At 35.1% G+C, this 106,671-nt stretch overlaps 3 protein-coding genes across 7 annotated transcripts; 2 read left to right on the top strand and 1 right to left on the bottom strand.

The window, feature by feature from the left end:
• Positions 1–4,391: 4,391 nt before the first annotated feature.
• Positions 4,392–53,851, top strand: COX15_1 (Cytochrome c oxidase assembly protein cox15). Of its 3 annotated transcripts, XM_051211505.1 has the most exons (22): positions 4,392–9,954; positions 9,992–10,111; positions 10,147–10,342; positions 15,111–15,305; positions 17,353–17,434; positions 20,614–21,067; positions 26,431–26,669; positions 26,717–26,797; positions 26,848–26,928; positions 26,978–27,076; positions 27,134–27,248; positions 31,960–32,045; positions 35,182–35,256; positions 35,896–36,036; positions 39,232–39,338; positions 41,871–41,932; positions 44,415–44,486; positions 46,096–46,176; positions 47,461–47,554; positions 48,864–48,975; positions 50,609–50,983; positions 52,606–53,851. In XM_051211505.1, the coding sequence occupies exons 7-22, from the start codon at positions 26,604–26,606 to the stop codon at positions 52,864–52,866; spliced, it is 1,908 nt and encodes a 635-aa protein (XP_051071570.1). In that variant the 5' UTR covers positions 4,392–9,954; positions 9,992–10,111; positions 10,147–10,342; positions 15,111–15,305; positions 17,353–17,434; positions 20,614–21,067; positions 26,431–26,603; the 3' UTR covers positions 52,867–53,851. The 3 variants fall into 3 exon arrangements, with proteins under 3 accessions (XP_051071570.1, XP_051071572.1, XP_051071571.1); XM_051211506.1 differs by lacking the exons at positions 26,431–26,669; positions 26,717–26,797; positions 26,848–26,928; ... (11 more) ...; positions 50,609–50,983; positions 52,606–53,851 and having other exon boundaries at positions 4,392–4,769; positions 9,712–9,954; positions 9,992–10,342; positions 20,614–21,179; XM_051211507.1 differs by lacking the exons at positions 4,392–9,954; positions 9,992–10,111; positions 10,147–10,342; ... (16 more) ...; positions 50,609–50,983; positions 52,606–53,851 and adding an exon at positions 18,975–19,042 and having other exon boundaries at positions 20,614–21,179.
• Positions 53,852–54,115: 264 nt separating this feature from the next.
• On the bottom strand, positions 54,116–61,957 carry BRE4_2 (Zinc finger protein containing five transmembrane domains; the record flags this gene model as incomplete). 3 transcript variants are annotated; one of them, XM_035731408.2, is made up of 6 exons in its annotated part: positions 54,116–57,023; positions 57,938–58,039; positions 58,798–58,920; positions 59,685–59,872; positions 60,742–60,941; positions 61,662–61,917. In XM_035731408.2, the coding sequence occupies 6 exons, from the start codon at positions 61,915–61,917 to the stop codon at positions 56,762–56,764; spliced, it is 1,131 nt and encodes a 376-aa protein (XP_035587042.1). In that variant the 3' UTR covers positions 54,116–56,761. The 3 variants fall into 3 exon arrangements, with proteins under 3 accessions (XP_035587042.1, XP_051071568.1, XP_051071569.1); XM_051211503.1 differs by having other exon boundaries at positions 54,116–58,039; positions 60,742–61,621; positions 61,662–61,957; XM_051211504.1 differs by having other exon boundaries at positions 54,116–58,039; positions 61,662–61,957.
• A 22,524-nt stretch (positions 61,958–84,481) lies between these two features.
• Positions 84,482–106,438, top strand: MS3_00003653 (uncharacterized protein). The gene is made up of 3 exons (XM_051211502.1): positions 84,482–86,025; positions 97,064–97,513; positions 104,323–106,438. Exons 1-3 carry the CDS (start codon positions 85,310–85,312, stop codon positions 104,474–104,476), a joined length of 1,320 nt encoding a protein of 439 aa, XP_051071567.1. The 5' UTR covers positions 84,482–85,309; the 3' UTR covers positions 104,477–106,438.
• Positions 106,439–106,671: the final 233 nt, after the last annotated feature.

The following is a 106,671-nucleotide window of genomic DNA, read 5'->3' as shown; positions in this document are numbered from 1 at the left end:
TACATCAACTTCATCGATTATGAAAAGGCATTTGACAGTGTGGATAGGAGGACGTTATGGAAACTTCTTCGACACTACGGAGTTCCTGAGAAGATTGTCAATGTTATCCGGAACTCATACAACGGACTACAGTGCAAAGTAGTGCATGGAGGACAGCTGACAGATGCATTCCAAGTAAGGACCGGAGTCAGACAAGGCTGTTTACTCTCTCCCTTCCCCTTTCTTCTGGTGGTCGACTGGATTATGAAGACCTCAACATCTGAAGGAAAACACGGAATACAATGGACAGCTCAGAATCAATTAGACGATTTGGACTTCGCAGATGACCTAGCCCTCCTATCACGTACACACGAACAGATGCAGATGAAGACAGCCAGTGTAGCATCAGTCTCTGCATCAGTAGGCCTCTGCATACACAAAGGGAAAACTAAGGTCCTCAAATTCAAAACGGAGAACAGCAATCCAATCACACTTGATGGCGAAACTCTGGAAGATGTAGAGTCCTTCACATACCTGGGAAGCATCATCGATGAACAAGGAGGATCCGATGCAGACGTAAAGGCGAGGATCGGCAAAGCAAGGGCCGCATTCCTACAATTGAAGAACATATGGAACTCAAAACAACTTTCAACCAATATCAAAGTGATAATCTTCAATACGAACGTCAAGGCAGTTCTACTGTGCGGAGCTGAAACTTGGAGAACTACAACAACCACAATCAAGAAAGTACAAGTATTTATAAATAACTGTCTACGCAAGATACTCAACATCCATTGGCCGGATACCATCAGCAATAGCCTTCTGTGGGAGAGAACAAACCAACTTCCAGCTGAAGAAATTAGGAAAAGACGATGGAAATGGATAGGACATACATTACGCAAATCGTCAAACTGCATCATGAGGCAAGCCCTAACTTGGAATCCTGAAGGGAAGCGAAAAAGAGGAAGGCCAAAGAACACATTGCGTCGGATAATAGAAGCAGATATGAAAACGATGAATTACAACTGGACGGAGCTAGAAAGGATTGCCCAGGACAGGGTTGGATGGAGAATGCTGGTGAGCGGCCTATGCTCCTTCACGAGGAGTAACAGGCGTAAGTAAGTAAGTAAGTAAGTAAGTAAGTAAGTAAGCTGAGACTTGAATTTTCAGGTCCAGCGACTGGGCACAGAAAAGAGTCGTTTGGGTAACCGATGGGGACTTTTTGGTCACAGATCAAATAGCGGTGACCGTCTACCGCATCTGTGCTCAGACTAAAACCTGATTCTGGCTAGCACTAACAACCGGCACAGTCATCACTGATGTGCTAAATGGCCTCCTCGCTCTTCATCTCAGAGCTGGATTCAGATTTATCACATCGCGATCAGCTAACTCTGGCATGGTTGTGTACAAACCTTCCGCTCGTTATGGAGTACCTATCTGGACTGATCAGACCCACTCTTGTTTGCACTAACCTCACCTTACTTTTCAGTGGACAACAGATTCATCATCCTAAGCCGATCGATATCAGTAAATTGGTTGCAGCTTCTGTTGCAACTAAATATCAAACCGAGCTAGGTTCAAGGCTAGCCACCATCCCACCGAAAAGTATAGATCGGCATTGATTGCAATCGTATGACGCCATGAAAGTGGAGAGTTAGTCGTTTGCGGCTTTGCGAAATATCTCGGTTATAGGTACTGGGTTCCATCAGTTTGCTTACAATTCAGTGAAGCCTGTCGATCTACTCCGTACGACCGCGAGTTTGACTGCAAACGAAGACTGTCACGTAATGAAACTGAGCAAATCATGCTTAAGGATCGAGAAGCCTGATATTTGGAGCCGGCCAATGAGCTGGAAGCAGCAGCTGTGTCTGGTAACCGACGGAAGCTCTTCTAACCCATCTGAGTCACTGGTAGCAAAAAGTCTGATGTGAGTGAAACAATCTGTAAAGATTGATTCTTTTCTGGCCGAGGATATGTCGATATTTTCACCTTACGCCAAAGGTTAGAGCACTGTTATACTCACTACAGGAGAACAATTTTATTGTTTCCTCACGTTAGGGCCGCCTTCGACCCGTTGGACAGTACTGTTTTCTGAGATTCTCTATTGAAGAACAACGTGCCTGAAAAGAGTATTAACATCTTAAAAGCTCCATATACAAACACCTCAGACACAGTGAGGGCACACAACCATCTCTTTCCATTCAAGCATTGAAGTAAGGCAGAGTTACTCATCACAACACTCCTCTCCAACTTTGCCATCGATGATGTTCAGGAAACAGCTTTGATGGATCCAGGTAATTGTGTTGTGGATCTGTTGCCTTGAGAAAGACTTTTCGACCTTGAGTATGCAGATGATATTGTCTTACTATACAATAATACCCAAGCCATGCAGTCCGCACTTAATAAGTTGGTCATCAGTGTCCGTTGATACGGTATATGCTTTGCACCTTCCAAGTTCAAAGTACTTTTACGAGACTGATAAGACCCTGATCCTGCACCCACTTTGGGTAGTGAGCAGACAGTGGTCAAGAAGTTCATGTGTTTGAGTAGCTTCATGAGTGCTGATGTTAGTGTGAGTGATGAGATCAGTGCACGTATAGTGAAAGGTAGAGCAGCTTATGCCAATCTGGGCCATCTTTGGCGCTGCAAAAGGTCGGATCTACAACGTGTCGGTGAGAGCAGTTTTGCTCTATGCTTGTGAAACCTGGCCTCTCCGGGTTGAAAATGTTAGACGACTTCCTGTGTCCGATCATCGTTGTCTCCGAAGGAGTGCTGACGTCCAGTGGCAACACTGTGTTAGTAATGCAGAGGTTCAGCATCATGTGTTTGGATAGAATGACGATGATTCAGTAGATGTTACCATCTTTATACACCGACTTCAGTGTCTTGGACATGTTTTACGAATGTAGTCCCAGAGAAATTCACGTCGTGCATTATTTGCCGATGTTTGAACTGTTTGGTAAAAGCGGAGACGTGATCAGTGTATGATATGGTGTCGTGGTATGAAAGAAAGCAGTACAGCACTGGCTTCTATTGGTCCTTCATGATTCCCTGGTTGGGGTCCCAGAGATCGTGCAACACAATGGCTAGAGAAGTTGTCAGGCATGGCCAGTGGTGATGCTACCGTAAATATCTTCTACTTCATTCATAAAAGTGAACATAAACTCTTTGATCGAAATAATTCCCACAGTAGACTGTTGCTGATGGTATCCAACCAACGAACATTGAGTATCTTGCGTAGACAATTGTTCATAAATACTTGTACCTTTTTGATGATTGTTGTGGTAGTTCTCGAAGTTTCATCTCCGTACAGTAGAACTGTCTTGATGTTCGTATTGAAGATCTTATCTTTGATGTTGGATGACAGTTGTCTCGGGTTCCATGTTTTTCAACTGCAGAAATGTCACCCTTTGTCAATGCTTGCCTTCACATCTGCATCAGATGCTGCTTGTTAATCGATGGTGCTTCACAGATACATGAATGTTTCCACCTCTTCTAGAGTTTCTCTATCAAGTGTGGTTGGTTTGGTGTTCTCTGTGTTGTATTTGAGGAGTTTGCTTTTTCCCTTGTGTATGTTGAGGCCTACTGATGTAGAGACTTATGGTACACTGTGTTTCTTGACCTGCACTTAATAATGATAAGTTACTCTCAAATAACAGTCTGTTACATGAGGCATGCTAGCTTGATGGCGTATGTGGGCTAGAATAGCTGTGTCATCTGCAAAGACCAAATAGTTTAGTTACATCCAATCTGTACATTGTATTCCGTGATTCATCTCAGATATGGAGGTTAAAGATGCCACAAGTATTTAGGGTTTGACGACGCCTCATCCAGTAACGCGTTTTATAGTCGAAACGTGATAACTCAGTCAAATCAAAAGTTAGAAGCGAAGAGGTTCGAAGTTATATTTGATAGGCTATCGATATACCAAGAATTGATCAATCTAAGCTGACTAGCGGTGGTAGATGTGGAGCACGGCGTACCCACTCGTGATCTGGCGCTAATAATTGGTTGGGTGCCTTACGGTAGAAGTGTGTACGGTGAAACGAATAAGGTTAAGATCATTGTTGAAGACCTAAAGAACTATTAATTTTGGAGATTTAATCACCACTACAGAGATGTTACTTATGGCGGATATTTGACTGAATTCGGAATGTGGGGTCCAAGTAGCAAGTTCTTGTTTTAAATATGAAGCGAATGTTTTAGAATGGGTTTAAAGATGAGGAATTAATTTATTAAATGATCATTCTGGCCGGATTTATAAAGATAGGGATCTCTTTAAAATGTGGAAAATCCTGTAGTGCTAAGTTATCAGTGTAAAAAGTCGTTTGGTTCATGTTATTTGATCACGATGATACTGCCTCGTGCACATGTTAATGTGTGCCAATACCATAGTGCCAGTTTGACCTTCGCGATGACCTTCATGGCATGGTTTAGATTCGTCTTGTTGTCATGATTTACCTTTGCAAGCATTGAATATATTGTTGCCCTAAGACTTTTATACCCAGGAATATCTTTTTAAACAGACGCTCTAGTTGACTTAATTGAACACTGTCTGTACATGACTTTTTGAATGGGTAACTGAGAGCGCGCTGCTGGTATATTTGTGCAAAAACTAACAATCGTAAATCGTTATAGTGGGATTTTATTTGATACCGGAGTTTGCGTAGAAGTATTAGTTACTGGCCTATGCACATGTACCAAATATGGCTAACTCCCATATTAGTCATCGAATTCTTACAATTCAAATTGTAGGGATCCCTACGAGTTTCCCAAGCACAAAGCCTGAGGTAGTAAATTTTACTTTTGCGAAAATGTCTAAACGATTTTTTTGATTATATAAATGTCGCTTCTAGCTAAAACATAGGTCATGGCACAAACTTTAAAAAACGTGATCCCCATTCGTTCTGCCACCATACAATCATGTTTTAACACATACACTCATCAGGGTAGCGAGACTATAATTTATGGACGAACCGATCAGGTATAAGATGACAGGTCTCGGATTTCAGCGCGAAATTCACCCATCTATTTGGCTAAATAGAGTTTTGGCTTTATAGCTGATGTCAGTTCGTGATAAAAACCCTAAATGTAATTCCTAACTCTAACCATCAACTGTAAATCATAATTCTAATTCCTCACACTGGCTGATAACTCTCATTTGGCCCTAGTTATTAGGTGAAGACTCTCAAGGTCAGTTTAGCATCACTCAAAGGTCGCCCATAAATTATAGTCTCACTGTGAGTTTTATATGTAAATGTTAAAGTACACTTGCTTGTATAACAACATTATCTAGCTGAAGACTAGACATATTGAAATGTGTTCTCATATGGCCATTGCAAATTACTGATGCAACCATGCGTGACTTCAAAGTATCACTGTCATGCAACTAAGTAGTCAATCAGTCAGCTACAACGTAAAACCAGGCATATATATGCATCAGTTCAAGTTGATACAGGGAGAAAGAATTAGTTCGTATGAAGAAAGATATGAAGTAATCCTAACTTCACGGTTTAAGGGAAGACAAAGAGTGTATACACTTACTCCATTGTTACCGATTCTGAGCCATGTCTCACAGAATCTCCAATCGCTGATTACGATAGTCGCGTGGACCCAACCAAGTGGTTTGCATCTACCAACATGGCTCTGACCAGAAGTTAGTGACTTGAAGTATGGATGCCACATTTTGGTTTGGTGACCCCTGAATTTCTTCCATCCGTTCCCAGCACTAGCCAGCATTGCACGCCATGGTGATCGGTGGTTAGGCATGTGAAATACGTGGCCCAACCATCTCGGGTCATGAGGATTTACAATCATCAACTGATTTACCACCATTCCATAACACCCTGTGTCTAGCCGCACTATTACTTACCCGATGATCCCAGAAGATGCGAGCAATATTTCGAAAACATCTGTGGTCAAATACAAGTGATTAACGTGTAAAGTAAAACAGCGAGTTGCTACGCAGTAGACTCGTCCTTTTATTGATAGACGGATATCTCGCCTTCACCATAGGTGACATAAGTCGGCAAAAGCCAAACGAGCCCTTCGAATCCGTGCTGAGACTTCGTCAGACACCGACCCATTAGGGCTGATCAGAAACCAAGATAAGTGAAGTTGTCGACGCGTCCAACTACTTCACTCCCTATCCTTAAGTCAGGTGTTGACGCAGACCAGTCCTGAAGCAACAGCTTGCATTTAGAGGGGGAGAAGCACATCCCAAACACCCTGGCATTGTTACTCAGTACTACCAAAAGACTGCATTTTATCAGCGTCTTCACCAAACAGGACTATGTCATTTGCGTATTCTAGGTCGGTGAATAGTCATCCTGATAGGAAATCAATGCCCAAAAATTCAGTTGATGAGAGCGTTATTTCCATCAGTAGTTTTATGATGAAGTTAAACAAAAATGGAGAAAGTGGACAACCTAGGCCCAAACCACTTGAGGTTGCAAAAGTAGATGACAGTTCGCCATAAGCCCTGACTCGACTGGTAATGTCCGAATAAAGAGCCTTCACAAGGTTTATGTACTTCTGAAGTACACCCTTCAATGACAGGCACTGCCACAGAACCTCTCGGTCTTCAGAGTCAAGTCAACAAGGACCACCATTATCGGACACCGATAAGTATGCCTGCGTTCTAAAACCTGATGATTGGTGAATATGTGGTCGATACGGCCACGACCAGGTCTAAAGCGAGCCTGACTTTCTTATGTTTGCAGTTCACAAGTCTTTGTTGAGGCTAGTATTTTAGATGCTATGTTAGTCAAACTAATCCCTCTATGATTGTCACAGGATGATTTTGACCCCTTCCCTTATATTTCGACAATCATCGATTGCGACCAGTCAGATAAGATAACGTCCAACTCCTAGATTTTAGCTAAAATATTAGTCGACCTAATCGCTAAAACTAAATCACCATCTTTAAAGACATCTGAAGTCTCCATCTGGACCAGCTGTTCTTCCTCGTTTCAGATTAGCTATAGCTTTTTGAACTTTAATCCGAGTCGGGGACCTGTCTGAATGGTTGTTTGGAAATGGTAGGTAATTTCAGAGTACCTGAAGGCCGACTGAACTGCTTCTTAAAGTGTTCCGCCTGTCCTCCTACACGTCTGGGCTGTGAGTAGATAAGTGTCGTCTTTTTGCGAGATCGTCTCACTTACACTTGACTTCTTAATTCCAGTTTCTTTTATTAGTCTGAAAAGCTGTCTTGTGTTACCTACAGCTGCTGCCTTTTCTATCTCTTTCGTTGCCCACCACAGCTCGCGGTCGTTCCCTAGATATTTGGTTAACCTAGATCTGATTTGTTTTCGCCCTTCAGCGTGTTCGGAGCCTGATGGGACGAGTTTACGAAAGTCTCTCTATGCAATAGATGTAGCAGAAATCCACTGGTTGTTCGTGACCCTTTGGTTCAAATCACCAATAAATGTCGCTGCTGTTTCCACAGCTGTTTGTATGTCTTTCCAAGCAACATCTGGTTCAGCCTCATTTTCAGAACTATCTAGGTGTGACCTCAGTTGTTTCTGGAACCTACTTTTGGTTTTCTCATCACTCAATTCAATTCTAATGGGTCTTTTTAGTGTGGCTTTTCTGCGTCCAGTGAGGTGCAAGCAGATGCATGCCCGTATTAGAGCATGGTCGGAGTCCAATTAGGTATTCCAGAATGAGCGACAATCTTTTGTCGGGCCTCTCAAACGATGACTGATGGCAATATGATCTATTTGAGTCAATTGTTGGTTTGGTGCAAGAGGTCTCCAAGTTAGACGATGTCTCTCCTTATGCTTAAAATTAGTACTTGCTAAAACTAAACAATTGTCTGAACACATTCGCAGCTGACGGTCACCGTTATATGTTCGCTGAGCCAGAATACCAAAATACCCACTGAAATATCTATCTGTTGGGTTTAAACTACCTAGCTGGGCATTAAATTCACCTGCTACGAGCACTATGTTTGAGTGTTTAACTTTTTGAAGAAGTCCTGTAAAAGTCATCTTTCACTTCATCCAGGTTACAGTCAGTGGGAGCATAGGCAGAAGCGACGAAAAGGCAACGACGTGTGTCCATATCCTTCCGAGTTCTTACGGAGCCGTTTAACTGAACAGTACATAGATGACTGTTATTGGGGATCCACTCTATTGGTGCTTGTTCTGCCGTCGTACTTAGTGCTATGCGTACACCTGCCAGTCCACAAGAGCTAGCCATCGGGTCTCCATATACACGGCGGGTGTATCTCGTTTTGGCTAGATTTATTTATTTATTTGAACACATAAACATTGTTACAAGGGGACACCAAATACAATGCTCCACACAGTAATAATGAAGCCAGTAGCAGTTATCATTGGTTTGGAATCAGCGTTTTCTAATTTCCATAGGTGGATTCTCCATATCCATCAACCCGGTTAAGGTACCGGACATTCGCTTTTCCTCCTCCCAATTTCGTAAACAACACCCCTACTGCGAGAAGGCAGTGAGTAGGACTTCCTTATCAGTGGCTGTATACGCGTAGCCATGTTGAGAGCATTTCGAGAGGGTGAGCTAACTCTCTCCACCCTCGGTCGTGTCAGAGCGTTTGGGGGTTGAGCCAAGGAGGTCTGTTGGCCGATTTGACATAGAGTATGTACGTTGAAGGTTTGGAGCGAGTTTCCAGTAGACCTGGGACAGTACTTCTCGCACTATAATCGTTGGCCATGGTGACACTTGAAGAGGAAGTATAGAGTTGATAGTCTAGACAGGAGGAATAATAGGAATTGAAGAGGGAGATTGATTATAAATGCAGTGATCTTGAGTACTGTTGGAGGTATGTGAGGTGGTTATCACTTTCCCGTTGCCCACACCGTGGAAGGGTTCTTCTAAAGGTATCTGAAAAGGAAATTGGATTAGGATTGGTCTAAATGACTGAAGTGCCCAAGGGACAACTGCTTGAGGCCGGTCACACCCGCCCTTTTTGTGGGTAAATTTTGTGTCTGTTCCGTACTTGTTGAAACCTTACCGTCGGAGACAAATATCCGTGGCATATGGCGAGGTGTGCATTTTTAGGGTCGACATTTTCTAACCTCACCCTTCCTTTGCAGGAAGGCACCATCGCTGTTATGCTGGTTGTCTGAAGGAAACACCTTACTGTCACATTTCTGTAGTCAACAGTGCGACTTCACTTTTAGCCTTACCGTTCTTCAACCAATCTAATTGGCATGGTAGAACCTTGAGAAATGGTTGTTCTAGCCAGTATAGCCCGGTTGGTTAGTTGCGATAGGCAAGCCCGACCACCACGTCAATGTAGCAGCAACGGTCGGGACGTAATTGGGTAACCTCATGCGCAATGTTGACGTTAGACCTTCCAAGAGCATTGAGCATGTAAAATAGGTCAGCCGACAAGGTTTCGGACCTGCGGCCGTTTAGGTAATCAAACTATCCACCAGTGTATGTCGAACCACTTTTATTTTGAGATTCTTAGTATTGGTTCCGGAAGACTATGGATACCTCTTTGTTTCTACATGTTGAGTTTGAAAAAAACGGGTTTACCGAATATGTGACCTATCAGTTGGAACTAGCGTTTAATTCACTAGAGAACAACTCCACTTCTATCATTTACCTAATATTATGTATTCATGTTTCATTAATGATAGATGAATACCCCACACTTGGGTTCACATTTGCATTTCAAGTCGCTATTTAAATTCTGGCAAAATCGGACTTCGATAACCTCCAATCATATTTCATTTTGCAAAATTATAGATTACATTGTAAAAACTGGGGAATGGTTTTCGGCTCATGCTTAGGATCTGCGGCAGTAAGAACTCTTCGACCTGTTGGATTTCATGTGTATTTTCAAAGGTACCTGCTTGCCTCATCCAAATCAGCAGCAGTATCCGTCCCAGTCAGTCAGACAACAACTCAGGCCGCATCAGTTGTTGGTCGATGGCTCTTGGGTCTTTCTGGCATGACTTTTGGTGCTATTTTGCTTGGTGGAGTTACAAGGTACTTATTATTTCTATTCGTAAACTATTTACTTAAGATTGACCGAGTCTGGACTCTCAATGGTTGACTGGCATCCGTTTAAGGAGGTACCTCCTTTCAGTGAAGAACATTGGCGACTAGAATTCGAAAAATACAAGAAGTTTCCAGAACATGAACAGCAAGTTTAGATTTCTTTACCTACGTCCTGTTCAGTTATGTAAAGGAGCGTGGTGAAATGTCGATCACTCAATTCAAATTTATATGGTATATGGAATTTATTCACCGAATGTGGGGTCGGACGATCGGTGCTGCTTTTGTTTTTCCAGCAATCTATTTTTTCTATAGAGGTTATTTCTCTTCCGTCATGAAATCTCGTGTTTTTATTTATGGGGGACTAATTGGATTTCAGGTAGTAATTTACTTGTTACCTTGTTATTATATGATTTGGAAGATCTCTGAATTATGTTGTGCCCTACAAGCACGTACTCCTAGTTGGATTTTCATAGGTATGAAAGTCAATAAGTGTAAACCCAGTGTCTTTGGTTTGTATTGACTGCTCCCACCTATTAAGGAAATACATTTTCATATATCCCGTAGAGTATGGTTTAGTCTATCGTAAATAAAATTTAAAAACCGAATTTTTATTTTGAGTTGTTTGTAGCAACCTAACAATGTTATTTTTATCATTTTTACTATATGGGACATAGTTACCACGGAAAAAAGAATAGAATCTTCCTATTAGTTTTTAAATAACTTGTCTTTGCTGGACGTAATTACTTACTTACACCTGTTTCCCCTCATGGAGGAGCATAGGCCGCTGACCAGCATCCTCTAATCAACTCTGTCCTGGGCAATCCTTTCCAGTTGTTATTCATCCTATTCATGTCTGCTTCCAGTTCTCGGCGCGGTGTTCTTTGACCTTCCTCTTTTCCGTTTCCCTTCGGGATTCCAAGTTAGCGCTTGCCTAGTGATAGAGTTTAATGATTTCTTCAATTTGTGTCCTATCCAATCAGTCAGTTAGCACGTATATGCATCGGCCCAAGTTGCCATACCGCATTAGCACAGCAAGATGAACACCGCATTCATAGGAGTAGTTAATTCAATGGTGGTAATATATAAAAGAAAGATTGCATAGAAGGATATAGTACAGGAAGAAAGAATTAGTACGTAGAAAGAAAGATATGAAGCGACTTTAATCTCTTAGTTTACGGGAAAACAGAGACTGTATACACCTACGCCATTTTGATAGGTTCTGAGCCATGTCACCAAGAGTCTCCAACCATTGGTTACGATAGTCACGCGGACCCCGACCAAGTAGTCTGCATCTCCCAACATGGTTCACACCAGAGGTTAGTGACTTCAAGCACTGATGCCACGTTTTGGTTTGACCACCCCTAAATTTCTTCCAACCATCCCGAACACCGGAAGATGGCTGAAAGCTGGCTTCTTTCCCACAGTAGACTGTTGCTGATGGTATCCAACCAACGAACATTGAGTATCTTGCGTAGACAATTGTTCATAAATACTTGTACCTTTTTGATGATTGTTGTGGTAGTTCTCGAAGTTTCATCTCCGTACAGTAGAACTGTCTTGATGTTCGTATTGAAGATCTTATCTTTGATGTTGGATGACAGTTGTCTCGGGTTCCATGTTTTTCAACTGCAGAAATGTCACCCTTTGTCAATGCTTGCCTTCACATCTGCATCAGATGCTGCTTGTTAATCGATGGTGCTTCACAGATACATGAATGTTTCCACCTCTTCTAGAGTTTCTCTATCAAGTGTGGTTGGTTTGGTGTTCTCTGTGTAACGCGTTTTATAGTCGAAACGTGATAACTCAGTCAAATCAAAAGTTAGAAGCGAAGAGGTTCGAAGTTATATTTGATAGGCTATCGATATATCAAGAATTGATCAATCTAAGCTGACTAGCGGTGGTAGATGTGGAGCACGGCGTACCCACTCGTGATCTGGCGCTAATAATTGGTTGGGTGCCTTACGGTAGAAGTGTGTACGGTGAAACGAATAAGGTTAAGATCATTGTTGAAGACCTAAAGAACTATTAATTTTGGAGATTTAATCACCACTACAGAGATGTTACTTATGGCGGATATTTGACTGAATTCGGAATGTGGGGTCCAAGTAGCAAGTTCTTGTTTTAAATATGAAGCGAATGTTTTAGAATGGGTTTAAAGATGAGGAATTAATTTATTAAATGATCATTCTGGCCGGATTTATAAAGATAGGGATCTCTTTAAAATGTGGAAAATCCTGTAGTGCTAAGTTATCTTGTAGGGAGGCTGTATTGAACCTTTGTAATGATTTTCCATCAGTTGCCCAGCATTTCTTTGATTTCAGTTTCATCTTGGCCACAACCAGGTGATGATCTGAAGCTATGTGGGCTCCTCTTCTGGTTCTCACGTCTTCCACTGTCCCTCTAAATTCTTCATTGATACAAATGTGATCGACCTGGTTCTTTTGAGTGTGTTCCACTGAGACCCACGCAACTTCATGTAAGCGTTTATGTGGGAATATTGTGCAGCCTACAACCATTTAATTGATTACACATAGATTTGCAAATCTCTCGCCATTTTCTTTCCTTTTTCCTAGTCCGTGTCATCCCATGATATTTTCCTAACCGTTGCTGTCCATTCCGACTTTGGCGTTTATATCTCCCATCAGAATTGTCAAGTTCTTTTCCTGGACACTTCGCTATGATCGATTGCAGCTTCTCGTAGAACTGATCGTTATCGTCGTCATTGCTATTATTGATGGGTGCATAACATTGGATAGCATTCATTGTGATTCCCTCCTTCTTTGTTTTCAAGGATGCTTTGATGATTTTGGGTCCATGAGATTCCCATCCTATAAGTGCATTTCGTACTTCTTTGAACAGTATCAGAGCAACTCCTCTTCGTGACCGGAGTAGAGCAGCATCTCTCCCGTACCTAACTTGTTCTGTTCAGCTTGGGTCCAATAGGTTTCGCTGATTCCGAGTACTGCCAATTTGTATCTTCTCATTTCGTTGCTATTTGACTGGTCCTCCCGGTTTATCACACTGTCCGGACGTTCCATGTATCTATAAAAAATTGTTGCTCTGATTGTTCGAAGGGGCATCGGCTTCGTGACTTCCGAAGAAACTCGGCTGTCATCTCCAGGCGTCATAATTCCCCGGAATGAAGATCCTTCAACTCAGAGCACAGAGTTTAAATGGTTTATTCTCGTTAGTGTTTTTGTAGCAAGGTTGTTTTATACGGGATGGGGTCTCAAAGTCTAGGCTTATCTGTTTCCAAAAATGCTGGTTTCTTTGGTGAAACGAGTCAGTGTTGTTATAAACTTTAAGATACAATTATTTACACTACACAATTGTAAAATCTCACTACTCAATTTATTTACTTCGCATGGTCAATTTTTTCCCAGAAACTCATCAAAAATAAGGCTATTTAAAGGAGTGTTTTCAAGTGATATTTTAAAATTGTACGGCTACCTAGAAAATTTGAATAGTTCATAAGTAATAACAGGGGAATTCTCTTATGTTTGATGAAATTCGTAAACAATGAGTTACGCATGAGGATATAAATTTGACTATTACTGAAGGGTAGATAGCTTACGGTTGGTTTTTAAAAACGATGTTTGTACAGTCTTCGTTCATTAAGAGGAAGATGTTCATGACTTCAACTATGAACTGTTAAAAAGTTTACAGTCCGAGTCATATTTTTAAACGTTCGGACATGCATTATGTATGCTCATTCACCGACGTTCAATGGTGGTTGATGTAGAAGTAGGTTGGAGAAGTTAAGGGCAGCCAAACTAAGGTTTATCCAGTCCATTAAAACACTGACTGTTGGACTGATCCACATGGGTAGGTGTAGACTATCTAGTTGACGTCCGCGTGATCATCGCAACCACTTGTTAGAGACTCTGGATGCTATGACTCAGAATCGTTCTCAGTGGTGGAGGTCCATTCACTTTCTCTTCCCTTAGATCCTAAGTTTCTAAATTCCTCGCAAATTTTTATTATTTCACCTTGTTATAATCTCTCCTTCTTACGGTTATAACCCAGCTATTCCTATTGCTTAGTATTCTTGGACACCAAATCACTCGACAAGTCCCCAAATCAGAACACGGTTGAACAGGAAAGAGATTATATTCCAAATAACAAGGTTAGATGGAAGTAAGAAGCACAATAGGGAAAACGTTAGTATATTTATAGTTTTTACATGAGAAGATTCTAGAGTATTCTCCAAGTATCGACTAGTGCTGATTGGATAAGAATTAGCCAGTCAGCGTGCATTGAGCATGCTTCAATCCAGTATATGTCCCGCTAACACACCTACATATATATTTTTTTCGAACTGTATCCTTAATTGCTAAGATTCTGTATTACCATTAATACTGTTACTACCTCTATTACTTTGGAATTTGGCCTAATAATCTCTTCTCACTGTGTTAATGGGGTATGTCAACTCGAACCGATGTACACGTGGCAGTTTCTGCGGTGCATTTGACTGACTGACCGGAACGTTGCTACTTCCTTAAGTTCGATAAAACCTAATAAACAGTATTATTATTACTATTTTCTGAAATTAATGAATAACTGCAATTGAACAAGTGCTGAAAAAACACTTATAGTCTCTCACATTCACTTCGAGTTGACGCAGGCAAATTTTGTAAGATCCAGACAGTCGGTCTTACTTGTCAAGTACTGTTCAAACTCCATCGCCTATCTTATGTATGATATACGAGGTGGTAAATAAGCCGAAAAATGTTTATAATTTGTGGTGAGCGGATAACCAATGTTATATGTCTAGTTAGTGGTTCCAAAGGGTTTGTTTCCATCAAATGTCGTTCACTGAAACCAACCTAGCTGGTCCACACTTTATAATCCAGGGATTACAGTACCGATCATGATATTGATCACTTCAGTAGTATTTTTTTTAACAACTTTGGCTTCCATTCCACTACATAAGTTATGTCAAGTTTTGTCATAGTTTTGCCACCAAAATTTGATTAGAAGATTATATTATTCAGATAGTAAAATATGCTTCAGTTATAAACTTATAACAGGTTGCTTGCGGTTTTGGTTTGATAACATTAAATATTAAAATTAAAAGATGTTGCTGAACACTATAAAATTTGGTTTTTCATGCTTATTATGACGTATGCATGTTTTCACTGTAGGGTGTTTTGGGCTGGCTTATGGTACGCAGCGGTCTCAAAGAACCTAGACGACCGGCAGGTCTTCCACCAAATGAGAATTATATTGGTGTTCCGCGTGTGGATCATTATTGGCTTTGTGCTCACTTGATTTCAGCGATTATTCTATATTCATTACTTCTATGGGGTAGCTTTAACCATTTAGCTTCCCATTCTTTAGTAAGTGTGACTTTTTCGCTTATCTTTTAAAGTTACGTGTTAAGTAGTAATTTAAGAGTATGTTTGCCAATTTTAACTAGAACTCCTCATAACACCTGAACGTCAAAAAGATTTGACTTTAGTTTTTAACCAACAGAGGCTCGATAATAATGATTCTAAGATAGGTTAGGTTTCGTTTTTGATATAATTATGATTGTTGTGTAAAAATAGGGACTTTTGTATTCTATGTATTCATTTCTGATAAGGGTTAGAAATCAGTGTTAGATGGTTCTAATTATCAAATATAAATCTAAACCTATCTCTTAGTATGAATCAAATCATAAATAACGGATAATCGTTTTATTTGGAGAAATTATGATGTATTTCTGTCACCTTACTTCCACTGAAAGCAAAGAAAACGAGTGGCTATGTTATACATATATTTTAACATAATAAAGTTACCAAATAGTGTTGTTATATCCTAGTAAAGATTACATTATGAGTAACGTCTGAGACCTATTAATGGACTAATATTACTTATATATTCTTATGGTATAAATATTCAGTAACTAGATTATGTATATCTATATTCCCCTTGTTATAAGCTTTATTTTGACCTATATATTATTATTGTACGATTTATTGTTCTTAAGCTATGCTCAGTTTATTGACTACTGCCTCCCACGTTCACAGCCACTTTTTGGCTTTATTGTGTATGAACGTTATTTCCTATTTTATGTTGCGTTGCGGTCTGTTTGTTTGATATATAAACCCAGTATGTCTGAAATAAATGATTTGCGTAGTGGAGGCTGTTATTGGCATTCTGGACTCAGCTGGACGGGCTAGGCGGGCAATGGGTCAATAGGACGCTAGGCTGATCAGACTGGTCGAACGTCATTGGTTAGGTACAGTATAAGAGCGAATAAGTCGTATTTTGATTGGCGAATAGATTACGTGGTAACAAGCGGCTCATAAAGTCACAACAAGTGTGCCATGCAACTTCAAACGCTAATGAATTTCCTATAGATTTTTTAAAAAATCACATACATCTAAGCTTGATTTTAATACTAATTAGTGCGCGAAAGTCAAGTATCATCTAAGTTGTTTTAGTATTCAGGGAAATCCTTTCAAACCTTTTGTCGGAAAGACGCTCGGGGATTTGCGCGCACTAAATATTTCAGGTTAGCATGTTTCAAGACTGAAGACTGCCACAATTATTTGTCTTTAATTAAACCACGCACATTATTTCCTTGAATGTACCGTCATTTCTATCTTGCTCCAGAAGTTGCCACCGCTAAAAAGTACTTACATTGCAGCTATTGTTTGATTGGGACTCCCGTCTGCACTACAGTATTTGAAACTGAGCATACACACCCCACAGTGCTAAAAACTTATAGATTGCTTTTCTGTAAAATGGGGATTTTGAAGTGGTTAATGGTGTGATTTGCAATCAACCACTCCCAAAATAAAACGCAACCGTGAACCGAATTCGTTTTACAACAATTACACCTAAACACCATAGCTCAAAACTAACCAGAAGTGTTTTATTATGTATATTAAAACGGGGATACAAGGCATTAATTAAATGAATGGTTGCGCACAACTGTTTTATACAATAAAGGAACCGTTAAAAACGGGGAAATATTAAAATTTTCTTGTCATTAATTTATAATAGTCTTCAAACCAATTTCGTTCGCTTAGTGGATTAGTTTTGATTACTGCAAGTTAGAGAAAAGTTTAACCGTATATTTCTTTGAAATAAGGGATTTATTATATCATAACATTTATTCTGTAACAGAACACAATACACTTCAAGGCTACCTCATTAGTTTTAAAATTATACATTATTGGTCAGTTATTTGAGTCAGGTACAATACGCCCTGATTTAACTTTCAGGGTGATTCTTTTTTTATAACAGTTTGCAATCGAATTTAGCATCTGATTTCACTGAATATAAAAAGCAAAGCTAAATTAATAGTTCACTTCTGAGTTTTAATACAAATGCTTAAGTAGTATTCAAACTATCGGTTTTTATGAGTATGCCTTAATTTATAAACTCTTTCAACAGGTTAAACCATTCAGCGGCGTCAAACGACTTAAAGCATATGGTCATATGGGTAAAGCTCTAACGTTTACAACCATAATTTATGGTAAGAAAAAGCTTTTATTTATTTATTTCTCAGTTCGCATGTATATTTGGACAGAAATTGCTTGCAAATATTTCATATCTATAGCACAAGAATATTTAGCTGTTCAAGAATGTTTATGTATTCAGTTTTAGTCAACTAATAACTTTGTGTGACCGTGTTAAACCTCGCAGTTATTAGTTTTAGAATAATAGGAGTAAGAGCAAATCGGAAGGAATTTAGGGTCAGTCAAACAAAAACGTTGCATCACTACATGAATTCACAGACTGCCGGTTTTTTTCTGAGCTATCTTAGGGGGATAAAACTATCTGGTTGTTGTCGGAGAGATAACCATAGTTTATGGCTGATGACCAGATATGACCTTGGTTCAAAACCACTCAGTGTCAGAAGTGTTCTATTGGGTTGTCTTTTGAAGAAGGGTGCACCCTAGAAGTGTGTTATACACTATTATTTGTTTAAACATATAAGCATTGGCGTAAGGGGTACCACATATATATGTGCCACACAGTAAAAATGAAGTTGTAGAAGGATAGAGGAAGGAAAGTGAGTATAATAAAAAATAAGAACAACAATCATTAGAGATTAATGTACAGGAGTGAAATAAAAACTCGCTCTCTGTTGATCACTTAACTGGTGGTAGAACTCATTCTTGATCACATCTGGGCTGCAGTCTGTCAGAGCGTAGGCAGAGACAATGAAAAGACATTGTTTTTCACGCCGATTTCTCATTTTCATGGGGCTTTCTAATCTAGCGGCACATAACCGGCTGTTAATGGAGATCCGATCGATTGGTGCTGCTTCAGCTCTAGCGCTTGTTGTGACACCAACGCCAACAAAAGCAGACGACGATTCCACAGGGTCCCTGGATAGACGTGCGTAAAACAAGTTTTTCGAAGCAACAGATAGAGAGTGAATTTGTAGTAGTTTACTAGGATCTTGGGTCTCGGATAGACAACATATGTCGATGTTGAGACTCTCTAGAGACAAAGCCAACTCTATCTGTTGTCCTATCTTTATTGGTTTGTGAACGTTGAAAGAGGTCAGTGAGAGTAACTTCTTCAACTAAAAGAGTTATTTCTGGTTGTATTTTTCCAACTGATCTGCCCCATTATTATTATTATTATTATTTCACTTTCATACACTAATTTCCAATTATCGTTCTTTTTATTATGCTCACTTTCCTTCATCTATCCTTCCACTACCTTATTTTTATTGTGTGGCACACATATATTTGTCACTTCCTTATGTTTCAATGAATAGATGGATGCATTTTTGGGGAGTTGCAAAGTATTCCTCGGAAAAGTCCATATGGGTTCAGAAAACACTGGGAACCATTTTATTCAGTCAACGTTGAATAGAAGCTTCCCAGAAACATCTAGAATGTAAATTGCCAAGTGTTACGTTTCTGATTGGATATTTACCTCTTTTGCTACTATATTTGCTTTGGTTCCGGAAAATTTCAAAACCGTACAATCATCTGTAGTATTATAAATATCCTCGTTTTTCCGTACGCAAACTAACCTTGAGATAAAGTTTTTTTCGCACTTCGCGCCTTTCCTCTTGTTTTCAAGTAATCGTGTCGATTTAGCCTGGAGTTACTAGAAACGTCTAGTAAGTCGGATCGAGCACTCATTTAGCAAGACTTATCACAAATCATGAGTAATGATATCATGTGATTCTAATTCCTTGATTTTGATCATTTTTGCGAGCCATATCTGCTATGTTTAACCTTTTTTACTGTCACCAATGCTACTGTTACCCATTGCTGTTTTGTATAGATCTTATTGGTTTTTTATCACTCACTGTACTGATATGATATATCAACTTGGGCAAACACTTTTATGCCAGGTTCTACTTTCGTAACCACTGATTGAAGAGGCTATAATGAATTAAGAAGCATAGTCCAATTAGGATACATCCCTTTTTCTTTCTTCAGAGTTAAACTCAAATAAATTATTGGACTATTGATAGATTAAATAATAGGCTCTGTTATATCGTTTAAATATTTGAAAAGGTCGAGATTTCCGTTACCATTATTTTGCTTTGGGTTGTCAGATAGTGACCTTTTACTTTATTTTTTTCACCCAATACCTAATCTTTTCTATTCCTACTAATATTGTTTGTACTACTGTGGTGAACGAAAACACAAGTGGTAACAATCGAATGTTTTTGAACATAAAATTACAGAATATCTCAGTAAAATCTGACAACTCTACAGTGAATACTCAATTTGCAAGATGTCAATCAATTGTCACAAGCTTGACTGTTCCTTTTACAAATATCAGTCAATCGTCTGGGACTTCAATGTTCCGCATTTCCATACCAATTGCTTTCTGATCCCGTTCTTTCCCCCTCGAGTTTCTGTTGCCAGACATTCTAGTCCCGACTAGCGTATATTCTACTTATGTCTATATAAGTAGCACACATCACACTTCTATTTTGGGATTAGGATTGATATTGCTAATGTGATGTGGTAACTTGAATCGGTTTATATTTGTGCCTGGTATAAGTCTCACATGACTGTATGTCATTTCACAAATATTTTGAAAACTACAAGAAATCATTAATAGTAGCATTGATGACCTAATGTAAGACCTTACTGATATAACGGATGGTTTACAACATTTTACTCTGTTACACGTGCATTACGGTAATACGTTAATAAGACTAATCACGTTATATCAGGACTAGGATTCACAACCCAGAATAGAGAACCAGATTAATAATTACAAGCAGTCACACACAGTGAGTCCGAACTAGAAATCAATGATAAGGAGGAAAATCATATATTTAATAGTCCGTATGCTGTGGTTGTTTGTTCACGTTTAACAACCAATCATACTTTACTTTCATTACCACACATCACTTATCACGGTTGATCATCAAGTGGACTCTATGCTTATCTGGTGTATATGCATTGCCAATATTTAAAATTTTATTCTTCAAAGAAACTATCACTTCTAACTCCGAAAAGGAGACATATGACACACACTAGAATTTTATTAAGATTTTAAAGATTGGATATGTTCTTTTTTGAAACATTGTCTATTGTCATTGGGATTTCCAGTTAAGTTTTTGATATTAGTTATGTTGTTGTTCTATATTTTCTTCTTTCGGTAAACATTTGATTGACTCTTTGTTGAATTGGTGGTAAATTTGTTTTTTTGTTTACTACTATTCAGGTGCTTTTGTGGCTGGTCTTGATGCAGGATTAATCTATAATTCATGGCCAAAAATGGCTGATAAGTGGATTCCTGATGATTTAATTGTATCTCGATATGGTTCCACTGTGAGGAACTTTTTGGACAATCCAACTACAGTTCAATTTACTCATCGAATGCTAGCTTATACAACAGTTTTAACCACAGGTTTATTATGGGCAAATGTCATGCGTTTAGGTGTAGCATGTACAGGACCACGTATTAGGAATGCTGCACACTTGGTTTTTGGTGCTGTGTTAGGACAATCATTACTTGGCATAACAACTTTATTATGTTATGTACCAGCTTCATTGGGATCATTGCATCAATGCGGTGGTGTTGTTTTACTTTCATCCTTACTCTGGTTTACGCATTGTTTACGTGCTGTTCCAAAATAAAAAGTTGCTAACACTTTTTTTATATAAAATAATTGCAAGTGAGAGCAATCGAATTGCAACTTTTTTTCATCATCTCATTGATTTTCTAGATGTTTCATTATAATCATTGTCAATATATCCTTGATAAATATAGTGCATAAAGTATTCAAATTGCTTCAGAATATGTTAACTAAAAAAACTAATTATATTCACTTCCAAGCATCTTTTTAGAGGAACTAAGGGATTAATCTTATGATTAAAATGCAGGATTTTGACATCTGTAAAATACTACTTTTTTAATGGGAGGCATCGTTCTTGTGACTAGGATTGTACTGATATTAACTTGAAAACACCAGAAAAATGATAACATGAGTTCGGTTCTTATACGATGGTATTGTATTGTACTCTTTGACTTGAAAGAAGAACAGAATTTGGATGAAATATTCTTTTATTGCTTAGTAGCATATATATGTGGTCAAATTTTAACAACTGGGTTACATGTCAAAATCCTACCTTATCGAGTGTTCAAATAGCCTTTTAACGTATAATTAACTCTGATATCGGTGTGACTTGCCCCCACTCTATGAATCCGCATATAGTTGGGTTTTTTTTATAAGTGAATGGAGGTTCAGCACTAAGAGAAAATATTAATACAAACATATAGGAAGCAAATATCGTGAACATAAATAATTCCAAATGACCGAATGTGGAAGTAAAATGAGGTTGAAGTCCTAGACAAACCAAAAGTATATAATTTACTTCTATAGAACTTGTAACTTATTACTGCTTTATTACTTTAAAGAATTCCTACCTACATTAAATAGTCTGATGGTATCCCGTTTAAAAATTGTGGTTGAGAAGTGGACCTTCAAATAATAGCACATTTTCAGACTACTTTGAAGCAATCTCTTTTAGGTTAAGCTAAAGATAAGGACAATTCTTTTGAACACATAAACCAACCTAAGAATAAATAAATAATATATTTGTAAAATCCCAATTAGTAGAAAATTAAAAAAAGTCCAAATGGGATTCTGAACCTATCCATTTACCTAAAACCTACGCACTCAAATCGTTGTATTGACTTCCATTCAGCACATCCTTTTAGTGTTAAGATCTCGCTAGCATTAAATCTTTTTAGAAGAGCTAACAAGATCATCACATCAGAGGAAGACAAACAAAAAGAATATAGTTAGCATCTTACAATTTAATAATTTTCCTATGAAGATTATTAGCAGTATATTAAAACAAGACAGTTTAGTACGTTATAATAATGATTCGAATGAAATGCCATGGATCGGTACTGCAGTTCTACCATACCGTCATGGCACAACAGAAGAACTTCAAAGAATCTTGAAACATCACAGAATTAAAGTATACTACAAAACAACGAACACACTACGAAATACTTTAGTTCGCCTAAAAGAAAAAATCCCGTTCATGTCCACACAGAACTGTGTCTACAAATTAGGTTGTATCGATTGTGATGCCTTCTATATTGGAGAGTCATCCCGCGAAATCTTGACTAGAGCCAAAGAACATATTAGGTACACAAAGAAACCTCTTAACAATCCTGTAGAATTGGATCAACTTCAAATTAAATCGGCAATAGCAGTTCATGCCATTTTCAACAACCACCAAATTGATTTTAAAAACATCAAAATATTGCAAAAAGGCTTTTCCAACTACAAAGAATGAGGGTAGCTGAAGCGTTCCATATAATGCTTAATCCTACTTCTCTCAATAGAAAGGAAGGCTTCACCATACATCCTACTTGGACCATCTATCCTAGCCATTCAGTCTGGTCATATTTACAATTCACACTACCATATTATAAATTGAACTCTATCGTTTCTCACCATAAAGGTCACACAATTTTTCATTCTTAAGCAATGCACACACAAATTTACATACATATCACTTATGAATCACCTTGACAGAAATGACATGACATTAACTTGTCCAGACCTGTTTTTGATTGATCAGATATTATTCTTATTGTTCCGTTTGTACTATTTAAACTTGGATTAATTTTAATTTGGTTACTTATTCTCTGAAGAAGTGACTTACACTAAGTCAAGAAACGTCAGAAAGTCTAATTTTCTACTCATTGGGATTTTACAAATATATTATTTATTGATAACAACCTACCCAATGCTCAATTTACTCGAAATTATCAAATCAAACCTTGGTAATGATACATACAACCTAAGAATTTCCCCATGGTAGTTTCCATATAGATTTCAAATGTCTTGGAGTCAATCTCATGCTGTTTCTATTCCAGGTTTGGCTATAGAGGATCATGGATAGCTAACACCTGTACTTATCTGAGATTGGAATCTCAACTGACATAGAGTCACTTATGTTTATATCCCATCACTTGATTGTGTATATTGAGCGCTTCTCCATACTTACACACACAGTTTGGTAAACTCAGCGATATATAACTCACTTTTACATTATCGAAGCGTACATGGAAACATGGATTTAATCCCCAGTGACGATTAGCTTGTCTATAGTGTCACATTATTGACTCTGCCGTCCCCTTCTCAGAGTATTCCTGACTTTATGCGGTGCCAGATTGTCAACTCTTTTCTTCCAAGCGAAATGGGGAAAGAATCTAGATGTCATTTAACTTCTTATTGATTTACAGGCTTTAAAGGGTATTTCACAACATACATGCGTTGAATAGACACCTTACTAAACTCCGTTTGTGCTGTAATGGCCAAAATCTGTAAGGTCTTATAACTTACGTCATCGGTTAAGTGTGAAGTTAGTGAAAAGTCACCTATGGAAGATTAATGAAAAAATCATTTCTGGCGCACTCCGGTTTAGGACTACGAAACCCACACATGACTTCGCAGGAACAAACGACTTTTATGCCTGGAAGCCATTGAGCTACTTAGTCAAAATTCAGAAGCTCGCATATGGATTCCCTCTCAATTTGTAATACAGCTTGACTACCAAGCAAGACTATTACAAACCAGTGGCGGCTCATCGAAGTTTGAAAATATGAAACATTAGGTTTCGATCCAGTTGCTAAATGGTAATGTATTAGCCTCGGAACATCTAAGTTCGGTCCAACATAGGTTTGACAGTGTACCTTTCCGTGTAGTATCTAACAACTGGTGGTGGTGTAGTGAACAGAACACGGGTGGGAACAGTCGAGTGTACTTAAAACAGAATTACAGGACTTGTTAACAAAATCTAACAATCATTAAGTAAATGCTTAATTTGCAAAATGTCCACCAATTGTCTCAAAATGAATCAGACTTCATTGTTCTTGCATTTTCATACAAATTGCATCCTGTTTCCATTCTTTACTGTTCGATCCTCTTGTCTCTCTGCTGTCAGACCTTCTGTTCACGGCTAACATCATATACTTATGTCAATATAAGTAGCACACACCACAGTGGTTCTCCCAGTACCTCTAAATGTATACAACAATATTTAAAAAAGCTACATAAGTTATCTACTGTCAGCAGTTACTTCTGTACCAACTGCTACCATTGAAACATCAACTTATCCGTTCTGAACTTCTAGTTGACATGATATACTAAAGTATTCTTGATAATGTGGATGAACGATAAATGTTCATGATTAATCAAGATCCAACTTCCTTTTTTGTCATGAAAAATAATTTAACTGTGAGGTAAAACTTTCGAAGCTATTCTTCTAAGGTTTTATTTAAATATATATACTTTGTTGCTATGGCATTTTCAACTCATAAACTAGAACCGATTATTTGTGTACCCATCACGTTTTCCATCAGTAATATTGCTCCATGTTAGTACTGTTACTCAATTGGCCTGCCACATGACCTGGTCTTGTATGTATGTAAGTGGATATCTGGAATGTAACAGTGATCCTGAACTGGTGATCATTGGTTGTATGTTCTTCCTCTTCGTTTGGGGCCAGTTAGTGTTGGGCCAACCGTCAGGCATAGAATATAAGTCTTCTCGTCCTTGTTGCGTATTGGTTGATTCAGCTCGTCTATGCGGATTGGCCGGTGCTAGGACATAACACTTTTCTCATGTTGAGGTATATGCCACTAATGGAAAAATGGGGCTTAATTTTCGAGGGAAAATTTTTGCCACACGTTAACTTAAGTAAACAGGTAGTATTATATCATATTTTCCATATTCCAGGTAATTAGATATTTTGTGACTGAAATAAAAACAGGTTGAAAAAATTAGTTAAGAGTATGTATTCAAAATAAGATATGTCAAAAATCTACATGGTATAAGCCAATGTAAGGAAGTGTAGCTATCTGGAACAAATGAAATCGTGAACTAACAATTGTGTCAATGTACTCACTGGTACTCATTTTGTAGACAGTGAACATTTACAAAAGACAGTATTTCGTTCTAGTTCAAGACTCATGAACAAGAGGCACCTACTGCACATGGAATCCAATCCAGATCATCCATACCTCTGGAGTACCTCGACATTACAGAGTAAATGCATTGGTATCTAGTACTTCCCGGATTATCAAAGTCGTATAACTGTTGAGCTAATTATAATAAGACTAGTAAGGATGAGCAAACAAATTTAAATGAACTAATACAAGCCGTACCACCATTTATAAAAAAGTCGTGATAACAAACTTATTTTCGAATCCCCCATCGAAAACGACCAAACTATAGAGCTAGATATGACCTAAAACAGTGTCGTGGTGATAGCTGTCGTTCAGTTAATTTTCCTTTGAGAGTGACAAAGTAGGAAAACACCTGGTCGAAGCGTTCGACAAAATAAAATATTTAACATCTCTTTTGTGTCGACTGCCGAATTAATAACATAAAAAGTAAGGGTCATCATTAAAAACACGTGGTATTTGTATTTGATTGTCCTAGAAGTCACCGAATACTTACTGTCACTCTGGTTTCACTGACGAATTTAATTCACTGCCACACTCTTTTTTCAGTTGTATAGATTTAAGTCGTTCAGTAGTTGAGATTCAAACCTTTGTTAGCATGTAGCTGTAATCGGAATGTGAGTAATCGTATAGCTGAAAATCTGACTAAGAGTCCATGTGAATGAAACTCATAAAAGTCAGTATATTGAGACAGTTTTGATCTGGTTTGGGTATGGGAATACATGTTCATCCATTACAGTTTTTTCTCTTGAGTCCGCTCATGTAAGTCTGTGGATGTTTTCCGAGATTGGAAGAATCGTGTTGCTGTCAAAATACTTGGGGAACAGATCCCTTCTTATCCTCTGAAATACACAAATCAAATAAGAGATAAGAAGATTTGTAAGTTTTCTTCATTTACGCTACTTTCAACATTGTTATGTCTCGTGTATGACGACATACCTGTTTTTTTCCAGTTTACAAAGAAATACCATAAAAACACCGATTCATCAAGTCTTTTCCGACATGATTTAATAAAATAACTAAAAGTTTATTTAAATTCTATCTGTAAAGGAACATCATTTAGAACTACCAAAGAAGCTTACATTTTTACGATTGGCTAACGTTGTTATTTGTCCTCTGCCATTGAACCCGATAAGATATTTTATTGATTCTCTATTAACCAATCATTTACAAGGTCAAGGAATAAATCCTAGTCATTGGAATTTTTACTAAGCATTTACAAAATGTCTCTAGTCTTCGGAACTTGTGCTAAATCAGGAAATGAAAATATTGATGCACGTTTCTCCAAGGTATATTTTTTATTGTGACTTCATTCGAATGAACTACTCTGTTAAAGACATATGAACAAATTGAATTGTTACTGTCTCAAGCAAAACCTCAACCAATATCATTATGTGCAAAGGCTGCTGCTATCGAAGTAATACATTGATTTGTTTTCCATTTTACTATTTCTTTCTTTCATTAAAGGCTTATGATCATTTAAGATGTCATCATTATATTCCTGAAGCAGAACAGTTAGTTAATTTATTAGCCAGACCACATATTAAAGTAAGTTATTTACACACACAGAGAGAGAGAGGGATTCAAATTGTTTTAGTCGTTATTACTTTGTCATGATGGAATAGCGAATAAAGCTTATGGACCAGTTCTACCACAGATATCATCAGAAGTAGATGAAGATGATATAAGCGTGAAGGTAAACTTCATTTTTAAAAACCATATAATCTCACTTCCTATTAATGACTAACAAAAGATTGTAAATTTAATCAAGAATCATGAACCACTTGGAGTTACAATTAAAATTAATGAAAGAAATGGAGCTGTCCTAGTTGCACGTGTTATGCACGGTGGAGCTGCTGATCGTACAGGTAACAAAATAAACTCGTTAAAATGAACTATACTCTTTGTCTAAATGTGGAATATTAGGATTGTTCACAGAATTCTTTATTAGTTAGTTCATAATATGAATGTGTTAATGTTATTTTGATAGAACTTATATTTTTAGTATTGAAGAGTTTTCACAGTATAAATCACCTCAATCAATGGATGAGGGTTGCACAATATTGTAAATTGATTGAAGTTAAACACTAACACTGTTGAATCCTGGCTCAGTGGTTCAGACATTAAGTGTTCTCGCGCGGTTCTGAAGGCCTTTGATTCAATTCCAGGATGAAAAATCATGGATACACACTGCTGATTAGTCCCGTAATTGGACGAAACGGCTTTCCATTTCCCCCAAGTATCCAATGGTGGTATAGCTTAGATCAGTTTGTGATTTAAACTCTAAAGATGTTAGATTATTTAGTTACTTTAATATATCTAGAATGTCACTGCTAGGTAGACTGATAAAAATTCAGTAAGGTTATAAAAGGTATACCATTTTTGAGCGATCCTTAAGCTGATTAATGAGTATTTATTTGTATATTTGAATACATAGGTATTGGTACAAGGGGGCACCAGATACATATGCGCCACACAAATCTCATTTGATTTGTATGAGGCCTGTGATACTACCCGGGTGCCCAAATCGAACAGGTGGTTTTCGTAGGGGGCCACACCCCGAGCCTTGTACCTAAAGGTCTGGTCCACAAGGCAGTGGTCAGTCAGTCAATCAGTCAGTAACAACGTAGAACTTCGTACGTACGTACATCAGTTCGAGTTGCCACACCACATTAACACAGAAATGCAGTGTTCGATTCAAATCCCGTAGTGCTAGATGTAGTAAAATTATAAGCTGTAATCAGAAAAATTAGGGTTTGAAGATGCTATTCAAGGAGTATAATCCAGTGAAATAAATTTGGAAAGAGGAAAAAAAGGGACATGAAGAATTCAGAAGATTAGAATTTGGGAGAACACAAAGAGTGGATGCACCTGCGTCATTGCAAACGATTTTGAGCCATGTCATTCAGGGTCTCTAACCATCGGTTGCTATCATCTCGCCGTCCCCAACCAGGTAGTCTACACCTACCAATATGACTCAGTCTACTTGTCAATGACTTCATGGAATTGTGCCATGTTTTGGTCTGACCGCCCCTAACTTTCTTCCGATCTACTCCTATACAACAAAACATCGCACATCGAGGCAGTCGGTGGTTGGTCATACGTAACACGTGTCCCAGCCATCTCAACTGACGAGGTGTCACTACTTCATCAATTGATTTGCCATCCTTACCTAGTACCCGTTTCCTAACAACTGCATTACTCACTCGATGGTCACAGGATATACGAGCAATGTTTCGAAGACGCATAAGATCGATTACTAGTAACTTACAAATATCCTCTACTCTTACCGGCCATGTTTCACTGCCATAAAGTAGGACGGAACGAACTGCTGCCCAGTAAACTCGTCCTTTGGTTGATAGACGGATATCTCGCCTACGCCATAAATGACGCAAGTTGGTAAAAGCTAGCCGAGCCTTCTGTATCCGTGCTGAGATTTCGTCACACACCAGACCACAAGGGCTGATGAGACTTCCAAGATAAGTGAAGCGATCGACACGCTCAATTACTTCACTCCCTATCGTTAGTTCGGGTGTCAATGCAACCCAATCCTGAAGCAACATTTTGCATTTCGAGGGGGAGAATCGCATCCCGGACATGCTTGCATTGTTGCTTAGAGTGGTCAGAAGACTCGGCAATTTGTCAGCGTCTTCACCAAATAAAACTATGTCATCAGCATATTCTAAGTCAACAAGTGAATCTCCCGGTATAAGTTCAACCCCTGGAAATCTAGACGAGGAAAGTGTCATCTCTAAAAGTACGTCGACGACAAAGTTGAACAAGAATGAAGAGAGTGGGCAGCCCTGACGAACACCACTTGAGGTAATCAATTCTGATGACAGTTCACCATAAGCTCTCACTCGACCAGTTGTGTTCGAGTAGAGAGCCTTTATAAGGTTAATGTACTTCTTTGGTACTCCTTTCAGTGACAAACACTGCCATAGAACCTTACGATCAACAGAGTCGAATGCCGCCTTAAGGTCGAGAAATACTACGATTGTGGGGCGTCTGAATGTGTGTCTGTGTTCTAGAACCTGACGTAGTGTGAACATGTGGTCTATACAACCACGTCCAGGTCGAAAACCAGCCTGATTTTCTCTAGTCTTTTCTTCACGAGCTTTGATTAGGCGTCGAAGTATTATTGAAGCTAATATTTTAGACACTATATTTGTCAAACTAATTCCTCTGTGATTGTCACAAGAGCACTTTTGTCCTATCTTATAGACTGGCGCAATCAGTGATTGAGACCAGTCAGATGGGATTACGTCCAGTTCTCAAATTCTACCCAAGACCTCACTTAATCTCACTGCTAATACTGAACCACCATCCTTAAAAAACTCAGGAGTAAACCTGTCAGGGCCTGCTGCTCTCCCTCGCTTCAGATTTCCTATGGCTTTTTCAACTTCGTAAAGAGACGGGGAACCTACATTAACTTGCCGTTCAGGTTGACTGGAGATCGTGGGAAACCGAAGTGTGGCTGAAGGCCAGTTGAACTGATCCCTAAAGTGTTTTGCCCATTGATCCAATCTCCTGGATTGAGAATGTATAATATGTCCATCTTTCTCTGAGAGTGTTTCGCTAACAGTCGGTTTCCTAATACCGGTTTCCTTAACAAGTCTGGACAATTGTCTACTATTACCTATTGCCGCTGCCTTTTCCATCTCTCTCAAGGCAGTGGAGCATCGTAAGAAGTTGCAGTCCCATGGTAGCCGGTGACCAACGATTGCTTCATACGCCATTTGTTCTCTCAGGATACTGGAGCCCATGTGCACCATTGGTTTGGAATCAAGGTTTTCCAACTCCTCTGGGTGGACTCTCCATGTCCACCAACCCGGTTCCTGCTTCGGTATGGGCACACGAGCAGTATCACAGCCCTCACACATATCAAATGAGGTTTGTTTGGCGCATATGTATTTGGTGCCTCCTTGTATCAATATCTATGTGTTAAAATAAATAAATAAATTAACCCGGTTAAAGCACTGGACATTCGCTTTCCGTCCTCTCAATTTCGTAAACAAATCACCCACCATGAGAAGGCTGTGAGTAGGACTTACATGTCAGAGGCTGTATACACATGGCCATGTGAGAGCATTTGGAGAGGGAGAGCAAACTCTCTCCACTCTCGGCCGTACCAGGGCATTTGGGGGCGATTATTGAGAATGAAGTTTGTTGATTATTTCTGGAGTTTAGACAGAAATTTTTGAGTCTATATGGAACAGAACTGTTTACAAGGACACAAATGTTATAAATGATCGTTTTTATACAACTATATGGATATCTGTTTTTTAGCATTCTGGTTTGGTTTTGAAATGAGATAGTGGACGGTTAATCTGGGTGAGTGTTGCATTCAAAGCTTCAGTCTAGACAGTGAATGTTTGTAAATAAGCTCATATCAATACTTGTGTTTGTATTAATTGATAGGGATCAAGATACTGTTCAGGAAATTTTAAATATTCTAATAATAGAAAGACTGAATTTTATAAATGAAAGAATCACTAAACGGTGACGTTTAATTATTTATTCTTGGATCATGGAAGAAGCAATAGAGTAATTATGCAAGTGACATTTTAGATCCGCACCAAGCATTTGTATTAAATTGAATAGCAAACAAAATAAATTGAAATTATTCCCTAAAAATTCAGCGACCTCAAACTAATTTAGTGAAGTATTTATTTAACATTTGACTAACTTAACTAGACTAGGGCAAAGTAGTAAAGACTATCACTGAAGTCCATGTATCACTGTTACTATCATTAAAACTAGTGTATATTAATAGGTAATCAATATGACCCTAAAAATAAAAGAACATGAATCAGTATTTTGGTTCACCAGGTGACTTATCTTTCAAACCTATCTCCTTCTAACTTATATTTTATCTGTTGTGCAAGCTTGGTAATCCTATAACTTTCTCAGCCCCTCACATGATGAACCTGGCCCGATAACCTTCATTGACTACCTAGTCATAACCAATGTCATTTTTATCTAGTCCTTTAGTGTTGATCGAATTCTACTGATCGATTTGCAATAGGACAACTCGTCTAAGTGAATGGACATCGCGTGCGCTAAGTTTTAGTCTTAGGTGGCCGAAGGTAGTCGATAAGAAACCCTATTACTATGTATCATGGTAACTGGCACTCGTCAACAAGTTGTATCTACGATCTCGAGGAAACTGGTGCTCTATGTGAGATTCAAACTCAAGTCACCCAGCGTCACATTCTGAAACATTACATCCGAGTTGTTCGGGTCTCGACTATCCTCATATGGGACTGATATATTTAAAATTGATTGACCACTGAGCAATCACAGATTTTATTTCTGTGTGATCCTTTAGTGCTGATTTCGACCATCAATTAGGCATTACCATGTACGTAACTGACTTGATGATGTATAAATTCATTAATGTCATGTAAGTACTCTGTATATATTTATCATATAATGTAGCGAAATTTTTCAAATTCACAAAATAAATCCTGATGTATTTACGTCTACTCCTTTGTTAAGTAATGTGATTCACTGTGCAGTAATATAAATCGACTCAAGTGTGGGCTTTTATTTCTTATGTGTTCATGCTTTCTTCAGATGCTATTGATGTCGGGGATGAAATCCAAGAGATTAATGGTATTACCGTACATGGGCGAGACCCTATGGAAGTGATACGAATGTTGGTCAGTAGCTTATTTATCAGTATTATAAATTATTTACTTTTTAGCCAAAATTAATCAATACTCTTGTATAGTGTGTGTAGACACAAGAAGTATTATGATGAGTTAGCTTTATTTTAAACATTGATATTTCCAATGATGTTCACAAAGGTATAGTTTTACTGTCTGAAGCGATTTTTTTATGTTATCATAGTTTTTGGATCATTGACGTGACTATTGACTGAAAAAATGAATAAATTAGGATTAAGTCACTTTGCATTATATAGTTTCATACTGTTGAGTTCTTTGTGTTGATTGATGTTGGTTGACAAGGTATTTTCGCAAAATGGTCGCGAAACTTGACTGGATACACATTTTTCAGATTTAATAAAATTCGAACAACATATATAACCGGACAATATTGTTTTCGGTTGGATCTTCATCAGGCTTTATTTTAATATACAGTAGTATTTATATGCATATACGAAACCATTAAACCAACCAAGGCAGTTTATGAGTCAGTGATTACATAAATAAACATAATAAGTAAAGCGTAGAAATTGATAATGTGATGACAGGTCTACTAGTTGTGATAACAAAGGCTCAAATGAATGCTTCATATTGCGAAATAAGTCCATGACATGAAAAATATAGATGCTGAAATAACATTGACTATAGTGCAATGTCGTGGATGGAGGACAGCTGACAGATGCATTCCAAGTAAGGACTAGAGTCAGACAAGGCTGTCTACTCTTTACTTTCCTGTTTCTTCTGGTGGTCGACTGGATTATGAAGACCTCGACATCTGAGGGAAAACACGGCATACAATGGACAGCTCAGAACCAATTAGACGATTTGAACTTCGCAGATGACCTAGCTCTCCTATCGCACACACAATAACAAATGCAGATAAAGACAACCAGTGTAGCAGCAGTCTCTGCATCAGTAGGCCTCAACATACACAGGGGGAAAACCAAAGCACTGAAATACAACACGGAGAACAGCAATCCAATCACACTTGATAGCGAAACTCTGGAAGATGTAGAATCCTTCACATACCTGGGAAGCATCATCAATGAACAAGGAGGATCAGATGCAGACGTAAAGGCAAGGATTGGCAAAGCAAGGGCCACATTCCTACAATTGAAGAATATATGGAACTCAAAACAACTTTCAACCAATATCAAAGTGATAATCTTCAATACGAACGTCAAGGCAGTTCTACTGTGCGGAGCTGAAACTTGGAGAACTACAACAACCACCATCAAAAGGTACAAGTATTTTTAAATGGTTGTCTACGCAAGATACTCAACATCCATTGGCCGGATACCATCAGCATCAGCCTTCTGTGGGGGAGAACAACCCAGCTTCCAGCTGAAGAGGAAATTAGGAAAAGACGATGGAAATGGGTAAGACATACATTACGGAAATCATCAAACTGCATCATGAGGCAAGCCCTAACTTGGAATCCTGAAGGGAAGCGCAAAAGAGGAAGATCAAAGAGCATATTACGTCGGGAAATAGAAGCAGATATGAACAAGATGTATAACAGCTGGAAAGGATTGCCCAGGACAAGATTGGATGGAGAATGCTGGTGAGCGGCCTGTGTTCCTTTGCGAGGAGTAACAGGCGTAAGTAAGTAAGTGAAATAACATTCATGAAAACTATAAGATCGTGTAATAAGAAGTGTTCAGATAATTGAACAATGAAGCATATATTTGGAAAAAAAATAGATGAGAGGGGGTGAATGAGAATAAACGAAACAAAGAGCATGGAAAATAATAAATAAAATAAAACCATTTATCAAGGCCAAGGGAGATATAGAGATGTTACGAATTTATTGTGAATACAAAGACTTGGATTGTTAGCTCGGATTCCTATAGCTTCTGTTGTGTGCAAGAGACGAGATTGAATCCCATAAGAGAAATTGATAGTAATACGATAAATTACTTTAAATGACCTATTTCTGTCTGTTACATGACGGCTGTCGATCAAGCGTGATAGAACAGGGTTGCGTATTGTTTTGACGGTACCCTTGCCTAACCATAAAGGAACGTGTTCACTAACTCGTTGGCTCAGTTGTTTAGCAGGGCACCCAATATAGCTTTCTCCACAGGAATTCGTAGATACACATAGATGTGTCAGAACCAGGTAACTTATCCTTTAGTTGAGGAATCACCATAGCTCGGATCGAGCACGATAGACAGAGGTTAGCTGCATTAAATGTTCCCTTTACTAGTCTAGTTAGTCTAATAAAATTCAACAGCAACGTGCCTGAAGAAATCAAAGGCAACAATAGTCATATCACTGCTGACACAATGATTTGATGTTAGTTGTCATTTTAATGACTGACTTTTGTATTTTAGTTCAATTTCTAAATGTCGTTCAACATGATCGAACTACTTTATTATTAATGTCTACAATTGCAGCAATAACTGGTATAAATTCAACTCTTCCTGATATTATCAGTTCTTTTGTCATAGCAAATGTGACTAATTCTGAAAAGCTTAAAAAGTAGATCTATCATCTCATTCTTTTGACTCATTACAACCATACAATATCGTAAGTAATCATGTTGAATGGACAACTCTTTTCATTTATTCATCCGTGTTAGTGTGCAAAATAATTACATAAATAATCATATTAATCCACTATAGCTTTATAAAAATATAGTCACCTTTATAGTGTTCATTACTCACAAGTTTGAGTGATATTTATCATATGAAGGTAGATTTCAGTGCAACAAAAGATATGTATAAAAACAACTGAATACCTTTAAGCTCTGAACCACTGTTACATTCATAATCACAACTTACAATCAGGATGTAAGTGTGATTGTTCATAATATTATAATAAAACAAAGTTATGTAAAACAAGGAACACTAAAACAATAGATTTCAACTTTGAAGCTCAATTATAACTTTTTAGTTACAGCGTATGAAAATTAAAGCTGTCCCATGACTCCTTGGTTTCGAGCTAAATCCATATATTTATTTATATATTATGTAGTTATGATTAGTATTGTTTATAGATGAGTGAAGATTAGGAAAGTTGTCATAAAATACTCTTGTATCTGTCATTTTACTTTTATTTTATTTTAAATCATAGTTGATACTTTCCTTTTGATTTTGTTCAAATGAATTCCTTTTTAAATGTACAGACAACGATATCTGGCGATGTGAAGTTGAAACTGATTCCATCTATTACAAAAAAACAACAAGCAGAAAAAAATCAAGTAAGAAGCAGTATTTAAATTATCCAATATTTCTAGACATCGTTATCATCAAGTAGAGTTTCAAAATCCAACGATTTTAAAATTATACCGAATATAACCAAATCTTAATGTCAAAGATAATATTTATCACTCATTAGAAGAATCTTTGAAAACCAAGGAACACTGGACAGCTATTTCTTCCTAGATTACGGTTTTTGATCAATGCAAAACCATAAATCTTTTAATTATAGAAATTAGGCTTTCCAGGTTTCGTGGAGAGTGGTATACCTTTGTAAGTGAGTGTTGGAGTGACATCTCGAGACATATTTTCTTGATGCCAGGTAGCCAAATTAGGATTCAAAACAATTCATTCCCCGAGGGTCTTAGAGATTATTGGTATAAAACCAGGCTTATTTCAACTATTTTAGGTGAAGATTTATCATTCATCGAATCGACATTAACATCAGATATTATCTTCCATCTTTTTACTTTTTTGGAGACCCTTAATCAAAGTCAGTATGTATGGTTCTCCTGTAATCAGAAATAAAGACACAGCTCTATGAGTTCATTGTTGTTCAATTAATAACGTTTTTTTAAAAACTTTATTTGTTTGTCAACTAACTTAATACTATTTTTCTTAAACTACTTTTTTTGGATTAGGTACATGTTCGAGCTTTATTCTCATACAGTCCAAGCTCAGATTCACTAACTCCATGTCCAGAAGCTGGTCTGGCATTTTTAAAAGGTGAAATTCTGCGTATAGTCAATTCAGAAGATCCGAATTGGTGGCAAGCTGTAAAAGTATGTAATTATAAGAAATTAAAGTTTTGATAATGATAATGAATTAATTATTAAATAAACCTTACAGGTTGACATTAATTGAGAAACCATTAGAAACTAGAGTGCCAGATAGCTGTTTAGCCTTTGCATCAGAGTCCTCTGTCGTGCTTAGCTATGACTCCATCAGGAGTTAAAACCTGAAACTTTACGTCCCGCTACAAACATGTTACCTTTAGACTAGTGAGTCGACGTGTGCCACTTTGACTGATATGGAGATTTAGTGTAATAATCATCCAATGGTACTGATGGGCGACCACCTCAATCGTGGTATTATTGGAATCTACCAACCACAACTAGTTTTTTGACCGTTATCAACTCATTACGGAAACCTTCTATAAGTCATATCCATCGTCACAGTTCTCTCAACAAAATAATGAACCTTTCTTTATAAATAAGACCAGGTGATAAGTGTTGCGTGAAAATAGTTCTAGAAGCAAAAATTATGGTTTGTGGAGTTGTCTAGTTGTATCTTAATATGATAAACACCATAATAATAATAATAATAATAATAATAATAATAATAATAATAATAATAATAATAATATTAATAACAATAGTTATCATGTGTTCACTAGTGGCTAACTTCGATAGGAAATTTTCAGAGTTCTAGTGAGAAACCGTGACCAGTGAAGTTCAACTTTTTCGAGTGTTAGGAAGTTATCGACCAAAGACAATAGGAGGTGACCACACAATATCGTACATTTATTGAAATTAGACATTAACACCTTTGGATGCCAGCCCACTGTTCCAGAGGCTGAACGTTCTCATGTGAGACCGAAGGACCTGTGCTTGATTTCTGAATGTGGGGTCACGGACTTGCACTGTTGATGAGTCCCATACTGAGACGAAACTGTAATCCAGTGCTTGCGAGTCTTGAATAGTTACCTAACTTCAATCGGTTTGTGATCGTAGTTATGTTTAACAATATCCATAACCCTGTACTGATAATAACGATCATCGAGTAGGTTGGTTCACTTTTATCTAGAACAGTCAGTCAATAGGTTAATAATAGTATTCCTAACAGATCCCAGTTTCCTGATATTAATGGTTATTTCTCCTACCAATTAAGCTACGAAACCCGATTGATAACTGAGATTCGGTTTTTTTATATCAACTATCAGATTTTTTCCATGTTTTCTCAATCCATTGTGCTTTGATTAGAACCAATATAATAAAAATGGTTGAGATTATGTCTTGTTTATTAACTTTTAAGTTCATTTGCTATTGAGTTGAGGAGTATGGGCGAATGCACAACTCAGAGTTAGGTGACAATCATAATTTATGGTTATCGACCTTAGATGACATGACTTAGGATTGATGGCAGTAACCCGTTTGCATTTATTCTGTCTTCTGAATGTTAAGTTTAGAGTTCAGTCATCACTGAAGACCGCATACTAGTGAAGTGGGTTGTAGACATGATACTTACTTACTTATGCCTGTTACGCCCATTGGAGCGTAGGCCGCCGATCAGCATTCTCCAACCAACTCTGTCCTGGGCCTTCCTTTCTAGTTCTATCCGATTATTTTTTATTCTTTTCATATCCGTCTCCATTTTTCGGCGTAATGTGTTCTTTAGTCTTCCTCTTCTCCTTTGACCTTGAGGATTTCAAGTGACGCAGTTGGGTGCTTTCCTCAGTGTGTGTCCTATCCACTTCCAGCGCTTCTTCCTGATTTCTTCCTCCGCTGGGATCTGGCTTGTTCTCTCCCATAGTAAGTTGTTGCTGATAGTGTCTGGCCAACGGATCCGAAGTATTTTGCGTGGACAACTGTTAATAAACACCTGTATCTTCTGGATGATGGCTTTCGTAGTTTTCCAGGTTTCCGCCCCATACAGTAGAACTGTCTTGACATTTGTATTGAAAATCCTGACCTTGGTGTTAGTTGAAAGTTGTCTTGAGTTCCAGATGTTCTTTAGTTATAGATATGCTGCTCTTGCTTTGCCTATCAGCGCCTTCACATCTGCATCAGATCCACCGTGTTCATCAATGATGCTGCCCAGATATGTAAAGATTTTTACACCCTTAAAAGCTCAGTCAAGTGTGATTTGATTGGTGCTATGCTGTGTTGTATCGGAGAATCTTGCTTTTCCCTTTGCATATGTTGAGATCTACCGCTTCTGAGGCTGCTGCTACACTGGTCGTCTTCTGTATTTGTTGTTGCGTTTGGTATAGAAGAGCCATATCATCTACGAAGTCTGAGTCGTCCAGCTGCATCCTAGCTGTCTACTGTATCCCATGCTCCCTCTTAGATGTTGACGTCTTCATAATCCAGTCGATCACTATGAGAAAGAGAAAGGGTGAGAGTGTTATAGCTTAAAGCCGCCAATCAGAAGCAGCGACTTATCGATCGGACCAAGGACGCGTAAAACACGTGCGAGCAGCCTAGAGTCCTGATTGGTCCTGCTTTCCGCCTAGCCCAGCCAGTTAAGTCCAGAACACCAGTCTCAGCCTCTGCAATATGAATCCTTATATTTCAAACATACTGAGTTTATATACCAATCAAACAGACCACAACGTAGCATAAAATAGAAAATAACATTTGTACAAAATTTGACCAAATGTGGCTGTGAATGTGGGAGACAGTGACTAATAGACAGGGCGTAATTCAAGAATGGTAAAACGTATAATAATGGTTCATAGGTCAAAATAAAGTTTTAATAAGAGAAATATGAATATGAATAGTTTAGTTATTTAACAATTATACGATAAAAATACACGTTTAGTATTGGTTCATAAAAGGATCCCAAGGTTACCATTCATTATGTTTATCGGGACCTAACAGAGAGTAAGCAACCTTTCCTGACACCGTTCTTCACTTCGAACGAGCCTGTGAGCTGTTCTCCATGCACGATTTTGCAGTTTAAACCATCATAGGGATTCCGAATGATGTTGACTATCCTCTCAGACACACCGTAGTGTTGAAGAAGTCTCCAGTGTTGTCCTGTCCACACCATCAAATGCTTTCTGGTAGTCAATGAAGTTGATGTAGAGTGATATAGATATGATAGCTAACAACAAATTTGACAATAATTTGATAAAAATCTATTTAAAAATAGTTAGGCTGGGGTAATTACTATATAAGGTGGTTATCCAAAATTTGATTAGCTGAAAACCCTAACTCAAGTATAACTCATTCATTATTATCTCTTTCGAATAGGTTGAATTTCCACTTAGTGGGATTGTTCCATTTGTACTGGGTAATAATTTAACGCAACCAAGTTTAGGTAGAGCTGGTCTAATACCAAGTAAAATGATGCGAGAATGGTAAGTCGAGAAAAGAACAACACATTGAGAACAGATTTTCAAATTGTCTGGTTCACAATAAATGCTGTATTTTACTTTTCGTTACTTGTCAAACTAACTAATTTGTAACCGTTTTTTTGTTTCTACTTGTCTATATTAACACTAAACACCAAGTTCCATTTTATAGAAATTAAGGTGAGACCATAATTTTTGGATGCTAAATTTGAGTGACGCTAAACTGACCTTGAGAGTCTTCACCTAATAACGAGGACCGAATGGGGGTTATAAACCAGTGTGAGGAATTAGAATTATTATTTACAGTTGATGGTTAAGGTTAGGAATTACATTTAGGGTTTTCATCACGAACTGACATAAGCTATATTGCCAAAACTCGATTTAGTCAAATGGATGAGTGAATTTCGCGTCGAAATCCGAGACCTGTTATCTTACAACTTATTGGTTCGTCCATAAATTATACGCTCGCCGAAATCAACTTAATGAAGTATAAGAAATAATCAGATTAAATTCCAAAATTGCATATAATATCTTCCCGAAGTTCACTATAATTGTCAAACTACTGATTAAAATATCATAGAATTTGGAATATGATCACTTAGTCTGTCAAATTAAACTAGAAATAAAGACTGAGTGAAAATTATGTAGAATATTGCTAATTGATCAATCACTGTGGATATCTCAGTCCTACAGGACAGTCCAGCCTCGAATATCTCAGAGGTGGCGTCTGAGACTGTGGACCTAAGCAACATGGATTCGTATCCCATAAGAAGCATTGGTTCTCTTAAAAGTGTGGCTACATCGCCTTTGCTGACAACTCTCAACTATCACCAAACCTGCACCCAAGGTTTTCTGTTGAGTCCTTCCAGTCACTTAACATCAGTGAAAGGATGTAACCTAATTTGAATGGGGAAGCGTTCAATACTATCAGGATTATCGGTGGGGATATGAGTGGGTGTCATATTGATTAAATTTTTTGTGGTTCGAATCAATGGAAATCGATATGTCACTACTCATATAATTGAAAAGAATCGTGGATAGATGGACGCAAACTGATTTTGTCCCTTATTCTATTATTTTTTATGCTCCTTTAATTTTACGTGAATATATTTTTCAGAATCCATTATAGCAGTAACATAACAGGGATAAATATTTGGAGTGAACATTTATTCATACGTAATTTCTATGTAGCTGATTTTGAAAAAAATAACAAGTATTATATGCACCTGTTTGTATGCCTATACTCACCGATAATTAGTTTTCAACTATATTAAAACCACTTTAAAGAACAAAATGAATCAAATTATATGTAGTATGGTATTTTTAAGATATCTTAGATTTATGCATATTTTGTGGTGAATTTAAAGTTAATTACCATCACAAATTGATTTTCGTTGGAGCAAAACTCAAAAGAAGGAGATGCGGAGGGTTTTTTGATCTGGCTAGAGATGGCTTGATAACGCACAAACAAAACGGTCTGCTAGAAAAACACATGCGGCCTTCATTTTTATAGCCAACACGCATATCATTTCAGTCACTAATTAAAGTCAGTGGTGGGAAACTACTAACTTTGTTGTCTCCAAAAATCTGCTTTCAATTAAAATGTAGGGGGAAGTATCTATCTCAAAGTGTTACAAGTAATTGCTGCTGGTAAGTCCTTGAATTGGAAGAACCGTCAATCAATTGCTTTAAGATTTTCAGTGGTTTGTATAACTGATATTAGTTCGTGATGAAAATGACCTTTATGTATGAATTCGTCCGGCATAAATTGTGTTTCAGTTAGGCAGAAGATTCAGTTTACATGTCTTTGATCTTGAAATCATTTTGAATGAATTTTGAAACCTTCTCATGTATATATTTAAAGTTATGGCTTCTCACTATTTTCATTAAAAAAGCTCCCATTAGAAAAACCGCTCAACTTAAAATTAGGTCAGAATATGCTTTCTACGCATTTATTTTCGAGTAATCAGTTGAGAATTATTTAGATAGTAGATATGGAAAATAAGTGTTAAATATTAAAAATTAAGCAATGCAGAATTTTTTAAAATACATTCAAAATTTAAGTCTTCAAGAATATAAGTTTTTCAACAGCCAGTACCTGTTACTCATCCTCAGTTTTGAAATTTCTTACTGATTTATCTACTACAACTACTTTTTTCATCCACATTATTTAAAATTCATAGATTTCTGTGTATTCGTCTCACGTTATTTTAAAGAACAGATAAAGGAAACTATTACAACTGCAGTATTCAATATCATAACAATTGGTAACTTTTTTTGATAATAGCATACATGTGCATACAAAGTTAACATTTCTAAATAATCAGTCGAAAGAACCCCAAAACAAGGAAGTGGAATATGTACACAGTTGGGAAATTGGTGACCCAAGTGTTGAGTTCAGCCAACTTAGTTGTGATACAATTTAGATGTCATCTGAATTTTGATGAGGACTTTTAACTTCTAACTAATTGATAAGTAATTAATTAACAAAACATACTATAAAATGTAAATTATTGATGTTTTCTTTCCTTTCAATAGGAAAATGCAGTATCACTTTAATTCATTGCATACAAACGGCGGACAAGATACACAAATTCATGGTAAGTTGATTCAAATTAGTATTAAAAGTAAAATAAAAATTAAATTTACATGATGATTTAAGTTAGTTGTTACTCATAAAATTTTATTCACTTAAGTATTCAATATAAATAAAGTTTGATTGTGTTGTCATAAATAAGTAAAAATACACAAATTTATACGAATATTCATTAATATTTGAACGAATATTTTGATAAAATTTGGGCACCGAGTATAGAGAAGATATTATTTATGCAAAATTATATTTGAAATAATTTCAGAGATGGAAATTTAAATAATTCCAACGGTTCGTTCAGGAATCTTGTCTGGACGTCTTCAGGGTAATAATTCAAGTAAAAATCATCAAAGAATATATAATGTTTAACAGTCGAATCAAATCTATACTGTGCTTATCCAATCATATTCAGATGTTGACTTTAGTAAGTGGGATAACTTGAGTCAGCTATATGTGAATTATGTGAAGAATAAAAGATATGAAACAAATGAGTGATTGTGTGTATATTTGTAAGTTTAAGTTATTAATATCAGTATTTGGTTGTGGTAATTGTTGAGTTTTTATTGAGACCATAAACCAATCAGTGTTAAACCATAATTGAAAACCCCGAAGCACCGGACGGCCTTTTCACCCCAGTATAGGGCTCATCAGTAGTGCGCATCCACGATCTCGCACGCGGGGCTCGAACTCATGACCTAGGGCCTCGCCCACAGACACTTAACTTCTAGACCACTAGACCGGCGTCCAACGGCGTTAATGTCTAACATTAATCAATGCACGATATCACACAACCAACTTAATAGCTGATAATAAATGTTAGTTTTTTATTAGGAGTAAAAATAAAGTACAAATTGAAAATGTTTTTCAAACGTTGATATGTATGTAAAACTAGAACCATCGAATGTATAATTGTGATGATAAAATATTCAAACTAATTCCTCTTAGAACAAACAGTGCATATGAACTGAACAGGTTGGATAGAGATATGGTCCAATTACTTGTCAACGATCATTTGCCAAGGGGTGACCAGTTGAATACCATGTTTTCTGTTCAAACTGTTCTTATTAGCCCATACGTGCAACGCTTCTTCTGTAAATCTTTCCTTATGCGTGCCAAACCCTGCCCGAAATATTTTAATCCTTTCGAAGTTGATCTTGTATCCTGTTTCTAACGCGTGTAAATATCTCAAATCTATTCTCATGTTTCCTCAAATCAACCGAGGATTTGGGGAAATGTTTCAAACATAGTTTATATTCCTTTAACCTCACAGTCAACTGTCTAGATGTTTCTCCCACATTAGCTGCATTACAATCATAATAAATGGTCTCATAGACAACATTCTGTTGTTCCTCCTTTGGAGGCCTATCTTTAACTTTCACTAATGTTGATTTTATGATATCACTGAGACGAAAATACACTTATGTTTGTTTGGAATCACCTTAATTTAAATAATGTCTTCTCTATACTCAACACCCAAATCCTATCAAGCTATTTGTTCAAATATCGAGAGATATTTGTATAAATTATTTTGTAATTGAATTAAATTATCAAATAAAATGTACAACTGGTACGATTACAGGATTTTTGGTGTACAATGCTTAAAACAAAATGTTTATCCTAAATCTCAATTGGTTAATTCTCATGAAAAATCTGTTTGTTTTATCAAAGCGGCCATCACAGCTACTAGAACGTCTCTGAGAGAACGTATACACAAAGCCACTATAAGTTGAGGGTCACTAACTCCAAGGATTAGTAACGTTGATGACGTTTAATCTCTTGTCATACCAAAGAAAATAGGACGAAATATAAATAAATTCTTTAAACACAGAACAGTTTTACCATCAATCACCAAAACAGCGACAGGTTAGAAAGTTTGAAAGAATGTTGAAACACCCATCAAACCAAAAAGTTCAACAAACTGGAGACAAACTTAGCACACTGAATATTAACAAATGGATCATTAATTTATCATCTAGAAATCTATGTACCCACGAAATGTCTTTGCTTAAAAAGGGTCTTAATTTCATTATAAATAGACCACAATCATAGCCTTTCGATTTTGTGCCTAGAATTGAACCGATATTGAATTGCCTTACTAATGAAACAGCGAATAACGTGAGGAATAAAATTGTAGCCGCCTTATTATATCAAAAACCACATATTTCTAATTTAACTAAAGATGAATTACATCAATTGAAACAACTGAAAAACAATTAAACAATTGTCATTGAGTATATATATATATATATATAGCGCATATTTTTGTCAGAATTTAACTGAGTAATGTCAACACTGGAATTCAGGACTTTATCACGACATCATTTTGACCAGTTTACTTCGATGTTTATTTGACAGACACACACAAATATTCTATTAATTTCATTATCACTTTAATTTGATCGAAGTTGCTTGGTTCAGTAATAGTATTTTCTTGAGTGACTTATTTGAGAATTTGTTTTTAAAAATTTCTTTCCGCTTGAATGTGTAAGATTCTCTTTCATATGAAGAAGTAGAACGTTATTTTCCTGAAGAAGGTTGTTATCGGCCAATTGTTTTAGTAGGTAAGTTTCATGATTAGTACCTCCTATTTTTATCGATTTAGTGTTTCTTTTACATTTTATATAAGGAAGTAATCATTATGCATTAAACGAATGAGGTAATTGATACTAGGTGGTCGAAGACAGGTGTATCTATAATATCGAGGGAATTGTCGCCCCCTACCCCAAAGACACTCGAATCCACGTTACCCAGTGTCATAGTACTGAACACAATTATGAATTTAACCCCTGTTTTGTTTCCTTTTGACATAACAACAGTCATTCATTGATGACAGAATAATACATGACAGTACATAGTACGTATAACATATAATTCATCTTGCTTTATAAAACTATATGAAATGTTTAAAAAAGTCGATACTTTCAACATTTATCTATAAATAACTGAGTATAGATGTTGAGTGATTTTAAACCTGTTTGTTCTGGTGGACGTCATTGACAACTTATTAAATGTAGCTATATGTAAAAATTGTACTCTGTGAAGTCCTATAGAATAGAGTGAATACTTTAAAAATCACATAACAATAATTAGTGATCAATGATCTGATCAGTGTACAGAAAGTTGAACAATTATTTCATTTTTCAAGGAAGATAGTAATAGTAGTTTTGTTTATCAGACTTTGTATTCCACTGACATGGGAGTTCTATCTGACCAGTAAATAGGCTAACCGAGATCATAGAACCTTAAAGGTACATCAATTTCGTTACGCTCAAACCACCTTCCATTTATTGTAATGAACTTGGCTCATTTCTCTTTCCGTCATTTAAAACACCAATGGAAGTTCTCAGAAATCAGGTTGCTCGGCTGTCTGATCGTTTTAAGAAGTTTCTTCGAGCCCGAGTATTTTGTTAGAAACGTGTGTATGGTCATTTTCTAAATTTAGTACGTCGGCAATCAACTGGATGGTGAATCAGCAGTCGGAAAGCACACGGTACTGGTGACATTCAATATTTTCATCAATATATTAGATAGATGTTCGTCCAGATTTTCGGTTATCTTAGCAGTCTCTGCGGCATTTACTGAAACAAGTGATAAATTTAACAAGAGGTATTTTATTTAGTGCATTAGCTACCTACGTAAATGATACGTCTTCTAATTGAATGCTAGATTCGGTTCCTAAGCTCTTTTAGTAACCCCCAGGCTAGATCTACACAGCGACTTGAGCACTAAAGAAAAGGCGCGAAATATGGAAGAAAAATTCCACTCCAAAGGTTCGTTTATGCACAGAAAATCTGGTTTCTTATAGTATTTTAGATGGTGTTGGGTTTCCCGAAGATTCTGAACCGCTACTAAACATAGTAGCAGTATAGGTACTATCCAATCAGAAACTGGACATGTGACTTTTCACTTTCTAAATGTTTCTGGCAATATGTCTAGTGAATGCTGATTGGACAAGATGCTTCTCGATGTTTCGGAGCCTTTTTTGGCTTTTTTCGAGGAGTTTTCTGGACCTCCCCAACAGTAAATCTCAAATCTGATGAAACTCTTGACATGTCTTCTCAAGTTTCGTCAGAGTTTTATGTAGCTTAATTCGTATATCTTTTGGATTTCTAAAGAAGTCAAGCGGTATTTTTAAATTGTGCAAATCTTATATCTTCTATTTGACTATAGGACCAAGTGGTGTAGGAAAGTCCGAATTAATTCGTCAATTAATTAGTACAGATCCTGAACATTTTCGAGAACCAATCAGAAGTGAGTAATATAGTAATATAGTGCTTATTTGTAAATTTGCTCATTTTATCAAAAATTTAACTCTATTTTAAAGTTCATACTAATTTCATCTACGGTAAACAGGAGTAGTACTGGCTTAAGTGTTGAGATATTTTAGATTGATAAATGAATTCATAAAATGTATATTCATAAAAAAATGTTATAAACTTTGGTGTATAGAGTGGAATTTTAAATCTACTTTACATTCATTTTATTGAGGGAAGAAAAACGGATTTATTTACATTCCTACTTGATTTTGTGAACAACCAAAATGTAATTGCTTTTAATATCTTTATAGTTTAATAAGAAAAATTGATCACTTCAGTTTGTAAATTACGTAAAAAAGATTTTAAAGATAATAATGAAAGATTTTTCCAAGAAGCGATTATTGAGGTAATCATCTGTGTTCATGCATTTATTACCATAGCATAGTAATCATAAAATCTTATTTACAGTAAGAATACTAGTATTGACAGAAATCTAGGTGTATTCAGATGGAAATTCTTAAAGAACTTGAGAAACAGCAGGTGTTTTAAGTAGACTACACAAGTGAATAATAGATGTACTGAATATAGAAGCATTAGAATTAGATTTACCCTACTTTCTTAGTGTTAAGGTTATTATCCGATGTGCTTTTCTTCTAAAGTTTCTTTTTGTTACTCAATTAAATTTTGCTAAGAATTTTTTATTGTCGAACAGTATTCAGCGTCACGTTTATCTGATTGTTGGTATTAATTAACTTTAACTGAATAAATTATAATGTGGCGGTCAGTTTAAGTGATTTGACATTACGTAAAATATGCCTGGATTTTAAGAGGTTAGGGCCAATCAACAGTAAGCCCTTGACATTTATTGGGACTCGTCATCAAAGTAAAGTTGGAACACTGGTGGAAATGATGTTCTCTGTACTGCTCAACCCCGTTTCGCCTAATGTTAAATTTGGAAAGTTAACACTGAGTTATTCAGGTTACGGTTGTTCTCCTGTAGAATCGAGATATTTTTATCGATTGATCACTGAGTAGTAACGAATGTCATGTTTATGTAATCGGAATGATAGCTAACATGGAAGCCATGTCCATCAGCGCTTCCTTCCGATTGCCACCAACCACATAGCATATTGGCTTCTACTAAAAAATAAAATAAAAATAAACCGTACTTGTTTATTGAATTTATTTTCTATATATTAATGTGGAGTAATGTTTTATGTATATTATCCACTACAATGAATTAAATCAACTGTTTGTTTTTCACATAAAAATACACAAGTAACCACACAAGAACCAAAATCTGAAGAAGTTCATGGTGTCGATTATTTATTTGTAACTAAAGACGAATTCAATACATTCATGGATGCCGATTGGTTAGTTTGCTTTCTTTAAAACTTTGCATTAAGGAAAAAAACTTTTTTGATAAGGCGAACTCTGTAGATTTCATTAAATTGAGAAAAAGTTTTTGTCACTAATTAATATTAGTTGAGAATTCCGGAAAACTAGAGACCGCTAAATACATCTTTCTAGTTTGTGACAATTCAACACTTATCAGCAACACATAAACCCGGGATTCCACACAAAATCTTTTGTGTTTTATGACGAGAATGCTGTAAGTATTAGTCTCTGAATCTCTATCCAATGATGTACATTCTCAACTTCAATTATATGAGGTGTGATATCCAACCAATGTAACTGATCAGTAGCTGTCCTACTTTTAACTAGGTTTTTAATAGCTTTATAGGTGACATTCATTTGTGATGATGAATTATTTGTAAATTATCTACTGTTGTGCCTACAATGAGAGGATATATAGTCTTAGTCTCGATCAAATAATACACAATAATATGCATGTCTTTTTAATTATTGTAATGATTGAACAAAACTTTTAAAGTCTCACCATTGTGTCCCATTTAATTGTCATTTTCATTTCATACTGTGAATATTACGAAAACTTGGATTGATAGTTTAATTTCCTCAAAGTAACAAGATTACATCTTTCATAGAATATGTTATATATAACTGTTGTTGTCATAGATTCGTCTAAGAGACTTCAAAGATAGATGATAATAAATATTCAAAGCAAAATTTTCTCCCTTTCGTTATAAATTTTTGAGTAGATGCCTTAAATGAAATTAAGGATACATGTTCCATCTAATTTGGAAGTCGTGATCTAGACGCATCTGTTTTTATCCAGGTGTTGGCATTCCTACTGAGCCTTTAAAATGGTACCCATTAGTTTGAATTGCAAAGCCCTGATAGTCATCTATCTGTACAAAGGGTTTGTTATTTGTTATTGATTGCAAGGGCTTATATTCCTACTGTTGAATTGATTTGGCTTTGAAATGACAGGTACTGGGTTCGTATATTGATGTGGATATCAACGATGGGATTGAGGGACAGGTCCGGAATAGAGTGACACATGACACACATGAAAACCGTTTAAAGTACTTAACCAATAAATAAATGCTAGGAAATTTCAAAGTATTTCCTTAAGAAATCCATGTGCCAACGTAAATTAATTATTTACCCACATTCCTCAACTATCTAATCAAATTTTCAGCCAAAATAGATATCGTGATATATTAATTTTACTAATAATTCCTCTGGGTGATTTAATTGTCAAAAATCACTTACAGTCCAATGTCTATCACTTTCTTCCTTCTGAAAAATCTTGTCTAGCCTTATAGATCCTTGTGAGACGTCAAAAAATTGTATGACAGGATTATGTTTAGATGCAGTATTAGAAATTATTCAAGCTGGTCAAGTGGCAATTTTTGAAGCAGATTATCGTGTAGGTTTTTATTTGCAATAAGCAAGTTTTTGGAAAATTAGCATCTTTTAGATTTGTAAATCCCAGACTTTTGGTTGATTTGTTTTCATCTTAAAGCATATTGTTACATGGAATACTTTTTCACAGTATAGCTAGATCGGAGAATCATGTGGACTGACGGATTTCTCAGGGTTTTGGTATATATTTTTGAGGCGTAGTTTTTCTTACAAAGTAAATTTAATTGGTGAATCATATCAATGACGTGAACATTATCATATTTACTGAAGACCTGAATATTCTGGCTTCGCTTTTTAATTGTGAACTACTCAGTAGTAATTCGAATTTGTCTTCATATTGAGGATGCATAGAACGCTCAAGAATTTCGGAATTGCGTTTTTTCATACTAATGAACTGAAAATTGAATTGTAAATTTAGTAAGGTGAATGATTAGAAATCAAGCTCTATAAAATGTTTCACCAGCAGTATTCTTCATTTTTAAAACTAATTGAAATTCAACATGTCACCCGCTAGGATTGAATTGAATAATTCAAAGATTAGTATACTTTCCACGTGATCTCATAGTGCTGTTTTCGATCAGTAGTAACTTTTGAACTATTGAACAGATGAATAAAGTGAAATAACCAGAGGAGAAAGGTGACTAGCAGTGGAATCCATGACGCGCCTTTCATCTAATTTGGGGCTCGTCAGCTGGATGTACCTGCATCTCAGAGTGGATATTCACTCTGGGACTCGAACTCCGTACCGTCCGCTTCAAACGCCTCCATGTTATCCACTTAGTTACTTAGTTCAGATAAGCACTATTTTGTGCAATGGATCGAAGTTTAAATTCACTTTGTATTGTTTATTTGAATCTTCCCATTGATGTTTAGGATTGCAGTTGATCAGTCTCTTATTGGTATATATGCATCTGTGAGGACTGCCTCGATATTGCCTGAAGTCACGGGCATTATAAGCAGAGATGGATGGTGGCCAGCAGTGGAATCTAGGACGCGCGTTTCGCCAGATGCACCTGCATCCCAGAGGTGATGTTCACTCCGGGACTCGAACCAGCTGACGAGTCCTACATAGGACGAAACGCGCGTCCTGGATTCCACTGCTAGTTACTATCCATCTCTGCTTATGATGCTTGTGATTTAAGGTAATATCGAGGCAATCCTTACAGATACATATATGTCAATAAGAGACTGATCGATTGCAATCCTAAACATCAATGGTAAGATTCAAACAACCAATACGAAATGGATTAAAGGTGAAATAACCTTTGAATTTTTAGCTCCAGTTCTACATCGTTAATGCACTTACAGTTTATTTTCCAAAAATTGACAACAATATAATATAAATCTATTCCTGGTTGTTTTGACCTCTATTGTCGCAAACTGAAGAGAATAACATTATATTTGATGTTATCAATTTCTGATTGGTTAATTTAGTCGCCACTTAAACCGTTCATTATCAATAAATTACTGATAATCTGATAAGTTGTGTGATGAAGTGATATGAGCTTCGTAACACATTCAGAAAAGAGCTTGTAGGAGTTATATTACTTCTCGGTGTGTTGAAAATAAGCAACGAATAAAAACTTAATCTTCAGATTTCTGGCCTACTTAAGTTATGCATTTTGGTCTATTTTTAGAATTTAGTGTCACTTAGGACATCAACATTGAAACCATTTATAATTTTTGTTAAACCACCAACGTTCGATGTTTTGCTGGAAACACGACAAATATATAATCATAAAAGCAGTAATTGTAATACACCAACAATAAATGATACAACTTCAACTGTGGAATTATCACCAACACATTCTGTACCAACTACGCCACATTTAACTAATCGTACTATTAGTGGTTGTTTTACACCTGTAAGGAACTGTCAACAATGGAGGAAAGTCTCCGGTGAATTGGGACAAGAGAAGAAAAACACAATGTCCTCAGCGCCATCATTATCAGCATCATCGTCTTTGGATAATATACTGGCTACGGAGATACAAAAAAAAATGTCATTGGCTGTAAGTGAATTACTATCATTATTATTATTATTATTATTATTATTATTATTATCTTTTCGTATTTATTTTTAGCAATAAATTAGTTTTCAGCACGAATTAATATCAGCCGAAGAACTATTGGGAACCGAAAAATATTTAGTAATTGATAAATCCTCATGTCGTTTTCACTGTCGAAGGTACAATCAAAGAAAAAACGTTTCCTTGAACCGTATAAACAATAATGACAGTAATAATATAAACCATAGCAAATAAAATGGATCGAAAACTAATATATCACTATTTCGGAAGAAAATTAGGCACGATGTTTAAAAAATCGATAAATTGTTCAAGACAAACAAAGATCAATGCACACAAGGTGATCTAAAGGAGACAAGAAGAAAGTAAACTATTACAGGTTTTTAAAAGAGTATAAATAGGAAAAGGGAGATGATAAATATTTAACTGGAAGATAATAATAATAATAATAATAATAATAATGAATAACACTCATATTAAGATAACACAGTTGTTGCTGTGACTTTAAGGCCGGCTAGTTATCACATGATTTATCCGCCAATCGAAATATGACTTATTCAATCTCAGTACTATGCCAAACCAATGACGTTCGACTGGTTTGAGCAGCCTAGCGTCCTATTGGTCCCTTGTTCGTCTAGCCCGTCCAGCTCAGTCCAGAACGCCAACAAACAGATTCTACCATGTGAATCATTTATCTCAAACATACTTGGTTTAAATACCAGCTAAACAGACCGCATCACACCATAAAATAGGAAATAACATTTATACAAGATCAAGCCCAAAAGTGGCTGTGTGTGGGTGACTGTAATCAATAGGCTGAACATAACTTAAAAACAGCAAATCGTATAATAATAATCTATAAGTCGAAATGAAACTTATAATAAGGTGAATGTAGATATACGCAATCTAGTTACTGAATAGTCATACAATAACAATAACTATATATACATAATCTTAGCCCATTAATAGTTACTCGTAATTTAATCTTCGCTAGGATATAACAGTTATGATCTTACAGAAACTGATATCTTCGTGAATTTCAAACCCCATGCTACAGCCAGAGATGATAACATTATACTAATTAAGATACTGAACGTTTTCTAAAATGAAATTTACACACGAAATTATTCAGTCGGCTGTAATTATTGCCATGTATAATTTTCATTCGTGAACGAATTCAGTGGTAACGCCCTCAAATTCGACATTTGGTGGTAATACTTCATATCTAACTGGGGGTGTATATTGTCTCGAAGATTCCAGACGCTCCCTCCTGATGAATATCAATTATCATAAAACCTAAACTAAGGGTTTCTTGTTAGTTATCTCTAAATACCTAACATCTATTGAAATACACCATGAAGCAGAATCACTCAACGTGGAGGTCAAATTGGAAATTGAATGATGGGAGTCAGTCAGGATTATTGTTTAGATAACATGATAATGGTAACTATTATATTTGGATTTGAATCGGGAGTTTCTTTTAGAAAGGTCAGTCAAATCGTTGGTTGATTGTTGTATGGAACGATGTAGTGATTTAGCAAAACACTTTAGTTTTATGAATAAATTACTTGAGTTAATATTGACTATTTTGTTTATTATTTATACAGGAAACACACTTTCATGAAATGATTCAAACAGCATCTCGTCTCGAAGTAACGCATGGCCATTTATGGGATTTTGTTTTAATTAATGATGATTTACCAGTGGCATTGGAACAATTATCTGAAATGGCTTACCGTATTGAAACAGAAGCATTTTGGATACCGAGAATTTGGTTAAATTCAACAAGTAATGAATTGAATTCAGAGAATAGTCGATCTTATGTAGATGCATCAGTGAGTACAATGACTACAACTGCTGTTCAGTAAAGGATTTTGATAGGCTGTTGTCTCTTCCCATTGTTTTTATTAGGAGGCCAACAGGTGATTCTGTTTTTATGGAGGATTGCATTTACATGTGTTCGTAGTTCCAATTTCTTATAATTTAACTGATTGCCAACTTCATCACTACCATTTTTTCAAAGATATTTCGAACTACACCTTAACACTCCAAAACAATTATTCTACTTACCATGTATATCTTTTCACAAAACTAGTTATTTCATGTAATGAATTAACTTCTTGGATATTTTACTGTATTCTTTTGCTTATTTTTATCACTAATTTGTGAAATAAAACCAATACTTAATTTGTATTTAGTTTCATAAATCGATGTAAGTTAAGTCACCATTAAAAACCTGGAAGTGCTGGGCGGTCGTTTCATCCTAGTGTGGTACTCTTCAGCAGTGTGTATTCATGATCCCAGGTCATTTGGTTTCCCACATGAATGCTTAACCTTTGAATTACTGAACTGACATTTAATGGTGTTAATGTCTAACCTCAATCAATCCACAATATTGCATGACCATTTCCTATTGTCTTTGGTGGATAACTGCTGAATATAGGTCAAATTCGACTAATCAACCATTAAATGATTGTCTCGTACTTTAGTTGGTCAAATTTAGACGTGTTACCACCAAAGTAAGTAGTTTGACATTATATTGGGTTGTATGTAATTGTTAGTAAGTAAGAAGTAACTGTATCTGTCAGGGGTTGGAAGTAGTTAAAAAGATATCTCATATGCTTCATCATAGATTTGAGCATTTATAGCTCTGTACCGTTTCAAAAATCCTTAACACAAAGTTTATGAGATGAGGACAACTTTATGTATCCCTTAACTACTTAATATAAAACGTGTTTTATTAGGAAGTTATATTGAGGCTGTATCCCATATTTAAATATACCTTTTACTATATAATGACATAAATCTACAAATAACGTTGACTGGTTAGTATTTGGGATTATTGCTCGTAAGTAAGACTTATTTTATTTGGTCCAGACATTCTATACTAGTGTTTGTTGTCCTTGTACTATGGAGGTTGGGATTCAGAACTTGATTCCTGACTGAATATACTTAATAAACCTATTGTATTCTACTACGTAGATCTATTTTGAATAAACAAGTAAAAAGTGTATTAAAACTCTCCTTTATTCTATTTCTACCTTCATGGTATAAGGAATAAACCGTTAGTTACTGTAGAATAAGCGTTATTGTCACAAATAAGATGAATACTGGACGGTAAGTATCACGAAAACAATCGTCTATACAGAATGATTTCTGAGTGTAATTAGGAAGATGGGGTTATATGTCTGTAAAATAAATCAATAGAGTTCGACATCAAAATGACGATAAATCTTGATGTGTAGCCTCAAGTATTTGTTTTTGTTATGTATGTTAAGCAGTTGTTCTTATCCCAGTATTTTCTCCATTTTTACAGTAATTTAATTGCTGTCCTTTGTTAACTTCCTAGCTTTTCTTAGTAGAGCGATTGTTTGTTTGTTGATTATTAGCGTAGTGAAATTCTAAAATTTCCAAATGATTTTGGTCATTTTTTTAGTTACGAATAATGCTATTTTGATTTTCCAGATTTCAGGTTATTTTTCAAAATATTTTGACTGTTAATACACTTGGTTATTAGTGTAATCTACTCGAACATGCTACACAGAATTGAAATTAAAATCAACTTCATCTGCTCGCCAAAATCCCGTTAACCGCGTAACGATGAATAAATTGTTTAGACTCTTAATGACTATTATTAGCTTCATTTCAGTTATCTAGTACTACACCTAACTGTTGACAAAACAAGAGGTATTGTTAACATTTGATCACATTACCTAATTACGGCTTGTATCAATCATATGTAAATGATATGATGAAGGGATTAGCCTGTCACCAAACTATTTACTGTAATCTATGGTAGCAGACTGTTATCGATATAGGGTTGATAATCAGTAATAGCTCAGATGTTAGAGAACTGATCAAGTGATTCACAAGTCAATCACTAAACTCCAATATGAATAACAGAGTTTAGAGAGTGAATGTCACAAATAACATAAACATAGGTTATCTTATTTTTGTTTTGTCGATAATATTGACGTTGAATCCATCACATACGTTAGCGTACTTGTTTGCACCATTGACAGGTCATGCAAATTCCCAGTCAAAACATCAGAATGATTAAAAACTGTAATTTACGTGGACGGTGATCACATAGTAACGGTTAATTAATTAAAAGACTGGGATTTTATAAAGATACCATGAAATAATTGTCCATCAAAAACACGTAAACTCACGAAAGAATAGCTGCTCACTTTACATGTTCTTTATCCTAACATTTTTTTAATTATTTACTTCTGCTAGGTGTCGTAACTTGAATATAACTCAACATTTTATTCCGATTAAAATGAAACTGACCTACTAAGATTTAGTACCCTCATGGTTTTAACGTAAATTGTCGAACCGCGAGCAATAACTGTCACGATGCAAATAATCTTTAAGTGATTTTGACCATATGGCAGCAAAATCTCTAGTATTTTGTTGATTATTATCTTCAGTATCCATAATATCTAGGATTGTGTTAGAGATGTTTTCTTCTATGTATTTAGTTCTTCATGAGGGTTGACATATATGTACAAGTTCAGGCATTTTTGCCACCAGTATCAAATACAATAACAAAGTACTTTAGTTCTCATCAAACCTTATCGATAAGTATATGCCTCTTCTCTGACACTACATCAAATGATATGATTGAGTACTGAGAGCTTGGGAGACTGATTATCAAGATAACTTTTATGCATCTCTCGGTTTGCATGGGCACACGGAAATATCAATTGACATATCATAAAATCAGGACAATTTATTCACCAGCTTGGTTTATGATAATGGTTTACATTTATCAAAGACAATCGGTTCATGAAACATCAGTGGTACAAATATATCGCTTAATTTATGAGGTAGATAGTCGCAAAGGTATTGCAAAGTGCGATTTGAAACTATATATATATATATAGGATCTACAAAATAGGACCTCATTTCACAGTTTCATGTAACTTGATTCCACTAATCGAAATTTAAGAACAAATTAAACTAAATGAAAAGCAACCAGATGTCCTGGAAATTGATAATTACTTCAATGTTGATAAGACTCCACAATTTATTATGTAGTGAATACTTTGATATTCATGTTCGTTACGTTGCATAAAATCTTGAGACAAAAAGAAAAGGATACCTAACATGAAATCATGCATGAGATACACTTATGCTTCATTACACTAAATATTGTGCACTTGTATTTCTTGGTTTTTTCTTATTTTAATGTGTAGATATTTTTTAATGAAAGCGAGAACGACAATAAATGTAGCTATTCTTGCTTTAAGTTTGACTAAGGAACAAATTCTATGAATTATGCATATTAACCAGTAATGTTTATTTTTAATAATCCTGTGATTCGTTCCATGAGGCTAGTCATCATCGCCATAAACGTCTTAGGTATCATCATCATAATCAGTAATAATGAGTAATATTTCACCATCGCAGATTAAATCCAATGAGTTTGGAGGCTTTTTACAATCGTTCTCCCGAAAAGTAGTTGACTCTTCATTATGTTGTCAAAATGGCTAAATCACGATTGGCTGGCCTCGTCGGTTATCGGCTCATTGTAATCCTATTGATTGACAAAGGATCGACACATATGTACTTACGATCAGTATAGAAATGACTGATCCTGTAGTTCGTGCGGTTTTCATCCATAATCTGTAATTTGTCAGTGTCTCACTGTTGTTCATTATTTGCATTTAATTACTCGATTGTATAATTGTGTTTGTAACCAAACGAAAATTCAAGTTACAAAAATAATTTTTTTCTCTACGTACCGACTTGGTTTTCTTATGTAGAATTATCTTCCTTAATAAACTCAACTGGAGGCTTACCAACATCGATTTTTAAATGCAAAATTGGATAATTTAATTTCGAATTTGATCTGAAAGTGTTGTTTTCATGTGAAAAATGTGTTTTAGTTACTTCATCGTTATATGTTAAACTGTGGAATTGATTATATAATTTTATTTGTGATTTAACAAGCGTGTAATTTAAACTATTGATTCCATCAAGACGATATCTGACTTTTGTGAAGGATAATATTTGAGTTCTGAGATGAAATAGAAAGTATTACATGAAAATGATTTGTAGTAATTTACCAAAATGAGAATAATTTTTGACATATGCGTACAATATATTGCGAGGTATACCATTAAAATCTTGAATTATTTTATTCTACAATGTAAATTCTCACTCTCATGCGCCAAATTTATAACGAGTCTAAAATCGGTGACAATATTGTGTAGAGACGAGTTTAAAATAACCGTGATGACTTTCCAGATAGTTTCCAAACAATCGCAGGGCAGCCTTTATAGATGGATAGTTTGTGAGTGAGAAAATAATATTGCAAAATGTAAACGGATAGTACACAACTATCAAGTCTATTATTACTTTCTACAAGTTATTCGGCCCATAAATCGAAGATAGTGATATAAAATCATCATAATGGATATACCTTATCCATATCCTGGAACCCTTTCAAAGACTGAGACAAGTTTTTAAGAGTTTCTATATTGGTTCTAGTTACGGTTAGACACTTTGGGCTAGAATTAAGGATCCAGAGTTTGGTTTTTTTTATCACGAAATGACATCAGCTATAATGTAAAATGCTCTGTCGATAGAAATACAAATGTAAAATTACGGTAGAAGGAAGAATCATTTGATGTGCTAAAAGATCCAAATTTACATTAGTACTATCGAATATCTATATATACAGAAAAGGTATTATTGATGAACAATATAACTTCCTAATAGAACTGTCCTGTTTACCCATTTTAGTTGGGTTAACCATTCGTTGGAAGTTGGACTTAAGGGTGGATCATGTGGTTGATTCATTGTAGATCGTAAAGTAATTGGACTTTTAAGATGAACACTGTATTAATTTGTTCATGAATAGAATGATTTATGCTTTGCGTTCGTTCATTGACAAAAATACTTAATTTCATGCTAATATTTAAAACATACCTTAAGGCTGAATGAAATGCAAGACTTGGTTTATGTTTGAGCATTGTGAATTGTGCTACATTTGGATCAGGACGTATGACAGGAATTTCATTTATCATAAGCCTGTAAAAAAATATTTTAATAGCTGAATAAAAGCAGTATACCATGAAATAAAACAGAAAATTAGAATTTTAAAATTTATCATTAAGTTGTATTCCATTTCTTAAGGAAATTATTGAATCTTCATGAATTTAAGTATAACAGTCGAATTACGATGCATTTGCACATACGTTTGTCTGGTTGATGTATTATTTCAAATAACTCATAACAGCATCAATAAGGCTTTTTCATTTAACACAATGTTTTTGACAATATATCATTCATCATTATGAATACGTTTCTTTTCTCTTTATCGGTATAAGGTTGTGGAGATTGTTGATTTCTTGATTAAGATCATGAATCGATCAATGTTAAACCACTATTGAATCACATGTAGACCTATGAAATTTGGACAATCTCATGTCAGTCTCCAGCTCCTAGTTGATTCTATCATAATTGAATTAAATGTCTCATTGCTGGTACTTCAGTAAATCTGGTAGATAACCTTGAATCTATGTTAGCTTGAGTTATTGAGTTAACTATGTATATGAATCGTAACAACAAGAAGATCCGCATCATCATTTGTAAGTTGACCCATTTAATACAGAAAAGTCAAGAGGTTTAACTACTTATACAACCAGACTTGTATACATTACTCATCTATGTTTTTATTAATGTAACCAATCGCAATTGTATTTAATTTGTAAAAAACTCGTTCTTACGTACAAACACATACAATGACTAAGCGTAATGAATTATTGATCTGAATAAAAAGCACTCACCTCTCATACACATCATCGTCCTCTGCACCCCAACCCCAAAATAAATTAGAATACCCATTGACACGAAGAAAGGCTTTAAGTGGAATGGATAAAACACCACCAATTAGTTCAATGTAAGGGAGCCTTTTCAAAAAAATATAAAACAAAACAAAACGAGGACTTAGCCGAGAAAATACACAATTTTTGAATTATTTAAAACATTCGAATTAAGTAATGTCTTGAGTTGATTGTAGGTGAGTTTTCAATTTAAAAGACAGATTATATCCTAAATTGTTTTGCTGAAAGACTATTGAAAACTTCACAGCGATATGCATTTGTATGTGGTCGTAGGTGTTTGAATATCAGTCCATAGTTTTAAATTACTTCAAAATTGAACAGATCTTTATAAATCATATAATTGATTTATAATTGTATATTCACCGATGACAACTCCAAGAGGACACATGGTGGGTGAAGACAGGTATAACTATATGCGCCATAAATAATGAACTAATTTTATATGGTAAAGGTTTTTTCTTCATTCAATCATTTTTCTTGTTTTATAGTTGATATACAGTACGGAAAGTTGATTGGTATCAGCTGACAACTTGATAACTGTTGAATGAAAAAGCATGTGTAATAATGATTCGTTCTGTAGAGTATAAAACCTCTTTGTCTATCTCAACCTGTGTTTGTAGTGAATAATTGTCATTGATTCTGATAAAATCTTTATTAATCAATCAATTCACCCAGTCATACGTAAACTAGAACCTGGTATGTGTATATCGGTTCAAGTTTCCACGGCCCATTCAGTCAGTTAGAGGATAAATAATAATAATAATAATAATAATAATAATAATAATAATAATAATAATAATAGTGAGAATAATAATAGCAATAGTAGGTACCTGTTTTGAAATTTATCTACGCTTACACTGATATGTTTAGGATAGATTGAGCATGTATAATCAACTTCATTGTTCATTGGTATTAGATCAACATCATGAAATATTGCACAATGAAACGGCAACCAATTCAACGCTTCCACAAATGCAGTATTCATGACTATTCCCTTATTAAATGGCTGTTGATCAATCTGTGAAGAGGGATAATTATTTTCAGAAGATAGTGGAAACGAATGGTTCGAATAGGTTCAGATATGACAGACAACCAGTGGTAAATGCAAACCTCAAAATTTTTATTAGAGAATACAATGTAGAAATAAACAATTTAAGAGAATTTTATAATTTAAAATCTAATAAAGTGTATGTGGGATAATGAGAGTTGGATTCACTCTTAGCTTTGAGATAAACTCTTGATAAATCAAACTCAAGTGAAAACGAATATTCGACTCCACAAGACTCACTGGAAACTAGAAGTTAATTAGGTCTCTGCACCTGAATACTATCAGACTATTACTATGAATAAAATCTTAGGATACTCATTTCATTTTTGTTCTGTCCTGTTCCCTTGCACAAAGACAGAAAATCTTGGTCTCAAACACCTGTGTGGTTATTAGTGCTCATTACTAGAGAGTGTTGGTTTCAAACAAGAGAGCTGCTCAGTACTCCGTGGTTTCTAGTAGTTCTTTAATTGCAAGTAGTTTGTGATAAAAAATAACTTATCACTGACATATCTACATAAATGTTTACTTTAATATTCGAAAACAGTTATTGGCACAATGCCGTCCTTATGATAATAAAGGTTTGCATACAATCATCAAGTCTGAATTCAAAAGATAATGTTCTCATCATAAAGGACAATTTCGATTTTAAAATAAAATTATATGGTACTAAATAACTTTGGATCGTTTTAACGATACTCCTGTATGAAAGTTTATGAAATCATACGGTTACTGGTTGTTACTGAAATAGGGGTATCACATCAAACTGGCATGGCTCAATAAGTAATAAGATTATTAGTATTATTTAAATAATAATGATAATTACTTATTCAGAAACATACCTGTTCAGAAACAATTAACAAATAACATAGATTCCGTTTTGTCAGTAATTCAACCAGACGTGGAATTAATTTCATCAAGTGTTCTGCACGATTTCGATATGGTATAATAATGACATTACGTCGAGTATATGGTTGATTTGAAATAAGACAACTATTTCGACATCCCTCACTGTTGAACAACTGATGAGTACCATTCAAAACTAGTGAGCAACGAAAAAAAACCGTAAAAAGATTATTTATTCGAACTAATAAGCTATATTTCTTGTGTAATAGTTTGGTTGGTCAATAGCTTGATATACTAAATTGATAGCAAGTTTCCTCTAGTTGGAAACAAAGCTGATCGAAAAATATTTAGACGTCTTTCTCACTTTGCAATGTGATTTGTTAAAGTTTTACTAGATATAAAGATAACTTTCACCACGAACTTGATATTGGTTGGAAAACTGGGGAATGAGGGTATAAAATAATGGTTTCCATCTTAGATTGGAACTCTTCCTGATCCCCCTCCAAGACCTCACGAGAACTTAAAACATTCAAGCCCCATAAACGCGAACGATATCATCGAGAGATAGAACAGGGATAAAACTGTTCACATTCTCAATTTTAGTCGATTACTGATGTGGTGTGGTCAAAGACCGATATTGATACTGAGTGACTTCCTCATGCCTGACATTGATAAACTCGATCTTTCACTAAAACTCTAGTAATTCAGTAAATTTGTCTTGAGGTTATTCATAAGTGAGTATCGGATTATTGTTCGGTGAGGTGACTTATGGATACTAGTTACATTTGAAGATAAAGCTCTTGAAGATTTTCCTACTGTTTCCAGTCCATCACTAATTTCACGTAATCTCTACCAATCACACAACTGAAAGATAATCTTGTGATCAGAGCATTAAATTACCAAAAACAAAACATACCTTTTAGGCAAAATTCTTTTTCATGCTTAAACCAAGCTCTCTCTACAGTATCACCGACATCTTCCACTGTTGGAATGTCTGGATTTAATAGTCGAGATAATTCATTTGTAATGAATAATGCAAGTTCCGAATCAATTCTAGGGCGGAACATTGGGCTATTGACAACAGAAAATGATAACCATTGGTGAAATATTAAGCATAGAAACAAGGTAAAGCCACAAATAAAACATATCAAGGTGTAAAGTATTATCTTCATTTTTTTAACGGATAATCAGTAAGAATTGTCTATTTTTGGCTGTGACTAAAATTCCGCAAATTTAATCGGAAAAACTATTTCCTTTCCTAGATCGATATATTTAAAATCATCCAATCAGACAACAAATTTAATCCTGAAACTGATTGGAAGAAAGTGTGAATTTATTAATTGATTTGGTATTGTCCAATAGTAGCTTAAATACTGATGATTGCTGATTGTTTCAGTTCATTTATGTTCGATAATTATTCATTAGAAAAAAATTGAATGACAAGTTCAAACTAAGACGTAACACATTTGGAGGCCATATGAGGATATATAATGCCACCTTTAATAATTCAACCAATACTGTATTATTATCTATGGATAGGGACAATATGAACTATATAATATTAGCCAAGGCAAAAATAACTGATGAGACTTTAAGTTATGGACGACCATAGAGTGACTCTAAACTGACCTTGAGAAAAGTCATCTACTTACTGGAGTCAAAAAGGGTTATAGATTAGGATTAGGATTGAGAGTTAGAAGTTAGGGTTAGGAACTAGAGTTAGGGTTTTCATCACGAACTACATCAGCTATGACGCCGAAATGCTATTTATCCATATGGTTGAGTAAAATTCGCTCCAAAAGTCTAAGACTTGCTGCTGGGTATTCTAGATCACCAGAAATCACTTGGTAAACGTCTCATTTTTGTAATTGAATTGTGGAAATTTAAATTCCTGATTGTCGAACTAAAGGAGCCCATTATTACCTTCAGCTTGTGATCCCCACCTGGAAGGATCTAAACATCTTTGATTCGTTTCCCCTTTTAGTACGCTATTTTGTGACGCTTTTAAAGGACATTTCTGCACTGTATATTTTACTTACGAGTCGAGTGATTATTATTCATCCTTCTAGGCTGCTTGCGGAATTACATATTTCCTTTGCTGACTCTGGTCTTGTTTTTCTAGTTATCCAGGTTGGGGTGCATAGGAATAGCTTAGCATCGTCCTGTTATTGCATCGCTGGTTTAAGCTACGTTCTCCGGCGACTAAGTGATATGACAATATCTCGAACATAGCACTTTCAACTTTTGGTTTCATTAGTTAGTTTCATTAGCCTCCCCTCACGTTTGTGTTTTACAAGAACTTTCGCCCTAACTTGAATGAAAAAATTTGCAATAATTGAGCTTCGAGTTTATGGAAAACATTAAATAATGAAGTTACATTTGGGAAACTCCCAGCCAGGGAAATTGAAAAATCCAAAATTTTTCTCAGAGCTCTATTCTGCGTTTGTTCAATTAAATGATCAAACATCATATGTCATTTCTTTTTTAGATGTTTATATATTTTTCAGCACATTTGCTTATTTGTTTCGATGGAATGTTAGACATATTTAATAAACTGAACCACCGATCATGTCCTAAGTGGTAGTTATTCTATGGAATATAATTCAAATAGAGATAAAAAATTGCTGGGTGTTAATCACACCAAAGTCCTCACTAAAGTCGTTTTTTGTGAAAATTCACAGCTTGAAGGAACTTCAGTTGAAACCTTTCGGATATTTGTTCTGTCTTATTTTATTGCTTCTTTTCATTAAGCTAAATAGGTACAAATATGATACTTTTCAAAGTTACCAATCGTCATTTTACTCTTATAGTTTAATGACGATATACTTTTAATCTTTGAGTAGTATATCCATTGTTTGTCAAAATGTTATCGGAAACTTGTTTTTAGCTCGCAATATCTATACAAACTCGTTAAAGCTGGGAAATGTAGACCACAGGATTTTAGCTCAGTGACAGATAATAACATCCACACTATAGATTCTAGATATCTAGGCCTCCATTTTGTTTGTGGTCAAACATCTTGACAATTGAATAGTTTAGATGATAATGGTTTTTAGTATTGAATATTTTTTTTCCGACTAATATCAGTTCATGGCTTCAGCTAATTTTCCTCTAATCATTTCTTGACAAATCACCGCCTTTAATTGATGACACACTCATATCTCGGAAATATATTCTTCCAGTTACCAGTAAATCATGCCGTTTTTACTCGTCTATTAGTATCATCTTGTTTAAATATTCAGACGGGTGTGTTTAGGCTAGTTAAAATATTTCTCGACAATTGTAACCAGTGGCGTCCAATCCGTGTTGGGTAGAGATAGGTAGCTACTTCAGACAACAGATGAATGGTTGCGCAACCATTCATGGATCGATTGATGTTAGACATTAGCACCGTTGGATGTTGGCTCAGTGGTCTACAGGTCAAGTGTTCGCGCGCGAGACCGAAGGTCCTGGTTTTGAATCCTGTGTGCGGGGTCGTGGGTATGCACTGTTGAGGGGTCCCATACTAGGACGAATCAGTTTTTCAACGGTGGTCTAGCCTACATCGACTCATGAATTCAACTCTTAAAATTGTATAATTATTTGAATGTTATTGACACACATGTCCTTCATTCTTGTCTAAAATATAGTAGTAATTAGTTCCCATGATCTGGGAAATCACATATCGGATGGTAATGAAACACAGTCAGCTTACACCAGTTAATGTAAAAATCCTATGATAAGAAAGTCTGTTTAACCACTAAGTGCTTTTAGCTGGCTTCTGACAATATTTATTGAATTCTTGTATTACTTTTCCCTCCTTCTTACTGTTGATATACATGGTATGAACATTTTACTTATAAAGTACTTTTTGCTTGTGTTTGACAGATACCATGCACATTTGTATTGACAAGAATTTAAATTAATTTAAACAACACTAGACTCAATATTCGTTATAATTATATCTAATGAAATATTTGAAAAGTTAGCGTGGAATCTTGAAATTTTCTGCACAGTTATGAATGGGCTTCTTTTCTTTTCATTTATTCTGTAGTGATAAAATTATCCTTGATTTCTCACATAAATATGTTTTAACCTCTGATGTGTTGATCATAACAAAATACTAACTTCCTAGATAGCATAGAAACTCTCACTGATCTACAATTTTTAAAATGTTAACAAGCTAGAAGGAGGAATTAAAGTAAAGAAGTAAAGTCATCATACGTTGTTGCTGTGGTTACTAGTAACCTTAAGCCTCGAGCAAATAGTGTCAAAATTAACAATAATTTGAATACTCTGTCAAGTGAAATTAGTAAAGATGAAAAGGTCAAAATTCGAAATCTATTAAAAATTTAACAAGAGGACTGATTGGCTAAAAGTATTCAAGTCATGAATCGAATTCTTTTGAATTTGCAAAAACAACTGATAACTTCTCCTAAAACAATTACTTCTAGACATAGGTGTACATATTGAAAAATTAGGTATTTTAAGAATAGCTATTTTAAAATCACCTTTTGAACTCATTTTATATTGTTTATTTGAATTTTCCCATTGATGTTTAGGACTGCGATTTCACTGCTAGCCACCATCCATCTCTGCTTATAATGCTTGTAATGTAAGACAATATCGAGGCAGTCCCCACAGGATGCACATATGCAAATAAAAGACTGATCAATCGCAGTGCTAAACATCAACGAGAAAATTCAGACAACCAGTACAAAATGAATTAAAACTTTGATCCATTGCACAAGCTAGTGGTTATCTGGACTAAGTACCTACTTAATCACTTACTTACTCCTGTTAACCTTAGTAGTGGTGCACAAGTCTCCAATCAGGATTCTTCATCCAACTCTGTCCTGGGAAATCCTTTCCAGTTGCTATTAGTCCTTTTCATTTCTGTTCCCAATTCCCGACGTAGTGTGTTCTCCGGCCTTCCACTTTTCCGTTCCCCATCAGGATTCTAAGTTAGCGCTTGCCTTGTGATGCAGTTTGGTGATTTCTGTAATGTGTGTCCTATCCAATTCCAACATCATTTTCTAATTTCCTCTTCAGCTGGAAGCTGGTTTGTCCTCTCCCACAGTAGGCTGTTGCTGATGGTATCCGACCAATGGACATTGATTATCTTGTATAGACAATTGTTTATAAGCAGCTAAGTGGATAACATGACGGCGTTTCAGATGAACGGTACTAGGTTTGAGTCCCGAAGTGATCTTTAACTCTGGGATGCAGGTACATCCAGCTGACAAGTCCCAAATCGGACGAAAGGCGCGTCCTCTATTCCACTGCTAACCATCCTCCATCTTTGCTTATTGTCACCTTTTGAACTTTTTTCATTTCTGCATTTCAGAATGAAATCCTACATTGTATTCTTATCCAAATGGATCCATTCATTTTCCATTCAAAACAACGACATTTACAACGTCATGTTGCAAGTTTAAAGTGAATAGGAATAGGTTATTGTTTATTATTTATCAGAGTAACGAAAGGTGGGATAAATAGTCATGTTTCCTTAATACAATCACTACTAAAACTCGAGGATCAAGGTTTTGTATAAGTATAACATGGAACCACAAGCCATCACAACTAATAGGTCTTAATAAATACGAAACTGTGAAATTTTCTACAAAAGGGCTGAGCAACAGATCGGTTTGTAATTAACCGACCATAAAATATATGAAAACAATTTTTGAGTAAAAAGAGATAGATTATAATTAGGGACCACATATAAATAAAGTGATCTAACTGTTTCGGTAACTAAGCATTAGGAACGTAACAACTAACTAAAAATAAATAATATCCATTCAAGATTCACATTTATTTTTCTCTTTTTCTTGCCTAACTGGTATTACTTAGTTAATAGCTTTAAACAATGACGAAAAACTTCCTGGATTCTACGGAGAACTTTCTTTATACTTGTTAATTTAGTTGAAATTAGCCTAAATGAAAGTGTCCAACTGTAAGACAAGTCTGAAATCAAAAGAAAATAACGAAAGTCAAATACTAATTTACTGGATTCGTATTCATTCTGGTCGTTTTAAGATGTTTCTGGACAGTTTTGTAAGTCTATAATTGAGTTTAACTTCAACAACAGTTTAAATTTACACAGTAATCTTGGTCAGTAAAGTTCAGAACTATCCGAATGAAAAACATCACATTTGATAATGAAACCAAGAGAGCATCCAACTTATGTGCTAAAATAAATGTCTGATGAAAATAGGATTATGCTACTTACTATGTTTATGAAACTTTAGAAAAGTAATTAACAATCCAAGAGGAGGATTATGATAATTAACAAAAATTATCGACCACCACTTCTTCCCTTGATCGTAGAGTCGGAGCATAGCAATTTACTTTGAACAAGCCATAAATAGACAGTTTCTTTGATCCTCATATACGTCACGTCATTATTTATCGTACATTGTATTTGATTGTGAATCGATTCAAGTGTACACACTGTATGAAAGATAGATAAGATAATTAAATATTCGATGTACCATGGAGCGAAATCAATATATACTGGGGCTACTAGTTGATACATTCTGTATTATTATTCTCAGTGTCAAATGTGAGGTATTTTGTGGAAGAAGCTAAAAGTTTATTTAGTCCATTTACTGGTATTAAAAAAAGCATGATTTTTCGAGATGGGTGTTTGGTTTTAAATTTAATTATAAGTTTGATTAACATTTGAGCGTGTAGCTGTGCCAATATTAAATGATGAGCATGCTGAAGATATTAAATGTAAATTACAGTTGTGAAATGTTTAGCATTAGAAATTGAACATGTTGAGAGGTTCACTCTAGAGTTTGAATTGAGTAATGACAACGATATAGTGGATAAAACATGACCCATAATCAGTAAGTTAGGGGCTTGTAGCTTGAAACACCTACATAGACTTAGTCAATCCAGTATTGTCATTTATCCTTACACTAAAAAAGTAGCTCATACTTCAAATACATACTGTATTTAGGAAGTGAGTTGCATGAAACTTAAATCTGGCCCAAGTTTTGTCAAGGATATGGATTTCAAATGTATATCACATCACATTATTATTGTTTGAATACATTTCATTGGGAAATAAAAGCTTGTTCAAATAATGATAAAGTATATTCCAACTAAACAAATCATAAACTGGATCTTTTACACTTTCCTCTTGAAGAGTTTAATTTGTTATTATTTCCTTGAAGCGGTTCATTTAACATCTACGTCCAGTCATTATTAACACATTCTAAATAATTTATTACTTTTATAAACTTAAGAAATGCCCAAAAATAAAAATGGAAGAAAAATTCACTATTTATTCCAGGAATTCCACCAACTACTTACAACTAGTTAAGTAGTAAAACTGGTAGATATGAATATCTGAAATGATTTGAATGGTTACTGGTCAACTTATTTGAGAACATTTGTGAACTATTTGATGAATGAGGATTTTGAAGAAAATAAAAAGTATATGAAGCTGAAAATATTCAATAAATTCGAAGATAATATTGTAAGTTACTTGATATACCCACAGATATAAAATAATTGACAAAACTTTAGAAATGGGAACAACTGTAATCCAAACAATAAAAAATAAACATTTTGACCATTAAATATGAATTAGTTTTGTTTTCTCAGGTCCCCATCGATTGCTAACAATTTGTATTGTTTCGAAACGTAAGGAAAATAAAGCAGGCTTATGTTATCATGATCAGGTCGTTTTTTTATTACATTCTTAGCAGTATTTTCATATTACGTGGTATGACGAGACACTTTGCATCAATTCATCATGAATTTCGGACGTGTTGAGAGATGCGAACGTCATTCTGTGTGACGATTTTATTCCAAGTACTAATTCAAGTGAACTATAGTTATTGTTTGTTTCTACAGTAAATGCATTTACTCCCTATTTGCTATATTATTAAGTGTGTGTACAATCTGGTAAATAAATGATTTTATAGTGGTCTAAGGATGATGTGGTTTTGTATGTGATTTGGGACTTGTTTGAAGACGTAATTTGGGAATTCAATGAATATTTATTGTACCAATCTTTCATATACTCACTGTGAGTTGTTTAAAACGTGATAGTTCCTGTTATTAAGTGAAGTTGAAATTTTATACCCCAGATTTCTATTCATATTAATACGTGGTAGGAGTATCTGTACTGAACTATTCAACACAAACCTTATAATCACTTTTACGTTGAAATTTTAAATTGTTGGAAAGTGTACATGGACAGTAGAATTTTCCTAAATATTAACCTCTCAGCCCCCGAATGCCCTGGTACGGCCGAGAGTGGGGACAGTCCGCTCTCCCTCTCGAAATACTCTCACACGGCCGTGCGTATACAGCCTCTGCCAGGGAAGTCCTACTCATTGCCTTCTCGCGGCGAGGGTGTTGTTTACAAAAATGAAAGGACGAAAAGCGAATGTCTGGCGCTTTAACCGGATCCCAAATCAATGGTGCACATGGGCTCCAGTATCCTGAGGGAACAAATGGCGTATGAACCAATCGTTGGTCACCGGCTACCATGGGATTGCATCTCCTCACGATGCTCCACTGCCTTGTGGGTTAGACCTTTAGGTCAAAGGCTCGGGGTGTGGCCCCCTAAGATAACCACCTGCTTCGGTTTGGGCACCCGGGCAGTATCACAGCCCACACACAAATGATGAACTCTCTATGTCTATGAAAACTACTTTTCTCGCTTCGAAAAACAATCAATTGATTCAAATTATTATCATTACTATTATTGTCATTATTAATACTGTTATTATTATCACTATTACTGTCATTATTATTATTATTATTATTATTATTATTATTATTATTATTATTATTTTCTACATTATTCACCCTCTTTTATACTTATACAACGGCTCATCTTTGGCGGAAAGTCGACTGTATCTAAACGTTCTCGAGTCACTGTCCGGTTGAAAATTGTATGTTACCACCGAATATGAGTACTGAAGCAGTTTTTCTGAAACCACGTGCGCCATTCAAACTGGCTGCCTTCAACGTTCGCGCACTCATGCAGGTTGGACAACAGATAGGGCTGGCTATGTCTTTGGAAAGTCTTAATATCGATGTCTGTTGTCTATCCGAGACCCGTATTCAAGATTCTGGTGAAGTACTAGAAATTCGCTCTCCATCTGTTACTTCGAAAAGCTTGTTTTACGTGGGCTTATCCGGGGACCCTGTGGCATTTTCGTCTGGTCTTGCTGGCGTTGGTGTCGCACTAAGCGCTAGAGCTGAGGCAGCACCAGTCGATTGGATCCCCATTAACAGTCGGTTATGTGCTGTTAGGTTAGAAGGTTTCATCAAATTGAGAAGAAATCGGTGTGAGAAACGATGTTTTTTCGTCATCTCCGCCTATACCCCGACAGATCGCAGCCCGGATGCAATCAAGGATGAGTTTTACCACCAGTTATCTGTTCTTCTCCAGAAAGTGCGTTCGACAGATATTGTAGTACTAGCCGGAAACTTGAATGCTCAGGTCGGGCGTCTAGGCACAGAAGAGAGTCGTTTAGGTGATCGATGGGGACTCGTTGGTCGCAGGTCAGATAACGGGGACCGTCTACTGCAACTTTGCACAGACCACAACCTGTTTCTGGCTAGCAATAACTTTCGGCACAGTCATCGCCGATGTACCACCTGGCGTCCTCCCTCTGCATCCCAAGCCTGGACTCAGATTGATCACATTGCGGTCAGCTACCGCTGGCGTGGTTGTGTACAAGCTTGCCGCTCCTTTTGGAGTACCTATCTGGACTCTGATCATGCCTTGGTCTGCGCCAATCTTACCTTACTTTTCAGTGGACAGCGAAGTGACCGCCATCAACGGATTGATATTAGCAAGCTGGTTGCAACTTCTGTTGCAAGTAAGTATCGATCCGAGCTAGCTTCTAGGCTAGCTACCACTCCACCGAAAAGTATAGATGAGCATTGTTTGCGATTGCATGACGCCATGAAAATGGCGGGTACAGTCATTTGTGTGTTCGCGAAACGTCCCGCTTATAAGCACTGGGTTTCTGCAGGTTCCTTACAACTCATCGAAGCCCGTCGGTCTACTCCAGGTGACCGTGAGTTTGACCACAAACGAAGGATGTTACGTAAGGAAATTGGGCAAAGCTTGCGTAAGGACCGTGAAGCCTGGTGGTCGAAGCGTGCTAATGAGCTGGAAGCAGCAGCTGCATCTGGTAACTACCGGAAGCTCTCCCAACTCATCCGAACCACTGGCAGCAAAAAGTCTGGTGTGAGTGAAACAATCTGCCAGGATGATGGGATGCCAATCACTAACATCCATCGACGTCTTGGACTATGGGCAGAATTTTTCGAAGGGCAGTTCAACTGGCCTGTTGCTCCGGCAACATCGGTCAGACTGTCCTGCCCTCCATGGTCGGTGACGACTGATCCACCAAACGAGGAGGAAGTCCGCAAGGAACTCCAACTCTTGAAGTGTTACAAATCACCTGGCCCAGATGACTTACCTCCGGCTCTTTTTAAAGATGGTGGTGACTTTTTGACTAAGGAATTGACGACGTTGTTTACAAGGGTTTGGGAACTAGAGAGTGTACCAACGTCATGGAATGAGTCGATAGTTGTCCCTATCTTTGAAAAGGGTTCAAGTCGTTCCTGTAACAACTATAGGGGGATAAGTCTACTTCCGATTGAGTCCAAGCTATTGGCTTCCGTCATACTTCGTAGGTTGTTCAAAACTCGAGAAAGATTGACTCGCAGGGAGCAGGCTGGGTTTCGTTCTGGTCGAGGATGTATTGATCATATCTTCACCCTCCACCAAATGTTAGAAACACCGCCATACTTATCAAAGGCCAACAATCGTAGTGTTTCTTGACATCAGGGCTGCCTTCGATTCGTTGGACAGGACTGTTCTCTGGGATTGTCTATTGAAGAAGGGTGTGCCTGAGAAGTTTATTAACATCATAAAAGCCCTATATAAAAACACCTGAGGCAGAGTGAGGTCATACAACCACCTCTCCCCATTGTTCCATTCGAGCAGTGGGGTTAGACAGGGTTGCCCAATCTCACCATTCCTCTCCAACTTTGCCATCGATGACATTCTGGAAACAGCTCTGATGGATGTAGGTAATAGTGGTGTGGATATGTTGCCTGAAGAAAGACTTCTCGACTTTGAGTATGCGGATGATATTGTCTTACTGTGTGATAACACCCAAGCCATGCAATCCTCAATTAATCAGTTGGCAATCAGTGTCCGTAAGTATGGTATGTGCTTTGCACCTTCGAAGTGCAAAGTACTTCTACAAGACTGGCAGGATTCTAGTCCTGTACTCACCCTGGATGGTGAGAAGATAGAAGTAGCTGAGAAGTTTGTGTATCTAAGTAGCCGCATAAGTGCTGGTGGTGGCGTGAGTGATGAGGTCAATGCATGTATAGTGAAAGCCAGAGCGGTTTATGCCAATGTGGGCCATCTTTGGCGCGTTCGTGATGTCAGTCTGGCCGTAAAAGGTCGGATCTACAACGCGTCGGTGAGAGCAGTTTTGCTCTATACTTGTGAAACCTGGCCTCTCGGAGTTGAGGATGTTAGACGACTCTCTGTGTTTGATCATCGTTGTCTCCGAAGGATTGTTGACATCCAGTGGCAACACCATGTCAGTAATGCAGGGGTTCGGCATCGTGTGTTCGGGCACAGAGATGATAATTCAATTGGTGTCACCATCTTGAAACATCGACTTCGGTGGCTTGGACATGTTCTCCGAATGTCGTCCCAGAGAATTCCACGTCGTGCATTATTTGCCGACTCTGGGACTGGTGATCAACAGAGTGGGTTTGTGGAGGTTTTTATAACTAGAAGAGAAATAGTTTTAATCACTGACTGATATCAGTTGGAAACTTACTTAAAACCAAAGAGTAATAACCGCCTATTTTGTTGCAGCTTGAAACTTATCAAAAATACCCACCGAAATATTCTCATGACATTCAATCTAAAACTTTCAGACCATTCATGACAATGATATCATTCAGTTGAATATTCAATTAAAATTTTAATCAGTTCCGTAATTGTAATGCGATCCTTATTGTAAGTTATCACCCAATTAAATTTCCGCTCAAAAACTAGTGTAGCATCATTCGAATGTAGGCAAATTCATTTTATTACTGTTTACTAATAAGTAAAGTTAAATAATGTATGAGTTTGTATTATCTGAGTATAATTGTGTTAATTGAAAATCAATAAATCACTTAATATCCTAGTGAAAGAAATCTGGGAGTACTGTTTTAGTCTAGTTTGAAAATTTTTAGAAATGAAAATTTACGATTTAATCTGGCACTATGTATTTTCCAGTTTTAGTAATACAATCACTGAATTGATGTTCAATGATTGAACAGTTTCTGGCAAATTCAATCAATATACAAACTTAATTATTTACAGTTTGGATTTTCAAAATATACTTTCTGAAATCTAGTCTAGCTTGTTTTTATTTACTTTTTCTCATTTTATCTTGCTATTCTGAAATGATATAAATTTGTTCAACTATATTTTGTTAATTATTTAATCAGTATCATCATGATAACATTCAATGATGAGTGGGAATTTGGTTAAACTTTAAGATTACCACTGATTATTTTGTTTTTTTTCTATATCCTCACACTACTGTGTCCTAGAAATGTATCAGTTAAATATTGATATATCATACATACTTGTGTATAACCAAATATAGATGCACAAACCTGTACACAATTTAAGGTAGAAAAATACCTAAATACAAATCCTGTATAATTCAGTGTATGCAACAGATTTGCCGATAAAATGCATTTCGGTGAGTGAGTAACCAGATTTCTTTAAAAAATAACTGTAAAACTGCCTTTCCACTTTAAAAATATACTTTTAGTTTTAGTACAAAAGCACTCAGGATAGAGCTAAGAGTTCTGTATACCTAAAGTTATGCTGAGGAATTTCAAATAAGAATAGGGTAATTGTCGAATGTTCCTTGTTTTTCAATTGCTCATCAGCTGTAGATCAGTCATTTATGGAAACAACCTTCGCACTCAAGTAATCATCACAACTATATAGATAAGTAAAATATGTCAATACATAGTGTAATGTGTGATTATTGGTGATTATCCTTCGTTTGAATTTCTCAAAGTTTTAACATAAAGTAGAAATAATGAAGTCAAAAGTTGGAACGATCGGATGTTAACTTTAGTGACTAAATGATATCGTGCCGTCCAATAAACCCGGGTGTTCGTTGATTGTGATTCAGTGGGAGGTTGTATATACACACTATCGAATGGTCTTGAACTATAAATAATATGTTATTCCCTTGTTTGACAGTTTTCGCTGATTCTCTAACTGGTATCGATTCATTATGGAAATCGTTTTCAAACATTGTAGATTTTCTCTTTTCACTTTCTCACCATGTCTTCTTCAATGAAATTAACATATATTCTAAAATAACTGATATTCAAGGTGATATTACAATACGTCAACCTAAATTATCGATCAAAACACCAGAAAGATTAGTTCAGTACCTCGGGTTATGGTACACTATGAATAATAAATCGGAATATGTACGAAACTAGGATATGTATGTTGCAAAACTGGCTAATATATTGTGATTTATGGATAGGAAATATGGCAATAGTGAATGGGAAGAATGGAATCTTACAGGCAGAATAGTATCAACATATCTTAAGTCAATTATTTAGTAGACGCACATTAAAAATGTATATACTGAGCCTACAGAAAATAGTTTATGAAGTTTTCTGATCCCATTTGTTTTGGTCCATTCATATGGTCATATTATACAGTACCTTTTAAAAACCGGCTCAAACAAACAATGCATTCATAATCTTTGTTAAGTGTAATAAATTTATATATATATATATATATATATATATATAGTGAAAAGAAACAAAAGAATGTTTAATAATTATCATAGACTCACAAAAATGATAAGGTCAAGTACAGACTTCGATTTGATTGGCCAATTACAAATCGATCTTTAAATCCATAGTCCCATACTGATAATTAGTTACTGTGTAAAATTTACTATTTTTTTAAGGGTTAAGTTGGTAATTCAGGTTTGTATTGGTTATTTGAATCTTCTTATTGTTTACAGCTACAATTAATCAGAGAATGAAAATTATTGCTTATACAGGTCTGAATTTTTTCAAAGTTGAATTTAAACACTTTTGTTTATAGGTATAGGGGTTACTTAAGTACTGACTACTATTCAAATCCATGTTGTATATTTTGTTTTATTCATGACTCGTCAGTTTGGTTTGGATGACTTTTTAATTTTGACGTTACTACTATTAGCCACTATTCAAAGCTTAGTAAATAAGTAAATGTAAGTAATAATGGCGAAACATCTACGTTTAGACGAAAACAAATAATTTCAATTTCAAATACTAATGATTTAAAAAGTCACACACCATTCAAATTATTATTTCATAGTTGATGAGAAGTAATAACCATCTAGCAATGTTAATTTAAGCAGATTGTGTAGACTGTTGAATTTCATAACTTACATCACAAAATGATATCAGTTAGACAACTAATAAAAACCAGGAAGGACTGAACAGAGTTTTCATCATAGTAATGGGGTCTTCAGCAAAATATACCCATGACCACAACAAGAAACAAACCTAAGACCTTCAGGCCTCGCAGAGAGAGCTTTACCTCCAGAATACTGGATGGATATCCTCTGGTTTACATTTTTCACCTCAGTTCACGCACTATATTGCGAGATCATCTCACGTGTCTTTGGTGGGTAATGAGATGAAAGTTACTAAGTAATCAGTAACTTCACACCTGTACTAGCCACATAATAAATATTTCAGTTCTTTCTTTACAATTCCAAACGACCAATCTTAGTTAATTCGGTTTATAATGTAGTAGTGCGTGGTCGACCATGTCAGGGACGTAACACATTTTACCAATGATATTGAATGAATGTTGGATTAAACTATGAATCAAATGAATGTGGAAAATGTGAGCCATTGGATATAATCCAATAATTTAAAGGTCTAGTTTTAACAATTAGGCCTAAAGGAATTGTATTTGTACAGAGTGGCTGGAAGGCTGGTTTCTTTTCCAAAGAATCGTTTGTTTCCAAATTCTTTCTGGTTTTTTGACTAGTTTTTGTCTTTTATGCCAATTAATTTCAGATTGGACACTCTTAATACATAGTGGGTTCAATTGTGATGTATCAAATAGATGTTACAGCAATGAAAAAAAAACAGTCATCAGTTATCCTTACCAATCGTTAAACATTTTCTTTTCTGATAGTTTTGAATGCTTCGGTTCGATATTTTGTATGACTAATCGTTGATTCAATTACCGATTGGGCGACCAAAAAAAATTATTTGGAAAATGTCTGAACTTCAAACATAGTTTTACAACCAACTAGCCACCATTTCCATTCACTCAACAGTGTGTGCCCACAACTTAATACGAGATCAAAGTCATAATCTCCATGTCTAGTATGTAGAACGATACTTTGAAGTTAATCAGCAAAAAAATCAATGGATCACGAATCGAGTTATAGTAAATTTGAGCAATGATGAAACCAACTTGATAACTATTTGTATGTAATTTGATATTGTCGCCTAACTACATATATAATTTTTTCTGATATTCAAAGAATGTCCATGATCAACTGACTGTGTAGTTAGAAATCAACAAAACTATCATGAATGTATAGACAGCTACAGTTCACTGACACTATCCACATTAACTTGAATATAAATATGAGAAATTATCATGAATCGAAAACTAGTAAGATCTGATTCCTGTTACAAATATTTATAACATTTAGTTTGAATTGTACAAAAGAATTAAATATTCGTCACGTTTACAAAACTGATCATTTGAAGGAACTAATTTTGATTGGAAAATGGATAATGTAGACAAGTACTTCTTATTGATGGTTTATTCTAATTAATTATTACCATTATATCGGCAAATCAGTGTACTATACTATGATCGTTGGCTGTAAATTGTTGGCTAACATTTCTACTGGTTTCCATTTATCATTTTTGAAATGTAACCGATGATTCAGTTGCAGTTCAGCTATTATGAAATTGTTGTAGCCAGTTATTAGGAATCCACAAACGTTGGTGTTGTGTTTACCTTAATAACAAATGACATGGAGGATCGAGGGTTTAGAAAAAACTAATATATTTGAAGGTAAATGGTTGAGAAGTATTCATTATCGTCTGTAAGACTAATAAGAATAGGTAGCAAGGTCATATTAATCATTGAATGACTGGTTATCCTATCTTTTATTCTAAATCAATCGCTTTATATTTCAAAAGATTCTTGCTAAACAGAATGACTTATTTTTAATGTTATAATGAATATGTTAGGATAGTCGGAAAAATATACCAATAATTATTGTGTTAAGTCTACAGTGGCCTTGGACCTTAAATGTACATTTCTTATTGGTCGATGTTTATTTCACTTGTTAAATATTGTGTAAATGTTGTTTCCTATTTTATGGTACGATGTGGTTTGTTTGTTTGGTATATGAATAGAGTATGTCTGAAATACAACGATTCATAACTCAGAGGCTGTGACTTGCGTTCTTGACTCAACTGGCTAGGACAGACAGCGAAGCAGGGCCAATCAGGGCACTAGGTCGTCCACTACGTGTTTACGTGTCCACTGTCACAGAAGCGATCGATAAATACGCTGCTTATCGAAACCTGCAGTCTCACACGTTACAACAGAATACAATAGCAGGTTCTTAACATTACCTTGTTTAATTCGTTTCATTTCTATAATAAAAAGTTTTCCGAGTGGTTACTTTGTTGAAATTATTTTGAATAATTAATTTTTTTCAAAAAGTAAGGATCAAGATAGAATAATTAATATATAGTGTATTTAAGCATAAATTTGTGTCCATTGGTTACTAATTCATTAAAATTAATTGGTTTGTCATTTCAGTGTGTTTATGAAACAATTTGATTATACGACCAACTTCCAACTTGAATTTTTTTCAATAACAAACAGAGACAACTGGTACTACTTTACCTACCTCTAATTCCTCCTAAAGATAAATCTTATAAAGATCTGTTGAAAAGATAGGAATCAGATGAGCAACTATTTTCTTTTAATCTGTTTACAATGACGACTAGAAGTTAAACAAAATATTCAGCACATGAAAACAACAATCATTCAACAAAGAGAAAAATGTTTCAATTTACTGAAGAATTAGATGACGATTGGTGTGCCAAGATCTGGCGTGCAGAAACAAGAATTCAAATTTACAGAGGGGATACAAAAAATTAATAGGTGATGGGATTGTTTTTTAAGGACTTAACGATTTTTAAGGGTTTATATAAGCACTCCAATATAGATGTTATTGAAAATGTTCAGGAAGAGAAAAACAAAATATCCTAGCATATATGAGAGATGTTTCCAGAATTTCTAGAAAATTTTTCAAAAACCACTTGGAATCAATTTTGAACATAAACAGTCGATTCATTTCTTTTTGAAGTACATCATAAATACAGAAGCAATCAGGTGCCTTTCAAAATCCATCTATATAATAAGTTGTGTCAAGTTATAGAAGACCTACATCGGGTAAATCGGAAATACTATTCGCCTACGCATACACGTACACAAAACTGTATCTCATCACTTATATCCAAAACACGCTCACAGACAACTATTGACTCAAGTAACGAATTTCTGAATCAATAGGTTCTGGAAAATACTATACGATTTCATGAAAGCATATTACTCAAATCAGTTTGGAAATAACAGATTTACCCGAATAGATTCATTCTGTCAACACAAAAAGATGACATCAATCAATCGCATGGTCAGAAGGTGACGTCACAAATATAATCAACTGAGAATGTAAAGACAAATGGAGATGACAAAGATTTTGGGAAACAAATAACTACAAAAAGCCTTGTTTTGCATCACTGTATAACTGAGTTTTCGTATAATTTTTCCAGTTAATATATTTGTATAAAGAAAGAATAACAAACTTAGAATGACAATATGAGTTGGTCTATTTCACAGTTTTTTTCAGAGGTTTAGAGCCTAGAATCAGTGGTAAAAATCTCTGAACATACTATAATGTTGTGCACAGGCACTGCTCAAAAGTTCTAAGCTAGAACATGAAATTTTTTCAGTGCTTCCTGGTTTTCAACTATTATTCAACCAAAATCAGTCCAGGATGTAAAACTTTTAATTTAACAGTTTCCACAACACCCTACCATATGGAATTCGTACTAGTTTGCTAAGTTAATGTGTTTATCAGAAGTTGATCAATTAAATCGTTGAGTCATTGTTAAACTAAATAATTTATTTGCATAATGCATTGTATTCTACTTTGTCATAAAATTTACCTTGATAAAATTGTCAATAGTCAATTTCATGTTTATGACTACATTATGACCACATTACAACCGTATAATCAATTACTAATTTGTTTAAATAGATAAAATAATTTTATTGTTTTTTCACCATACGTACTTGTTTATTTTGCACATTTCTTTATTTTCTCGTGCCAATTTAATGACATTTTAAATATACAATCATAAATTTTAATGACTATTTACTGATGAGACAGTTTTTTCCGTTTATTTAAAAAAAAAACACATCTTGACGTCAACATCAACAAACTCCTATCACCACCACCACCACTACCACGGTAATAACAACAGTTAGAGTGAGTCAGGTAAGTGATTTATTAACAAATTATTTCAAACTGATAAGATATTTATCATGAGATGATACCAAGTGAACTGTTTATCATCGTGAATTGACTGTTTTTTAACCATTCACATTGATAGAGTAAGACTCAGGAGAAATGTGCATCAGTTCATTTTGACGTACCTCTTATTAGCACAGCACAAGGAAATGAACATGGAAAAAAGTAAATTGGATAAAAAATAATATCAAAATCAATGAGGATCTAAAAATGAGAAAGTTTTAGAGGAACAAATGTGACCGAAAAATCCAAAGTTGGGGATGATGTTATTTAGGGTGCTAGATCCTCATAATAATCAGTAAACCTTACATTTTTGTAATTTATTTTATGAATTTAACATTTTGAGCCGAAATTTCCCATATCACCAGTTTTTTTGCACTTCAAATCCTACTAGCTCACCTTTCAATTTAATACACTCTTTTGTACTCTCCAAGATCTTTGTAGCTTTAATTATACGTGAGAATCATAAGTTAGGAAATCATTCTTTTCTCTGGCGGAATAAATCTGAATAATTCTTGGATTTGATCTCTAGTTAATGGGCAAGGAAAAAGACAGTAAGAAGGTCAATGAATTTGGAGTTAAGAATAATCAGCGTAGTGTTCAGAAGTACGAGACATTCGACAAAAGATTTAAACAAGGATAAAGAATCAATGCAAGTGAATTATGTTACCCGGTGAATCTAGCGATTAATTACGAGTATTGTGTTATTCCCAATAAAGAGGTTTGAACCTGTATCGAAGTCGCTCATACCAACAAACGATAATTGGATGGATTGGTAGTATATCCTTATTTCCTCAGTCCTTACTTTTCCCCAAACCTACTCCAATGTCTAATAACATAAAACTTTAGGGTAGACAGTCGTTAGGCGACTGCATTTACAGTTATTAGTTTCATTATCAATTACAAGATTTGATTTTTGAGAAGTTAACATTGAATATTTTCTTTGGCTTATAGGATAAGCTAGTATCTCATTGTAGATGGCATTCTTTACTGGTTGTTGTCCGGCGAGACATCATTGGAAGCCATGGAGTACTGAACATCTGTCTCGTCTTATTATGGGATTCCTTAGTGTTGTGAAGGTACAACCTCATAGGAAATAAAACCGAAAACCTTCAGATATGGGGAAGAGTACTTAGCTAGTAGAATCTTAAGGTTAGCTTCCATTATTGGCCATTCTAACCTCAATCAATTTATGATATAACAAGACGATAATCTACTGTTCCCAGTGAAAAAGTTTCACTGGCAACATATTCAAACTCCATTTTTCATAAATCCACAGTAAAACGTCAGGAACCCACCTCGAAGTAATTCACTAGTGTAGGAACTTGAATTGTTGACATTCCGCAGTCAAGTGTTAGTTGATTCTTTAGAGAATATACGATGTTGACACATCCATAGGGGTTAACCAGCAATAAAGATAAAGAAGTAGGTAAACTAACTGGGCATTTTTTATCGAATCCTCTCCTACTCATTCAAAATGAAAGCCTAACTATCGAAATAATACTGATCATTTAGTTCAAAAAAGAGCTAGCGAACCATGTTACAAGTACATTTATTCACTGAATAATCTATTTACACCATAAATCAAATCACCATTCACAATTACCTATCCATAGTTCCGTGTTATTAACAGACGAATTTATACACCTAAACGAAAGAGCACTCAATCATTGTTTTTCTTATATGTAATGTTACAGCGGTAACTTTATGTCTTCATAATAAATCTTGGCACGTGATAACGTTAGGTTCACTCAACCTTTCCCGCCGTTTCGTTTCAAAGACTTTGAGCGGCTTGGTATGTGGTAGCGATCCCGTATTTTAGCGGCTATGGCTTGATCGGGTATCCGTTGAGCTGCATGAATTTTAAGTGTTCTCATGCTTAAGCAGTCTGTTGTCGCAATAAAATTACACAATCATTGCAAATAACACTAACTAACCTTCTGTTTTGCAGTCTACACATTGGCTTGGTTATTGCTTCGTAACTTGATCTCAGAAACCAACTGCTCTAGTGAACTTCACCGCTATTGTTTAAAACTTGATAAGGTTCAGAAAACGACGTATTATAAATAAGAATAACTCGACAATTCTAGATACGCGGACTTTGTGTATATTATCACTTTACGCGAAATTTAAGGCGAGATGTCAAATAACCGATAAATTCTAAGCCACCACCTTAAATGTTAGTAATACTTCCTGCAGTTAGTAAAGTATTATTGCAGTGATTAACTGTTTGTTTTGTTTTATAATTACTCGGTACTGATTTTAGTGCTTCATGTTCAAACGATATCTCAATCGATATAAGCAAGGCGTTTCAACGTGTAATACTGAACAGGCGTTTCAGAAGCTGGACTGAAATTGATAGTGCTCTAAGTGAATTCCAACAAGTAGGGAAAGAGTAATGTTTATGGGTGACTGTGGCAGGCCTTACGAGGTAGATATAAGCACTTATGAGTGCAACTGATGAATGTTTGTGACATGCCGGTGTCCTTCCTGTCATATGCTTCTGACATACATGAGAAGACGAACTTTTACAAGTAAGCTAAATCAATTACTAAGTATAAAACGCATAGTCAGTCACATTCTTAGACACTTCAGTCGATGGAAGACAGATAACACACATACCTTCAATAATAGCACGACAGTTTCGTCACCCAGATAAAGCAAACAGTATATACAGATTTAACGAAGCCAGAAAATGCGCAAACAACAGATTGTGGATAAATATAGTGACAGAAACTCTGTTTACTATAAAAAGCCCTTTGTTGTTGCATTTTTGACTTAACTATATATATAACTTGTAAACTTATTTTTCTGCATCGAATCTTGTTCTTCCTTTATCAGTAGTAATGATGTATCCATAAGATTGAGCACAATTTTTATTTTTGTCTTCATCGTAGTTTCATGGGGAGGTATACTAATAATCTTAACGGGTAACTGTTTGTAACAGTTAGCAATATCTATGTGTTCTCTGTATAAGTAACCGTTTGGTTATGAGAGCTTGTAAGTACTGCATCACTTCAGAAGTTTCGTGAAAACATTGCATCGTATACATAAGTTAATTCACTATGACATCATATCTGGGTGAAAAATAGCAAGATTTGTGGTGCGAAAGAATAGGACCTGTCATCTGAGACGCTACACATTCTTTGCTTGTAGTATGCTTCTGCAGAAAAAAAATTAAATATAGCATATAGTTGAGATGAATGGTGGCTAGAAGTAGAGCCCAGTACGCTTCGTCCGATTTGGTACTCGTCAGCTGGATATACCTGCATCCCAGAGTTGATGTTCGCCTCGGGAATCGAACCTATTATCTTTCGCTTCAAACGCCATAGCATTATTCACTTAGCTACTGAGTCCGGATCGATTCAAGCTTGTTCATTTTTGTATTGATTGTTAATTGGTCGGTCCATCTCTGCTTATAATGTTTGTGACTTAAGGCAATATCGAGGTGATCCGCACAGAATGTATATATACCAGTAAGATTGGTCAACTGCAGTCCTAAACATCAATGGAAACATTTAAAAAACCAATACAAAAGTAAATTGCTTATATTTATTACATTTTTATCCAAATAATTCATTAGTTGAATAAACGTGGAAGTGGTCAATGTTAAACACAGTTATCGTCAACTTGTAAATTGTTCATTTACATAATTTTCCATATCCAGCAATTGGTTAAGTTGTTCAGTGGTATGGACTTGGATATTGGAAAAGTTTTAGCTTTTCAATTAGTTGACAGAAGCCATAAGTTGTATATCAGAAAATATATGGATAGATTACCAGCTTAACCAATGTAATTCTGAAAACAACAAATCAGTAATGAACCAAGCGGTTAAACTTCGTAATGTATTTTAAAATCAGTACGTGGAATAGAAATCATGGGAAAGTACAAGTTAAATTTCGCTCATCCATATGCGTTAGATCTCTGTCTATAATTTGTTCAGTGGTTACAAATTCTGTTTACAGAAATTCATTCATAATCTCTATAACAGACACATCATAAATTCGTATTGACTAACAACATAGTTCAGTTACCATGTTCAAAACAAACATGCATCATTTTACTTATGAACAATATGTGACTTACGGTGACGTTATATTCAGTTGCTGTATGTTCAGAAAGTGGGTATATTGGGCTATTAGCATAAATTAGTACTCATATAGCTTTTCTTTCTCAAATAAGTTATATATTAATGTCAGTTCCGTGAAAAATGACGACACTTACGATGGTTAGGATTGTTTATCGTTGTATATTAGAAACTTATATGATGTTAAAAAAAATAGTTTAATGCATAATTGCTTCAACCTGGATTTACTAAACAACTACTAGATATCCTCGTTCATTAACATCCTTTAGGGTGGTCAATAAAATTTTAAAGTTTTTGGAGCCCATTTTTGTTTAAAAAAACCCTGACAATAGTCTATCTCTGACTTGACTGATAGTGCATTTCACTTACTTGAATTTAGATTGAGATAAGTAACCACATTACAGTTAATTTAACATTCACCCATATAGTGAACAACTACGTCAAACTACTGTTTACTGTGATAAAAACTATATAACAAGAGCAAACATTACGAATATTGATATGCGACAGCAAAAACGCTGTACACAGCTAATAAATAACGACATTTAAAATACTCGATAGCACGTAGCATGTGAGCAAGAACGCATAACTTAACTTTTATTCTCAATGCCTAAATTTTGGTTGAGAAATCAGGCATATCCCTTAAATGAAACTTGAAATTTAATTAGCTAGTTGTAATCTATTATCGTTTAAACTCATCATGAACTTGAGAAAGACCATCTTTGATGTTTTGTGAGTTAAAGTGGATTGGTGGGTCGCCAGTGCGCATAAGTTTTTGATTTGGATTGGTTGGGTGATGAATATGTCTGTTTATTACAAATGTCTGTACACTCATATTTCTTCTCATTATTCTTATGTGGTAATTGTTGAACTCTATTGTGATTAGTTTATTGAGTGGGCGTTTACTTAAATTTTTATTGGCTTCTTACAAGGTTGCATGTACGTGTATGTGTTTATGTGTATGCATCTATATACAATGAAATATCATTTATCACTATTACTGCCATCAAAAATAAACGATGAATATGAATCATTGCACTATCCTCATATAACGCCGCAACAATACAACGCATAATATACGGGTTTGTATTCGTTCAAAATATTAGTTTTTTTATTTCGTATTACAAAGAGTAAAGTGCATATAAATTATTTTGTGTAATACTGTTACACAATTCGTTCAAAGTCCAACATCACCCCGGAACAGAAACGGATACAAATAACTAGAGTTACAATCCGTATATATACGCGCATACACAAAGAAATAGTCACCCACCTACCCACTTACGAACGCATACATACATCGCACACATAAGCACAAACACTGGCACATAGTAATTAAAAAAAATACGTAAACCATCAAGGAGAACGACATTTTTAGAGCAAGAGAGAGAAATAAATACTTTAATTATTGTTGTTTTAAAATCTGGTTAATACTTACTGTTATTTTAATTGTTATTAATGGAGATATATATGTATATAAATGTCATTAAAAACACGGAGTAGTTAACCACTAATAAATCAACTCTGAATACTTATAAATATATATAAAAAAATCTTTTTGAAATTAAAATTACATTGGGTCAAATTTGACTGGAACTTCTATTATCATTGTATGCTACTTGTATCGGATTTGGAAATACCATTATTTTCTTTCCCATTAATCCATATAATTTACCAACTGCTTAAATACTATCATCAACAACCAACTTGATAGCAAAGAATCTGTCAGGTAATAGCATACACGACCACGAGGAAACATTTGGATCATTTATACTTACTACTATTACTACTACCAATATTCACAAATTATTTCACATGTTATTTAGTTCAGAGTTATTTTCTCGAAAGTCTTCGTCAGTGACTCATTTGATTCTATTATTCTTTACTATACATTCTATTCCGATTAAACTAATTCATGGGAGTTGTGAACCAGCTCAATTTGTAATTATATGTACCAATGAATTCCCATCAAGATCATTTCTAAATAATTTAACTGGTAAATATGAATTGATTATACAAAGTGTAAAAACTAAACTAGACGTTAAATCATTTGAAAAATATCAAGGTGCACAAATTAAACGTTTACAAATCGAAAAATCCACGATTTATTCAATTGAACCGAAATTTTTTAATATATTTAGTCGTAATAGTCTAGAACGTTTATCATTGAGTAATGTCGATGGTCCGTATCGTTTGGATGCTCAATCTTTAGCTGGTCTAAGTGAAAAATTAAATACATTGCGTATTAATGATCATGCATTAGATAACATTGATGATTTTGTTATATTAAATAAATTAACACGATTATATCTTGTTCGAACACATTTAACACAATTACCAAATAATTTTAAACAATTGTTAACACATTTAGAAGACATTAACTTATCTGAAAACTTATTAACTTATATACCATGGAAAGAACTAGCTGAACGTATACAAAATGATCAATTTTTAAAAATTCAACTAGGTAAAAATTTATGGAATTGCGATTGTAGTGTAAAACCATTAATCGAATTGAAACCCGAAGCGAAGTAAGTTTATTGATTTTTTAGATTCTTTTTTCTTGCAATTCGTATTTGTGTTCTCATCAAATTCATTATAGATATTTCCATGTAACCAATTTCCAGTTTTCGAGTACAAGGATAATTGACTTGTCACTTGATAATTAATCATCAATGAAGCTGCTGAAATTGATTCTGTTAACGAGGCGTAGTGATCAAATATTATTATTCTGTGGAAGAGATGAAGTCCCCAAATAAGTTTACAGAATTAGTCTTGATTTTCCGACACTTCCTCAACGGTGGTCTTAAAGACGATTGGCTCTATAGAAAATGAAATATAAGATATATAAACGTGAGTCAAGGTAATTAGGTGAAATGAAGGAATTTAAATATTAAGTTCACCGCTCAATCTAATATAAGATAAAAATTTAACAGTTCATTCAATCCTCATAGAAAAGGTTGAAACGCTTGTTCATAATCTTGATATTTAATTTTTGAACGTGTTCGGTTGGCAGACGTTTATATTAGTCGCTCTGAAATATATATGGTTTCCTCCAAGGGGTGTGTTGTATTTCTAAACTTGTCCCAAACATAACATTTAACGGGCTGTACAAGGCAATTATAAAACTTTTTGATGGCAGATGTACAATACTGTGCTTTGTTTGGTGTCACGATTTAAAGTTATCCTTCATTGTATTTATTCTGGGACGCTCATTTCATCAATGGAAAGATTATAACGAATGGCGTGACTGATGGGTATTACTATATATATATATTGAAATAGGGGTACAATCAATATTAGTGTAAATTAACTATCTAGGAACTTTTTATTGAGAGTAAAGTTTCTAATACGGTTACCATAGTAAAGTATATCTGTTTATTGTTCTATAGATTAACTTATTGATCACATATTTATTTTAGGCGCTTCCTTTGTTTTCACCATAGTCTTATTATTAGAAAATTAGATCAATATTCAATGTACCACCATTTATGTCAAGAAATAATCAATCTATACTGGTAAAATAAGTCTTTTTCACTTTAGATATACTGAGAAATGAATGTAGTTGAATGCAAAATTGATTTCTATTCCATATTTTTCATCATCAATAAAACATAAAGGGGTATTGTCAAACAGAAGGTTTACTTCATCCCTCAGAAATAACTGTAAAAGTTATTCTTTTAAATTAGTAACTCATTGTTGATATTAAATTAGAGTCATTTTGTTATATTGGCAAGTAAAAAATTGATCAAACAAGTCGATGATGTATATTATTTCATTGCAACTGTATTGTTATCATTTACATTAAGTGACAGGAATGTACTGATTCAAGTCTTGTACAGAGTTGTGAATGATGAGTATTAAAGGGTCTGAAAACCAGGAAGTTACAACTGTTCAATAGTTTTTGAATGATCCATGTTGCTAAGGTATTCAACCGTATCATGATGAGTTGATAACATGTGAAATTTCTAAAAGCCATTCGTCAGTGTGTTCTGTATATGACTAGGGATAAATTTAACCTCTCTGGCTTACTAATTTACAAATTTATACTATTAAGTTATAATCGAAAGATAAATATGAAGCATTATCATAATCATTTCTCTTAAGATATTGTTACGTATTAGCAAAAATGGTTTATTAAAATTGTTCAGCTTGTAGTTTCACAACACGTACCAGCTTTAGCTAAACAACCATTCTGAATGGAGAAATACTAAAGAGGAGCATCTTTTTAGTTTAAGATTTTTCAGCAGTACGCATTCGTGAATGGAAAAACGATTGAACACAGGATCTTTAAACCTTATAGTTGGTGTATTTCTTTTACGTTGCTGAGTTTCAGTTTACTAGTTTTTAAATATCCTACCGTCTATTCAACTGTCTAGACGTTAGTAATGTGAAGAGAAATTCGTGGAAATTCTAAAGAGACTTCGTAATCATTGAAGTTTAACTATATCAGGCATGAGACACTTATCGCTCAGGTCAATTGACAATGGTTATCCAGTGTTGTAAATCAACTGAAATTGGCAATATGGATCACTGGGTACCAGTCTAATGGTAAAAAGGTATTTGTGATGTATTCTGTATTCAATCTCTGATGGGTTTGAAAAGTTCAACAATGAGTTGACTCATGATAAGACCAAACAGTGCTTGCTAATTTACTATAGTTATCCAGTTAAAATTAGTCTTTGATTAGATTGATTAGATCCATCAATTTAAATTAAAACATACTAAGCAAATAAGATCGTTATCATCAGAACTAATTGCTTTATTTACTAACACTCATGAGTTATTTTTAAATTATATATACATATAAAGGTTTTCAAGGTAGACAATGATTGATAGTTGACACAATACTCATATTCATCCACTAGATGCTGGTACTTTTTAGCTTAAACAAAGTCCGACTGTGACTACTGCAATTCAAACTTTTCAAACATAATTTAAAATTATTAAATCGATATTGAGGCTGACATATATAGACTCTAGCGTATAAGATCGATTATAAGACTGGTTTTAATAATGGATCTATTAAATTGAATTAGGACAGATTTCTATACAAAAACAACATTTACTTTGAAATAGTTTGTCAATCTCATCTACACAACTAATGAACCTTAATAGAAAAAATCTGTCAATCTGATCACACTAGCAAATCAGAGTGATTCCTTTAATCGACCTCAAAATATGTTATTATTGTAGTTGAAATGTAAACACCAAAGTTTATTGGTAAATTTTATATCAATAAGAATTGTTCATATTCACTTACTAAACTATATTATTAGATTTAAATGGTACGCATGACTAACGTTGATGGACAGGTTTCATGTTTTTGTAAAATTCACTGTTAGTTCAGTTTGGTTGAATAATGCTAACACACATCCCTTTGCAGTGGTCAATCATTAACCCTGTACATATTTACCATTGAATATTTCGAATGAGATCCAGCTTTTAATGAACTTTTTTATTGCTTTCTATGACAGTACAGTGTACCTAGTATTAAAAATTTCCATTGTGGAAATTGAAACAAAAAATACAGGCAAAATGTTGTTTTCAATTAGGTCTTCATCAGGCTTTTCTCTTATTTCTTAATAATTTTTAACGACTATTGTCTTAATATCTGCTTTTTTCCAAGTTTTAACCCACTTTCTACGTTGGGACACCTTTATTCTAGCCTTTATTATTTTTATACCTGTTAGTACATCTATCATTACACCACTAATCTGTACCCCTTACTTACAATGTTTAGTTATGTGATTTGTTCAGTGCTTTCATTAATTTATAAACTGCCTTGATTATTTTAATATTTTCCATATATTCTTGTACGTTAGAGTAAAGCCTTATGAAGATCTAATCGAAACCAATATCGTTCGCTTATGAGTTGTCTTAATTTCCTAAGTGTTTATACAACAGCTACTGTTAAAACGGCTAATGTTTACCTTGTAAACATCCTTAATTCCTTTTATCTCCTAATTCAGTGTAGCTTTTCAGCTATAGTGTTAATTCATCTATATATCTACTTCACTTGTGTCGTTACCGATTCATATCATTTTTTTGTTAGTACATAGGTTAATAGAGCTGGACTCAATTTGTATGCGTTCCAAGAGAGTGGCCGGAACTAGGATACAGAAGGAAAAACACAAAAGTTTGTATAAGCAAATAAATAGGAAACTTTTATATTATACTAAGTTGACTGACAGAGCAATGTCATCATCCAGAATTATTCACAATCATTGATGTGGCTAATATGTAGTGATCAATTTGTCTTTTTAAAAGGGTAAAGCTAATTTGTTTAGAGTCAATGCTTCTAATTATATATATATAGTACTCATTGTGCTATTGCATTTTGAACTGGTACGCTCTGGGTAAAAAAACTTTTTACCGTCGCATGAATTGTTCTAAAACTACCCCTTTTCTGACGTTCAGCATTACAAAAATTTGTTTGACTATTTCTTATGCTACTTTTTCTGAAATAACCTTAACAATTATATCACTTTTGTTTATTATGATGGTGGTTTATAAAGATTTTGTTCGACCAAAGAAATCTATTTATCGTAAACTGATATCATCTGAAACAAATTGTTATTTAATCTTAATTTTAGATAACCCAGCTGTGTTCACTCATAGCTCCTAACAGAGTTAAATTTTGGACTTTTAAGCCCTATGACCTAGATTTTCTACTGGTTGGCAGTGATCAGTAAAGTTTACCTGGAATACTGAAAGAACTGGTACTCATCTTTGGGTTTCAGCTCGTATCGTTTAATTTCTCAGTCAGTGACGTTGCCAATTAACTATTCTCGCTGTAACTGAGCTTTAGTATATTATTACTGTATAGTATATCGGTACGGTGGAAACTTAGCGATAATATTATACATTATAGTTAGTCTTTTTATAATGTTACTTAGGAATATTATTAAATTTTGTTAATATCTTGGAATATTCTATCAGATTTTTCTATAAGACGTCGTTTGATTGAGAGAAAAAATTACCTGTCATACAGTCATAAATCAATACATGTCTCTACTCATTTTTATTATCAATATCAGCATGATTCAGTATTTTAATCGTAACAAACTACTTTAAATATATAAGTATATGTAAAAAAAATTTGGCAATCAACTATGTTTCATCGACAGAAACAACAGTTGAATGTATATATGCAACCAAACAATAAGAATAAGACAATGAAAAAAGTTGGTGCTCCATACATATTGTTATTTTATTATTCATAGGAGCATTCTATTTAAGTATTGGAAGTGGTAGTATTACTAGTATTAGTATTGGTATTGGTATTAGTATTAGTATCAGTATTAGTATTATTATTATTATTAGTAGTAGTAGCAGAGTAAACCTACGAGTGAACGCATGTTAATATGTGTACATATGTACTCATTTTTATGAATGTATCACATATACACTTGTTTGGGGATTGTCATGGGAAACATCTGAGTGATTACAGACAAATGTACACTTAATTTATTATTGATTAGTTCCATATGAAATAGAGGCGTTAGAGAGTGATACTGAAGTATAAGCAATGAGCTAATTAATTAGTTTAGATTGACATTAGTTAGGATATTCCTGGAAATCAAAGAATTTTGGTAAGCTCCTTCATGCTCGTATGAGACTCTTCAGCAATTCACATCTACAGCCTGACCAGGGATGGAACATATGATAGCAAAGTTTCATTGTTAGTGTTTAACGCTTAGGCCAATGTGTTGGAGTTTAACGCACCATCATACTCCATCCACTTAATTAACACTCTACAGAAGCGATTATTAAATATCACTAAGAATGTTTGTCTTACTATCGATATAGCTAAAATCTGTTAGAAATTGTCACCCTGTGATGAATACTAGCTTTAAGTTGAATTACGTTGCACAAAGCGTGGCAACAACACTATTCAATATATAGAATATCAGAAAGTCATTGATAAATACTTATTGATGTAGTTGTCATGTTTATTAAGCTTCATATGTGATTTTGTGAACTTGACGGAGGAGAAAATACTATGATACCAAAGACATTTAAGGGTACTTTACTCTGTTTTGCATTTATCCATCCTACTATTAACTAAACTTTGATTACACGTCAGTATTGAGTTGCTTAGGTTATTGATTGTTAGCATTCGAGCAAGCGATATGATGTTAGTTATCAATCAAGGATTGTCTGCTCTATGAAATTGTTAGTGTGTTCAAATGATTTGTTTAATCTATGTCTTGTATGTGTGGTGGCTCAGTTCACCATTTGTAGCATGCCAATAAAGCTTGTCATACCACAATATAATTTGATGATGAGATGTTATCAATCTAGCTTTAATAATTCATAGAAGAACAAAACAATCAAATATTTTCTTAAGAATACGCCTTTATTGACTATCGTGTCATCCCGTCATTAAAAAGGCAGGTTATCACCGATTCTCTTAGTTATCAAATGATGATATATCATAAACCAATAGGATTTGCAAAAAAAGGCACTGAGCTATCTGAAATAATTCGACGAGTTTATTAATCTGATGACCTAAGGATATGATCTTGAACAGTAGACAGTAGTAGTGCAAACCTTTTCAACCACTTCAGTATTTTGATTTTGACCAATGAAAAATGACACTAGAGTAAGTACATTGATATATATATATATATATATATATATATATATATATATATATATATATATATATATATATATATATATATATATATATATATATACAAATCTGTGTCATCAATCGTTGTGACTATCATTATTGCCATTGTGGTATGTGCTATTGATACCGACAGATATTAGTAGTATGTACCATTAATGGAAAGTGAAATGTCTGGCGCAGAAGGTTAAGAAGATCAAAGAAAAGAGAACAAGAACAAAGGATGATTGCTGTGGAGATGAAGGAACAGTGAAGTCTGAGACAATTGCTTGACATTTTGCAAATGAAGTACTTACTGTATGGTTCTCAGATTTCACTGCCATTCTGTAAATTTCTGTTCGAATACATTTGATTGTCCCCACTTGCGTTCTCGTTCACTACACTATTACAACTGTTATCATTAGTATTAACAACATATTATAGTGTGAACCGTTTACACTGAATACTTTTTAAAAGGATATTAATCTTCTGATGTTATTTTGTGTTATAGTTGGAGATAGAAATAAATTTTAAAATCCACATTTAATTTTATTGAAGACTAGCCAGGTAGATTTATTAAAATCTGACTAGTTGATGAAATCTCAACTCAAACTTATAATATTCAATAAGAACAGTAGTGACTTTTTGCTCAGAAAAGTAACTAGTCAGTGCCCTTGTATAGCTAGTAAATATTTTTGGTAAGATTTTATTTTAGCAAATAAGATCAATTTTATAAAAAACATTTGTTCTCAAAGATGGTAATGCTTACCGTATAGTAGATTTGTGATTAATTTGTATATTTAAGTATTTACTGATTTGTGTTGTCGATTACAATGCATAAATGTTAACTAATGTCATTTGGCTACATTAACAAAGTGGCACAATTAATCTAAAGGAGGATGAGATTGGATATATTCTAAAATGAATCAGTGGTCTGTATGAATTACTGTTGAACATTCAGTGTAACATATTTTGAAATGTTATTTAACTTGGTAACCATAACTATATTTATCCATCCCAAATTTTTATTTATGATTTAAGAAACTGAATCATATCTACCAGTTTCTCTTTAGAAACATTAGACAACTGATTTCGGTAATGAATTTCTGGGTGAATTTCCTAAATTTTAGTTCATCCATAAGATAGATAATTGCTCTATAATTAATAAATCCAAAACCATCTGAACTCTACCGATCATCACTTCAAACTAGAACTTCAGGCATTCATCTCCAAGTTGGTTACTAGTAAGTAAACTTATATGTTACTAATGAAAGAGTTTTATGGATACGGGCTTAATTTGTAGGTGGTATGAATCGACATTGAGTATTGAGGAATCCGATACTAGGACGAAATGCCTGTTCGGTGCATCGTGGTTATCAGTGCAGCACTAGGCAAGATCAAGGTGAAACAAATGTTGTTTTCGAAACACTGAAAAAGGTTATCTACCTCTTTAACATAAAATTTTGTACCATAAAGGAAGAATAAAATTCGCCTAAATAAAAATTCATCTTAAAATAACATTCGTGATTTATATTTCAATGATAGGATATACAAAATTATACTCTATGATTTTCGTTATTTAAAATAAACTCTCAACACGAAGTAACGTCATCGGCGGGAAAAAAAGAGTGGGGAAATTTCTTTCATGCTAGCCTAAAATTTTCTAGTATTATTTACTGTCTAATGATTAGAAGATTAAGCTCGAAAAAGATACCAAATTTCTAGGCGTGTGTATAACCCTATTGAGTCAATGAATAGAAATTCAATCGTTCATATTCTATATGTTTATTCAATTTACAATTTGATCAGATTCTTATGTATCGTCAACGTTTGGGTAAATTGTCTGCACATCTGGATATTCCTTTAAAAAAAGAACAAACTATTTTAGTACTACTAATTGATAAGTATGTTATTTCGCATAACATGTTTTTCTTTCTGAATGTATTTTCAATTTTATTTAATGTTCTTTAAAACTTTTATAATATTAAATGGATAGAAAAATTGTACTTTTTCCTTGTTATCACAATTCTATTCATTTTTGTCAGTTTGATTACATGAATTGATTTTGATAAGTGTATTATGATAACTTGTTGAACATAAACATCCCATTGAACAGTGAGTCGTTTAAAAAACAGTAAGCACTGTTTTGGTCTAGTTCTAGACTCTTCAACAAACTGAATTCAGGGATAAATAAGAGATGTAGTACAGAATTTTCGGGTTTCGAGATATTATATAGTTATTGAATTAGGATTCAGTGGTCCATATTTGTCCCTTCACTTAATTTGCGATATAGCGTAATCCTCAGTCAAAAGCTTGAGTTTGCTACTGCCTTATTATCGATACGGTTTGAAATTAGGACAAGATGACTGTCCATTGTTCTTTGTCTGGTAGCGATTCATAGTGGGAACTACCTTCTAACCGATAACTAATAAATATCAATGTTGAATAATATAAAAATTAACATATTCAATATCGTCTGTTTGATTATTGCGAAGAATTTTCGACACAGATATGCAATATCACGACACCATTCTGAAATTCGTTGAAATTGTCCCCACTCACTGTATATCTAAAGAAACGTTTTGCAACGGCAGTCACTTGTCATTCGTCATCATCCACAAACACTCTCATAAGTTGCATTTCGATGATATCTTTTCCATTCCGTAGTTTATTTCATTTGCTAATTCTAATATATTCAACTGTTGTTTTTCTGAAGAGTATACACGGATGAAAGTATACCTACCAATGTGATGGCTTTGGTCGACTTCAGCAGTAATTATATTTCAGATGGGTTGTAAGTTACTTTATCACAGTGGTTGATTGCATGAAGCATTTAACATGCATAAGTATTCAGTCATAATAAATCGGGAGCGAGAAAAGTTTTTTGAAGCATTCACAAATATTGGAAAGCAGTTGTCCATAAGTTTCGCAAGCCAGCCCTTATAATTGTGTTGAATAAGAGGATTACAATTTTAGAAACATTTACCACCATGAAATCATTAATTTACATTGTTTTTTCTTGTTCAGTTCATATGATCTAAAAGTCTAAATGTTTGACATATTCAGTGGTTCCCTGAAGATTTTAAATGTGACCAAAGCGTTATGTCGTGGGTGACAGTTGTTTTACTTCGTAAAAAAGTGTATATATGTATATGTTATCATTTTATATGGCATTGTATGATATTGCAAATTTACACTGATCCTTTTTTCTAATGTTATTAGTTAATATATGTTCCCATAGCTGATATTAATTGTGTTCCATGTCAAATGTATTTTGTCTAGAGGTACATTGGTTGAGAATAGATCGACAGTTCTCTCTATTTCACACTTACGTAATTCACTATTTTTACCAAAGTAAATATTTTTAGTAGATGTATGCTAACATCGTTTGAAACCAAATGCTTTGAAAAAACTAATTCTAACATATTCATCTTGATGTAAATCCAATAACCTTTGTTTTAGTAGACTGCTAACCCTCGAGACGATGAACCAATCCGTATATCATAACTTTTGGTTATTACTACAGACACCCTAAAAGAGACTTCTCTGAGTTAATCTCAATTTTTAAGAATATAAGCTAATCACTTAGTGCCTGATTTATATCATGATCATCGGAGAACTGCGATAGTAACATATTTGACTCTTTTGTTCGCCCCATACTGATATACTTTTGAGGAAACAATTCTTTAACAGTATTTCTTGAACACAGTAAAATTAGTTTCGTAAATTTTATCAATAAAGGATGAGGATCCATTTTTGTTTTTAACATTAGTGAAAACAAACTATCTGACTATACGATTATGAGGTTATTATGAAACATTTTGGGATAATTTACTCTAGGTGATTTTCAAGTTTGAGAAAATATCACGAAATTTTGAGATTAAAACAATGTACATTCATCATTAGACTTTATTTTTGAATTTTACCTAATTCAATGTGTTACATAAACTTTTTATTAGAAGTGAATAAAACCAGAAAAAATATTGAATAATGAGGCGTCACTGAATCGAAAATCATATAGTTAACAAATATTTGCAACATTACATCCCGAAAAAAAGTTTTTTTTAAAATTGTGCTATTTATCTATGCTAAGCAAAACAATTATTATAGGTTGATCTTTAACATAAATCATTGTTAGCCTGATAACCATTGGAAATAATGAGAACAAGAGAAATCTGCAACTGAAGGATCGTGTATAATTATATATTTGTAATGTCTGAGTGAGTAGACGACTTAGTTTTGTACTTTTCGCAATTTAGTGTAAGTTAATTCTTATTAGAATAAATAAATAGCCGAATCGAATTAGTGTAATTTCACATAATACAGAAAAACAAAGTATTACATCTAGAATAATCAAAATAAGTCCGATCAAGTCATTGTCATGTTGTTCTAGCCAAGGTGATTCTGTGTTGAGACATTCATTGATGTTATTGAATGAACCATGTTGAAATGTGGTACTGATATATTTTTGTCAACAAAACAGATCCATTCATCAAGAAAATCTTTGTTAAGAGTTGGTTTTATAAATATTTGTGATGTGGTTCTCATATCATTCTTCTTTATTTACAAGACACTAATTATTAGAAATCCATTTGTAGATTCATTTAACGATGAAATTAACGTAACTTTCTAAGTTGAATTATTCTCTGATTATGTTAATGATAAAGTAGGGTTTGAAACAAGTGCAGATCACTTAAATTTTTTTTGCGGTGTAAAGAAACAACTTTATGTGCAAGATTCCGAAACTTATAAGTCAACTTGCCCAGTGTGTCGTATTACCCAACTCTTTCAGTATGCTTCTAACTTTATCAGTGAACAGATGTGTGCAGCTTGATAACATGCTTACAGTGAATACGTTGTAACTTACTAACGTATCTCCCTCTATTTCTGATTCACTGTTGATTAAAATCTTGTCCCGCTACATCAAAACTTCCTTATTTTCAAATTTTTAGAGCTAAAATTTATGAATTTCGTTGTCATGCCCCGGAAAACTTGAAATCTCGCGAACTGACTGAGTTAACAGTTGATGATATATGTAAAGAAGAATTAAGTCAATCAGTGATACCATCGGAAGATTTATCATCAAATTATAATATCGGTGTATTCGATCAGTATCAACCAACTGGACAAGACAATAGTAATCAACAACAAAATGGCGATTTCGGTGAAACATCTGGTCGTCATGATTTGAAACCAGTCAATGCAGATGGTAATGAACAACAATTGGCCACTGCTGGTAGTAGTGGTATTTCCACTGAAATGATCATTGTAATTTGTGTTGTCATAGCATGTATTATTGTTATCATTATAAGTTTAATTGTTTATTCGTCACGTAAACGTGCACAACGTAGAAAACAACAAGAGAGAAATCTTGGTGTTTCACATAAAACAAATTCATATTGGTAAGTCAATGTGAGTTTTTTGTCTATGTGCATTTTAAGAGATATATGTTCGAGGGATTTTTAAAAAATTTCCCAAAGTTTTAGAGCTATTATTAGTTACCACAACAACTGATATTGATGATAAAGTTGTCATTTTTTTCTATCAGCATAACTAAACCATTCGAATGATAGAATAGTTTCTTTAGCGTAGTACTCGAATGATGGGTGGTTGAACTAAGTGAATTTATTTACTCGAATCAATTCACATTTCCTGTAATAAGTACCTACTCATACGATAATATGGAAACTAGTGTATGGAATTCACCTTGGATTATCAGCGATCAGAATTTTTGAATTATACATCATCCCTATCGAATGAATGATGATTTTTGCGATCCAGCTGTATAGAATATATGGCTTTGTCTTTTAAAGCACCAGAAACAAGTATTGAGTTCCCGTGCAAACATCACCGAGGAAGTATATTCAATTGATATGCTTCAGTCAAGCTGAAATGCATGTTGTAAATTTCACTGTTAGTCACTATCCAAAATATCATCTGACAGTTAGCTTGTTTGTTTGCCTAGTAGGAGTTAACTTTTCATTTAATAATTTACCAGTTTGGTACACAGTAATGTACCATTTGGAACGTTCACTGTCCAATTTCGAGTTGATTACGAAAATCAAGACATCGGATTACATATTTTTAGGGCGGACGTGAATATATATATATATGTAGCGCTTTGATGCCAGATTTTTATTTGGATTATAATCACATAATTATACCAATACTACTATAATTATTATTACTACCAGTACTGATTATCAACCAGTTCATTACACGTTTAATCTATGTAAGAAAATAACTATTATTATTTTGGTTAATAAATGTAAGCAGAATTTTGCTTGTCGGCATTTTACTTTATTCTTTTCCTCTCATTCTCTGTATTAACTAAGTTGACTGACTTAAATTCTTACATACGATTCCTGATTATGTGCGCGTCTTGTGTGTATATGTTTGTGTGGGGTACACTAGAAGCTTAGTGCATATTTGTTCATTTTTTTAATCTTACGTCACTCTTCTTTTTATTTTAATTATTTTGACTTGTATTGTCGCAGTTATATTTCTTTGCCAAATTCATCAGACAGAACTTCAATCTCTCACTCTGTACATAGGTTAATATGAAAAATTTGCTGTTTTGTCATTATTTGTTTTTCAGTTGTGCATAATTTGTGAGCATATGGTAGTGTGTATGTGCCAATGTGGTTGTATGTTCATTTATTAATTTTTCATTTTCTGACGATACTTAGTCATAATAGCAACATCTTCGTGTACATATGGAAATGCAATGAGTAGGTGGTATGCTATTCTTACTTAGTGATTGCATATATACATTTTGTAAACACATCTGTGAGAGTGTCAGTTATTTATCTGTTAACCTCAACACACTATCTAAGATACTTTTAAATGATCTGTAGAAAAAGTTTATGTACATTTCGTGTTTATGATTCGATTATTTCATTTTCCTTATTGTTTTTTTAAAATATTTACTTGTGGAATGTTTGTAATTCTATTTACATTGCACATGTATATACCACTTCATGCTCTGTGTGTTTGTTTGCTCCTTTGCATGTATTTGTATGTATTTGTACATACAAGTGAGTTCTGTACATCATTAGCACAAAACCAACATATACATTTGTTCTAGCTTCTCTTCAGTGTGAAGCGTGCTTATAAATAACTCGGCTTAGTAACAGTGGTTTATAAGATTTTTATTTCACTGAAAAAACAATTACTAATATATTGAAAGTCAGTGAACGTATAGACGTGTTGCTGGTTAATAATATTTTTGATCTTATCCTGCTCAGTCAGTCAGTCAATCAGTCAGTAACAGCGTAGAACTTCGTACGTACGTACATCAGTTCGAGTTGCCACACCACATTAGCACACAGATGTAGTGGCCGATTCAAGTCCCGTAGTGGTAGAGGTAATAAGAGTATAAGCAGTAATCGGGAAAATTAGTGTTTGGAGATGTTATTTAAAGAGTATAAGACAGTGAAATAAATTTGGGAAGAGAAACAAAAAGAGACAAGGAGGAATAAAGAGACCAAAATTTGGGAGAACACAAAGAGTGGATGCACCTGCGCCATTGCAAACGATTTTGAGCCATGTCATTCAGGGTCTCTAACCATCGGTTGCTATCATCTCGCCGTCCCCAACCAGGTAGTCTACACCTACCAATATGACTCAGTCTACTTGTCAGTGACTTCATGGAATTGTGCGATGTTTTGGTCTGACCGCCCCTAACTTTCTTCCCATCTACTCCTATACAACAAAACATCGCACATCGAGGCAGTCGGTGGTTGGTCATACGTAACACGTGTCCCAGCCATCTCAACTGACGAGGTGTCACTACTTCATCAATTGATTTGCCATCCTTACCTAGTACCCGTTTCCTAACAACTGCATTACTCACTCGATGGTCACAGGATATACGAGCAATATTTCGAAGACACTTGTGGTCAAATACTAGTAACCTACGAATATCCTCTACTCTTACCGGCCATGTTTCACTGCCATAAAGTAGGACGGAACGAACTGCTGCCCAGTAAACTCGTCCTTTGGTTGATAGACGGATATCTCGCCTACGCCATAAATGACGCAAGTTGGTAAAAGCTAGCCGAGCCTTCTGTATCCGTGCTGAGATTTCGTCACACACCAGACCACAAGGGCTGATGAGACTTCCAAGATAAGTGAAGCGATCGACACGCTCAATTACTTCACCCCCTATCGTTAGTTCGGGTGTCAATGCAACCCAATCCTGAAGCAACATTTTGCATTTCGAGGGGGAGAATCGCATCCCGGACATGCTTGCATTGTTGCTTAGAGTGGTCAGAAGACTCGGCATTTTGTCAGCGTCTTCACCAAATAGAACTATGTCATCAGCATATTCTAAGTCAACAAGTGAATCTCCCGGTATAAGTTCAACCCCTGGAAATCTAGACGAGGAAAGTGTCATCTCTAAAAGTACGTCGACGACAAAGTTGAACAAGAATGAAGAGAGTGGGCAGCCCTGACGAACACCACTTGAGGTAATCAATTCTGATGACAGTTCACCATAAGCTCTCACTCTACCAGTTGTGTTCGAGTAGAGAGCCTTTATAAGGTTAATGTACTTCTTTGGTACTCCTTTCAGTGACAAACACTGCCATAGAACCTTACGATCAACAGAGTCGAATGCCGCCTTAAGGTCGAGAAATACTACGATTGTGGGGCGTCTGAATGTGTGTCTGTGTTCTAGAACCTGACGTAGTGTGAACATGTGGTCTATACAACCACGTCCAGGTCGAAAACCAGCCTGATTTTCTCTAGTCTTTTCTTCACGAGCTTTGATTAGGCGTCGAAGTATTATTGAAGCTAATATTTTAGACACTATATTTGTCAAACTAATTCCTCTGTGATTGTCACAAGAGCACTTTTGTCCTATCTTATAGACTGGCGCAATCAGTGATTGAGACCAGTCAGATGGGATTACGTCTAGTTTCCAGATTCTACCTAAGACTTCAGTCAATCTCACTGCTAATACTGAACCACCATCCTTAAAAACCTCAGGAGTAAACCTGTCAGGGCCTGCTGCTCTCCCTCGCTTCAGACTTCCTATGGCTTTTTCAACTTCGTAAAGAGACGGGGAACCTACATTAACTTGCCATTCAGGTTGACTGGAGATCGTGGGAAACCGAAGTGTGGCTGAAGGCCAGTTGAACTGATCCCTAAAGTGTTTTGCCCATTGATCCAATCTCCTGGATTGAGAATGTATAATATGTCCATCTTTCTCTGAGAGTGTTTCGCTAACAGTCGGTTTCCTAATACCGGTTTCCTTAACAAGTCTGGACAATTGTCTACTATTACCTATTGCCGCTGCCTTTTCCATCTCTCTTGCTTTCGCTACCCACCACTGTCCACGATCATTGCGTAGACTTCTTGTCAGCTTGCGCTTAAGCTGACTTTGCTCTTCATTATGTTCAGAGCCAGGTGGAATGAGTTTCCGAGCATCTATCAGTGCGATAGATGCTGCTGAGATCCAGTGTTGCTCCCTAACCTTCTGGTTCACCTTACTAGCAGATATCACTGTTGTTTCCACAGCTTTTCGGATATCATTCCATGCTGCCTCGGGGTGGGCATCACATACATGGCTGCCTAACTGTTTTCCTAGTTGTTCCTGAAATATACTCTTAGCTTGACTATCATTAAGTAGGGCCCTAAGAGGTTTCCTTGCAGCGTCTTTCCTACGTCCAGTAAGACGCAGACAGATACGCGCTCGTACCAGAGCATGATCTGAATCTAAGCATGTGCTCCAGAATGAGCGACAGTCTTCTATCGAGCCCCTCCATCAGTGGCTGATAGCGATGTGATCTATTCGGGTCCAACGTTGGGACGAATCAGGGGGTCGCCATGTTAAAAGATGTTTTTCCTTATGTCTAAAGTTAGCATTTGCAAGGAACAGGCGGCTATCTGAGCATAGCTGCAACAGACGGTCGCCATTATCTGTTCTTTGAGCCACGATGCTATAAGATCCACCCAGGTGTCTTTCCCTATCGCTTAGTTTACCTACTTGAGCATTAAAGTCACCGGCCATTATTACTACATCCGAACGCCTAGCTTTAAGGAGGAGGTCGGAGAGCTTTCTGTAAAACTCATCTTTTACATCATCTGAGCTGCAGTCAGTGGGAGAATAGGCAGAGACGACGAAGAGGCAACGATGAGCGTCCTTATCTTTTCGGATCCTTACTGTTCCGTTTAGTCGGACAGCGCACAAACGACTGTCTACTGGGATCCAGTATAAGAGAGCTAGCTCTGCCCTAAGACCCAATGCTATACCTACGCCGGCGAGGCCACGGGAGGCAGAATCTGGGCTTCCAGATACACGAAGTGTGAATCGAGTCGGTTCTTTATTTTGGCATGGTGAGGTCAAATGAATGACGCTACTCGAATCCTGTATGCGCGTTTCGGAGACGCAGCACACATCGATGGCGCGAGATTCTAAAGTCTTAGCTAAGGAATCCTGCTGTCCTATTTGGCACAGTGTTCGGACGTTAAAATCTCCTACGTGTGGTCTAGAGCGTGGTTTCAGGAGACCAGGAATAGCGTTCCGCGTACTCGAATCGTTTGCCCTAGCGGTGCGAGGTGATAAAGAGACGTGAGGAGGGTTAGTCATGGAGATAAGACAGGTATTAGGAGGTGTAGGAAGGATTTGAATGTGACCAACTTGGTCTCATATGCTGTTACGGGTATGAGGGCTGATATCACTTCCCGGCTGCCCACACCATGGAAGGGTATTTCTTGAGGAACCTGAAAAGGAAATTGGATTAGTGTTGGTCTTAAAGACCTGGGAGCGTGACCGCAGAGCCCAAGGGACAACTGCTTGAGGCCGGTCGCGCACGATTTTTTCGTGGAAGGTTTTTAATGTGTTAGCTCCGTTCTTCAAAGGGCCTTACCGCCGGAGACGGAAATCCGTGAGGTAAGGTGAGGTGTGACATTTTTAGGGTCGACCTTTTCTAACCCCACCGCTCTTTGTGGGAAGGCAGCATCGCTGTAGATGCTGGTTGACCGAAGGAAATACCTTACTGCTGTCACAGCCCTCTACAGTCAGCAGTACGACTTCGCCCTCAGACCTTGAGTTGCTGCTTTTAGTCTTACCGTTCTCCAATCGACCTGCCTGGCATGGTCGAACCTACAGGAACATATGTTCCAGCCAATATAGCTCGGTTGGGTCATCACGATAGGCAAGCCCGACCACCGCGTCAAGGTAACAGCTTCGGTCGGGATCTTATCCTGCTACGCCCATTGTTCTTGTTTTGTTCAATTTGAAAAGGGATCGGCAATAGGGTTTCATGATAGCAGTTGTGAGCAAGTCAGTGTTTTTTATCATAAAATCACGTATATTCTTCTTTGGATTCAGATGTATTTTAGATAAATAAGTATTCTTCATAACTTCAAATCAGATGTTATCTTTTAATATTCCTGCAGTTCATTGAAACGAATTATGGATGAAGTATGTTTTTAGTTGTTATCGATCCATGTCATTCAATCGATTCCATAATTTATTATGGCATCAATCTACTCAATGATATCGAGATTTTATAGTTAAATTTATTCGTGCTAAACTTTAAATTAAAATTAGAAACTGTTGTTTGTGTAATATGACACTTTTTTGATGATTTTAATAATCTCTCACTTTATCCTCAGTTTGCAAATGGGAAAGGTATCATGTAGCTAGATTGACTTCATCGAATATAGCTTTAAGATGATCGATTTCATTGATCAAATACATCACAAAAACTATTCGACCAACCAGTAAGAGATAAGTAACCAGTAAGCGGAGTGTAGAAGCATGCACTTATTAATGTGTAACTACACATGTGCGTAAATGCTACAGACATTACAAGACATGCTTAACTATTTTACAACCCACTGACTGTCATATAAAACCTCCAATGAATGTTAAAAGATATGTTATTAGAGCATGGTGTTTAACGGATGGGTAAACTTCAAAGTACTTAGAACAGTATTATATTTACTACGATATTCGATGTTATTTTCATGTTAAGTAATTGTACCTATTACGTAACGTTGATTTGCGGATTATTGACCAGTCAAGTTCCTTTTTACTTTAAACTTGTTTTAATTACCTGAAACACCTCGATATGTGTGAGAAAAAAACGCTTCCGATGCTTATTAAATAAACTGAAATACAGTTTATCAGAAGGAAATATGAACAGTAACAATATAAGAATATTTTAACTAATTTAATCCTTTTACTTTGCTTTTTCAGTGCTGTCATTGAACATAATCCATCAAGTCGTACACCAAGTGAAAAACAAGCCACTTCTCAATCACCATATAATAATTATTCTCGTGGTATTTCACAGCCAGAGAAGGAACCTTTAGCTCATGGCTATGGTAATTATCGAGATGGACGTTTGTAAAGGAATGAAAAACAAACTATTAGTAGTGAAGATGGTGCTGAGAATAGTGATCCTTCCTCGTTTATCTTGTTTTTATCAAATTTTTTTCCAATTGTTTCACAAAATAAAAATTATCCCCACCTTACACATATATTTTTTCACTAATTAACAAGTATACTCATGTTTAATTTATGCTGAATGGAAACTGATTGTTTACGCTTCTCTTCTTTGAAAAATTGCGAGAATAGCAGAAAATTAAAATTTTTAAAAATTCTATTGACATTTTCATTCCACACTTCTCATTCTATTCAACGTTCCAATTGATCTAGTTAATTTCTGATTAAAACAACAGAAAATGCCAATAGCAATATCATGCAACTCAAATAGATACATATGTTCGGACAGACTTAAACACTGGTAAAGATCAATTAGATGAAAAACTGATATGATAATTTAGATTATTGAACTGTATGTTATATGTATTCAATTATTTTATTGAATATCGATTGAAATAAGATTTGGTTGTAATGTTAATTGAAATTCGACCTATTTTATTACATTTTAGTCGTACTTTACACGAATAATCATTCTGTAAAATATAACATCTCTCTGTATATATATATATATATATATATATATATATATATATATATATATTCATTGTTGACAGTGAAAGCAAGAATATGGACTTATCTCATTCTTTTATGTTGTATTTGACTGTTTAATATCTGTTTTTCAAAGAAAGATGCCATAGAGACCATAAAATGATAAGACGAGCATATATACATGCATATGTAGCTTTTATGGATTGCCTCTCTGAGCAGGAAAGTGATTCTTCCCTGTTCTCCTGATTCTTTTTTTTCTTTGGGTGATTTTTAAATTTTGTTATAATTGCACCAATCAAGGATGAATATTTTGATGGGCTTTTAGTATTCACTGTTTTTATATAAATCGTGAGCAACTATGTCAATTGGAGTTAGTTTTTTATCACACATGTTTCATTCAGCATATGATGAAAAGTTTGTTTTAAGGAGTAGGAATGGGATTTTGAGTACTTCAATTCTATTCATTAAGAAGTAAATTGTTGCACTTTGTTTAAAAAATTAATACAAGTTTGCTCACACCATTCACTTTCAATCATGCACCATATGACAACGTCATTTTGATGATATGAGTTGTATCGAACATTCGACTGTGTGTTTTTTCAATTTTCTCCCCCCCCTTATCCACATGTAAAAATTTACCCACATTTTGGCGCCTTATTATTGTCCAGTGGGTCATTCACTTATCAAATGACTCAAATTTCTGTACGTTTACCTACCGATCCACTCTATTGAAATACGTGTTCAAACAATTATCAATTACTTTATTACAAACATCATTCAAACGAATATGTTTGCGAACAAAATGTTTCTAATATCCAGTCAGCCCTATTATCATTATGACTACCAACAATTATATTTAATTTAAACAAATAATAACGGAAACAATATTCTTTCTTGTTTATATCTGTTGTTTTCCTTGTTAATGTATCGAAATTTAGGTGCACGATGAAGAAAGCTTTCTATCAGCCATTCTACCCTCCTCTTTTTTGTTGTCGTTATAATCAATGTTATTGTTGTTGTTGACGCGTTCTTCTCATTTTTGTGAATTTTCACATGATTGTTTCATGTGGGTTAGTTGTTCATTTGTTTGTTTGTTTTCTAGTGTCATTCTGACGATACGATTATATATTATTTCCAAAAAAATAATTTAGAATAAAAAACATTGGCAGTTCACTTTACCTTGAGTATCAATTTAAGATGTTATCATTCGAAATTCAATGAAGTCTAATGGTTTCTGATAGAAGTAACAAGATCACTTACTGATCGGTTTAAGGTGACAAAAACATGAAGTCATGAATTTATCCGTTGTTTAAATGTTATCAGTTTTATATTTCATGAAGAAGGACTAGTGATAAGGCTAGGTTGATTAAATAAATCAGTAAGATAAACAATGATTCAATAATAATAATAATTTAAAACATAGAACAAGAAATAGATAGATAGTTGTTGGTGAAACAAAATTAAGTTAGCACTGCTTACCTATCAGTTATTAGCTTTAAGATCCATCACACTGAAATCTGGTTGGAAACTTTGAAATGTGTGGATAGGTGAGGCTGAGAAATAAAGCATCTTGTTAATGGCATTAAATTGAAATTGAACACGTAATTTACC

The sequence above is a fragment of the Schistosoma haematobium genome, chromosome ZW (genome assembly GCF_000699445.3).
Source record: "Schistosoma haematobium chromosome ZW, whole genome shotgun sequence".
In the NCBI taxonomy this organism is placed as follows: Eukaryota; Metazoa; Platyhelminthes; class Trematoda; order Strigeidida; family Schistosomatidae; genus Schistosoma; species Schistosoma haematobium.
This window is presented reverse-complemented; position numbering and strand designations above follow the sequence as displayed.

What these genes read in the sequence shown, in the direction of transcription:
- COX15_1 (XM_051211505.1), top strand. Translation starts at nt 26,604, where the DNA reads ATGTCTCTAGTCTTCGGAACTTGTGCTAAATCAGGAAATGAAAATATT. An exon ending in AACAAGCAGAAAAAAATCAA is followed by an intron (nt 35,257 to 35,895) that starts GTAAGAAGCAGT and finishes TTTTTGGATTAG; the next exon opens with GTACATGTTCGAGCTTTATT. An exon ending in TTTTCGAGAACCAATCAGAA is followed by an intron (nt 46,177 to 47,460) that starts GTGAGTAATATA and finishes AAAATACACAAG; the next exon opens with TAACCACACAAGAACCAAAA.
- MS3_00003653 (XM_051211502.1), top strand. Translation starts at nt 85,310, where the DNA reads ATGTTATTTAGTTCAGAGTTATTTTCTCGAAAGTCTTCGTCAGTGACT. An exon ending in GAATTGAAACCCGAAGCGAA is followed by an intron (nt 86,026 to 97,063) that starts GTAAGTTTATTG and finishes TCAAATTTTTAG; the next exon opens with AGCTAAAATTTATGAATTTC. An exon ending in CATAAAACAAATTCATATTG is followed by an intron (nt 97,514 to 104,322) that starts GTAAGTCAATGT and finishes TTGCTTTTTCAG; the next exon opens with TGCTGTCATTGAACATAATC.